The 121,896-nt window shown below is 39.7% G+C and overlaps 1 protein-coding gene across 2 annotated transcripts; it reads right to left on the reverse strand.

The window, feature by feature from the left end:
- Positions 1-11,052: 11,052 nt before the first annotated feature.
- PINX1 (PIN2 (TERF1) interacting telomerase inhibitor 1) lies at positions 11,053-116,131 on the reverse strand. 2 transcript variants are annotated; one of them, XM_087437393.1, is made up of 7 exons: positions 116,001-116,131; positions 110,025-110,134; positions 108,172-108,264; positions 102,131-102,209; positions 87,315-87,407; positions 80,983-81,059; positions 11,053-12,083 (listed from the first exon to the last, which is right to left on the reverse strand). In XM_087437393.1, the coding sequence occupies exons 1-7, from the start codon at positions 116,017-116,019 to the stop codon at positions 11,286-11,288; spliced, it is 1,269 nt and encodes a 422-aa protein (XP_087293519.1). In that variant the 5' UTR covers positions 116,020-116,131; the 3' UTR covers positions 11,053-11,285. The 2 variants fall into 2 exon arrangements, with proteins under 2 accessions (XP_087293519.1, XP_087293518.1); XM_087437392.1 differs by lacking the exon at positions 116,001-116,131 and adding an exon at positions 115,170-115,875.
- Between the last annotated feature and the right edge of the window lie 5,765 nt (positions 116,132-121,896).

Raw genomic sequence — 121,896 nt, forward strand, 5'->3', positions numbered from 1 at the left:
ATTAGTCCATTCAGATTCTCTATTTCTTCTTGATTCAGTTCTGGGAGGTTGTATGAGTCTAAGAATTTATCTGTTTCTTCTAGATTGTCCAATTTGTTGGCATACAGTTTTTCATAGTATTCTCTTAGGATCCTTTGCATTTCTGTGGTATTCCTTGTAATTTCTCCTCTTTCATTTCTAATTTTATTTATTTGATCCTTCTCTCTTTTTTTCTTAGTGAATCTGGCTGAGGGTTTGTCAATTTTGTTTATCCTCTCAAAGAGAACCAGCTCTTAGTTTCATTGATCCTTTCTACTGTTTTTTTGGTTTCTGTTTCATTTATTTATGCTCTAATTTTTATTATTTCTCTCCTTCTGCTGACTTTGGGCTTTGTTTGTTCTTCTTTTTCTAGTTTTATTAGATGTAGTTTAAGATTACTTATTTGAGATTTTACTTGTTTGTTAAGGTGGGCCTGTACTGCTATGAATTGCCCTGTTAGGACTGCTTTTGCTTCATCCCATATGAGTGGGTATGGTGTATTTTCATTTGTCTCCAGATATTTTTTGAATTCTTCATTGATCCAATGGTTGTTCAGTAGTATGTTGTTTAGTCTCTACATATTTGTCATTTTCCCAGTTTTTTTTCTTGTAGTTGATTTTGAGTTTCATAGCATTATGAAAAGATGCTTGATATGATTTTAATCTTCTTAAATTTATGGAGGCTTGTCTTGTTTCCCAACATATGGTCTGTCTTTGAGAATGTCCCATGTACATTTGAGAAGAATGTCTATCCTGCTGATTTTGGATGGTGTGTCCTATATATACCTATTAAGTCTGTCTGGTCTAGCTTTTCATTTAATTTCACTATTTCCTTATTAACTTTCTGTCTGGATGATCTATCCATTGATGTATGTGGGGTGTTAAGATCCCCTACTATTATTGTGTTACTGTTAATTTCTCCTTTTAGGTCTGTTAATAGTTGCTTTATGTACTTTGGTGCTCCTGTGTTAGGTGTATATATATTTTAAAGTGTTATGTCCTCTTGGTGGAGCCTCCCTTTTATCATTATATACTGCCCTTCTTTGTCTCTCATTGCCTTTTTTGTCTTGAAGTCTACTTTGTCTGACATAAGTATGACAACATCTGCTTTGTTTTTTTTGCCATCAGCTTGGAGTATCATCTTCCGTCCCTTCACTGTAAGACTGTGTTTGCCTTTAGAACTGAGATGTGTCATCTGGAGGCAGTATATTGTTGGGTCTTGTTTTTTAATCCATCCAGCCACTCTGTCTTTTGATTGGAGGATTCAATCCATTTATATTTAGAGTGATTATTGATATATGAGGGCTTAATACTGCCATTTTATCTCTTGTCTTCCGATTGTTCTGTATTTCCCTTGTTTCTCAACCCATGTATTTCTGACTGCCAGTTCAGTTTGGTGTTTCTCTATGATGGTTTTCTCAGTTTTATCTTTATTTATCATTTGTGCCTCTGTTCTGATTTTTTGTTTAGTGGTGACCATGAAGTTTGTACAGAAGATCTTGTAGATGAGATAGTCCATTTTCTGACAGCCTCTTATTTCCTTAGACTAAGCAGGTTCCATCTCTTTCCTCTTTCCCATCTAAGTTATTGTTGTCAGAACTTATTCCGTTTTGTGTTGTGAGTTTGTGATTAAAATAAAGTGATCATAGTTATTTTTGATGCTTTCCTTCCCTTTATCTTTAATATTATAATTAAATGTTTGCTAGCCTGTTCTGATAGAGAGCAGCAATTTTCTGATTTTTATCTCCTTGCTCAAGGCTTTGTAAACGCTTTTTTTTTTTATTTTTCAGGTATGATGGCATTCTTGATCATTTCTTGCAGGGGGAGTCTTGTGGTGATGAACTCCCTCAGCTTTTGTTTATCTGGGAAAGTTTTTATTTCTCCATCATATCTGAAGGATAGTTTTGGCGGATATTCTTGGCTGAAAGTTTCTGTCTTTCAGAATTTTGAATATATCATTCCACTCTCTCTTAGCCTGTAAAGTTTCTGCTAAGAAATCTGCTGAAAGCCTGATAGGGGTTCCTTTGTAGGTTATTTTCTTCTGCCTTGCTGCCCTTAATATTTTTCTTTGTCATTGACTTTTGCCAGTTTTACTAATATACACCTTGAAGAAGGTCTTTTTACATTGATGTAATTAGGAGTTCTATTAGCTTATTTATATGTAATTCCAGCTCCTTCCACAGGTTTGGGAAGTTCTCAGCTATTATTTCTTTGAACAAGCTCTCTGCTCCTTTCTCCCTCGCTTTTCCCTCCAGAATACCTATAATCCTTATGTTGCATTTCCTAAGTAAGTCAGGCATTTCTCGGAGAATTTCTTCATTTCTTTTTAGTCTTAGTTCTCTCTCCTCCTCCATCTGCAGCATTTCTATATTTCTGTCCTCTAAATTACCAATTCTGTCCTCCATGATATCAGCTGTTTTTTAAGGATTCCAGACTTTTGTTTATCTCATTCATTGTGTTTTTCATCTGCAACATTTCTGACTGGCTTTTTTTTATAGTTTCAATATCTTTTGTGAAGAATTCCCTCTGTTCATTAATTTTATTCCTGAGCTCACTGAACTGTCTTTCTGAGTTTTCTTGTAACTCACTGAGTTTCTTTATGCTAGCTATTTTGAATTCTCCGTCATTTAGATTGTAAATTTCTGTGACTTCAGGATTGATTTCTGGGTACTTGTCATTTTCCTTCTGGTCTGGAGTGGTGATATACTTCCTCAGGTTATTTGATGGGGTGGACTTTTGCCATTGCATAGTGGTACTCTCTGGTCATGGATTCCACCTGCCACCACAGGGGTGAGGATGGGGCAGGAACTGTGTTTTCTGAGCCCTCTGCAACCCCTGGCAGATGTGCCTGTCTGTTGGAAGCTGGGCTCACAGGGCCCATCTGTGTTTGCCCACTGGCCACTGCTGCTTTACACATGCATGTGCAGTCACTCTGGTGGGGATCCCCTGGTCTGGCTGACTGCCCGAGCTGGTGCGCCAGGTGGGACGGGGGAGGGGTGGTTTCTTTCACATGTGTGATCTTGTGCACCCCTGCTCCGCACTGTCTGCCTGCCTGGGCTACTCAGCTTGGTGTGGACACCCCCACAATTGCTTAGCTGCTTCATCGTAGAGTGTTCCCACAGGATGGGAAGCAACCCTGAGAGGGCAAGAGTTTCCACAGAGGGCTGCCTTTTTCTCCCTTCTCCTTTCAGGGTCGCACACCGGCTGCTGTGCGAGGTCCTGCAGCCTAGATTGCTGCCACTTGAGAGGGAGAGGAAATCCCTTACCTTCTTGCACTGCCTCCCGGGGGGCAGAGGTCCAGTACCCCCACCTTCACATGTATGGCTGTGTGGGTCTCTCAGATGTCTATTGTGTTGTGTGAATGTCCTCTATTGGTTTATGAATGTCCTTTTCGTTTTACCTTAGGGGGGAGAGTCTAAGGGGAGAGCTCACTCCACCATGATGTGACGTCACTCCACAAAATCTTTCAAGTCAACAACTTCCTTCTGAATTTGGATACATAAAATTGTTAATATCCAAAGGAAGCATATGGCTTTAGTTCTGCCAACTTTCATGACACGGTTCACTAAAAGGGGAGCTTCTAAAGGGCTGGGACCATGTCATTGTCATATCTGTATTCTCAGCAGAGAGCCTTAGCCACTTAAGTTTTGTGGAATGACTAAATGAGCACATCTGATGGTGCTTTCTCACATCACTTTGAATACCTCTCCTCTTACTTGTGAATTGCATTGTAGTTGCTATAAATGCACCTTACATCCCCAAATGGACTCAATCACACATTTAGCAGAATAAATTCAATTATTAAAAACAAAAATCAAACAGAGTATCCATAACCTTTCCAGGATCAAAATGGGTTGGAGCTCAGATAGACAGCCATTCCATCTGCCACTTTATGAACTGGTGACTTGGTCAAGGTACTTAGCAACTCTGAGCCTATTTCTTCACTTATAAAATGAGGAATGTAATAATACAGCTCTTACAATGTCGAGGTGAGCAGGGTTGCTTGTCTCAGGGATGAACATTTGGAAGGAAGACCCACTGGCTTATGTGTTCAGAGTATACTCGTTCGCCCTATTCCAGCACAGTTAACATCATTTGTTCACCTCAGATTGGCAGCGTCTTGCACCATCACAGCAGGATTTTGTAACCCCTCCCGGCTAAATTGCAAAAACTTGCTTGACTAGGGGCTGCTTAGGAGTCCCAGGCAAGGGCAGGATCCTGAAGCCTGTCACCTGAGAAGTCTGAGTCAATGTGACCATACCCCACCCTGCCCCAGGGCCTGCTTACAGGTTACCTCCTCCAGTAGGAAGCCCTAAGCCTTCCTGAGACTCTGATGTCTTCAGGATGACCTGACCACACCTTCCTGTGTTTCATCTCGGAGCTTGTCAGTCACGAGGAAGAGTCGCTGCAGCACGTAAAAAGTGGTTCAGCCCTGGTGATAGCTCTGTGGAGCAGTGAGAGGACTGGTGCTGCTAGAACCTCCTCATCTGAGAGGATGCCAGCTGCCTTCCTATGACTGGGGTCCCCAACTTTTCCTAATTTTCTCTTTTCATTTTCTCCCCTTGTGCTCAGAGGAAGAGAGGGAAATGTATAAAGGGCCTTCTGTCAGGTATTTTGCAGGTCTTTTTTTCATTTAATCCTACAGCCACCACTCAAGGAAGAGAGACTTGACAGTGGGGCCCTGGGACGGGGTCATTTGAGAGCCCAGTGGCACGGTGACAATCACAGAGAAGGCCTAGGGGAGAAGTGGAGAGGAATTCAAAAACAAGCCCTCAAGTTGGGTGAGGAGGTCTCATATACCAGTTTGAGAATGTGAAGGAACCACAAGTGGAGGCTGTGGCCAAAGCAGTGCACCCCTAATAAGATATCCTCTTCTTGGGATACACTTCTGGTCGTCAGAGCATGAGTTCTTGCGTAGCTGTGGTCTGTTCATTTGCTTGTTCATTCAGGAGTCCTTTTGTACCTGCTATGTGCAAGGCATTGTCCTGGGTGCTGTAGGGATACAAAGATTAACTTCACCTCCAGAGGCCTAAGACTTAAATGGGAAAAATGATACATCTAAAAGATCTAATACAGGGTAGATTTTTTTTTTTCCTTTTTTTAAAAAATTTTTTGTTTATTGCAGTAACATTGGTTTATAACATTGTAAAAATTTCAGGTGTACATCATTATACTTCTATTTCTGCATAGATTACATCATGTTCACCACCAAAATACTAATTACAACCCATCACCACACACATGTACCGAATTATCTACAGGGTAGACTTTGATGAGTCAGAAAGCACTATGAAAATTCAGAAAAGGGAGAGATTGCTTCTGAGCGATCAGATAAGGAAATGCTGGAGAAATTGCTGATGACATCAGAGGCAGGCCTTGAAGGCCAGTAGGTAGAGAAGGGAAGGCCAGCAGGAGAGAGAGGGGCGGTGATACAGAAAAACCAGTCATAGACGACAGCAAGAGAGACCGCAGGCCAGGGGGGCCCTAGAGGCAGTGGGTGCAATGGTCCAGGGAAGAAATATTATGGAGTGAACTGGATGAAGGGAAAGGAGGGCTGGAACAGCGAGCTGTGGGGATAGGACTGAGCAGGCAGATGGGCAAGAGGGAGGAAGTGCTAAGTTGTGAGCTCGTGAGGGCAAGGGCTTACTTAGGACACTGATGGGAGTCACTTAATTAGGTTGAATTGTTGAAAACGACCCTAGATGTTAAGCCAGAATGATTGAGAGCCTGAGGGTATCCACAGCAATAACAGGATACAGAAGGCAGGCTGGGAAGGATGAACACGAGTTCCCTTCAGACTCACTGAATTTGAGGGGCCCTTGGGATGGTTGACTGGAGATGCTGGATGAAAGCTTGAGACTGACTAGTGGAGGATAGAGATACACACTTGAGAACTGTCCAAAAAGAAGCAGAAACGTCGGCCATAAGTATACATAGAGAGAGAATGGAGAGAGAGAGAACAAAGTGAGTGAGGATGGAACCTATGACTCTAAAACATTCAAAGACTTCCTGTCTCCTTCTCACACTTAGTTGACAGTTGGGGGCAGAGCCTAGGAGTATTCACAAAGGGGCACTCAGGAAAGGAGCTTTACGCCTAGGATGGTTGAAGGAGGAAGACTAAAACAGTCTGGAATGAAGCCACTCACCTGGGGAAGCCATATAACTAGTGAGGATGAGGAAGAAGATGAGGACGCTGTCAGTTAAGGCACTGTGGCACTCACCCCTGGATTTCTCGCAGCCTCATTTTCCCAAGTTTTGAAGGCTGCAGTTGGAGTATGCCTTCAGCAGTTTTCCACTTCTTTAACAAATGTTTAATATCTGTTTTTGTTCCACCCAGGTTCAAAGGGTGCCCCTGGTTGCTAGGTGAAGTAAGGCACCTGAAAGCTACCTCTCCTAGTCCTTCCACACGGGTTCCTTCAGCAGATATGCTAGTTACAGGAGGGACGGGGCAGGGGTGGGTAGGTTAATACAGAAACTGGGGTCTATCTTTCTCATACTCCCCATTTAGGCAAAATACATGTTTAATTCACTCTGTGTGGAAGAATGTGAATACAATTTTGGTTATTTATCACAGAGTTAGAAATGCTGTTAATATGGGGGATTTTAGCAGAAAGCCACTCCTCTGGGTCAAGTCAAATAATGAGTTATGGAGGAATTTCTCTCAGCTTACTACCTAACTTCATTAACATTCGCATGAATGCTAAAGGAGATGAAACATCATCTAGCCAGTGTAGAGGAAGCTAGGTCCTGGATATGTCCTACTGAGAGTGTTCCAGGATGTGGTGGCCCACGTAAATGACACAAGTTGGTAGATCCTGAATGTGGCTGGACTCTGTAATAGATTAGTTTCTCTGTCCTTCAGGCCTGGGCTTAGTCCAATGTTGGGGCTCAGTAAATGTTTTTAGGACAAATAACTGCTTTTTAGCATCCATGCACTTTTCTCTAAGGGAACCCAATATAGGAAATACAAACAGAAAATCTAAGACGTAACTAATTATAAAATTCTTCCTTTGGTTAAAGAATTCACTGCAGTTTTCCTTAAAAGTTCACTGCTTATGCTTATACAAAATTTCAATGCAGGTGGTAGGAAAGAGCTAGGGGAGCATGTCTGTGTGTGCCCACACACTGCAACCATCCACAACAACATCCAAAATCCACTTTGCAACCCAAATGCAACTCTGTTCCCATCTACCATTTTTTACATGCTATCTCACTCTGCCTCCCAGTCCATCTTACTGGTCCCATAAAGGTTCTGTGCATGCCATTTTAGCATATTCAATATTTCCTAACTACATAGTATACTTTTATGCAAGGAGTCTAGTCATCCTCTTTACTAGGACACGATACTAATTTGCTCACTAATAACTGAGTGCTAGAAAAGCACACATGGGAGCACCCGATCTGACCTCCCTAGCCCCACATGCCAGAATAACAGGCTCCAAACTGCAGCAGCTGCACAACCTGTGAGATAAACAGGGCAGCAGTGGGGAAGTTTTTACTCAAATCTAAATATAGCCGCTGCTTGCTGGTCCAGAGGCTGAGATCGCTCGGGCAGATTGTGCTGAAACATTTCTCTGATGCTGTTTCTAAAAAAAAGCAGGTCCCAGCTTGCTCTTGCCAGAGTCAGCCAACAGGTGAAGGAGAGAAGCAGAGGTATGCACTGTGGTATCAAATAAATGCTCGTTTTGGTTTCATCTTTCAGGAGCATCAGTATTTTCTACAAATTAGAAGAAATTCTGTCTTTTTTTCATAGACTGGCAAACAGATTTTAAGAAGTTGAGTTACTTACTCAATACCCACCAACCTCTTGACCAAGTTGGAGGGGAAAATTCATTGAGAATTTCCAATATGCCGTGTACCCAAAGGTATTTTCTATGGCTCATATAAATGATATTGACTCAAGTTAATTGTAAAACTCTTTACAGTGTTTGCCAGCTGCTTTCAAATATATTCTCACTCAAAAGTATCGACATGTAGGGGCCGGCCCGGTGGCGTAGGGGTTAGGTTCACATGCTCTGCTTCAGAGGCCCGGGGTTTGTGGGTTTGGATCCTGGGTGCAGACCTATGCCCCGCTCATCAAGCCATGCTGTGGCAGGTGTCCCCCATATAAAATAGGGGAAGGTGGGCACAGATGTTAGCTCAGGGTCAATCTTCCTCAGCAAAAAGAGGAAGACTGACAATGGATGTTAGCTCAGGGCTAATCTTCCTAACAAACAAACAAACGAAAGTATTGACATGTAAAGGAAGAGCATTAGCAACAGAAAATCTTGCCAAAGACAGGTGAAACTGGATGTGGCAAGAGTAAGGACTAAAAACAGGAGCACAGGTTTGTGACCAAGGTAGAGAGGGGACTGAAGCATCACTGGTTTCCTGGGATAGTATAAATCTAGATATAAAAATCAAAGAGCACTTTTTATAAAACAGAGTTGACCTGTAAAGGGGGATAACAGTAATGGTTATCTTATTGGGTTGTTTGAGGACTACGTGAATTGATTTATTTAAAGTGCTCGGAATGGGGCCAGGCACATAAGACCTCATTTAGTGATAATTATTATGTATTAAAATTAACAGAAAAGGAAAGAAGGGTGCTACAAGACAACACTTAAGAAACTCTTCACTGGATAAATCTTTTCCTGGGAATCTACTTTGCCTCTTAAAACTGAAGAATGCCAAGGAAAGCACTGAAGAATACAAAATTCTTATATTTTTATCGAGTGAAATAATTTACAGCAAAAAAATAAGGTTCATATGGGTAACAATTTTAAAACTATCATGCCTATGAAATGCAAGTCTCAAGAGTATTTATTTCATTGTTCTAATTTCCACTTAGATCCAGAAAACTAAGTGGCCTGAAAGAGAGACACTTGAGAAAAATGAAAGCTGAGGATTTCTAGAGAAAACAAAGATTCCATGTCCTTTAACATAAACGGTCACACTGTCTGCTCTTTGCTGAGCATGTGTCTTTTTCTCGGCTACCCCCTGGATTATTATAATCATTCAGGAGTTCTTTCTGTATCCCATTAAAATAATAACAACTACAGTCTACAGGTTCTTTTTGAAAGTTGCACTTAAACAATCTTGCAGCGTGACTGCCTAGGAATTCCTAACTCCAAGACCTTCCCTTCAGCAGCTCCCTCCTCTGGTCTTCCCAGTAGGTCTCTTTACCCATCTGACCTAGATGCATCTCACCTGCTTCCTAAATACCCATTTGCTTCCTCCTCCTGCAACAATTCACCACACTCTCCTGGCACTCATTTTTATTGGTCAAGGAAGTAAAAGTTAATAAAAGGCAAAAAAAAACAAATCCAGTCTCTCTCTATAAAATATATATATAGATAGTTCCCTTTAGGTTTCACACATTCCCACTCCCTCTGGAACTCTAGTTTCACATACAATCTCCTGGCACTCATTTTTATTGGTCAAGGAAGTAAAAGTTAATAAAAGGCAAAAAAAAACAAATCCAGTCTCTCTCTATAAAATATATATATAGATAGTTCCCTTTAGGTTTCACACATTCCCACTCCCTCTGGAACTCTAGTTTCACATACAAGATACGACAAGCAGAGATAACTTGGGCATGCACACCCTGTGAAGAAAAGTGATCCTTGGTGCTTTATTAGACTAGACCTTAGCCTGGGATTCTAAACTCTGGGGGCCATGACAAAACTCAGAAACTGGACCTCAGGCTCTGAGTTTGTAATAATTTTCTCTGTCGGTTGTGTGTGTGTCCTTTTAAACAATTAGCACCATTCAGAATTCTTAAGAGACTAAAACCAAACATTCTTCATTTTCTCAATTTCAAGAATCTTGGGGCCATGCTTCATATCTAATGTATGACCCCGAGAGTTAAAATCAAGGGCAAAGGGCCATCAGATCACGTGTGAGTTCTGGTTCCTGCTATCCAGGAGTGGCCTCTAAGTCAGGCGGAAAGGAGTGCATCGCCTGCCCTGCTCTGCCGCACCCCCAGCTCCTCCGACAGGTCTGTCAGAAGAAGGGCAACCAGTGGCAAGACTGCAAAGCAGGATGGGGAGCAGGCAACTAGAAGGGGGTAAAAGAAACTGGGAACTGCAAATACGGGGAGAGCAAGGAAGAGGGAATAAAAGCGTCAAAGGATGAAGAAGAAAAGAAGGAAGAGATAAAGAGAACAAGGACAGCAGAGGAGGGGAAAGCAGCTGAGAAAACAAGAGGGCTGGACCTCCAAATCTTAAGCACGCACTTTCCTTTTCATTCTGTCTTCCGAGGAGGGTGTGAAGGTGTCTGCAGTTATCTGGGTAAACCTGTGTTGGGAGAGTTCAACCAGCACAGAGGATATAGGTCAGGGTGCAGCCCAAGGCACTATAAACACAATGGGGTGACACCATTCGGACTGAGCAGTAGATCTCTTTTACTATTTATGTAATATTTATACTTTTAAGAACTTTCATAAGGCAGTCCCAATCTAGAGACTAATTTCCAGATGAAATTAATTTCATGACCTTAGACTCTCAGTTTTTTGACTTTCTGAGTACCCCCGATTCTTATAAATAAGACAGAGCCCACTATAAGGGATTTGTCCTCAAGCACCACCAAACGGAAATATATCTGATTGCCTACTCGCTGAGGAACTGCAAGAGGCCTCCTATGAGAGCTGGAAGGGGAAACTGTCAGTTCATTTCTTAAACCTTGTAGTCTCGGGGAGAAGATCTCAGAACATACAGCTGCCATTGCCTAGTGGAAGAGAGGGCATTAAAACAATTTCCCCATCAAAAGCAAACCAAACCAAACCAAAACAACTCTCTGATTTAGGAATGTAATCATGTAATACCTACTTGGCAAAAATGTATGGTTGGCTATAGAACAAAAAGAACCATCTGAATCCAAACTATTGCCTCTTAATCCTTTAATTAGACTAAGTCCTTCATAAGGAAGCACAATTCATTGTTATTGAAGGAAATCAAGAGCAAATATAGACTGTGATATATCTACACACACACGTGCACACATATATAACTTGATGTATTCAAATGAATACGAATAAACATTCAAGGTGAAAGGCTGAGTCTAAAAACAAATTTATTTGTTTATAAGAGCCATGATTTGGAACATTAAAAAATTCTTCTGGGAATATGATTTGGGAAAAATGTGGTGAGAGGGCGAGACTCAGCAATCCACGGGCATGTTAAAGATGTGCACCAGCTCTCCTGGGTGAACTCTGCTCTGACTGGAGGGCAAAGCTGCCCAGCAGCACCCTGACATCTGAGTGGTCGGAAGGCCCTGGCTCAAGAGAATTTATTTGGAACCTTTCTTCTTTTTCTTCTTCTTTTTCACTGGTGTTTCATCTAGAGTAGCATCCACTCCTGCTTCAACTTGCTTTTGTAGCTTTTTCTTTTCTCTCTTTTTTTTGGGCTTCCGGGGGATGTCCTGGTCATCAGGTGGCCACACACAGTCCTCTCTATCCTCAGCAGAAGTATTGGAATTCTTGCCCCAACAAGGGTCTCCGAGCTGCCTCTCAACTTGGTCTCTCTTCTTCTTGCCCTTAGGTTGGGTATAATTCTCCATATTTTTATCTTTTGCCTCTTTCTCTCTTTTCTTTCCCCTTTTTCCTTCCATTTGGGTCACTGAAAGGTCGGGGCCTGCAGCTGTGACCTGTGGCTTGTTCTTCAGTCCTGCCATCTGCTTGGCAAAGTAGTCCTGGATGGTAAAGGCACTGGTCTTTGTAGTGGAGGTTTCATTCGGGGGGATGTCCTGGTCATCAGGTGGCCACACACAGTCCTCTCTATCCTCAGCAGAAGTATCGGAATTCTCGCCCCAACAAGGGTCTCCGAGCTGCCTCTCAACTTGGTCTTTCTTCTTCTTGGCCTGGGGTTGGGTATAATTCTCCACATTTTTATCTTTTGCCTCTTTCTCTATTTTCTTTCCCCTTTTTCCTTCCATTTGGGTCACTGAAAGGTCAGGGCCTGAAGCTGTGACCTGTGGCTTGTTCTTTAGTTCTGCCATCCGCTTGGCAAAGTAGTCCTGGATGGTAAAGGCACTGGTCTTCGTAGTGGAGGTTTCATTCCCATCTGGAGTGGTGGGGCTGGAATCATCCTAAGGTGTGGAAAAAGAGTTAAAACCAGTTAAGCATCAGCTGTTTATTTCTCACAGCATCCAGGAGGACTCTCCCTGGAGCCACTGGCACTCAGCTGTTAGAAGACCAGGCTGAGTGCCCGGCTGCCCTCTCATCTCTTCCTTCCCCCTCTGGCAGAGCTGAACTGCAAAGCATAGAACAAGGTGGACACTTTGGTTGAATACTATATGGGTCTGTAGGTCAAACAGACAGAAGCTAACTTCAGAAGTTAGCTGGCAAGTCACCTAGATGGAATTCTGAGTAAATAGCTCTTTAGCAACAATGTTATAAATGGTGATTAAATTCCCAGAGCCTCCCATAAAAAACAGAGACACTGAAGTCCTTGAGCTTTGTGATTTTGTTAAGACACCTATTTCAGCTCCATTATGGAATACACAAGTCTTTGCATGTTGACCTAGAAACTAAGATGCCACGTGTATATGTTAATCCTAAAACAGGAACTAAATGCCAACCTGGAACCTAGTGTGTCAAGAAAATCTTCCTCTAAGGACAGAGCGTGGCCCTCCAGAAGAGAATGTGCCAGGGTTGGAAGTGCACGTGTCCCATTCTCCTCCCAGAAAGAATAGCTTAGCATGGGGAGCCCTTCTTCCCTCGGATGGGGATGGGGAGAAGGGAGATGCTCCCATCCCTACTCTGACATGAACCAGATAGTGATAGCTATGTTAGTCTTGTTTCTAAACATGAGGAATTAGTCACTCACAACAGCTGGGATGAAGCGAGGTTTACATTTTAACTTTACATAAATACATTCAGCTGTAAGGCTTGAGAAAGGAGAGAAAATTCCTAACCTAATAGTTTGGGATAAAAAATGAAATGCTGGTATTACCATTGGGTTGTGGCTGGCTGGCAGTAAGGTGATGAAAACGTGTGTGAAAAAGTACCTTCAAGTTGAAGAATATAAGGACTATGCTTTAAGTAAAGTCAATGTCTAGAATAACTTTGCCTATACAGACTTTTAAAATAATCAAGCCATTAAGCAATAATGTTAAAACTTGGGTTTTCATAATTACCTGTCTTCTTTCTCCATATTCACTTATTCACACAGGAAGAGACTTATTGTTCTACTCTTTCATGTTGGGAGGGTGGGAAAACTGTTTTCTGAATAAATCAGTCTCCAAATTAGGATTCTACAAATTATTTTGAACTTGGCGGGCAAAGCTCCATTTGTGCAGCTAACTTCATTACAAACCAACCCACATAAATGGACCACACATTTTCTTGATAAGCAGCACTCAAAAACAAGTGGAATCAAAGTAGCGTCCCATTTGAAATTCTGGCAGAATCAGTATTGTATCAATGGACAACTGGGCTTTGAGTGGCCATTGCCCCAGAGAGCTCTCACCAAAGGGTCCCTTACCACTAACATCAACTTACCCAGTCAACACAAACCTTATTTTACCTGGGGCTAAAAACACAAAATCGTGTGGTCAATTTTTAAAATTTCAAAATGTAAAATGCAGAACATGCAGAATAAACCAAGTGAGCTTTGGGAAGAAGTTTAAATGTTATCTATCAGCATTTAATTTTGGCTCATCAGGTAATTTTGAGAAAAATTTAAAAATAGCTGCCTCAGGAGAAAAAACAAGGTCACTTTTGTCTTTTTGTTCCTCAAATGTTGAAGAAGAGCTAAAATTTTGCACAGCAGAATGAAAAATCTTCCCAAGGCTCTCTTGGTGCTAGCCAATCCCAGTTTGATGGCCAAGAAAAGTCCTGCCTTGCATTGAAGGGCACACGGTCACACAGACAGTCTCTGTGTAAAATAGGTCTCGTTTAGTTTTGTGGCATTAAAAGGAGTTTGTCTTATGTGGGCCAACTCTTCTGGAGTGCAACTATGTCTCAGGAACTCAAATCCAAGCTATATCCTATGGCTCCTTACCTTGCTCATCTATTTATTATCTTTTGAATTCCTGCTTTCAATGGTTAAATCACAGGAACTAATTGCTGGTATTAATCACATTTTTAATTATTAGGAAATATAAGACTTTTTTTTTTTTTTGTGAGGAAGATCAGCTCTGAGCTAACATCTATTGCCAATCCTCCTCTTTTTTTTTTTTTCCCTTTTTCTCCCCAAAGCCCCAGTAGATAGTTGTATGTCATAGCTGCACATCCTTCTAGTTGCTGTATGTGGGACGCTGCCTCAGCGTGGCTGGACAAGCGGTGCGTCGGTGCGCGCCAGGGATCCGAACCAAGGCCCCCAGTAGTGGAGCGTGCGTACCTAACCGCTAAGCCACGGGGCCGGCCCTATAAGACTATTTTTGAGTCACTTGTTGAATTCAGTGGGGCTTTCTAATCCCAGAAAATAACTTCGCTCATAATCAATTCCTATGGTGATCAGGATTTCAATAACCATGGGCCATTGCACACCATGCTTAGCAGGGCATGGAGACAAGCAAGAGAGGTGCCAGCACCCGAATCCTATTCATCCCGAGGAAAGTGCAGGCAAAACAATGACTTGCTGCGGAGAGCCCTTTAACGCCGTGGGCAGCCACTCTGTCATACTGCAGGAATGTATCTGTTTTAAAAACCACGGAAACCAAGGAGGAATAGGTTGCAAATCTGATTCTAGTAGGAGCAATGCCCAGGACTTTTATATTTTCTAAGCTCATATTTTATGATTTTATAAATCATAAACCCAGCTTTACTACAGCAATTATAATCCCTGTTTCTATATTCTTGGCCATGAATATGAAAAAAATGTATACCTTTTCAAGAAAGCTAATACTTTTCATATCTGGTCTCTACTTCAAAGTGAACAAGTGCTGAGAAAAGCACCAGTTATTTTTTAGTATTTTGAAATAGAGACACTTGCATCTTCCCACATTTCCATTAATCACATAATACAACCTTAAAAAAAAAACCTGTAACATCAAATGTGACTTTTACTACTTCGTAACTTTGAGAATGTCCCAATTTGCTAACAGTGTTCTAAAAACTAGTAAAATAAATTTACAAATAACTTGAAAACTTCCAGTTCCATACAAAATGCTACCAAGGGACATATGAGTAACTTACCACATCATCTTACCAAACATTTGATTTAAGCTTAGGGATTCAGGAAACCTCTGTTTAAAAAATTCCAATTCCTGCTGTTAACTAATGGAAGCCCTTAGGTAAATCATGTAACCTCTTTGGGCCTCAGTTACCTAATCAAGTCAAATAAGTAAGTTAAATTAGGTGACTTCTAAGGTCCCTTGAAGATCTAAAATTTACTGATCTCTGAACAGACATTTGGGCTGGCCATTCCTCTATGATACAAGAAAGTAGAGAAGATATACTAAGGCAGTATAAGCAGGCAGCAGAGAGGAGCTCCGTTCATAGAAAACTACACCCCAACTGTCAAGCTAAGATGCAGAAGTGATCCCAATGCACATACAGTCTACCTACATGGAAAAAATATTTTTACACCACCTGTAGGAAAGCATACAGCCAAAGAGCAGATCCAGTAATACCACTTAGGAGAGCTGAAAGAGCCAAACGCTATTTTGTGTTGAATAATTTTTAAGAATTTGTTTGAAAGGACTGACACTACATGAAGCTGAAATCAATAAAAACAAAGACCTGGCTTGAATATTAACTAGAATATGAATCTTTTTAAACCTAAGTCCTGAAAATCATCCCAATACTTCTAAGAAACGTGGTAAGAAGCTGAAACTTCTTAAAACAATAATAAATTCCCATTTAGTACTTATGGTTTTGAAGGTTCTCTTTTTATATACCTTGGCTAGAAAATCTCCAGATCCTTCACATACCCTAAATTTGTGTTCTCAAAAGGCATCTAGCATGGGGAAAATACTAATGATGCTATCCAGCTGGAACTGAAAATGTGGTGGGCTTCTGGAATGAATAACCTGGCAAGCTCTCCCTTAGCTTTTATGCCTCCACAGTCTAAGATTCTTGAAGTCCCGCTGGAATGCCAAGCGTTTTAAAAGCTGTCTAGTAATGACATATGCAAGAAGAAATGTAGGCTTTTACTTGGGTACAGGAAGGATAAAGGTGGGAGGGTCTGTGTGAGTGGGAGCTAGGGCTCTGCCCTGTGGAACCCCCAGCATTTTTGCTGACCATGGTCTCCTGTCAGTTCCCAGGTCACTTTCTCACTCAGCTAGGCAGGGACACGTCATACGTAACTGTGCATGTCCAGGACCAAGTAATATACCTAAGATGAAGAAACTTTTCAAACAAAGAGTTCAGTGAATGAGGAGGGGAAATGGTAAGGGAATTAACAAAACAGTTTTAAAAATCTCTTCTTGAGCTGTGGTATATATACACAATGGAATACTACTCAGCCATAAGAAACAACGAAATCCAGCCATTTGTGACAACATGGATGGACATTGAGGGTATAATGCAAAGTGAAATAAGTCAGAGGGAGAAGGTCAAATACCGTATGATTTCCTTCATTAAGTAGTAGATAATAACAACAATAAACAAACACATAGGGACAGAGATTGGATTGGTGGTTACGAGAGGGGAGGGGGGGAGGGGGGAGGGTGAAAGGGATAGTTCGGTGCATGTGTGTGGTGATGGGTTGTAATTAGTATTTTGGTGGTGAACATGATGTAGTCCATGCAGAGATGGAGGTACAATGATGTACACCTGAAATTTTTGCAATGTTATAAACCAATGTTACTGCAATAAATAAGCTAAAAAAAAAAAAAAAAAAAAAAAATCTCTTCTTGGGCTGGCCCCATGGCTTAGTGGTTAAGTGCGCGCGCTCCGCTACTGGCGGCCCGGGTTCGGATCCCCGGCACGCACCGATGCACTGCTTCTCCAGCCATGCTGAGGCCGCGTCCCACATACAGCAACTAGAAGGATGTGCAGCTATGACATACAACTACCTACTGGGGCTTTGGGGAAAAAAAAAGGAGGAGGATTGGCAATAGATGTTAGCTCAGAGCCGGTCTTCCTCAGCAAAAAGAGGAGGATTAGCATGGATGTTAGCTCAGGGCTGATCTTCCTCTCACACACACACACACACACACACACACACACACACACACACAAATCAATATCTTAAAAAAAAAAAAAAATCTCTCCTTAAATTTGTAACATATCTGTTGTTCTCTCTCCCCTTTCATTAATTAATAAGAAAGATCCAAAGGCACATTTAGAACCTTGAAATATTTTCCATGTATTTTAGAAGCTACTCTTTTTAAAATATAAAATGAAACAGTTTCTGGTGTTGTTCTAAAAAACTGTTTAATGGGTTAATCTTGTCTGTTTTCAGAAAACTTCAGTCTTCTCAATCCTTTCAGAGCTTATCTGTATCGTATAGTTAGAAAATATTTGACTATCGATTTGCCCAAATGGTAGCTAGGGCCTTAATCTCTACCCAATCAATAAATATTCTGTGGGTTAGAACTCAGGAGCACCTGCTCTCCACTTCACAGCACCTCAATGGTTTAAAGCCAGAAGAGCCCCGCAGGACTGCTGTGCTCACTCGCACTAGGAAACATTACCCAAAGTGACTGCCCCTGGGCATATTGAGGAACACAGCTGTCATTTCTTGGATGCCTTCAACATGCCAGTCACTTATCATCATATGTCATCTTATGCGACTCTCACAGCAACCTGAGAAGAGGCTTTCTCTCCATTTTACAGAGGTAGAAACTCAGACTCAAAGCACTTGATGTGCAGAAGGTCTCACGGCAGGAACTGGCAGTAGCCGGACTGGGCCCCAAGGCTGCCAGGCGCAAAGCCCTTTCTCCCTCACTATGGCGTCCTAAATTCTAGCTTGTATCACACAGACTCACTTGTCATTGTCACTCTCTCTTTAGAAATCATCTTAACACTGAAATATATATCAATTGGTCATATAATTCAGGGACTAAGGTCCACGCTTAAGTTTATGAGGGCACACCTTTATGATGCAAAAGCTGCCTGTAGAAAAAATGTCACCAGAAATAGATATTACAGTACTTCCTAAACAGGAAAAAAAACTCTATTATCTATTTTGCAATTCATATAAATAAAAAATAGCCTGAAGCCAGGCTTAAGAGCTTTATCATTTGTCAAATTAGCATGTAAATTTACTTGGCAAAGTGTGAGTGTTTTAAAGCAGGAAGTAAAACCCAAGTCCAACCTGCCACGTAAGGCAAGACCTCTCCTGGACAGATGCTGGACGACTTCCGCCTGGACTCTTCCAACACGGACAGTAATGACTTGGTGTGGCAGACAGTCCGTTCCACCATTAACTCGCTTTACCTCAGTTTTCTCACCAGCAATAGGTAGAGTCAAGTGGTTCATGACTGTATACTGTGTGCCATGATTAGAGCTGGAGAATTTTAAGGCCTAAACCTCTCTCTTGTCAATTCTGAATTACTACTGGGGGGAGGGGTGGATACAAAGGAAACAAAACCTTGCAGAGAAAGATCCTCAAGATATCAATTATAACATATCACAATCATCTCAGGTGCCTGAAAGATGCCCAAAACTGTGCAGGCCAACTTTTCTCAAAAGCCTACAGAATTATGAGTTTGTTCTTTGTTCCTTTTAGGTATTCTCTCTCGAGGCTTTGCAGCTCGATGAGCTCTCTGCTCAAGCTCTTCTTCTATGTCATTCAAACATGTATACTGAGATGGATTAACAGTAAAACGCCCAAATAAAGTGGGTTCTCTTTATTATCCTCAGAAGAATGTTGCTAGTATCTTTTGGGGCAGGGAAATGAAGCAGTTTGGATTGAGAATTTAGTGAATTATTTGGGGCAGGTGCACCATAAATATAAAATCTCACTGCATTCCAGCCCAGGGATGGGGTTTCAAAGGCAAAGCCTTTCAGCTCACTAGACTTTCTCTTATGTCATTGGTGACTTTAAGGGACAAGATGACTGAAACCTTTTGATTTCCATATTAAGACCCAGGGATCACGCTGCAACTGTAGTCCTTCCATGAACTTTTCTCATTAAAAGAAAAAGTTGACACCCAGAGCTCAAGGGCAAAGAATTTAGCAACTGGGGTTCTTAGTTCTGATAGCTATTGCTTGTGATGAACAAACGCTCACTTCCACCCCAGCCTGTCTGTCGTCAGCTTGTGTTGGATTATTCTGTGAAAAGGTAAGAAAGCTTGGCTAGTGAGTAGTATGAAAAAACATTTTGTATCTTTCCAAACTTTTCAGGAGGACAGTTCTGACAAACACAAATTATGTCTTGACGTACTCCTGGGAGGTAGAAATTGCACGCATCTATTCTTGGACAGCGATAAATTCAGGTATGAAGTGACTTCATTACTCATCAAGATGAAGGTAGTGCTGGAATGTGTGTGCACTAAACCCTTCGCCGACAAAGTGGGCAGAATGGGCTGATGCGTCACTCACTACCCTGGCCTACAGTGTTCTTCCAGATCCTTTATACGTAGTCATGTGCATTGTGTCACTTTCTTGAAGATCAAGTGCAAAACTGCCTCCTTCAACAAGCCTGATCACTTGTGTGACCTCTTGTTTACTATCTATGACTAGCAATTAGTTACTTCTATTTCCTGGTTTTGTATAATTTGCTTTGTAACAGCATCTTCCCAAGGAAATTTCAAGTTCCTGGAGGGCAGAGACCATTTCTATTTCATTTGTATTTAGCACATCCTCTCTAATGAGGAACAAATGGATGGTGATGAGTGTACAAGGAAAGCACAAAAGACACCAAGCCCAAGCGGACCAAGGCTGCGAAGTGCTCCCACCACCACCCACTGAGCCATAAGCTTTGTATTTGTCCCACTGATTTATCTGCATGCTAGGCAGGGCTAATGACTAGAAGGGGCTTGGAAGGGTAGGAAGGAAAGAGAGATCTAGAATTTTGCAGTGTATATTCTTTCCATCCAGATGAAACCATTCCCTTCTAATCAAATGCCACCTTGCCTCATGGTGCACATTGCTTCTCTAACTACTGTAAGGTACATTTGAGTGCCTTTTAGTGTGATCAGCCAGTGCCCCCCGCCCTTAGTGATGTAGAGTAGCTCAGTCAAACAAGCCATACATTTCTCCTCTGATCTACTATTCCACACATTACCACAGTCACTTTTAGGGAGACAAGTAAATGGGAAAAAAGTAAAGTGTTGTGTCGTATGGTAACTGTCACATTCATTTTGTGGGACTGGTTGAACACAAGCAATGAAATAGCCAGCGTGGGTTGATCTGTTCTTGCCATCAAAAGAAAAGGTTGGAGAGCAAGAGAGTTCTAGGGCATATCAGAGGCAAAGGTAGGAGCTCATTCTGAGAAGACAAACAGTTGGATCTAAGTTCCACTAGAAGCCCCAGGTAGCAAGTTGTTAATGTGCAAGCTTATGTTGCATCTTGAGCTGAAAATACTACCTGGGAAGGCTTCTGATTCTAGGGAGTCACCAAAATGGGTATGCCTCCAAAAGTTAAGCTAATAAGCAGTGATCCACACTGTTAGTTAGAAAGCAGGAATTGGGCCACTATGCTGGTATTTCTTTTCTTGCTTTCTATGGCACCTTTTTGGTTTCCACATAATTGAAAACGTTCAGTGTTTTACTGACCAAGAGCTATTTTTACACTCACAAAAAGTTTATTCAACTGTCAAATCTAGTGTTTTTCTCAAGATATCCATCACTTACATTAGGCTAAACACACACAGTCTCAGTAATAACCAGTCTTAGGGAATCTGCCTGGGAACCACAATCACCTCTAGCATTAGCAAGCATCACAAGAGTTAAAAACAAATACAATACTCCACTGATTGAAGGGAATTTTTGATTTGAAATGGGGTTAAAAATAAATAACAACTAGAATTATGCAGCAACTCAACTGGAAAACACCTACAGAAATTATATGTGTGTGGGGGCCGGCCCGGTGGTGCAAGTGGTTAAGTGCGCGCGCTCCGCTGCGGTGGCCCGGGGTTCGCTGGTTCGGATCCCGGGTGCGCACCGCTTGTCAAGCCATGCTGTGGCGGCGTCCCATATAAAGTGGTGAACATGATGTAATCTATGCAGAAATAGAAGTATAATGATGTACACCTGAAATTTTTACAATGTTATAAACCAATGTTACTGCAATAAACAAAAAATTTTAATAAAAAAAAAAATAAAGTGGAGGAAGATGGGCATGGATGTTAGCCCAGGGCCAGTCTTCTTCAGCAAAAAAGAGGAGGATTGGCAGATGTTAGCTCAGGGCTGATCTTCCTCACAAAAGAAAAAGAAAGAAATTATATGTATGTGTACGTGTGTGCGGCATGTGTATGCACACACAAACAGGTTCTAGGAACCCATGGCATGTATCAGAAGCCCACTGCACGGGTTCCAGGAGGGTTTCTCTCTACAACAGGGTTGGCAAACTATGGCCCGTGGGCCAAATCTCGCCTGCTGCCGATCCTTGTACACCTCACAAGCCAAGAATAGTTTTTACATTTTAAACAGTAGGGAAAAAAATCAAAAGAAGAATATTTTATAACATGTGAAAATTATGTGAATTTCAAATATCAGTGTCCATAAATAAAGTTTTGAATTTCATCAGTAAAAAGTTTATGAAAATTTGTTTTCTCTCTAGTATATAAGTAAACATAATAGGTGTTAAGTAAATATTTGCTGAACAAATAAATGAATGAATAAGTTTATTATGAAATATGATCTGCTTTTTGGAAATGTTAGATGCTTTTGAAGTATACACACACACATAACATATATATAAGGAATTGGAGGGCTTGGGTTGTGATGAAGTTCTCAGTCTCAGTCCCTTGTTACCTTACTGAATTATGCTAGTGAACGGTAGAGAGGCTGCTAACTGCTGTCTGATTTCAAGCAGCAAAGGATGGTAGATGAGGAAAAAGTGTGGTTATGGAATGACCTGACATCAAAGAGAGCTCTCAGCATGCAGAGATGCCTTTCCAATAATTAGGCATGCAATTTACAGACTTGGACAAATGAACTGGACATCTCAGAGAAGACAAAGAGGAATTGGAAGGGACAGAATATCTTGCTTTTCACTGGACTATAGTAGAGAAATACAAATAATGCCAAATTCCTCATACGAAGGCCAAGGCTAACAAAGCTGTTCATTTCTTTTTTTTTTTTTCCACTTGCCTAGTCAGCTGCCCAAACTACCACTCATCAAGAAAAGTCAACATAAACATGTTTTAAGAGGATAGCTCTCCATGGCAACAACTTCTCAAGTAACTGACATCAGAACTTCTGACAAGAGTCATACAGCCTCTGGGGAAAAAGAGGGGAAAGAAAAAAGGAGCAGGTTTCCTGCCTCCCTGAAAGGTCCTAGGGCTTGGAAAGCTGCAGTGACTCATGTGACAACATTTCACAACACACTGGCCATTATAAGATAAACGAGGCTCCTCCAAAGCTAGAAATGATCAATGTGACATAGGTACCAACTTCTTTGAATGAAGTCTAAAAATAATCCAAATTGACTATATTTTATAATTCTAGGTCAACTGGTTCTCTTTCTTGCTCTCTGGAGGCAGGAAAAATAGCTTTTATAAGTAGTTGAAGGCTAGTACCTGAATCTCAAAGAACAGAAGCAGAGGCTAACAGAGGGGCTGTCTTTTCCATCTTTACTCCACAGGAAGACTTCAAAATTGCTTAGAATCATGACAACTCAAATTTAGGCTCCTTATTACAGAAAGCATAGCATTTTTGGAAGATTTTAGAGAATGTAGTATTTTGAAACTAAGAATAGAGTATGAATAGTTATCTGGAATAGTCAAGATTATTTTTAAGAGAAAGGTAAATTAATTTAGGTGAATGAAGTTATTAATAAAAAATGTCCCCTCCCTCAGTTCTTCTATACTATATAAGATTAATCTTTATATACACTCTTTTTAAATGACTAGAAATCAAGGTAGCAGATAAAAATATTTTAAAAATACTTTTAGGAGTAAATTTCGTAGGGCAAAATAACTCTATGTTTAAGGGATATTTAAGTTAGTAAATTAAATTCTGAACTCATTAAGTTATGTAATAAAAGTAAATTATAAAAAATAATATCTTGAGGAGGCTGAGGTCCAAAGATTTGGCCCTCCAGTCCCTCATAAATATCCACTGAGAAGCTACCTGGCTGGAGCGGGGGCCCAGACAGGAGCTCCTGTCCTGGGGGAGACAGACTGTAAAAAAGAATAATAAAAAATAAGATCTGGGTAGATCTGATGTAAGTGTTCTTACCAAAATTAAAAATTAAAAAAAATAATGCATTGGGGGAATTTATTTTTAGAACAGACAGAAACTAAACAATAAGGAAACCAACTACAAAACAACTCCATTCAACAAAACCCCTAACCAATTAAATTGAGATTACAATTCCAAAGAGCTCATAAAAAATAACTATTATTACTGCTATTAAATATGTAATCCTTCTCTTATGGATTATTATATATATTTAATATATAATCTCTTCTCTTGGTTTTATGCAAGCTATAATAATTTTTTTATTTTATAAGCAAGAAAGGTAAGATAGTAAAAGTTCAAGCAGACAAAGAACAAGTAATACTGCCTCCCTACCTGCTCAGAATCCAAAGTTTCCTCAAAGTAAAACCTGCTTCTTGTTTGTAGTCCCTCCCTGGCTCAACCTCTGTGGATACCCGATGCTCCATATCACAGTGCTTCTCAAACTATCAGGCGTGAAGGGCCAATTTTTTTTTTCTTTTTAAAATCTCCAATCCATTGTGGGCCAAGATTTTTTGTAAGATGCAAAAAAAAAATTAAATTACTAGGAAAATGAAATTTTAAAAAGACATATAAAACACTAGTTCCAGTTTATAAAAATTAATATCAAACTACTATAAAAATTTCTAAATGCTTACTCTCAATATCTCTCCTTGTCGCAGGCTGGTCTGTGGACCATACTTCGAGTGGCACTGGTATAAAATATCAGCTACTAAAGGAAAGAAAAAAAGGAGCTGAGTTCAGTGTAGTAGAAGCGGCAATGACCTGGCTCAAAAAACCCTGACAGAATGTTTGATCTTGGACAAGTCACTGGCTTTTCTGGGAATCATTTGCAAAACAAGGAAGTAGGGCTACTCAGTGACTTTTTTCAAACATAGTTTTAGCACCAAGTGCCTTTCTTCAAATGAAATCTTAAACAGAAGGCCAATTGTAACACATCAGGGGAACTGTGGTTGAAATAGGGCTGGAGGAACCCAAAGCTCACGGCCTAAACCCTCTTCTCCCCTTGTAAAGACCCTGAGGCATCTTTGAGGAACTGTGAGGGCTCTATGGAATACAGTGTGAAAAACAACAGCTAGGGCCGGCCCCGTGGCTTAGCAGTTAAGTGCGCATGCTCCACTACTGGTGGCCCAGGTTTGGATCCTGGGCACGCACCGACGTACCACTTGTCTGGCCATACTGAGGCGGTGTCCCATATACAGCAACTAGAAGAACGTGCAACTATGACATACAACTATCTACTGGGACCTTGGGGAGAAAAAGGGAAAAAAAGGAGTAGGATTGGCAATAGATGTTAGCTCAGTGCCGGTCTTCTCCAGCAAAAAGGATTGGCATGGATGTTAGCTCAGGGCTGATCTTCCTCACAAAAAAAAAAAAAAAAGAAAAGAAAAGAAAAAGAAAAACAACAGCTATGTTTTTAAGGTCCCTTACAATTCTAACATTCATTTTAGCCTAGATATTTTACAGCACTCAGCAACAGGAGACTAAGAAGCTTTCAAGAATAAAAATGGACCTTTACTATTACATAATATATGCAATTCTTAAAGTTGTCATTAACTTTTGGAATTCCAACAATTGGCTGTCAGAATTGTCCAGTGCATTTCTTCCAAAGATGTTAACAAAGTACCAAGCCTGGTCTCCTCAGCACTGTCAAATCTTAAGGTACAAACTGGTTCCTCCCTGAGGATCCAGACGACTGAGGATGATGTCAAGGTTGGCTAACTCTCCGGCTTTACCTGGTGAGGCTCTGAAGAGGACCCAGAGGAGAGATGATAATATCCAGACCCGCATCATCAGTATCCCCACTACAGTCCCTTCAGACGATAGCATGAGAAGCAAAGCATCGCCTTCTCACCAGCCACCGGCAGCGCTCTAACCCAAAGGAAGGTTCCTCTTCATCCCATTTTCATTACATCACAGGATGAAAATCTGGGAGAGAATATTATTTCTGCCTTCCTGGCAGGACAGAGGGATAGACGGAAAAATGAGCCAATATTTCACTCTTCTCCTCTAACACTGGGCCAACTGTGTGTCAATTTCTTATTATCACAAAAGCTCTTAAAACTATTTGCTTGATCTGTCAACAAACCAAAAGCCAAATCTAATCCTTTCAGGCCAAACCTATGTCCTGGCAAAAGTCTAACCAAACAAAAGAGCCCAGTGACTTACAACTCTTGGGTTGTTTTGGTACTCCTTTCCCTCACCCCCCACTTCTTTTTCTTTTCTTCTTCTTCTTTCTTAATGAATGCCTTATTATGAAGTTATGTTTGTTGATCTAGAAGACAACAAATTTTTACTGGTACTAAAACAACTTTCAGAAAAGCCATGACCCACTTTCTCCTTTCTAGCTCTTATAGAAAGTAGAGGCAGACCCCACAAGCCTGTTTGAAGTCCTTGCTGCCAGGAGATGGTCGGTTTATGTCTCTTGTCCTAGGACAGGAAAAGGATGCACTCTCGGCACTGTATGCTAGGGAGAGATAAGACCAGAGATTTCTGTCCTCAGCACCTTATCAGCTTTTCCTGCTACTTTCCAGAGCAGACAGCACCATGACTGGCAATAAACTAAACTAGCCTAAGGGGGGCTGGGTGTGTGAGCAGCTCGGAGATTGGAGGGAGTGAGGTAGGAAGGGGTACAGAATAAGGAAAAGAAACGAGGTTTTTAATATATCTTAAAAACGGTTTGGCCCAAATAAAATTTCTTAAAAAAAAAGCACATATGTTTTACATCTCTTTCTGCAAAAACTGCAGCAGCAAGGATAGAAGTTTTTATAAGAACTTCCTTTCTGTTCGGAATGTACCACTACCTTCCTTGCTTTGAGCCCTGCCCCTAACTGCCTTGTGCTACTGGCTCCTGGGCACGTAGCACAAGACTAATCTGCTGCTGATGCTCCAACGGGGGCCTAGAAACCACAGGCTGCAGGGAGAGTGCTTTCTACGGAGATACGTGCCTCCCTTTAGACATCCAGTGTTTTCCGGGGCCAGGGCACTCACAATTCCATTTCCATATTGCAAAGGAACAAGCAAGACTATCAGACACTCGTCCAAATATAGAAGGATGTCACCTCTTTACTTCTGCAACAAATCACACCTGTGAAGCCAAGAAGGATGACACCCTTTAGAAATCCTGGTCTTTTTTGGGGTGGGGGAGTAGGAGCGGGAACAAAGATAGCTGCTGGAGAAGAATCTAGAATAAGCAGAGGAATTTAAAATTAGTTATGGCTTCAGTTATTTCTAATGAACTCATGTGAAACTAATACAAATTTGGCAGTCTTCTTTTTAAGATTTTTTTTTTGTGAGGTAGATCAGCCCTGAGCTAACACCCATGCCAATCCTCCTCTTTTTGCTGAGGAAGAGTGGCCCTGGGCTAACATCCATGCCCATCTTCCTCCACTTTATATGGGATGCCCCCACAGCATGGCCTGACAAGTGGTGCATCGGTGCGTGCCGAGGATCCGAACTAGGGCCGCCAGCGGCAGAGTGCGTGCACTTAACCGCTACGCCACGGGGCCGGCCCTTTTTAAGATTTTTTTATCATGGCAATTTTCAAACACACAGAAATGCAGAGAAAACAGTATCTTGAACCCCATGTACCACTACCCAGCTTCAACCATTATCAATAAACAACCATTACCAACTAATTCAAAGAAAACTGAAGATATCATACACTTTCATCTATAAATATTTCAGTATGTATCTCTAAAAGATAATAGCTCTAAGAAAAATCCATAACTATAATACTAATATCACATAAAAATATTAAAAAAAATTTCTTATCACTACATATCTAATCTGTGTTCACATTGCCTTTACTGTCTGTTAAATTATTTATTACAATTTATTTGAATCAGTTTCCAAATAAGGTCCATATATCGTGATTAGTTGATATGTCTCTTGTCTCTTTTAGGTTATAGGTTCCCATCACATCTCTCTTTTGTTTCTTCGAATTGTTGTTGATGAAACCAAGCCATTTGTCTTATGGTTTTCTCTCAGAATCTAAATTTTGCTGAATGGAGCCCTGTGGTATGGGTTAACAGGTTCCTCTGTCCCATGTATGTCCTGTAAAGTTAAATCTAGAGGCAGTCTTATGTTCTAATGCAGCACTTTTCCAATTTCACTTTAGGAAAATTGGGATGGATAAATGGTTAAGTTAGTTAAGGAAACAAACCTGTGCTATTCTCCCCTTTGATTCATAATGTACATTATCTTCTGAGAGATGCAGTAGTTGTTAAACTTCAGAATTTCCCAAACTTATTTGACTTTGGAACCCTTTTGGGTATAACATACATTGACATCCCATGGAATCAGCATTCTGTTGAACCTACTTTGAGAAGGTCTGTTCACACAGATATTGCCATGATATGGATAAAATAAGTAGTTCTCCTGATTAAATCTTGTAGCTAAATCTTTGATTTACCTTGGTCTAAGGGAGTGGGCTTTTATGAAGGACCATGCATTTTATGCAAAAATGGCAGACACCTGGTAGAAGAGTGAAAAGAGGACCAGGCAAGCATTCTGTTGTGAAAAACTAGCTTGCTAGGTGACTTTGGGAGAAGAAGTTAGCTCTTTCCTAGATATCCCATTATTTAAACGGGAATATTTGTTCCCAGGCTTAGTCAGAAAAATCACTCTTACATCTTGAACTGGAAGGTGGCAGAGAAAAAACATGTCCTAAATCATGCCATGTACATATGCATCAAGTTTGAAGACTGCCCACAATCTAACCACATGTCCTTTTTAGGATTATGTGCAAATAGTAAGAGCTGCACTGTCTGACCGGTGGGATAGTTAGGGTGAAGAAGAAAGATCTGGGAATTGGCTTCCACTTAAAAATCTGTGCAAAGTTCAAACTACAGAATAATGAATAATTTGTAATATAATCAAGAGAATAAAATGGAGAACACAATCAGGAATCAATGGATATACAATAAAATTAAAATTTAAGACAACAATTCCTAAAAATAAAATGTAACAAATGAACCTGATTCTGCAACCAGTGGGATGAATATCTTCACAGAACAAAATTCCAAATGACTTTAAAACACTAATGTGACTGCACATAACCTATGAGATATACCCTAAAGGACAGAAAGAACTGGCCAAAAAAAACAGCAAAAAAAGAAACCCTGAGGGCCGGCCCCGTGGCTTAGCGGTTAAGTGCACGCGCTCCGCTGCTGGTGGCCCGGGTTCGATCCCAGGCGCGCACCGACGCACCGCTTCTCCGGCCATGCTGAGGCCGCATCCCACATACAGCAACTAGAAGGATGTGTAGCTGTGACATACAACTATCTGGGGCTTTGGGGGAAAAAATAAATACATAAAATTAAAAAAAAAAAAAGAAACCCTGAATCTATTTTCTTTTTGATAATCAAGTTACTGGTGTTATTCTGTGACTATTATGTATATAATGACAAATAAGCAAATGAGTAATGTGATATTTTAATGCTTTTATTTCTGGAATTGACAGATTCCAAGAATGCTTACTGTGCATAAATAAAGATAAAAGATTAATGAGGTTACAAAGAATTAAAAATAGAGATGCCCTATGACCCAGCCATCTCACTACTGGGAATCTATCCAACTAACCTGAAATCAACAATCCAAAGAGGCTTATGTACCCCTATGTTCATTGCAGCATTATTCACCATAGCCAAGAAGTGGAAGCAACCTAAGTGTCCCTCGACTGACGATTGGATTAAGAAAATGTGGTATATATATACAATGGAATACTACTCAGCCGTAAAAAAAGACAAAATCGTCCCATTTGCAACAACATGGATGGGCCTGGAGCGTATTATGTTAAGTGAAATAAGCCAGAAAGAGAAAGACAAACACTGTATGATCTCACTCATATGTGGAATATAAACCAACACATGGACAGAGAAAACTGTACTGTGGTTACCAGGGGCAGTGGGGGTAGGGGGGGTGGGCACAAGGGGTGAAGGGAGTCATATATATGGTGATGGACAAACAAAAATGTACAACCCAAAATTTCACAATGTTAAAAACCATTAAAACAACAACAACAAAAAGATTAATGAGGTTAAATCCTTGTGGTCCTGAATTTGAACTGGCAATAGGGGCATAAATTCATAATATAACTCATAATATATTAAAAAAACATTATAGCTCTATCCATGTAACAAGGCCTGGGAACAAAGACCAACCTAGTGGCAATGAGCAACCCTACTGTCCAGATTATAGGCTCTAAACATCATTTACCACCAAAACGAATCAGGGAGGAATGGATGACTCCAAGTCTCAGCCTAGAAAATCTTATACCAGGTAGGAAGGAGTAATCAAATACCATTTAGGGTCACGTCAAAAGAATTCAGTAACCAACTTGAAGAGGCTCCCACTGAGCAAAAGATGGAAAATTTGATCATCAATAAAGATAATAAATGCCACACATTGGAACATATCAAATATATTTCAATCTATGAGAGAGAAAAAAAGGAAAACTAATTGGTCACTTTCAAAGAATGCTAGAGAATTGCCTCCATTTGAAAACTGGTAAATAAAGGAGACAAATAAAATATTTATTATTTATTACCTCAGGATAATCAAACAGTAGATATGGGAAAATTTCTATTCTAAAAATGAAAGAGAAAAAGAAAGAGATATGGAGAGGTAATCCATAGATTAAAAGAAACTTTGGGGCCAGCCCCGTGGCTTAGCGGTTAAGTGCGCGTGCTCTGCTACTGGTGGCCCGGGGTTCAGATCCTGGGCACGCAACGATGCACCGCTTGTCTGGCCATGCTGAGGCGGCGTCCCACATACAGCAACTAGAAGGATGTGCAACTATGACATACAACTATCTACTGGGGCTTTGGGGAGAAAAAGGGAAAAAAAGGAGGAGGATTGGCAAGATGTTAGCTCAGGGCCGGTATTCCTCAGCAAAAAGAGAAGGATTGGCATGGATGTTAGCTCAGGGCTGATCTTCCTCACAACCACAACAACAACAACAACAACAACAACAACAACAAAAAAGAAACTTAAAAAGATTCATCAACCAACTGCTATGTGTGACCCTTATTTGGATCCTTATTTAAACAAAGAAACTAAAGAAAACCCAAATTCATGATATTTATGAAAATTGAAACTCTGAACACTTACTAATGATAGTATGCAATTATTATCAATTTTTTAGAGTATTATAATGGTCTTGGAGTTATATATTTAAAAAAGTCCTTTAACTTTTAGAGATATATATAGAAGTACTAAAATATTTATAGATGAAATGTTATGATTTCTGGGATTTATTTCAAGGTAACACAGAGGGGAGAAGTGGGTGAGGTACTTGCTCCTCTCTATCCACCTTTACAGTCTAGCCATATCAGTATGCTTGTTGCTCCCCAAAAGGCCCTTTGCTTTTTCAAGGATCTGTGTCTTTGTGGATATGGTCTTCTTCTTGCAAGGCCTTTCAACCTGGCCACTGGCTACTCCTTTAAGACACCATACAAATGTTACCTTCTTTGATCTTTGCAAGCTGAATTCATCACTACATCATACATGACCCCAGACCTTGAGCACAGCACTCAGGGACTTTGCTCCAGTTAATTGTGTACATCTCTGACTTCCCAACTATAGACTGTGTCCTATTCATTTAATCATATGTCATGCAACAATGCTATTGGGTGACAAGGACAAACACTTGAGTTAAGCAGAAAAAGGAATTGGAAAGGTCTGGATCAGGGGAACTAGACAGGAAGAAAATGATTAAAATAATATTACTTAGAAGATGAATGATGAAATAATGAGAAATTACACTGAAGGGAGCCACGACCAAGACTCCAGCCTTGTGCAAAGACACTGAGTCAGCCAGGGCCTGATCCTATAGTTTATAAAGCACAAATGCCTAGAAAGCAGGCTCTGTTACAGCTAGCTCACTTGTAACTTCAACTCACAGACAGCTGATTTTATCCATTAATTTTAAGAAACTGCCCCCAAGGTATTAGCCTAATAGTTCCAGATCCTTATAAGGATACCTAAAAACGAGTTCAAAATAAACGGTGACCAATGATGATAATGTGTCATGCATCATGATTAATCCAATTCTGAGTAACTGAGGTCCATTAAAAAACAAAATAATATGAATGCCATGCTTTTGCCTCCCTAATAATGTATTTACCATCTTAACAGGGAGAAAGGGATGGGATGAGTGTGAGGATGATGATTCAAGTTAAATGATTAGTTTAACTGAATGAATAATGTCACTGTTTGACTTTATAAACTCATAAATTTCAAAAAAGATTTCCTTAGGATCACAAAGTAAGTAGGCACACAATTTCCAATCTGAAACTTTAATAACTTTGGAATAAGTCTAAAGCTGATACTCTATTCACAAGTTTCGATGATACATAGAAATAAAAGGAAACTAACTTTACTGATTTCCCCAGTCTACCCAACAATTTCCTATAAAACCTACCTTCCTTTTAGAAAGGGCACTGACACGAATGTTCAGATTTTACTCAGGTAAAGTAGCTTCCCCAGGTCAGCTTTTCTGCTTATAGAAATAGAAACGCTGCCAAATCTAGTTTACTGAAATCAAGACATAAAATAAGTTTAAGCACTTGTTAAAAGCTATTTGGAGTTCAGGTTCACAAAATACTTCAAAACCAGTCAAGCAAACTTAGAACCTCATATGATTTTAAGAGTCGGAATGAGAATTACAAAGGGAGCGCTGGACACATGTCAGGGGACAGAAGGAACTAGAGGCTGGCTGTCAGTACTGCTGCTACTTTGCTTAAAACAACTTTTTCTGATGCAGAGAAGATAACAGAACAACAGATGACAAATCAAAACCCAACCATTTTAGCCTTGTGCTCTTTGTAGAAACTGAGTGCTGTTCGAAGAAATAAAACTCTGACTGAACTTCCTAGAGGCTCAGATGGCTTCAGATAAGAATTAACAGAACCTTGAAAAACAGAAAGACCTACCAGAGCTCTGATTCCTAATAAACACAGAGAACTTATAATTTAAATCTTATAAAAGGAAAAAAAATTATTTGGAAAATTCATGTAAAGTTTTAGGTTAAAGATTGAGTTTTAAACAGAATTTTTTGGTTGCTACAAAGTGGTTCCAATGGAATTACATAAGATTACAATTTAATGACTGATAAACATCAAGAAATATACTAAACTACACTTATAGCCATTAGTGAAATCCTACTAATTTAGGGCTGAATTTAAGCTTCTTCTTACATCCCTATGGAAGGATTGGCCTAGCAAATCAACAAATCAGAATCCTTATTAATACTTTAGTTTAGAACCAAAGTCTAAAAAAGACAAGATTCTTAAACTCCAAATGACTGCTTCAGTGATAAATTATCCAAGTGACTTAATTACAAAATAGTTCAAATTACAAAGAACTCCTAAAGCTAAGGGAAATATTTATTTAAATTACTTAAAAAGAAATGCTTTCAGGTAGCTTCAAGCAATTTAGTAATGCTCATTTATATACAAACATTTGCTGTACTAATTACAACCAGTTCTTATCAAAGCAATCCCACTGGGACAGTTGAAACAATAAGCTGGGGTTGAAGCTGTTTTTTTCCTGTGGAACAAAGCTTCTTAAACCCCAAACTTAAATAAGAAATGAAAGAAAACACTGAATGCAAATGCTTTTCACAACACTAAACAAACTAGTGTTGAAAGATCAATTTTTAAGTACCCAATTGATGAATGTAAGTTCCTTGTATATGTATACCTATCTCTCTATGGGTACACAGCCCCCATGTAAGGATGGAGTAACACGTACTATTAAGGAATACAAACAATGTCCTGTGAATAGTTCTTTCCTCCTTAGCTAGACCAATGTTTAGATTTCTTGCCAGGCAAATCAAATTAAAGATGATAGGATTAGGTACCTAAAAAGATTCTAGGCTGGGTATAGAACTAGGAAATTAAGGAATTTTATAAGGCTAACATGGCAGAACTAGGACATGGTGAGTAGCAAGATGAGGCTGTCCATTTTATCACTGAAGCTGCACAGATTCTATGCAACATGAAATGTTTGGATTGTACTTAGGTAAAGTAGCTTCCCTGCGTCAGCTATTTTGTCTGTAGAAACAGAAACCCCAACAAATCTAGATTACTGAAGTCAGGACACAAAATAAGTTTAAGTACTTGTTAAAAAGCTATTTGGAGTTTATGATCTTAAGTCATTTTTTCACATTTTCATGAATCCAAAATGCATGCCTCGTAATGTTATAGAATTATTCTTTACCATTTGTTTCCTTGTCAATGTATTTAAAGAGTCATTAAAAGTAATTAGCCAGGTGAATTTTCTGATGGCCAGAGAAATCTATTATTTTCTCAGTTTCTCTGTTGTTTTGTAGTAACTAATCATGTAAGTCTGTTATAGTCTTGTGGGAGAGGATAATAAGTTAGGTACAATTTATCATGTGTCACCTGGGAAGAGTCTTAAATTTTAGGCCAATTTCCCGGGGCAATTAAACCTGATAACTAACTGCCAAGGCCAAGTCTGTGAATGGCATGGCCACTCTCTGAAGTCAATGAAAAAGTGAAGAGGCCCTGATATTATTCCTTACTCTTCTCTCACATAGTTTGTTCTGTGACAACATCTGGTTCTGTAACACCAAGCAGCTCATCGGTCACTGGTAAACAAGGGAATAGTGACAGTAAAATGTGGAAGTTGTGTGATTTTTTCTGGGCCAGGAGAGCCAGGACAGTGTGAGTGGAATGCTACTCCTAGAAGGAAAGGAAAAAAACCCCAAACCTCTCATCTTGGCTGCTGCTCAGGCAGGACCCCTTCAGCAATATTTTCAGAAAATTAAAATGCTAGTGAATGCTATGCTGTGCCCCCACATCTGCCCTTCAGGACTGAAGGGTTTGCTTCCTCTGGGGCTGACAACTCTCAGCTGTCAGTCCTCTCTGGGAATAGCCAACTGGCCTAAGGTCACACTCCCATTCCTGGGAGACGGGGGCTGGACCAAGTGACTGGTCAATGCAGGGCCATAAAGGCCCAGCCTCCTCCAAAGATCTGGGGCAGTTTTGAAGAGGTACCTGTGGAGTCAGCTGAAGACACGTGACTACATCATGGAAGCCCACCCTCTCCCTGCCCCTACGAGCCTCCCTACCCTGCTAGGAATCCTGAAAGCACCTCCCAATACATTTGCTACATGTTAGTTAATTCATTTTTAGAGTCTGCTTCCCAGGGAACCAACCTACAACAGCACTTGCATTGGGGCTCCCTCCCAAAGAACCCTCAGCTGGCAGCAGATTGCTGTCCCTGTGTTCACCTTAATGGCAGCCCCACAGCTCAGAGCTCCACTTCCGTCCTTAGTAACTCAGCACCTAACAGCCAACATGTTCATTCTATTGTTTTTGAGCATTTTTAAGATCCCCTAAGTAGTCTTCTTGGTTTGAGTGCATTATCTCATGAGGCGACAATTATCGTGTGTGTGTGTGGAAGAGAAAGAAAGAGGTGGTGGCGGGGAACATGTGTGTTCCTGGTTACAAAACTGGATTGGTGTGTGGTGATGGGTTGTAATTAGTATTTTGGTGGTGAACATGGTGTAATCTATGCAGAAATAGAAGTATAATGATGTACACCTGAAATTTTTATAATGTTATAAACCAATGTTACTGCAATAAACAAAACAAAAACAAAAACAAAACTGTATAGATTTTAGCAGTTTACCTTACTCGATTTTCCCCATAAGCTCTATTATTGTTAATGTGAAATTTTGTAAAATGTAACATTTTTTTATGAACACATATATTGTGTTATAGCAGAAATATCTATATTCAACATTATATTTTATTATACTTATATTTTATATTTGACATTAGTACTTTGGAAAAGCTTACAATATTAACTCTTGTCTTTCAGATGACATTGTAAGTTACATAAAGGCAGGAACCATTCACCTAGCAAAGAGCCATGCAAGAGATTAATGATAAAAGGGGCTCCAGCAGGGATGGTAATTTATGTTATAAAAGGATTCAGTGTAGGGTTTCCTTAAAAAGTTATTATATTAAAGGACACCATGAAGATGAAATCAACAAAATCCAGAATATGGAAAATTCCATAAGACAAGAACCCAAGGTTTCTTCAACAATAAATTGTAAGGGAAAAAGAAAGAAGGAATATGAACCTATAGGTTAAATGAGTCTAAAAGACATTATCAATTAATTGCAATATATAGATCTTGTTAGGATCCTAATTCAAACACACACAAACTAAAAAACTATGAGACAACTGGGGAAATTTGAACACTGACTGGATTTGATAATATTAAGGAACTGTGGTTAGTTTTTTAAGGTGTGATAATGATACTGCGGTTGTGTCTTTAAGAGTTCTTATCTTTTAGAGATGTATAATAAAATGCTAAATAAGGTAAGATAAAATGATATGATGTCTAGGAATTGGTTCAATAATTGGGCAGAGAGTGGGTGGTGTATAGCTGACACAAGGCTGGCCATGAACTGATCATTATTAAGCTGGGAATGGGTAGGGAGGGACTCTGATTATTCTCTCTCAAGTTCTTACATTTTAAGTTTTCCATAATAAAATGTTTTAAAAAGTGAATGTACATCTGCTAAGATATTAGGAGAAATTTTCCTGGAGTGCAGTAAGTAACCCAACACATCTGTGCATGAGGGAAAGTGATCAGTAACTAACTGGCCTAACTGAAGCTGGCAGTTCCATTACCATAAGAAAGACCATCCCGGACTCCCACAGAAGAAACAAGCAAGGCGGAGGGGAACCCAACAAGGCAGAAAGGTAATTCCATCTGTGCACTGACTCAGACGGGAACAGAGAAGCCAGCAAAGTGGTGTGTTTCCCATATGAGATCATGGATTGGCCACCATCAGCCGCTACTAATGTTAGAACAGGGTTTTTCCCTGAAAGAGTCACAATTCCTCTTGCTAGCAAAACAGGAACTGATCCTAACAGGAATATTATGTAATACCAGGGAACTGAGGAGATTGGGAAAAGCAGGATGGGGGTAGAGAAGTGTGACAGGATGATAGGCTAAAGGTGGAGGCAGGGAATGGAAAAGCCACTTCTGAGCCATTAAAGGGACCAAGCCCAGAACAGCTTCCTGCTAGCCTTGCCGCTTCCAGCCAGTTCCTTCTTCTTCCCTCAATTACGGGCACCTTATAGGTGGTAAGAACATGACAAGGGGATGAAAAAGCTTATCCTTTCCATAGCTAACAAGTAGAACTGAGGGGATCCTAGGTAAAGAGAAGAGCAATGGGCCGAGAGGGAGAGGGATGCTGGACGAGCTCCCTCTCACTGTAGAGAGAGCAGGGGTCAGGCGAGGAGAGTTTTAGGAATGCAGCCCATCAGCATAGGGCCCATAAGCAACATACCTCACAGGCTTTGTGGCAGAGCTAAAAATAAAAATGCAAGTTCCTAAAGAGATAAAATGTGTGAATTTTGTTACAACACAGTGTGTACATTATGATCCTGCTTTTAAGAGAGCCAGGAAACGGTAGACACCATTTCTACCACATCTCCACACACCAAGGTTGCATTATGGTTATCTCTGGGTGTTTGGATCATGGGTTTTTTTCCTCTTCTTAACGCAGATCTACAGACGATAATTTTTCTACAGTGAATATTTACTGCTTTTATAATAAAAAAATCATCCGAAATTAAAACACAGAGAAAAACCTACAAGCTCAGGGCAGAGTGCTCTTTCCTCCAGGACAGTCACATTTAGGTCATACTGCTCTCGTGCCCAAGGCGCATGGTGCTGGCCCTTGTCTCTGAACTAATCGCAGGAGGCGGTGTTTTCTGAGTTCCCTCTGCTGCTCGCTCCGTTTCTCTCATCTCTTTCACTCCCAGATAGTCCCAACGCCTCTCTCCAGGTTCTTTCCCCATTAAACCTCACCAGCTTGGGTCTATAGGATTCTACTGAGGCTGAGTGAAAAAGCCTTGTATCACATGGAGTGATAGGAGAAAGTAGCCAAATGAGAACGAAGGAGGCTTATCAGGAAGATACGGCTCAAGGGGAGAAAGGGCTTTGGCTGATGAGAATGGTCCACGAAAAAAGTTAAGTAAGGACCCCACAGCAACAGGTGAAATGTGAAAAAAATAGTTAATAGTAATGGCAACGAAATGAAAGGCAAGTGAATGTACAGTGAATGGGAACAAAGCAAAGGTGTGAATGCATGGAAGGCCCAGGAGGACACACACATTTTGCTGGCTGGGTTTCATCACTGACCTGATGGGCATTCACAGGTTTGCTCCTCCCTTGGCTTCCTCATCCCAGGGAGCCACACCACCATCTATTCACGCAGCTGCCTCAGCCAGGTCAGAGCCTCAATTCTTTCACATTCAGTCGGATCCCAAGTCCTGGGGCATCAACCACCTCAATATCACCCGAATCTGCTCCTTTCTCTCCAGCTTTCTGCAACAACCTTGGCTCAGGCTTTCCATGCCTCTCTGGAATAACAACCTCTTAACTGGATTGCCTATTCAGTCTTGCCCCCTCCCAACCTCATTCTCATTTTCTTATCTCCTGCGGCAAAAGGATCTTTCTAACTTGCAAAAATATGGGGCCAGTCCGGTGGCGTAGTGGTTAAGTCTGCATGCTCCGCTTGGGCAGCCTAGGGTTTGCAGGTTTGGATTCCAGGCGCGGACCAATGTACCGCCTGTCAAGCCATGCTGTGGTGATGTCCCATATAAAGTAGAGGAAGATGGGCACAGATGTCAGCCCAGGGCCAATCTTCCTCAGCAGAAAGAGGAGGATTGGCAATAGATGTTAGTCCAGCATCTTCCTCAAAATAAACAAATAAATGAAAAATAAATAAATAAATTGCAAAAATAATCATGTCCCTTCTACGCTTCAAATTCTCTAGTTGCTCCCCAATAAACACAGACTACAGTCTAAGCTCCTGGCATATGTCTTAGTAGGGTTCTCTGGGAAAATGCCCTCTTTTCTGGGAACCTAGGCCCATCTTCTAACACCCACCCCAAAAGTCAAAATTAATTTATAAGAAGACATTCTTTTTTTTTTGGTTGAGGAAGATTGGCCCTGACCTAACATCTGTTGCCAATCTTCCTCTTTTTGCTTGAGGAAGATTGTCCCTGAGCTAACATCCATGCCAGTCTTCCTCTATTTTGTACATGGGACACCACCACAGCATGGCTTAATGAGCAGTGTGTTGGTCTGTGCCCGGGATCTGAAACCGCTAACCCCGGGCCGCCAAAGCAGAGTGCACAAACTTAACTACTACGCCACTGGGCCAGCCCCTAGACATTCATTTCTTTTGATACCAAACTGTCCCTAAAGTATGTGAAGCCTATAGTGGTTTCCAACCCTATTCAGTGGAGCACACATAGCAAATAATATGTATACAGCATGCATATACAGGTAAATGTATGGGGTTGCTTGCTGGTGGCAGCTGCAGGTGACCAGCCCAGGGATGTCAGCTGCTCCAAGCCCCACCTGGCCAATCCAAGGGCTGAGGGGATCAATATCTCAGCACACCTGCAATCCATTCACGGCACACTGGCTGCTAAACTCAGCCTTAGAAATAAAGCTGGCTGATGAAACTTGCTCATCAAACTATAACTAAAATGTAGGCATCAGTGCCAAGTTGGAAACATACTATATTCTTTTAAAAGGACTGTAGGGAGTTTTTCTTTGGGGAGCCCCACACCCTGTCTTTGTGGCTGCCCCTGCTGCACTTAGGAATCTGCTGGCCCATAAGACTTCCTAGTAAGAGTTTGACTTCGAAGCTAGAAGAATGGCAAGAGTGGTGACGCCTCTCTCCAGTACTGTCCAAGGCAAAAGGACTTGCCTCGGCCTGTGGTGCGCTGTAGCATCTGCGTGGGACCCTGGTGGAAGGCTCTTCTAGCCTGACCAGAAAGAACCTAGCTTTTGGAAGACCTATGGCTCTCAGGACAACCTCCTCCAGTCTCAAACTGCACAGAGGTGCCCTTTTAGCCACTGCCTGGTGTGGTGAGAACTCTTAACTCCCCGTGCTAATGAGAGCTTCCCCTTTCTTCCCTTCTGGCACTCAAGACGGACAAGAGGTAGCACTGAAGCTTGTTGATATTTGTATCACACTCTGAGTCTGAGTCTCTGGATAAAGGCACAGTTATTTAGAGACCTAGACAATCAGTCTCTAATCAGAACTTGGCTTGCAGCTCGCCTCCTAACGCCCTCTACTGGCACTCTGTACCTCTCCATGCTCTCTTTCAACTTCCTGTTTGCACATGTTGCTACTTCTGCTTGAAAAACCCTCCCTGCCTTTTCTTTTACTAACCCGTTTGTCCTTTACAGATAGCTAGAACATCACCTTCTCCAGGAAGGTGGGAACCCATATGAGGGGCAGGTGTCCTATCTGGGTTCCCATGGGGCCATGTGTGTACCTCTAGCACAATAGTTACCAAAGTGCATTGAAATGACCAACGGTTTCTCTTTTCCACGGCACTGTGAGCTCCCTGGGGGGAAGGACCATGCCTTGTCTTCATAGCCCACTGCTCTGAAGAGTGCCTGGCACCAGCAGATGCTCAAGAAGTGTTTATGGGATTAGTCAATGAAGTAAAGCAGAGTTACAATAAAAGGAAATAATCTTAGTCACTGAATTCACGAGAGATGTGCAAATGGCATGCCATATGCAGACCACAGGGACTTGTAAGGTTTACTATTTTTAGGATCTTTAGACTAATGGTTGCATTGACAAGTGAATGTAATAGAAAAAAAGAACTAATTAAAGGACAGGATTGCTTTAACGCTGATATATGGCCCATAGTATACATGACTCTGAATTAGTAACAAATGGCATTCTATGTTGTGTGTGCGTGTGTATATATATACACAGATGTACATATGTATATGAATAATTATACATATATAAACAATTAACACAAGTTGCAGCTAATTAACAACCTATGTTAATTATTTATATCATAAAGTCTATTATATATGGTTGTAATATAATATATGTGTGATTAAACAAAGTAAACCATTTTATTATTTGAGACTCCTACCTTATAGCCTATTCTAGGTTACTGCTCAACCTTTTTGCCCAATTAGGCATCTCTCATTCCCACGTGGAAGCTGACTCGCCATGCTGCACTCCCAGTCCAGTTCCACATTGTCTTCTTCCCACTTCCACGTATTTGCCAAATCACAGTCCTCTGGGTGTGTTTCTCAGTGCACTATTCCAAGTGCCTACTCTGTGCTAGTAGTTTGCCAGAGGTAGCCATCTCTCCCTTAAGGAGCTTCTAGAAGCAGAAGCTTGAGTAGTTCTTGCCCTCAAACCTGTATCTACTAGTGTTTGCATTCCGTAAACTATTTTAATACTTATTATCTATATGATCCTCTATTAGTTGGTCTACAAAAAAAATTTCAAACCAAATTATTATTTATGACACAAGAGTTCTCTGAGTGAAGAGTTGTGTTCCTGAGCTCAGTTCGTCCAAATGTTTTGACCTAGACAATTATTTTCCCACTAAAAAGCTTCAAATGGGCTAAGGCAAAAGGAAGAATATCCATGTCCAGTGGAATGCAGGCACTTGCTTTAATTTTTATTATGAAAGGTCATTAATTTCAATAGCGAAAGAAAAAAGATTCTATTTTCAAAAGTAAAAGTAAAGTGAGTTTACAAGTCATTTAGCTTCAGGGATCTCTGTCAAAGCAGCAACATGAATACAGTTAATGAATGTTATTGTAACAAATCATGACAACATGAGTCACTTATGAGCATTTTAGTGTATTCCTTATTACCTGTAGAGATTTAACTTAAGATAAACTTAAAACAAATATTATTGCAATGTGTATCTATTAACAGATTCAAACAAGAGGCAAAATAATTCAATTGGGGTGTGTGAAAGCTATGCTGCCCAGCATAGCTTTCTTATAAGAGGACAACTATATTCAAAGATTTAGGAATAGTTTAAAATTTGAACAAATGGAGGGAGTGATGTCAGCGTCATGGTGGAGTGAGTTCTTCCCTTTGTCTCTTCCCTTGAGGTTACAACCAACAGGACATCCATAGACCAACAAAGGACTCTCTGCACAGCACATCAGAACACCTGAGAGATCCATACATCTATACATCTGAAAGTGGGTGGACTGGATCTCCTGGAGGCAGTGGAACCAGGGGAGAAGCAATGGCAATGACCGAGACCAGAGGTTCCAGGAACTGGCTGCACCTGTGACCAGAGGCCCCAGGAACTGTGGTAACACCTGCAAACAGAGGCCTCAGGAATCACTGTGGGCCTTAGACCAGAGTCTCCAGGCAAATTGCGAGGATACCTGTGACCTGGCCCCTCCCACTCCCCTCGTGGTGGTGCCTTCAACCCTGGCTCTCCTAGCAGCAAGGGCAGCATCCAAGACCCTGATAACCCCAGCAGCAGTGGTGGTGCCTGTGATGCGAGGTTCCAGGAATCGTGCTGGTGCCTGAGACCAGAGACTGCAGGAACCGCAGCCGTACTTGTGATTCAGCTCCTCTCAGCTTCTCCCACTCCCCTAGTAGTGGAGGGTGGCACCTGCAACCTGAAACTTCAGGAACAGCAGTGGTGCCCATGAACCAGCCCCCAGCAGCAGTGTCCCCAACAATGCCCCTGCTATCAGCAGGGGCTGCATACAAGACCCCAGACCCCTGGCAGCGGCAGTGGTACCGGTGATCTGAGGTTCTAGGAACTGCACAGGCACTGGAGACCAGACGCTTCAGGAACCCTGGCAGTACTTATGACCCAGGTACCCCTCCCACCATGGTGGTGGCAGTGTCATCCACGAACCTGGCCCAGTTGCCAGCAGAAGTGACACTTGCAAACCCATTGTCCCTGGCAGCAGCGTTGCCAGCACCCCTAGATTACCTGGGAGCACCCCCAGATATGCTGGAACCCCAGATAACCAGCATAGGTAACACATAGCAGAATTGCCTGAGCCCATGGAGAGCCTGCAGAGGGCCAGGAAACAGCAACAGTGGAGCCCACGACCCTGGTGCCCCCCAGCTGTAGGGGCGCCTGCAATTTCAGACCCCTACTGGTAGCAGCAGCCCCTGCAGACCCAACAAATCTGGATGTGACACAGGTGTCCATGACCCCAGCTCCCACCCCACTCTCTTGCTCCCCCTTGCTGCAGTGGGGGAACCCACGACCCAGGGGACCACAGAAGTAGCAGTAGTGCTTGCCAGTCCAGTGACCCCAGTGGTAACATCCATGACTGCGGTGACATCGTAAGCAGCAAGGCACCAGCAACCTCGGAGGCACAAGCAGCACAAGAAGGGCACTGATGATGCCTCTGGCAGAGGCAGTGGAGGGTGGAAAGCACAGGCTCTCAAATACAACCAGAAACAGCTCAGAATTAAAGTAATCAAAGCCATACCCAAATAAGAAAAGTGTTTACTACCACAAATGCACCAGCAAAGGAACAACTCATCAAGCACCATGAAAAACTACAGTAACGTGGTATCACAAAAAGAAAATGGCAATTATCTAGAAACCAAACTTGAAGTCACAGAAGACTGTGATCTAACTGACAGAGAATTCAAAACAGCTATCAGGAAGAAACTTAATGAGGTACAAGAAAACTCAGAAAGATAGTTCAATGAGCTCAGGAATAAAATTAATGAGCAAAAGGAGTACTTCACCAAAGAGACTGACACTCTAAAAAAGAACCAAAAAGAAATTCTAGAGCTGAAGAACACAATAAATGAGACAAAGAATAGAGTAGAAAGCATTGGAAATAGAGCAGACTATGTGGAAGAGAGAATTAGCGAGCTCAAAGATAAAAATCTAGAAATGACTCAGGTGGAAGAGAAGAATGAACTAACATTTTAAATAAATGGGGAAATTCTACAAGAACTATCTGACTCAATTAGGAAAAACAACATAAGGATAATAGGTATCCCAGAAGGAGAAGAGAGGGAGAAAGGAAACAAGAGCTTATTTAAAGAAATAATAGCTGAGAACTTCCCAAACCTGGGGAAGGAACTGGATATACAAGTACATGAAGCTAATAGAACTCCTAATTATCTCAATGCAAAAACACCTTCTCCAGGGCACATGATATTAAAACTGTCAAAAGTCAATGACAAAGAAAGAACATTAAGGCCAGACAGAGAGAACAAAATAATAATTTACAAAGGAATTTATTGGCTATCAGCATATTTCTCAGCAGAAACTCTATAGGCCAGGAGAGAGTGGAATAATATATTCAAAATATTGAAAGATAAAAACTGCCAGCCAAGAATACTCTATCTAGCAAAGTTATCCTTTGGATATGAAGGAGAAATAAAGGCTTTCCCAGACAAATAAAAGCAGAGGAAGTTCATTGTCATTAGACCTGCCTTACAAGAAATGTTGGAAGGAGCCCTCCTACTTGAAACAAAAAGGCAAAGGTATACAAAGCCTGAACAAGGTGATAAATAGACAGAATCAGAAAAGTGCAACTCTATATTAGACTAGGTTAGTAAACAATTATAACTAAAGGCTAAAGGGAAAGAAAGCATTAAAAATAACCATAACCACTTCAATTTGGTAACAAACTCACAGCACAAAAAGTGATAATCTGTGACAACAAAATCAAAGAGGGGGAAGAGGAAAAGAATAGAACCTGCATAGGCTAATGGAAATAAGACGCTATGAGCAGAAAAAAGACTTTCTCATCTAAGAGATCTTTTATACAAACCTTACGGTAACCAAAAATAAAAATTTAGAGTAGAGTCACAAAACATAAAAAAAGAAGAAACTGAGAAACACATCACAGAAAGCCACCAAACTGAAATGGCTAATAGAAACACAAGCAAAAAGAAACAATGGCAATATAGAACAACCAGAGAACAAAAGATAAAATGGCAGTATTAAGCCCTCATATATCAATAATCACCCCAAATGTAAATGGACTGAATTCACCAATCAAAGACAGAGAGTGGCTGGATGGATTAAAAACAAGGCTGAACTATAGGCTGCCTCCAGGAGACCCATCTCAGCTCTAAAGACAAACATAGGCCCAGAATGAAGGGACAGAAGATGATACTCCAAGCAAATGGCAAGCAAAAGAAAGCAAGTGTAGCCATACTCATATCAAACAAAATAGACTTCAAGCCAAAAAAGATAACAAGAAACAAAAATGGACATTATATAATGATCAGGGGGACAATCCACCAAGAAGACATAAGATTTATTAATATATATGCACCTAACATAGGAGTACCAAAGTATATAAAGCAACTATTAACAGACCTAAAGGGAGAAACTGACAGCAATTTAATAACAGTAGGAAACTTTAATACCCCATGAACATCAATGGATATATCATCCAGACAGAGTCAACAAGAAAACATTAACCTTAAATGAAACACTAGACCAGATGGACTTAATAGATACATATAGAACATTCCATTCAAAAGCAGCAGAATATACATTCTTCTCAAGTGCACATGGAACATTCTCAAAGATAGACCATATGTTGGGAAACAAACAAGCCTCAATAAACTTAAGAAAATTGAAATCATATCAAGCATCTTTTCCAACCACAATGATGTGAAACTAGAAATCAACTATAAGAAGAAAGCTGGAAAAGTCACAAATACGCAGAGACTAAACAACATGCTACTGAACAACTAATGGATCAATGAAGAAATCCAGAAAAATACCTGGAGACAAATGAAAATGAAAATACAACATACCCAAACCTCTGGGATACAGCAAAAACAGTACTAAGAGGGAAGTTTATAGCAATATAGGCCTACCTCAAGAAACAAAAAAATCTCAAACATACAATCTAACACTACACCTAAAGGAACTAGAAAAAGATAAAACAAATGAAGCCCAATGTCAGTAGAAGGAGGAAATAATTAAAATCAGAGTGGAAATAAATGCAATAGAGACTAAAAAGACAATACAAAAGATCAATAAAACTAAGAGCTGGCTCTTTGAAAAGATAAACAAAATTGACAAACCCTTAAGCAGACTCACTAAGAAAAAAAAGAGAGAAGGCTCAAATAAATAAATTCAGAAATGAAAGAGGAGATATTACAATGGATACCACAGAAATACAAAGGATTATAAGCGAATACTATGAAAAGCTATACGCCAACAAATTGGATAACCTAGAAGAAATGGATAAATTCTTAGAATCATAGAACCTCCCAAAACTGAATCAAGAAGAAATAGAGAAACTGAAGACAGCAATCACAAGGAAAGAGATTGAAACAGTAATCAAAAACCTCCTAGGGCCGGCCCTGTGGCTTGGTGGTTAAGTGCGCGTGCTGCGATGCTGGTGGCCCGGGTTCGGATCCCGGGTGCGCATCGAGGCACCACTTCTCCATTCATCCTGAGGCCGAGTCCCACATACAGCAACTAGAAGGATGTGCAGCTACAACACACAACTATCCACTGGGGCTTTGGGGGGAAAAATAAAATAAATAAAATCTTCAAAAACCTCCCAAACCCAGAAAACAAAATTCCAGTACCAGGTGGCTTCTCCAGTGAATTCTACCAAACATTCAAAGAAGATTTGATACCTATCCTTCTCAAACTCTTCTAAAAAACTGAAGAGGATGGGACTTTTCCTAATTTATTTCACAAGGCCAATGACACCCTGATACCAAAACCAGATAAGGACACTACAAAAAAGGAAAATTATAGGCCAATATTGTTGATGAACATAGCTGCAAAAATCCTCAATAAAATGTGAGCAAATTGAATACAACAATACACTGAAAGGATCATATGCCACAATCAACATTCACAAATCAATCAATGTGATACACCACATTCACAAAATGAAGAATAAAAATCATATGATCACCTCAACAGATGCAGAGAAAGCTCTCAACAAAATTCAATATTCATTTATGATAAAAACTTTCAATAAAGTGGGTATAGAAGGAAAATACCTCAACATAGTAAAGGCCATATATGACCAACCCACAGCCAACATCATACTCACCAGTGAAAAACTGAAAGGTATTCCTCCTTTAAGAACAGGAACAAGACAAGGATGCCCACTCTCACCACTCTTATTCAACATAGTACTGAAGTCCTAGCCAGAACCATTAGGCAAGAAAAAGAAATAAAAGGGATCCAAATTGGAAAAGAAGAATTAAAACTGTCAGTATTTGCAGATGACATGATTCTATATATATAAAAAACCCTAAAGAATCCACCAGAAAACTATTAGAAATAATTAATGAATTCAGTAAAGTTGCAGGGTACAAAATCAACATACAAACATCGTTGCATTTCTGTACAATAACAATGAACTAGTATAAAGAGAAATCAAGAATACATCCCATTTACAACTGCAAGAAAAAATAAAATACCAAGGAATAAATTTAACCAAGAAGATGAAAGACCTGTACACTGAGAACTATGAGACATTGTTGAAAGAAATTGAAGAAGACAGAAAGAAATGGAAAGATATTCCATGCTCATGGATTGGAAGAATTAACATAGTTAAAACGTCCATATTACCTAAAGCAATCTACAGATTCAGTGCAATCTCTATCAGAATCCCAATGACATTTTTCATGGAAATAGAACAAAGAATCCTAAAACTTATATGGAACAAAAGACCCCAAATTGCCAAAGCAATCCTGAGAAAAAAGAACAAAGTTGGAGGTATCACACTCCCTGATTTCAAAATATACCACAAAGTTATAGTAACCAAAACAGCATGGTACTGGCACAAAACAGACACACAGAACAGTGGAACAGAACTGAGATCCCAGAAATAACACCACACATCTACGGACAGCTAATTTTTGACAAAGGAGCCAAGAACATACAATGGAGAAAGGAAAGCCTCTTCAATAAAAAGTGTTGGAAAACTGGACAGCCACATGCAAAAGAAAGAAAGCCGACCATTATCTTACACCTGTATACAAAACTTAACTCAAAATGGATTAAAGGCTTGAATGTAAGACCTGAAACCATAACACTCTTAGAACAAAACAGTGGCAGTATGCTCTTTGATACCGATCTTAGCAGTATTGCTTCTGCACAGCAAAAGAAACTATCAATAGAATGAAAAGATAACCTACCAATTGGGAGAAGATATTTGCAAATCATATATCTGATAAAGGATTAATATCCAAAATATATAAAAAACTCATATATATATATACACACACACACACACACACACACACACATATATATATATATACATAAAACTCAACAACAATAAAAAAACCTGCTCAAAAAATGGGCAGAGGATATGAACAGACATTTTTCCAAAGATACACAGATGGACAACAGGCACATGAAAAGATTTTCAACACCACTGGGAAATGCAAATAAAAACTGCAATAAGATATCAACTCACACCCATCAAAATGGCTATTATTAAAAAGACAAGAAATAACAAGTGTTGGAGAGGACATGGAGAAAAAGGAACCCTCGTATACTGCTGGTGGGAATGTAAACTGGTGCAACCACTATGGAAAACAATTTAAAATTTAATTAAAATTTTAATTAAAAAATTAAAAATAGAAATACCAAATGATCCAGCCATTCCACTTCTAGGTATTTAGCCAAAGAACACAAAAACCCTAATTTGAAAAGACATATGCATCCCTATGCATATTATTCACATTGCAGCATTATTCACAATAGCCAAGACTTGGAAGCAACCTAAGTGCCTATTAACAGATGAACAGATAAAGAAGATGTGGTATACATATACAATGGAATACTACTCAGCCATAAAGAAAGACAAAATCATGCCATTTGTGACAACATGGTTGGACGCTGAAGGTATTATGCTAATAAGCGAGATAAGTCAGATGGAGAAAGACAACTACCGTGTGACTTCATTCATATGTGGAAGATAAACACATAGATACAGAGAAGATTCTGGTTACTAGAGGAGAAAGGGGGTAGAGGAGGGCAAAAGTGGACACATGAGTATGGTGACAGATGGAAACTAGACTTTGGGGGTGAACACAATGGAGTCTATACAGAAGTCAAAATATAATGATGTACACCTAAAATTTATATAATGTTATAAACCAATGTGACTCCGATAAATAAATAAATTTGAACAAACGTAAACTGTTAAAAAATGGATTTGCTAATTGCTTCATTGATTTTTCTTTTCAAAAATGAGAATGTTATGGAAAGGCAATGAAGAGATATTTCTGGGAATAGGCTCATAAGAACTAAGTATTAACGCCCACTCATTGGTAATTTATTACCAATTAAAATTTGTAATTACAAGTATATTTTTAAATATATAGATTCAATAAACATTCACAAAAACACCTCCTTTAACCTATGAAGAAAAGCAACTTTTGTTTTCTCACAAAAAGTAGCTTTATTATATATTTGCTTAAACCTGAAACAATATTACAAAGTAAAAAGAAGCAAACCCTTTGTCTGTTATTACTTTTAAATGAGTGGGAAGATAATCTGTGCCTTCAAATTACACTTCTGGGATTTAAAACTAAAATTTGTGAGCATAAATATTTTTAAGATGGAATTTTGATTTTAGTGACATCAAATACAAAAAGTGCTCTGAATTCTTCCCAGGAACAGAAAGACCATTTATCTACCGTATTTATTCAGGGCAAGCTTCCTTGCCCATGTCAGAACAGGAAATTTAACATTACTGAAGAAGAGAAACAGTGATAAAGGAGGTGGAAGTTAGAAAGAAACACATCACACATTTCCAAATATTTAAAGAGGGTAAATGTTATGCCCATCTAAAAAGTGGGTATTCATTTAAAGAATCAGAAAATAAAATTCAAAAGCTTCTTGACTTTATAGGTGCAAAATTCCCAGATTAATTCACCCAACAACAACAGCAAAAATCACTTGGGCTGGGTGAAAGTGCTAATATCAAAGTAAGACCTATGTGGCTAAGAGTTATCGAACCTCCACCCCGACCAAGAGAGTTCACAGAATTTCTCTGACCTGGCCGCAGACCAAGGACTTGGCTCACTCTCATGCTATCTTTCTTTGCTGCTATAATCAATGAGGCAGAAAGGGTCCTTTCTAAAGGTGCCAACAAAAATTTCCAGCAATCCAATGTCACCTTAAGTTAGAAAAAAAGTCTTTACCTTGTAACTTCATGACTTACTTTATAACCACTGCTTATAAGAAAAAATCCAAGACTCTCAAAGCATACTATATTACCTAAATAGGGAAAGTTAAAATTAAAGTGATCTCACATTTTTTTTTAATTAAAATCTACTCTATGGTAGGGAATTCCAAATATCAGTATAGTCACCAAAAAACAACAAAAAAAGCTCTTATTCACAAAAATCATTTGAATTTTTTTCACGCTGCCTAAGCGTCCTACTCTTTCAACTGAACTCAGAATTTGTAAGGGTGAATATAATGGAGAGACTGCTTTAACTGCCCGAGGTGTTTAAGAAAAACTATTATCTTCACAGGGGAAAGGTAAAGGTATTTCATAAAGGGAACTGGCTGATGACTGTCGATGCCAAGAGGTGAAAGAGCTCGGAGATCCGGAGAGCTAGTGGGCTCAAATGAGAATGAGACGAAAGATTTCTAGGGCTGCAGATAATGATGGTGAGAAACGCACAGTCAGTCATCGCTGAATGCATGGAGGTAGCGTGTTTGTTCAGGTAAGAAAGGCTTCTAAGGAACTGTGAGCAAAACCCAGGTAGCAGGGCAGCCTGGGGAGGAGAGCTCCTATGTGAAGTCCAAGACCCCAGGCAGGTGAAAGGCACAGATATTCCCTGGGCCAAATGGAACTTAGAATTTTGATTCGGTTAATTTCAACCAGAGTGGAGATAATCTGTAAGAGTCTGATGAGTTCTATCTTTTCTACCTTGTACTCCAGCCTAGCCTCCTAGAAAACTAACTTCTTAACTTCAAATAGGTTATACAAATCTATTACTCTGCCTACCTTTTTTTATCAGTAATTTCTTCTCTTAGTGACCTAGAGCAGCTTTCCTCAACTTGTTCTAAGAGATGTAAATAGGTGGTTTTTCAAAAAGACGCGTCTACAGAAGCTTTGGAGACATACATGTTCATTGTTACATAAAAGGCTCTAAGAAGGATGCACTGAAAAAAAAAAAACAAAAAAAATCTTATTATATAATTACGTGTTTAATCTGGTGTTTCCCAAACGTATCTGAACACGTGACGTAACCATCAGCCCTCTCCCCTCTGTTTCCCCCCAACATCTATTAACCCTGTATGTTGTTCCAGGAACACCTTCTGGAAAACGCTGCCCTACAGCAATGTTGACTGACAGTAAGAACCAACTAGAAGAAATAATACCACAGCTTGAACTGAAACTGACCCTGTCCCCCTGACCCCACCACAGCTCCCCGTATCAATCTATGTAGCATAGGAAGGCCGAAAACAGCAAGAATGTTGCTGAGCTTAAGTCAAAAGACCTGGTTTTCAAGCACAGGTCATGACACTTACTAGTCTAAATCTTCAACCAAGTTATTTTAACCTCTCTGAATCTTCCTCATATTTAATATCCGCCTTGCCTACCTCTCAGGGTTAGCATGTCTAACGATCTAGAATGAAACAACGTTGAGACTGTACTCTTTAAACCAAAAACTCCATAAAAAAATAAGGCATTATTATTATTGTTGAACCACTCCCTGTCTAATAAAAAGGCTCCAGTTTAACAGTATGGACCTTCTGCATTTAGCTCAAACCTGCCACGTGGAGCTTGAACCAGTCAATAGGGGTGCTCACTGATCTCAATTAAAGTTTTGAACACATGGTTACAGGAGGCAATATAGTTGTTACTAATAAAAACAAACAACCCTTTCTAAAGACAAACAGCGTCTAAGTCATGTGCATTACTGCGGTTTAGGGAGTATTAGTAGACCATTATTTTATTCAAAATAAAAAGAGAAACTCTGAACAGAGATTTAGAAAAAAATCTAAGCATAGATGCCTGGGACCAGGGACATCTGAAATTCACTTTTATTTCTAGTGCTTCATCATCATGACAAAAAGTTCCCAAACCAGCTTTTGGTATTTTCTAATAATATGAAGAAAAAGACAACTGCAAGCATACTTTTAGTCACAGAAAGAAATGCATGATAATTTCTTTAAACATTTGGTAATTAGGAAATGGTACAACAGCAACTAATGTCCTTTCAGTTTCTGATGGAGAGAAGAAATCTGCAATTATATATCAATGTCAGAAAAATCTTAGTCATCCCACTAACGCACTAAAGTATAAAGTTCTAAATAATGAACTAAGTCAAAACAACAACTGCTACTTTACTTAATCAGAAATAAAAGTAAGTATTTTTAAGTAGAGAATGTAAAGTATTTACCTTGATTTTTCAGGAATAAGAGCTACACTAGAAATGAAGACTAGATGGTGAGATAAGAGTCCATTCTGGATTTGTCCTATCAACAGATTTGCTTCTGAGATGACTGTAAGACACAGGTAGACTTTCTCTGAATAAACTGGTCAGCCAAACTTTCGGAAAACTTAATTGAACTTCTCCAAGAGTATATCTGACCTGGGAAAAGCTTGTTAAATGCCCATTCAAGTGTGTGTGCATGCGTTGCTGAAATACCGAAAGAAGCATAATTCTCATCCTTAAGGAACTACTTATTTATTTATTTTTTGGAGAGGAAGATTGGCCCTGAGCTAACATCTGTTGCCAATCTTCCTCTTTTTGCTTGAGGAATACTGTTGCTGAGCTAACATCTGTGTCCATCTTCCTCTATTTTGTATGTGGGACGCCGCCACAGCATGGCTTGATGAGTGGTGTGTAGGTCTGCTCCTGGGATCCGAAGCTGCGAACCCTGGGCCACTGAAGGGGAGCATGCAAACGTAACCATTATGCCACTGGGCTGGCCCCTAAGGAGTTATTTAAAGTTGACTTCCATGCCTCCTCAAATCCCTTTGCCTTAAACATAACTGGAAACAAGCCAGAAGGAGGTATTGTGGCTACATATTACTTTTTATCAGTTTTTAACTAGCACATAGTTAAAAAAGAAAAAGTCAATATGAAGGCATACTTTCACTTGATATATACAAAAGAAAACATAAAACGGAAATTATTAAAGAAGAGAAAAATATAATTTCTGGTTATCAATCAAGCTTATAGCTAGGACTCCTGATTAATAAAAGTCAACCAGGCAATTCAACAACTGTATTGGTGGGTATTTAGGAAAAGTCCTTTGGCAGTAAGCTGGTTAAAATAAAATCCTTCCATATCCTCATCAATTGCTTTTGCAACCCTCACAAAAGGGGAAAGCCACCCTTTCTAACTTCAGAAGAGGTGGATTCTTTCAAGTCTAATGGCCTAGTCAGTGTTTCTGAAATTACATACCACAGTTATCTGCTGGCTTGTTAAAAACATCTATCCCCAGAGTCCAGCCAAAGCCTACAATATGCATTTTTAACAAGCTCACCAGGTGACTCTTGTGCCTGCTAAGAACTGGAGTTGAGAATTGGAGGCAGGGACTAAATTACTGCTCAGTAGCTCCTTCTAGTGTCAGCTTTTCAGAACATACTCAGTTTTCCCAAATTGCACACAAGAAGCAATTATTTGATACTGGAACAACAATCATCACCCAAATCTTTAGTACCAGTAGTCAGAGAAAAGGCTATCTGCTTGCCCTAGTGGGGAAAATCCCTCCCCCACTTAGCTATGTGGTTAGGGATTATTTAGGATGCTTTAGTTACATATTTGCCTGCACATCATTTTCTGTTCTCTCTCCATAAGAAAAGTTGTCCCTTCCATCACATGAATAGTAAGAAAGTGAGAGTCAGTACCCAAACAAACTTCAACAGAAAAGAAATTAGAGATGAGGACCCTTCCTACTTTCTTAGAAAACTGATAAGTGCAGCATGATATTTAAAATTTATTTCAATAAAATACAATATTTAGAGAAAGGTCTTCTATTTTTGTCTTTTTATATCAGTGCATTTGAAATCTATTCTACTATATCTGGAGAGAAGAAAAAAACTACAGAAAGTAGTAGACTCAGTTAAATGTATGATAAACCTGCACTTATGTTTTATACTATTAACTATGTTTGAATACGAAATCAATGTAAGACAGTCTTAGTAAAACTGACAAGACTTAAAAGGTATGTTCATGCCTGAAGTGTCTCGGTGTTGTTGCTTTTGCATTACAAGACGAACAGTCCCCTCCAGGCCCCAGAGGCCTGACAGTTGCTGGAGAGATGATGAATAGACATGTCTGCTCCTGTTTCATTTTTTTCCAGCCTGGCTCTGCTGTTCACCTTACTCTGCATTCTACAGCTGCCATAAAAGATGTCAGTTCATTCCCCACATCTGCCTAGCTTATGAAAGTCCATCTTTGCTAAGGTCTTAAACGTACAGGTGAGGGGCCTAATCCAGAGAAACCATGCAGGGTACAGTACAACCACTCAGGCCAAAGCCAAGTGGACAACAAATCCACAATCGTCTAACACCACCCTCTCTCTGTTGGGGTGCAGTGGACATAACAGACGTCTGCACACATCTGCATGAGAGGGCATAGTATCTGAGCAAGCAGCCATGGGCCATGAGATAAGAAGAGTCAACTGGCAGGGGATCAGAGAGCAATGTTTAAGGACTGTGGATTTGAACATGGATCTTAGAAATTTTAATGGGCAAAGTAGGTTTTTTCCAAGTTAGGGTGACTTCTGACGAAGCTGAACAGGTAGGATCTAGGTTAGTCCTTGCTAGGCTATTTGTCACTAGCTGATTCCAGAGGCTCAGAAAAGTTAAATTCCTGTCCAAGGTTGCATGACTCATAAGGCCAAGTCAAGACTGAGACCCAGGTCTCAACAAAGCCTGTACTCTCCCCACTATCCTACACTGTTTTTGCATTTGTTACTCCTGTTCTTTAAGATTTTTGTCCTTCTTTGGTTTAAATTACATTTTTCTATCTACATTGTCACTTACACAAAGTAAGACCCTGGACGCAGGAACATTACCTAATAAGAGTCTGATATATAGAATTTGGCACAGATCTTAGGGTTTAGTGACCGCATGTGTATAAACGCACCTGTCCAATTTAAGCGTGACCCTGTTGCTAAACTGCACTGATGCAATCAGATGTTACTGCAAGGTTTTATACAATGTCAACGATAATTATTTTGTGGTTCTTTTACTGAAAGTGCTGTTACTAGTAAATTGGGTTTCTCTTGGTCATGGTTAACTAAAACAACAGAATGGAGTTTATCTACATGATCTGGTTGAGAATAAAGTAGAAATTCTTAATGTTACACTAGTCTCAAAAGAAAAGGATACCACTCTCTTCCCTTTGCTTTCCCACAGCCTCCCATCATATCACTTGATCAAGATGCATACTTAGCAGGACCCACGTCACAAAGTATGTGGATGGCATATCTGGCCCAACTCTCCTATCTATATGCACAGGCTGATTCTAAGTTCATATAAGACAGTCACCACCTTGCTGGATCCTTGACATAGGTCTCTTCAGTTCTACATTTTATCATCACAAGGTTAGCAAGATAGAAACAAATACATATTATGTACATACTGCTACTAAAAAATGGAATCTCAGAACCTATAAAAACTTGAGTAAATTCTTCCTAGTATCACAGATTAATCACGCCTCATCTCACAGAGAGGGAAGTAAGGTGAGAGTATATAAAGGAATGGGCTGGACTTCCATTGATGGCTTACAAAATTGCACCTCAAATTCTATTTCTCATATACTAAAGTAGGAGAAAATGAATACGATTCAGGTACTTGCTTGTACTTACTTTCTATCTTTTCAAAGATAATGATGCTTTTTACATTTGCTTTATGCCTTAATGAGTCTCAAAGTGCTTTCGTACACATTATTTCATCCACATTTTCCAGATGAGGGGGCAGAAGCACAGAGCAAGTAAGTGGCCAGATAAGTGGTGTGGTGTCCTCATCCAGAAGTTAAGACTGGAATTCTCTCAGCCCAGCCCTGTGGTGGTCAAGCTCAACCTCTATGGACCTCAGTTTCCTTTTCTGAAAGCTAAGGGAAGGACCAGATGGCCTCTTTCAGCTCTAAAATTCTACAACTTGCCCAAAGTCACACTGAGGGTTAAGGGACACAGCTGGAACTTGCACCTAAGTTTTCTGGCTTTTAAAACAATCAATACTCACTAAATTATGCCAACCCGCATCTAATAAAATAGAACTTCTATCATCATTCTAACCCGACTCCTGGATACTTTCAAGCTTGGGATCAATATCTCAGAAATCCTAACTGCTAGACGAACAAGTCTGCCTAAAAGATAAAGGCACTTCTATCATTGACTATGGATATCATCATAGCCCCATAAGAGACTCTGCTGGTCACAGACTGAAAGTGGTAAAGAAAACACCACAGTATTCACAAGAGCCATTGAAATACGGCCAACTTATAGTACTGTTCCTCCAGTGTGAAAGGGAAGTAAAAGACACACTGTATGCCCTATGAGTCATGACTGTGTCCTATCGATAAACTGAAAAATGTACCATGAAGATAAGCAAAGAACCCAAAGACTTCAAAGAAATGAACAAATAAAAAGGCAGCTTGGGAGATGGAGGAGCAAGGGAACAAGAAACTCCTTGGAACAAGCGATAAATTCGATAACATACATCTCTGAGGAACTCCCTCCTCCAGAACATACAGAACCACCTCAGGAATAAGCTCATAGAGTTGACAACATCTGGTCTCACTTTGGCTGGTGAGACAAACCTCTGTGACTTACACACAGTAAGTTACTCAAACACTAAAGACAATTCCCTCAGAACTCCTCACTCCACATACAAGGGTAAACGTCACTCTATGAAAACAACTTCCACTCCTGGAACACCAGTTAAATTTGGATATTCCAGACCTGGAATAGCCTGGCATTCCACTCCTTCATCCCGTGATAAAACAACCACTTTGTGAACTTGCTCCCATTCTGGGACCGCTGTCTCTTTGCCATAACCCAAACAATGACAAAAACCTATTAGTTACCCAACATTCCTAAATCTTCCTTCCTGCTTGCTACCCCAGATCTAAATTTCCCAAGCAGTCAGAGGAGACAGATGAGAGTGGCCCAGGAGGAACCAGGTACTCTATTGTGTCTGCACCTCATGTCTGTCTCATGTTCAGGATGATGAACCGTAAGTAAGGAATGTGGTAGACTTCTGGGTGTTGGGGGATGAGGTGCTCAGAGAACAGGGAGTTATGTTCTATGGAATGATCAAAATATCTATTCTCTTGTGGCAATTATCTTTCATCTACTTTTATTCTCTCTCTCTGCTGGCTTCCATCCCTGATTTCTATTAATATTAATATGGATGACAAGAAGACTTATTGAAAGGATTTAAGGAAAGAGTAAACTAGGACATATTAGGACAAAAATAAATTGGGCACTAACAACTTTGCACTTGAAGGATGACCATGACATTTTGAACCTACCATACAAAATAATTAAACCATTCTTTACATAGAGCTAAATAAATGTTAAAGAATAATATAATTAGTAGATTCTTTAACAAATTTTGCATTATGAAAACTTGTAAATATATACAAACTTAGTGAACCTCACATATTCCTATCTAAACAATTAGCAAGGTTTTGCCACATTGTTACATTATTCCTTTATTCTTTGCTAATGTATTTTAAAGGAAATCCCAAGGATCGAGTCATTTCACTCCTACTTCCCTCTCTAAAAAATAAAAATCTCTAAAAAATAGATCTCTAAAAAATAAAGAAATTTCCTTACACAACCACAATGCCATTGGCACACCTAACAAAACTGACAATAATTCCTTGGTATCATCTAATACACAGTCCATAATCATACTCCTCAACTGTCTCATGTGTATCTTCTCATGGTTCAAATCAGGTCCCAAACTAGGCCCACATATTAGTTACTTATATCTCTAACCTCTAGTTACTTACATCTCTTAGGGTCTATCTATCTATAGTCTCCCCCCATCCCCAGCAACCCCACATATTTTTTTTCATGCCACTGACTTATTGCAGAAATTAGATCAGTTGTCTTAAATATTATTTCCCACATTTTCAATTTTTTGTTTGTTTCCCTATGAGGTCATTAAGCTTGCATCTCCAAATCCTCTATTTTCTGTGAATGAAAGTTACTTCTAGAGACTTGACCAGACTTAGGTTCAACATTTTTGGGGGGGTTGGGGGGGGTGGTAAGATTGGCCCTGAGCTAACATCTGTTGCCAATCTTCCTCTTCCTGCTTGAGGAAGACTGACCCTGTGCTAACATCTGTGCCAATCTTCCTGTATTTTGTATGTGGGACGCCGCCACAGCATGGCTTGATGAGCGGTATGTAGGTCTGCACCCGGGATCTGAACCCGTGAACCCCAGGTCACTGAAGCAGAGCACACGAACTTAACCACCATGCCACCGGGCTGGCCCTAGGTTCAACTTTCTATAGCAAGAATACTTCATAAGTTCACATTGCATATGCCAGGTGCACACCAAGGTCTGACCGTTCTACTTTTAGCATTACTAAGATTGATCTGTCAGATAGTAGGTTCTTTTATTAACAATGAAAAATACTTTTTCCTGTTGAAATCGATTTCCATAGATTACTATTGAAATAAATTTTAAGTAACTGTTAATAAAGTGGATAATATATATGGTTGTTAGTAGTAACCAGAAACTTAACAATTCTTATACACAGTTATCAATTAAGAAGAAGGAAAATTACCTGCAATTAAAACAATACACTTGGTTGCCATGAGTATTAAAGAAGTTCAATCTATCTATCCATTTAATTATACCAACTAACTCATAGTTACCCAGTTTCCTAGAGAGCAACTATTGAAGACACTGAGCCTATGAAGGGACACAAAGTCATGGCCTCGGTCCTAGGGCAGAACAGTACGACATCCACTATTAATAGGATAACAAAAGCAACAACAAGCTAAGGCAGCACACAGTGATAGCACATTCAGACAGATGCAGAGTTCGGTGAAGGGGAAGACAGCAGCGAGGAAGCCTTTCACGAAGACGCTACTACGATGTAGCCTCCCCAAGGGCAGTGCTTCTTGTCTGCTTTGTTCACTGCTGCATCACGAGTGCCTAGAACAGTGCGGGCACAGAGGCATTTAATAAAAATCTGCTGAATACACGAATGAGCCAAGACTTTAATTACCAATGCTTGTTCAATTGAAAGACTGTGCATTCCTTCTCTTCCTTCCTCGATGGCGGGAAGCAGGACTCGAGCCGCACTGGAAGGACTCAGACAGGCAGTGGACAAGGTGAGGGAAGTGAGAGTGGAGGCAATGGTGTGGGGAAACAAAGAGGTGAGAGGACAAAGGCTGTCTGGAGCTGGCTGAGATAGTCCTGGTGGAGACTTGTATTACGGATATGTGGACATGAGCATCTGGAACAGAGATCAGGGCAAGTTGGTGGAGAGTCAAGGACACTGGGCTCAGGGACCGTGCATTTGTTGGATGTAGGGGACCACTGAAGCAGGATGGTAACATTACAAAAGAGAGATTATGAGAAAACAGATGATAATAGGACACCCTGAAAAAAGGAAAAACTGGGGTCAGGGAGACCAGTTAGGAGGGTAATTCATGGGTAATAACAACTGGGGGTACCAAGGATCAGGATATTGGTAAAAGTAGAAAAGCAGGATGAATGCGGTAGGTATTACAAATACAAAATCAACAGGAGTTGGTAATGGTCTGACTGGATATGAAAGTCAAAGGAAAGAAAGCAATCAAAGATCATGCTCAAGTTAATTATCCAACTACGCTGGTAAACAAGATACACAAGGATGAAAACGGCGCTTAGTGCTTTTACTTTTTTCCCCTTACAACTCTGGGTATGTGTTTAATCCACTCACCATCATTCTCACGTGAAGTGACCCCACTGGACGCTTCAATCTTTCTCAGGACCAGAGAAATTAAGGCTTGGCTCAAGGTCACAAAGGTAGTTACCAACAGATCTAAGACTGAAATGGAGATACTCCTGTCACTCAGTTCACTGCTCTTTACACTTCAACGTCATAACTAGTTTCCATTAATCTTTCCCAGTAATGCAATGATAATTTCTAAGAAAGGCAAACCTGCAGTAGGTGAGGTCTGTCTCTCCTGGCAGAACACCTTGCATTCTTTCTGTGGGAGAGGAAAATGGGAGCCAGGGGCAAGATGTACAACCTATGGCTTCCTGCAATACATGCTCGGAGAAAATTTAACAAGAGATGCAGGTTGTTGGCTGCAGGAATCACACCCAAAAGGCTTCCATGTCAGGGTAACAATGTATATTTCTGGAGGTTCAGAGCACTTTCTGTAATCCACTCACACATTTCCATATGATAAATTAGGAACTGTTTATTTCCATGATATGCTTTAGACAACTGAAGCGCTCAGCAAATTGCTTGTGGGGCCAGCCCAGTGGCACAGCGGTTAAGTGCATGTGCTCCGCTTTGGAGGCCCAAGGGTTCGAAGGTTCGGATCCCAGGCGCGCACCGACGCACCGCTTGTCGAGCCATGCTGTGGTGGCATCCCATATAAAGTAGAGGAAGATGGGCAGGGATGTTAGCCCAGGGCCAATCTTCCTCAGCAAAAAGAGGAGGGTTGGCATCGGATGTTAGCTCAGGGCTGATCGTCCTCAAAAAAAAAGAGAAAGAAGCAAACTGCTTGTGCTTAATTCACAGAAGAACGAACACTAGAGCTGAGGGAAAGAAGGGTAAAGACAAATAAACCACCTCCTTCACTTCAAAGCGGGGCTTTTTCACTCTTACTTAGGATCTTATTCCAAAGGTTTGAGTAGGAGACAGTCACGAGGAGGAGAAGGAGGAAATATGCATATGCAGAGGAGGAGGTCCACACAGAGACCAGGGATAATTTAAAATTTAGATTATTTCTAGGCCAATCCTGTTTATTTATTTATTTATTTTTTTTGTGAAGAAGATCAGCTCTGAGCTAACATCCATGCCAATCTTCCTCTTTTTGCTGAGGAAGACCAGCTCTGAGCTAACATCTATTGCCAATCGTCCTCCTTTTTTTTTTTCCCCCCAAAGCCCCAGTAGATAATTGTATGTCACAGTTGCACATCCTTCTAGTTGCTGTATGTGGGACGCGGCCTCAGCATGGCGGGAGAAGCGGTGCGTTGGTGCACGCCCGGTATCCGAACCCGGGCCACCAGTAGCGGAGCGCGCGCACTTAACCGCTAAGCCACAGGGCTGTAGGCCAATCCTGTTTAAATACACCCTTTAAGGAAGTAAATCTGAGTGACAAATAGGTTAAGTTTTTGTTTGTTTTTTGTTTTAAAATGGGAATAATGGTAGGGCCAGCATCTGAAAACAATACCCTCCCCATCCAAGTCTTTTGAGATAAAATAGTTTATATTTTGGAATTGATAGATGAGAAAAAGCATTGTTAAATTTTTAAACAAATTTTGCTTTTGATGTGAAATGGTTTTATGTTAGTGTTTCTAACCTTCTTTCCTTTAGTAACTATTTGCTGAATATCCCTGTGCATTAGGCCCTATCCACTTACAGAATCAGGAAGAAAGCCATTTTTCCCCCTAAAATAAAAATGTGTCAGGAGACAGAGGTTTACTCTCTGGGAAGCCTGAACTTGAGAGGCTCTGCTGGGTAGGACCTAAGTTGAGCTGGAGGGCAGGGTGAGATGCCCGTATGACAGGAGGGAGGCCAGAGTCTGCATGTAATGACCTCCTCACCCCATCCCTTACCAGAACCCAGGCCATGTTCCCAAGCAAGAGTGCCTTTCTAGAGAAACTGAACCCCACTGAAGAAAAGACCTGCAAATTCTGACATCAGGGAGGTTCTGCAAGGAAAACACCAACTCTCCATGATCACTCTACAGCAAAACTCACCAGTTGAGCAGTGCTGCCTATGCAAACAAAGCTTGCACTCAGCTGTTCATTGACTGACTCGTAAATAAGAGCAGACAGCAAAAGAATATCAGACTATGGGGAAATCCTCCAACATGAAAGAAACAAACCAAAACCAAAAGAAAAAAGGAGCTCAGAGGAAGAAGAAAACCAATCTGTAAATCTCGTAACATAATGCATTCAGAGACGAGGGAATATACTATATCCATGAAAGAAGACCATGATGCTATTTAAAGATAAGTAAATATAAAGGAATAGTCAGATGAAGAGAAATAGCTCTTGGGAATTAAAAATATGAAAGCAAAACTTAAAATTTTAATAGAAAGGTTGGAAGATAAACTGAAGGAAATCTCCTCAAAAGTAGAACAAAGATGTAGAAAAATAGGAGACAAAAGATAAAAAAAGTCTGAGGAATAATCCAAGATGTCCACCATGTAATCAACAGAGATTACATGCAGAGAAAAAGGAAAGGAAAAAATAATTAAAGAATTAATAAAAGCTATTTTTTCAGAACTGATGGAAGGGCATGAATCTTCACTTTGGAAGGCCCATCAAGTGCCTGGTGAATAAAAACACCCAATCAACTCACACTTCCACAAGATTTTAGAAATGCAAAGATAAGAAGATCCTAAAAACTCCCGAAGATAAGACAAAGAAAACAGATATGTGTAACGAATTGAAATATGAACAGCAACAACAAATATCAGAAGATACTAGAGTATCTTCTTCAAAATTTCTGAAAATTCTGAAAGAATTCAAAATTCTGAAAGAAAATGATTTTCAACCCAGAATTCTATGCCCACACAATCTGCCATGACATCAGCATAGAGATTTTCAGAGCCGCACTCCTTCTCAGAAAGCTGCTAAAAGATGATTGAGGAGGACTGGGCCGGTGATGTAGTGGTTAAGTTTGCACGCTCCGCTTTGGCAGCCCAGGGTTCGTGGGTTCAGATCTTGGGCATGGACCTACACACTGCTCATCAAGCCATGCTGTGGCGGCGTCCCACACACAAAATAGAGGAAGGCTGGCAAAGATGTTAGCTCAGTGACAATCTTCCTCAAGCAAAAAGAGGAAGATGGGCAACCGATTCAGGACAGAGGAGGTAACGAGAGCAAGGTGGAGGGAAAAGTCTAGGATGACAGGGGTGAAGCAAACCCAATAGCCAGTAGAGAGTGAGCAGGAAGAAGGGGGTGCGAGGAGGGCAGTCTCCTGGGGAAAAGACTGAGCTGACAGATTACCCAATCTGTTTAACACTGTAGAAAGTTTTATATTAAGAGGCTAGCAGAGGGTATGGGAAAAATTACGGATATACTATTTGCTCCCCACCAGAAAACAATGCAAAATTGTAAAAGGAAACGTAATTATAGTACACTACTTGGCTTAGCAGGGAACTCGATATTTACATAGTCATAAAAATAGAAACACCAAATTAACTAATAATTATAATACATCAGTATTTTGAGTGCTCAGTAAAAGGCCTTAAATCCTAACTTACGAAAATAGAAATTCAGACAATGTTAAAAATTAACACGGCAAGAAAGTCAATGTAAGATGTTATTTAAAAATATGAAGATAAATACCATATAATTTATTTATTTATTTATTTGAGGAAGACTGGCCTTGCACTAACATCTGTTGTCAATCTTCCTCTTTTTTCTTTTTTTCTCCCCAAAGCCCCAGTACATAGTTGCGTATCACAGTTGTAGAGCTGTAGCTCTTCTATATGGGATGCCACCTCTGCAAGGCTTGATGAGTGGTAAGCAGGTCCGTGCCCAGGATCCAAACCCGCAGACCCCGGTCCACCAAAGCAGAAGGCATGAACTTAACCACTGGGCTGGCCCCTAAATACCATGTAAGTTAAAAAGAACAGAATGCACTGTAGAGAGCAGGCTTGGGAGGTAAAGAGGTGAGAGGTATGAAGAATGTTTTCTTCCCCTGCTATTTAGTGCAGCTTAATTTTAAAAATCTATGTGCATATATTACTTTGATTAAAAAATAACAATGAATATTTAATAAATAATCACCATGTGCCAGGCACTGTTCCAAATGTTTTACAGATTATATCATTTAATTTTCATGACAATCCTATTAGGTGATGCTATTATTATTCCCATTTTAAAGATGAGGAAATTAAAGCACAGAGAGATTAAGTAATTTGCCCAGTATCTCACTGTTAGCAACTGATGGAGCCAGGATTCAAACTCAGGCATGTGGACCAGAATCTGGAGACCTTAACTTTGAAGGAAGCCAGGAAAATTTAATTTCATAAATTATTTTGGAAAAATCTATCTGATTTTCACCTACTCATAAATCTAGACAGTCAAAACCAATGATGCTAACAGACACGAATAAGTAAAAAGCATTTATTTTTTCATATCTAAAATCCTATATTTCTCTATCAACAAACAAGAAAAAAAGGAGCCTAAACAGCAAGAGCAGCAGAAAAGAAAAAGTTAGAAAAAACTGCAGTCACACAAACTATAGTTAAAAATGACTAAGTTTCCTTGATATATGAATTTGTTGGAAAACCATTTATCAACAGCCTGTTTCTCTCTAGCAGAGTCCCTCAAGCTGAGAGCCATGTCATTCCCCTTTGACTGATTAATTAGCCAATCAGGGGACATTTTTCATTGTGAGGCATGATGGTTTATTCCAGCTAATGTTTGGTCTCTAATGGCGACATATTAAAGCCAACTCGGCTATTTTAGCCCTGTGGAGTGACCAAAAGGAAAGGATAGAAGATAAATCAAAAGAGCTCTCTTCAGTTTCCCTTCACTCCTTAACAAAACCCCCAAGGAGCAAATGGCTAGAGGAAAGATCCTCTACCAATAAAGAGAAAAAACAAAGAAAAGTGGAAATGACTTCAAGGCAAGCGGGATCCTTGCCTGTTTCTGAAGAGCAATAATTTATCCTCTGTTGATTAACAGACCACTGATAGAACAGGCACCAAAAAGTCAATATCTAGCTCTCCTTTCTTTTATCAAAAGCTGTGCTCAATAGAAAATCTAGCTCTGTAATGCTTCTTACTCACTTGGAATGATTTCACCTGCTCTCTGAATTAGAGGAGGCCAGTGAGAAACCTGATCTCAGGCACGAGACACCCATCTCACTCCAGCCAGGCAGTTGCCCACTGTGCTACAAGTTGTCTAAACTTCTTATCCATCCCGATGCCTTTGACAGGCACAAAAGCACAAAGAAGTAGAAGTTCAAATATCAGAGTGAATATTCACATATCCAGGAGACAGGAAGCACATCTTTTTTTTTTTTGCCCCCCAAAGCCCCAGTAGATAGTTGTATGTCATAGCTGCACATCCTTCTAGTTGCTGTATGTGGGACGTGGCCTCAGCATGGCCAGACAAGCGGTGCGTCGGTGCGCACTCGGGATCCAAACCCGGGTCGCCAGCAGCGGAGCGGGTGCACTTAACCACTAAGCCACGGGGCCGGCCCGAGGAAGCACATATTAAATATGTTTAGTAGTGTGCCTAGCACACTCAACAAGATGGCTCTAAGCAGCTAGCCTTTGGTATGCAATTCCACACTTAAGCACCCAGCTTTCTCACCCACAAATAAGCCAAAGATTACAAACTAGCAGTCTGTCAGGTGAGAGCACAAACATGTTTCACTTGTCCTGAAGAGGATTTACCACCACCACTACCATCATCATCAACATCATCATTATTATGAATCTTGGATACTTTCAGACAGGATATCAGTTTCCCTGCTTCTCTGTTGTCTTAAGTCAGACTACTTATACATCTACAGTCATATACCCGGACCCCATCCGCATTTGAGTTTGAGACCCGGGATAATCTGTTGTTCACGTTATGTCTTTGTGTTATCGTTGTCCACCCATTGACCCCTGCCCATCGGGCCTAGATCAATTACCATTTCTTCTCTGTAGCTTTTCATGACATCCCCAGTGAGAATTAATGGCTCCCTGGTCTGTGTTCCCACAATGTTTAAAGTATACTTCAACAAATGAATTCAACAAAAACTTCATTGAGAACCTACTCAGGGGCCGGCCCTGTGGCGTAGTGGTTAAGTGCGCGCACTCCGCTGGCTGGCGGCCTGGGTTTGGATCCCGGGCGCGCACTGACGGACCACTTGTCAGGCCATGCTGTGGCGGTGTCCCACCTAAAGTGGAGGAAGATGGGCACAGATGTTAGCTCAGGGCCAGTCTTCCTCAGTAAAAAGGGGAGGATTGGCATGGATGTTAGCTCAGAGCGGATCTTTCTCACAAAAAAAGAAAAAAATAAATTAATTAATTAAAAAGAAAAAGAACCTACTCAATGCCAGGCATGGTTCTAGATGCTAGAGAGTACAACAATTCCTGTCCTCACAGGGGTTCCAATCTACTGAGGGAAGACTCTAGACAAGTAAACTATTTAGTACATCAGATGGCGATAACTGCTATGGAGAAAAATAAAACAAAGGAGAGGGTATAAGAATGTCAAGGTTTTTGTTGTTATTGTTTGTGTTTTCAGTTATAAATAGGGTAATCAAGGAAGGCCGACTGACATGACAATTGAACAAAAATGTGAAGGAGGTAGGGAGCAAGCCATTCCATGCAGAGGAACCACCAAGTACCTAAACTTGAGGCAGGAGCATTCCTGAAATACTGGAGGAACAGCAAAAAAGCCAGTGTGACAAGAGCAGAGTGGGCAAGGAAAAATCCAAATATAAGTTAGGGCAGTAACTGTGAGTGTGTCTGTGTGTGTGTGCGTGTGTGAGAGAGAGAGAGGTGGGGGGCGTGGGGGGAATGAGGGGGACAGGTCATGTAGGACTTTAGGCCATTGTAAGGATTTTCCTTTTACTCTGAGTGTGACAAGGAAACTTGGGAAGGTTCTGAACAAAGTAGTGACATGATCTCAATTACATTTTCAAAAGATCACTCAAGCTCCAATGGGAAAATACATTATAGAAAAGATTCTATTAGACTCTCAGAGAATTTATTGCTTTATGTTCAAGATGTTTATAAATCTATCTCCTCTAGCAGAGGACCATGAATTCTGTGAAGGAGACCAAGTCCTATCGTCTTTGTAGCTTCAGCAATTAGAGTAATAATTGAGACATATTAGGTGCTCAATAAATAATCATAGACTGGTTAAATAAACCTTTGAAGTTTTTCCTGCTTTTCCATTATTAAATAAGTACTAACACACTATTGTGGAAGAGAAGAAAACAGAACTGTACATAACCTATAAAAGAATATCTTTTGGGGCTGGCCCCCTGGCTTAGTGGTTAAGTGCGCGCACTCCACTACTGGCAGCCCAGGCTCGGATCCCGGGTGCGCACTGACGCACTGCTTCTCCAGCCATGCTGAGGCAGCGTCCCACATACAGCAACTAGAAGGATGTGCAACTATGACATACAACTATCTACTGGGGCTTTGGGGAAAAAAAAAAGGAGGAGGATTGGCAATAGATGTTAACTCAGACCCGGTCTTCCTCAGCAAAAAGAGGAGGATTGGCATGGATGTTAGCTCAGGGCTGATCTTCCTCACAAAAAAAAAAAAAAAAAAGAATATCTTTTGTGTCTGGCTTCAAGAGTATTAATAGAAGTCAAGATTGTGCTAGGTACAAAGAATCATCTTGGTTCATCATCTTTATATCCTTGGTAAACTATTTACTATTTTATCTTAGTTTGCATATCTTCAAGGATGTTATGTTGCTCATATGGATTTCAGTGAAAGGATATTGTAGAATAATGGTCTCCTGGTGCCTCCTAAAAGAAGTGTCCCTGAATTCTCTTAGAATTTGATTCCACTGGTAAATGTCTCCAAAAGTTAAGTTTTCTAAAGACCTCTTGAATAATTTGTACTGTCCACTCCCTCTTTAAATGAGACCATTCTTTACATCTAACTTAATCTCTGAAACTCACATTAAAAATCTGTTTTCTTTTTCTACTGTTAATGGAATCAGACTAATTTCCAGAATGATGACAAAAATAGTCCTACTTGGTGTAGGGGCATAAACAAGATGATCCTAAGGGTCTTTCTGTCCTTGAGATCCTATTATCTTTACATAAATAAACAGATTCTAAAGGTACTAAAACACTGTAAATCTCTGGGAATAGGGGCAGCATCGAATCTATTTTGAAAATTTTATTAAATTCAGTACCATCATCTCCATGGATACTCAATAAATGTTGACGATGATCAAGAGCTTCTTTAAAGCAATGAGTACTTTACACTCTAAACAAATGCCTATACCTCTACCCCAAACTATACAGGACATCATAATAGAAGGAAAATTACTGCCTTAGTTATTACTTATCTTAAATATTAATTAAAACAAAATTGATATGCTAATAAGTCCTCTATAATTGCTGTAGTGGCAAAATGACAACGAAATTTTCACATTTATCTCCTGGATAAAGAACATAAGTAAATAAAGCCAAAATCATCCAAGTACATAAGAATTAAGAATAGGAATCCAAGTAATGTTCTTTCCTTTGTAGTCTATAAAAATGCAAAACTTCAAGTCAAATACCATTTCAAATCTGAGTATTTCCTGTGTTCTCTTTACTCCAGAATCAGGAACCACAGACTTGGAAGGGCTAATATGCATTTAGTTCAGACTCTTACCTATTACCAGAATTCCTCCAAGAAACTAACCACAAGGTACATCCTATAGCTGGCCAGCTTTGCCAGCCCATGCTGCTTCCTTTCTCTGAGTAGAAATCTTTCTATGAATTTCATCCATCAGTACTAGTTCTTCCTAATTAAATGAATCTATTCCTTTCCTAAAGGACCACTGAAACCAATCGAACATTCAAAGTCAAGATCTCTCTGTAGTCCAGGCAGAATTTCTTAATTGCTCGTCTGCTAGTTCCTGTGCATAACATGCTTGCCAGATACCTTTGTCCCTAATGCCATTCTCTGAATGCACTCTTTCAAAATACGGCAGCCAGGCCTGAATAGAACAGTCCAAATATAGTCAGTCACCAGTGCAGAAAACAAGCAAAAAGCCTGTTGTTTTCAGCATGTAGGCACAACCTTTCTAACGCAGCCCAAGCCTGAATTCAGGATAGTTGCCATACTTCATATTTTAGCTTAGGTTAAACTTGTGGTCAGGTTACATGCCCTAGACTCTAATTTAATTCTCATCTAACTGCTACCAAATTAAATCTTTCCAGAATTAAATGAGATTTTACTTATCTTCATAAAATTTCATCTATTTAACTTTGGGCAAATGTCCTAGCTTAGAGGTTATTTTGAATCTTCTATAAATGGTCAAAATGATGATAAGAATTAATGAAGTCATCACTGCTGGCAAAAAATAAACTTTAGACCTTAAATATATTATTTGGCTTGTTTGTGGGCTTAGTTTAAATTTATCTCTAACTAAAAGGTTCTTCATTAAAAGATGACTTTAGCAAATACTAGGCTGGGAAAGCAGCCCAAGTTTTGAATGCTGATGCCCAGATCTGGGGTGAGAAGGGGGAGGCAGAGTGATAGAGGCTGCAGGAAGCGGGGAGATTCAAATTTAAGAGTCCACATCCTGTAAACCATTTATAAAACTCAACCTACTTCATGAATAGAAGTTATTAACATGAAAATTCAGAACTAAGGAGAAATAGCCTTCGATTCAAAGGCATTTCAAGTAAAATTAAAAAAAAAAAAAGGACTCTTTTTTTCCCAGTGATCCTCTGTATGAGGTACTTAGGGCAGTTTAGAGAAGTGGAAGAAAGAATGGTCCAAAATACCCCACGAATTTAACCAACCAAAAGATAAGGGTATGCTTGGAAATTAGTTTTCAGATTTGACAACCAGCAAGAAATAGGAAAGAAAGGGGATTCATGTTAATTGATAAGAAAGGGACACAAACCACAAAGAAGTCATGCTTCGGTTCAAACACAAAACCTATCAGAAGAATTCAAGGAAAGTGATCATTAATTGGGTATCCTGGGAGAATATAAGAAATACAAGATTTCTAATTCAATCAGCTTATAGAGGTGAAGAAATTGACTATTTTGCCAAGAGCCTATGCCAGAAACATGTTGTTTAGAGAAACAAAGTGGGAATGCTGGAAACACATTCTCAATCCTTGATATGGCTTAGGAGTATTTTCTCTAGTGATAAGGCTGAATCAGGAAACAAGTTGGATAGAGGAAGGAAACTGGGAAGGTGGGGGAGGGAAAAAATGAGAGAAGAGGAAAAAAAGGAGTATCAGGAAGTTCAACCAGATAGAACTAATGGAATTTGTTTTTCAGTGTCTCCAACTCCCTTGCAAACCAAGTGAGGAAAGACACACACACACACACACACACACACACACACACACACACACACACACACACACACTTGCTCGTATCTACAACTCCTGGCAGGCAGTGGCCAGCACAAGTGCCTGCTGCAGGTCTCAAGGGGCTCCAGCAATTTCAGTTCAATATATTCGATCATTTCTTTGTCTCCATAGAAAGTGCATACATTTTCAACTTAGGTGCACTCCAATCCACAGTTATTGTCTTCCAATTAATACAGTACAAAGATGATGGAGAAAGGAAGGACCCGGAAATTCGAAATGTATAACCAACCATTCCCACACAAAACAGTTTATTTAAAGGTTTCTGAGTAATTGGTAGTTTGTGATGATCCTTCCTTTTTTAAGCAAGTAGTTCTGAACAGCTAGATTCAGCTAAGGAAACAGTGTCTCTAGAAGCCTCTGTGGCCTGAGGGAACACTAAGCACCAATAAAGTCAGAGCACAGTTCCTGAACAGATAGGAAGGCTTTAACTTCTACAGCAATGAAAAACAATCAAGCCCACGAGAAACTATTCCAGAGTGAAATGCAATGTCTGAAAGCCAATTTCTGGCAAATGGGATTGATTTTTAAAAACATGTAATGGCATAAGCAAACATTCATCCAATAATATCTTCTCAAGAATCTACTATGTACACCAATGGATTATCCTTGGCATGGGATTAAAAATTAATTGATGAACATTTCCTCTTCTCAGAGATGAGATATTTATTGATCAAAACATTTCAAAAGGAAAAAATATTTCAAATATCAACCATGAAGTTATACAAACCATAATTTTTAAGATGAGTAACAATAAAGTACATTTTTTAAAAAGAGAAGTACCCTGTGATTCCAATTTACTGAATCCCTACCATGTGCCAAGCACTGAATCAACCACATGCTGGGGACCCAGAAATGAGTCAACACAAGTCCTCTCTCTTTAAGTAGTTCACTGTTCAGTGTACATGATGGATGAAAAAGTCCACATGTAAAATATGGCAGATCGATTTCTTCATCAGACGTATAAAGGTTAGAGAGAGGAGAGAGGCATAATTTAAATTTCATAAATGTGTCCTAGACATCTTGGGTTTACCTTGGACTGTTGTTCTGTTTTGATGTTATTTTCTTTTATTTCTATATGTTATACTCAAAATAATTAAGGAATCAGATTCTTGGCTTGGCAGTTTGTTGCACTACACAATACAAGGCCCACTTCTACTACCCTCACAGAGAAAAATTTCATTTTAAATGACTTTTTTTTGACTGGGAAGAGATTTTTTATGCACAGTCCTGGATTTTAAAACTTCTTTTTAGATCAAGGACTCCTTTGAAAATCTGATAAAAGCACGTGACTTTATATATCTATACATACATGCACGCATGCCCACACACAAATTTTGCATGCAATTTAAAGGAGTTCACCAACCTCACTATAATGAGTATACCCCGAGATACCGCCCAAGCTCTCCTCTACTGACAGGTTACAGATGACAAACCTGTCACAGAATAATGATACCACTTTGTATTTATCTATCACTTCACAGTTTAATATACTTCCAAAATTACCAAAGTAAAAGACTTAATCGATAGGTTTGGAGTTTAAAGACATCAAATGATCTGATTTCTATAAGGCGTTCTCTAAAGATCCATAAGATAGAAGACAAAATCTAGCATGGATAAGTGCAGGAGGTAGGTCACAGAAACTACAATCAGCCCTTAAAACCTGGGTATTGATCATCACTGATACGAGCAGACTCAGCATCAAACTGTGAGAGATCAAATGGCCCATGTATATGATATTCTATTTCAAATTAGACAATTGTGTTGGCAGCAGTGGTTCCCAGGGTTAGGGATGGTGGTGAAGGGGGTATGCCTATAAACGGGGGTAGTGTGAGGGAGATCTTTGTGGTGAGGGAATAGTTCTGTATCTTAATTGAGACAGTGGTTCAGGATTCACAAATGTGATAAAGTGGCACAGAACTACACACACAGATTGTACCAATGTCAATTTCCTGGTTTTCATCTTGTACTATAATTATATAAGATGTAACCACTGGGAAAACTGGGTGAAGTGTACACAGAACCCCTCTGAGCTATCTTTGCAACTTCCTGTGCATCTATAATTATTTCAAAATAAAAAATTTTAACAAAACAAAAAGTAAAAAAACCTCATGACTAATTAATCAAGGGCTGCTGATGTTTTTTGGATATAAATATATTCAATCATTCAACTTGTTTGAGAGACCAGAAAATGCACAAGTAACACAGCATCTATGCTCCAGAAACTCAAGCCAGCTCTTTCTTAATTCAGCCTATAGATCCGATGACAAAGTAAAATCGTTCCCAAAGCTGGCCCAAACCTGTGTTATATGCTTCTGAAACCATAACAGGTTAACTTTGACTGAAGGCAAGGGAGTGAAGTTTTGAAAGTTAAACCATTATTTTCAGCAAAATGAGAATAACAGACAATCATTTTCCCACAAAGTTATGATAAAGTATTAACCACTTATATCTTTGACAAAATCTCAAAGAAAATTTTTAAAGCATAACTAAAATCATTTAAATGTAGATTTTTCAAAAATACAAAAAATTAATTAACATTGGCAGTACTGTGGTAGAGGGAAAAGGATACTGACTTGGGCGTCAGAGGGGCCTGGATTTAAATCCCATTTGTGCCACTCTGCAGCTTTATAACAAACTTTCTGAGCCTCGGCTTCCTCATTGCTAAAAAGGTAACAAATACTTCACAGGATTGTTAGGAGGAATAAATGAGATACCATCATGAGTGTGTAGCGTGGGGTCTGGCATACAGACAATTAATAAAGTTGTAATTTCTATTATTATAACAGTCAGGGGGTGTAGAAATTAGTAAGCTTGGCTTAATGTAAGAGACATGATGTTACCTAAGACAGATGAGGTCAACGCCCAAGGTTCTTTAAATCTAGATGCAAAGACAAAATCAATATCACCCCCTTATCCAGAGCACCCAGAAAGCTACTACTGCTTTAACATTCACTACCGCCATGGTTTCTGAGACTCTTCAGGCAGTTGACCTCCAGCAGCACTTTTGCCTTGGCAATGCCAAATACGAATTCAGGCCAATGTTGCTATGGGGGTCAAGGGAGTAAAAACAAAGCAATATTCCTTCGAACTGCAAACAGGAGCCAAAAGAGATTGTATTTTCAAACAAATCTGATCAAAGGCCTCCTGCCCTTGGCTATAAGGGCTGTTGTATCTAACACAGTAAGGTTTCTTAGCAACAATTTATTCAGAGAAGGTACAGGTGTGCCTCATTAAAAGCAAACTATATATGAAAATCCGCATGTATGTAAAATTTGAAAGTGATTCTGCTTCACAGAATGGCTTTTTATTTGGTGTTTTAAAATGTGATTACATTTAAATGCATTCTCTCTCATACATACATGCAGCAGGTATATGTCAAATGTAAAATACTGCAAAGGCTCTATCTACTGAGCGTGGTACATGCAGCACAGCCTGACCAACAGCATCAGCATCACCTGCGAGCTCCTCAGAAATGCAGAGTCTCAGGCCCCACCCCATCCTCACGAACCTGAATCTGCAGTTTAATGAAATTCCCAGATGATCTGTGTACATATTAAGAATTGAGAAGCCCTGTCCTAGACAATATTCATGACCCTAAAGCCAGAAGCTCTACCAATATAGTTACACATCAGGGCTTCTGCTAGTGGTTCTCAATCCTTACTCCTTATTATCCATTAGAATAATCACCTGGGTGGATCACCTGGGTAGGCTTTCTTTCTTAATTAAAAATTTTTTTTTTCTTTTTTTAATACCTATGCTTGGCCCCTAACCCCAAGTTTGGATTTAATTGGTCTGGGGTGGAACCCTGGCATTCGCAAAAGCTCCTTAGGTGATTTGAGTGCAAGTGTTGTTGAGAACCACTGCTACAGATGAAGAGCTTCACGCTGTTACAAAACCGCCTCACCAAACAATTAGGATTTTAAATGCATCATCAGAAGAAAACATTAAACTAGAATGAGAGATTAAGATATATCTGGATATAAATCTTGCACAAAACACAGTATTATATCGAGGTTGGTCTTCTCTACACCAACTGTATCAAAACAGATTTTCCCCGGGCTAGTACGAGGGAATTGTTTCTGAAGCTCCTCAAATATGGGTGAACTGCTCACTTGAACGTGATAATCAATGACTACACCGAATAGCACTGAAATACTTTGTGGCACCTGACACTAGTAAGTCCTCAAATCGATATCTGCCAGAGGATTAGAAACCTCTAGTCTCCTACGATGAAAAGCTTTCCTGTGCTTACCACATAAATTCTTCTCAAGTTCTACCAAAAGCCCATAAATAATCTTTCCTTCCCTGATCTGTTCAGCTGTAAAATTTCTAAAAAGGTGCTGGACACCCCAGAGAGTGGATAACAAGGGGCGAACGAGAAGCCCCCCACGCCAGGGACCCAGAGGGCAAAAGAGAGAGCCCCCCCCCATCCCGGAAACGGGACCTTGCAGCTCAGCCGACCAGACCAGACCAAGCGATCCGACCCGCACGGATGGCAGGGAAAAACCGGGGCAGAGCGCAGGGGGCTCAGATTACACAGCTCTTTACCACCACACAGTGGCGGCAGGTGGAAATTGCAACCAGAGATTTCCAGGATGAGGAAAAACAAAGCCAACACAGGAACCACAATGCAAAGATACATGAAATCACCAGACCAGAAGGAAAATGACAAGCACCCAGAAATCAACCCTGAAGACACAGAAATCCATAACCTAAACGACAGAGATTACAAAATACCTATCATAAAAACACTCAATGAAATATGATACAACATAGACAAATAATTCAATGAGATTAGGAGTTTCTTCACAAAAGAGATTGAAATCATAAAGAAAAAACAATCAGTGCTGATGGAGAGGAAGAACACAATGGAGGTGATAAAGGAGAATCTGGAATCTTTAAAGAACAGAGCTGACAATATGGAGGAAAGAATTAGCATTTTAGAGGATAGGAATACAGATATGCTCCAGATGAAAGAGGAGAGAGAACTAAGACTAAAAAGAAATGAAGAAAGTCTCTGAGAAATATCTGACTCTATTAGGAAATGTAACATAAGAATTATAGGTATTCCTGAGGGAGAAGAGAGGGAAAGAGGAACAGAGAGCCTATTAAAGGAAATAATAGCTGAGAATTTCCCAAATCTGGGGAAGGAGCAGGAAATACCAGTAAGCGAAGCCAACAGGTCACCTAAATATGTCAACAGGCAAAGGCCCTCTCCACGACACCTAGTGGTAAGGCTAGCCAGAGTCAATGACAAAGAAACAATATTAAGGGCAGCTAGACAAAAACAAAAAATAACGTACAAAGGAAGTCCCGTCAGGCTCTCAGCGGATTTCTCAACAGAAACTTTACAGGCTAGGAGAGACTGGAATGATATATTCAAAATACTGAAAGACAAAAACTTTCAGCTAAGAATACTCTATCCAGCAAAAATATCCTTCAAATATGACGGAGAAATAGTAACTCTCCCAGATAAACAAAAGCTAAGAATGTTCATGGCCACGAGACCCCCACTACAAGAAATTCTCAAGAAGGCCCTCAGGCCTGAAAAAAAGAAGAGAAAGGGAATAAAAAGCTTGGAGCAAGGAGAAAAACAGGTAGATAAACTAAGAAAAATAGTAGATCTTTACCAGAATAGGTTAGCAACCACTTAAATACTAAATTCAAAGATCAAAGGAAGGAATTCACCAAAAATAAATTTAACCTCATCACTGTAAACACACAGCCACAACACAAGACAGAATAAGGTATAACAAGAACAACTTAGAAGAGGAAGAGGAAAGTGATTGAATTGACTTAGTATAAGGAAATAGGAGGCCATCAGATAATGGACTATCTCATACACAAGATTTTTTACACAAACTTCAAGGTAACCATTAAACAAATAATCAAAACAAAATCACATATGATAAACAAAGAGAAAACTAGAAGAGTCACAAGACAGAACAACCAAACTGAATTGGCAGTCCAAAACAAATGGGACAAGAAACAAAGGAAACGCAAAAGAACCAGAAAATAAGTGACAAAACAGCAACATTAAGCCCTCATATATCAATAATTAATAATTACCCTAAATGTAAATGGATTGAACTCTCCAATCAAAAGATACAGAGTGGCAGGATGGATTAAAAAGCAAGACCCAACAATATGCTGCCACCAGGAAACACATCTCAGCACTAAAGACAAGCACAGGCTCAGAGTGAAAGGATGGAAGACAATACTCCAAGCTAATGGCAAACAAAAGAAAGCAGGTGTTGCCATATTCATATCAGACAAAGTAGAATTCAAGATAAAACAGCTTAAGAAAGACAAAGAAGGGAAATATATAATGATAAAAGGGACACTCCACCAAGAAGACATATCACTTATAAATATATATGCACCCAACATGGGAGCACCAATGTACATAAAGCAACTATTAACAAACCTAAAAGGAGACATTAACAACAACACAATAATAGTAGGGGATCTTAATAACCCACTTACATCAATGGATAGATCATCCAGACAAAAAGTCAATAAAGAAATAGTAGACTTAAATGAAAAACTGGACAAGATGGACCTAGTAGACATATACAGAGCACTCCATCCAAAAACAGCTGACTACACGTTATTCCCAAGCGCGCATGGAACATTCTCAAGTATAGACCATAAGTTGGGAAACAAAGCAAGCCTCAATAAATTTAAGAAGATTGAAATCATAACAAGCATCTTTTCAGACCATAATGCTCTGAAACTGGAAATGAACCATGGAAAAAAAAACTGAGAAAGTGACAAAAATGTGGAGATTAAACAACATGCTACTGAACAACCAATGGATCATTGATGAAATTAAAGGAGAAATCAAAAACTATCTGGAAACAAACGAAAATGAAAATATGCCATACCAAACCATATGGGATGCAGCAAAAGCAGTCCTGAGAGGGAAACTCATAGCGATACAAACCCACCTTAACAAACAAGAAAAAGCCCAAATAAGCAACCTTAAATTACACCTAACAGAACTAGAAAAAGAAGAACAAAGCCCAAAGTCAGCAGAAGGAGAGAAATCATAAAAATCAGAGCAGAAATAAATGAAATTGAGACCAAAAAAACAGCAGAAAGGATTAATGAAACAAAGAGTTGGTTCTTTGAGAAGATAATCAAAATCAACAAACCCTTAGCCAGGCTTACTAGGAACAAAAGAGAAATGCTCAAGTAAATAAAATTAGAAATCAAAGCGGAGAAATTACAATGGATACCACGGAAATACAGAGGATTATAAGAGAATACTATGAGAAATTATATGCCAACAAATTGGACAATCTAGAAGAAATGGATAAATTCTTAGACTCATACAACCTCCCAAAACTGAACCAAGAAGAAATGGAGAATCTGAATAGACCAATCACAAGTAAAGAGATTGAAATAGTCATCAAAAACCTCCCAAAAAATAAAAGTCCAGGACCAGATGGCTTCTCCGGTGAATTTTACCAAACATTCAAAGAAGATTTAATACCCATCCTTCTCAAACTATTCCAAAAAATAGAGGAAGATGGAACACTTCCTAACTCATTCTATGAGGCCAACATCACCCTGATACCAAAGCCAGACAAAGACAATAAAAAGAAAGAAAATTACAGGCCAACATCGCTGATGAACATAGATGCAAAAATCCTCGACAAAATATTGGCAAACCGAATACAGCAATACATTAAAAAGATCATACACCATGATCAAGTGGGATTTATACCAGGAACACAGGGATGGTTCAACATCCGCAAATCAATCAACATGATACACCACATCAACAAAACAAAGAATAAAAACCACATGGTCATCTCAATAGAGGCAGAGAAGGCATTTGACAAGATACAACATCCATTTATGATCAAAACCCTCAACAAAATGGGAACAGAAGGAAAGTACCTCAACATAATAAAGGCTATTTATGACAAACCCACAGCCAACATCATACTCAACAGGAAAAGACTGAAAGCCATTCCTCTGAGAACAGGAACGAGGCAGGGCTGCCCACTCTCACCACTCTTATTCAACACAGTACTGGAGGTTTTGGCCAGAGCAATTAGGCAAGAAAAAGGAATAAAAGGAATCCAAAGAGGTAACAAAGAGTGAAACTCTCACTATTTGCAGATGACATGATTTTATATATAGAAATCCCTAAAGAATCTGTTGGAAAACTATTTAATCAACAACTACAGCAAAGTTGCAGGGTACAAAATCAATCTACAAAAATCAGTTGCATTTCTGTATGCTAATAATGAACTAACAGAAAGAGAGCTCAAAAAGATAATACCATTTACAATTGCATCAAAAAGAATAAAATACATAGGAATAAATCTTACCAAGGAGGTGAATGACCCATACAATGAGAACTACAAGACATTATTGAAAGAAATCAATGATGACATAAAGAAATAGAAAGATATCCCATGCACGTGGATTGGAAGAATAAACATAGTTAAAATATCTATATTACCTAAAGCAATCTACAGATTCAATGCAATCCCAATCAGAATCCCAATGATATTCTTCATGGAAATAGAAAAAATACTAAAATTTATATGGGGCAACAAAAGACCCCAAATAGCTAAAGAAATCCTAAGAAAAAAGAACAAAGCAGGAGGCATCACAATCCCTGACTTCAAAACATACTACAAAGCAATAGTAATCAAAACAGCATGGTACTGGTACAAAAATAGACACACAGATCAATGGAACAGAATTGAAAGCCCAGAGATAAAACCACACACATATGGACAGCTAATTTTCGACAAAGGAGCCAAGAACATACAATGGAGAAAGGAAAGTCTCTTCAATAAATGGTGTTGGGAAAACTAGACAGCCACGTGCAAAAGAATGAGAGTGGACCATCTGCTATCGCCATTCACAAAAATTAACTCAAAATGGATCAAAGACTTGAAGGTGAGACCTGAAACTATAAAACTCATAGAAGAAAATATAGGCAACACACTATTTGACACTGGTCATAAAGGAATCTTTTCAGATGACATGTCTACCCAGACTAGGGAAACTAAAGAAAAAATAAACAAGTGGGACTTTATCAGATTAAAGAGCTTCTATAGGACAAACGAAACCAGAATCAAGATGATTAGACAACCCACCAGCTGGGAGAGAATATTTGCAAAACATACATCTGACAAGGGGTTGACCTCCATAATATATAAAGAACTCACACAACTGAACAACAAAAAAACAAACAACCCGATCAAAAAATGGGCAGAGGAAATAAACAGATACTTCTCCAAAGAAGATATACAGATGGCCAATAGGCACATGAAAAGATGTTCAACATCATTAATCATCAGGGAAATGCAAATCAAAACAACACTAAGATATCACCTCATGCCTGTTAGAATGGCTATAATCACCAAGACAAAAAACAACAAATGTTGGAGAGGATGTGGAGAAACAGGAACCCTCACACACAGCTGGTGGGAATGCAAACTGGTGCAGCCTCTATGGAAAACGGTATGGAGATTCCTCAAAGAATTAAAAATAGAGATGCCCTATGATCCAGCCATCCCACTATTGGGAATCTATCCAACGAACCTGAAATCAACAATCCAAAGAGGCTTATGTACCCCTATGTTCATTGCAGCATTATTCACCATAGCCAAGAAGTGGAAGCAACCTAAGTGTCCCTCAACTGACAACTGGATCAAGAAAATGTGGTATATGTATACAATGGAATACTACTCAGCCGTAAAAAAAGACAAAATCGTCCCATTTGCAACAACATGGATGGGCCTGGAGGGTATTATGTTAAGTGAAGTAAGCCAGAAGGAGAAAGACAAACACCGTTATGATCTCACTCATATGTGGAATATAGACCAACACATGGACAGAGAAAACTGTATTGTGGTTACCAGGGGCAATGGGGGTCGGGGGTGGGCACAAGGGGTGAAGGGAGTCATATATACATATGGTGATGGACAAACAAAAACGTACAACCCAAAATTTCACAATGTTAAAAACTATTAAAACATCAATAAAAAAAATAATAAAAAATAAAGTCTCATGTGGGCAAGGGAAAAAAAATAAAAATTAAAAAAAAAAAACGGTGCTGGAGAAGATGAGGGTTAGAGGCAGTAGCGGTTGGCAGCAGAGAGAAAAGGGAAGATCAAGTAACCCAAGAATGCAAGGATCTGGAAAAGCCAGTGCACTGAGAATACAAGAGATTAGAGGGTTTATCGTCAGGGGTCCAGGGTGGGATATGGGGCCAATGCAAAAGTGCAGGGTGTGACCCTGGAAGGGAGTTAGGGCAGAGCAGAGGTGACAGAGTACACCTGAGGATACTGAATGTACCAAGGATGGTCAAAGGAGGGGTTGGAGAGGAAGACTGAGATAAACCAGATGCAAAGTCCTTAGTGAACAAAGCGGGGGCCTAATTCAGGTCACACAGTAATCACTGAGGGACAGAAGAGGGGCCAGCAGGGCTGTCGGATGACCCTTGGCTCTTTCCAATAGCCCCTTGTGAATGAAGCACCCAGTATGGCCTGATGTCAGAACACCTTCCCCTTCATGACACACCTGTCTTGGACATGACTCAGCAGGGACCTAGAGGTGCCGCCCCTCAGCCAGCCAGGGAGCCCAGGGCCTGCTTCCTCTGTCCTCACTGCTAAAGGTGCAGGGGCAGAAAAGTGCTAAAAGGCTCAGAATTTAGTCTCAACCTGCAAAGGAAATTGCAAAACAAAATTTCTCATAACTGGTAATTCTAGTCTTTAAAAATAATGTTAAGTAACAAATAGCTACCATCCTGGAAAAATTTCTGTCAGTTTGGAGAAACGTCAGAAATAAATGAAACAAGTCTTCTTTGTTCTATAATCACCAAGTACCTTGGCTAGGAACCAATAAAGGAACATAAGTATGACATACCAGATTAGTTGAGTAATACTTGCAGCAACCACATATTCCAGATTTTTGTAGACAACATCAATTTTAAATATTTTTTATCCCATTATCTCCAGAAATCCATATTTCAAAAATTCTAATATTTTGACATCCAAACTACAACCAGGGCTGTCTCTTACAGTTGGAACTGACATCAAAAATTTTGTGCTATATTATACAACCCAATTTAATAATTAGGATTATGAATTATAGATTTATCCCATTTAGGATGTCATTTGGTCACCCTCTTCTTATCTTCTAGTTTTGAAATGAACAATATTGTACAATGGAAGAAGTACTACATTTAAATCCCTTCCAGATTCTCGATGCTGATCCAACTCTTGTCTCAAAATGCTTTTAAAATGGAATAGACCACAACTGGAGTATGCATATGATTGTCTTCCTCCCCAAGCTATATTCCAAACAGAGCTATGCATTCTGAGCAAAGCAAACAAAATTGCTGCATGCAACCTCGCTCTCTCATGGAGACAGGAGAGAGATCTCCCCTTTGAACATATCAGCAACAGGCATTCTTTCCGAGATTAGTCTAGTCCTTACACCAGAAAAAAATCCAGATAACGTAACCTTTTTAAGATTCCTTACAAAACATGTTATCTACCAACTATTATTATTAAGGGGATCACATTTAGCCTTTGCATGAAGCCTCTAAAAGTTTTTTTGGGGTAACTTTGTCTGAAAAGTACTATATAGATATAAATTGTTTTATACACAACTGAAAATCAAACAGTCCTGAAACAGAATGTATCAGCTATATATGGCTTATTACCTCAGGAGTCTTCTTACTCTGTCTTTTCCCAAAAACGCAGTCAAGATCTGTTTTGCTCCGAGACGACAGATCCTTCCCTAGAAGAACATGATGCCTGTCAGTATTACCATTCTTTATAAAATAAAGAGCACAAATATAAACTATTAAACTCTTGAAAGCAAATGGGTTTTGGAAAAGAAACAATTTTGTAAACTACTTTCTGCCTTCCCTTCACAGATTACAACTCTTTCATTAATAAATAAAATTAATTAAATTTAAAAATCAAACAAGCGTTTTAGAACCAGAACCCATGATATTCTCTTAGTGGTAGAAACAACCAAGAGCATGTAAACCAGGAGGAAAACTAAATGCTAAACCTAGCTCTCCTACCGGTATGCTTTCAAGGTCTGATTTCTGGGTCTCTGGGTTCCTCATTTATAAAATAGATCTTATTTACTTCAAGAAGACATGAGCTACTTATTTAGGATTATGAAATGCAGAATAAAAAATGCTGCTAGATACATAGTTTCAAAACCTTGCATACGCACATGAATGAGAACATACTGTATTTGACACATATGAGCTCAATAATTGATTGAATAAAAATTTAAAAAGAATAAATGCAAGTAAAAATTATTGTATTTGGGTGAAAGAGTTTTAGATTTTTCTTTCTAAAATGTTTTTTAATGTTATAGTTATATCATCTTTAAATAAAAGGATATATAACAAGAGCAGGAAATTAAATGGCTTCTGGCAAGAGAAGTGTCCAAAGGATTCATGATTCTTATTAAAAATACTAAACTCTTTAATGTAATTTCAAACCCACAAACCAACTAATTTAAAAATCACTTCTTTGGAATTTCCACTTCTACGAATAATACTCTGTGAGCAGTCGACCAAATCTATTCCCATTTGTCAACTTCCTGGTAAATGCATTTTTAAATGTAACTACTACATGTAAAGTTGTGAGGCCCTGGGGGAGTGAGGCTCTGGGTTAGACACAGGAATTTTTGTTTTGAGTTGGAAGCCTGAGTTCCACTGTCACAGACTCACTTGTCTTCTTGGTTTCCTGTAGCAAACTAACTTGGCAAAGTAATGTCATGACCCAGAAGGTTCTAGTTCACTGACTATGACTGGGGCATTCAAATATGATATTGCTCAGTGACTCCATGAAATTAAAAGAACAAAACACCTTCGATTTAATGCAAAGCCAGGTGCCAAAACCAGTTTCATAGCCAGCAGTACCAGATTCAACGGTTCAGTCAGCACGACCTGTTCCTCTCAGGAAGGACATGCTCCTTTGTGGCTCTATGCTGCTCTCTCCTTTCTTTCTGAGCTAGAAATGAAGCCTTCATGGTTCTAATTGATTATTAAGTAGAATCCAGACAAAAGACCCCAAAGGAAACCTACTTAGGTACAAAATGAAGCATATCCCAGACAGGAACTCAGAAAATGAACCAGAAAAATGGGGAATAAAACTGGTCATGGTGGGAGAAGTAGACAAACTCGCAGGAGGTCTAGAGACCTATTCTTAGCTTTGCCATCAGCATAACCCATTTTGCACTGCAGAGCATGTTCGGGGTGGCAGTTTCTATTTCAGAAAAAGGAGTTGTACTTAGTTCAAAATATGTATTGGCCATCTATCCCTCACCTATCTTCTGGAAGGGAACAGACATCCTTTAAAAGAAATGCAAATTAAGATCTCTTCTATAGCAATTCAACTACAAGAAATGTGGGAGGGCTTAAGGAAGGGAGAGTACATGCAAGATCACAATTCTAAAATGGGATGTCAAAATATGAACATGCAGAGATTAAAAACAAATCTAAAAATCAAAGGGAAAACTGCCAAGCTGGTAGAGATAGTAAGCTGTACCACTGCAAGTGCAAGTGTTTCTAAAGTTTTGGTGATGGGTTCTTGTATCAGAAATTTTTATCCTTTAGCAAAGTTCACTTAAGTAAATGGAGAAACCAGGATTGTTACAGGCCTTGCTCTGGATTTGATCTGGAAAACAAAACACAGAGAAGAATTAAGGGTCAGAGACCAATGGCAAGGAACTTAAAAGTAGATAAAAATGTGAAGATGGAAGTGACATTGAAATAGTTATTATTTAATGGTCCTGGTTGAATGGCTTATAAATGTTATAAAATTATGACCACTTTTGAATAAAATACAAAAAAATGAGTTTGAAAGCTTATTGGTCTCAGTTCTGAATTATGGTCAAATCACAGCAAACACTGTGATAAACTTACATCTTAGAGAAAATGATAATCAAAAAATTAAACAGAATAGGAAATATATGTTCTGTCTGGACTTGCTTCATCTATTAGTCTTCAATTGGCCATAACATTTTGAGAACCAGGAAAAAAGGCTTCCAGTAGCCAAGCTGATATAACCAAGTCCACAAAAGGATGAGCAGATACTTTCAGAGAAGAGTACTTTACGATCGTTTTAGCTGTTTCCCTAATAATCATGATTACCAAGTTTTCCAGTCGATCAGAGTAGCAAATTGGAAGGGAGGAATGTTACTGCTATAGACAGACACACTTACAACACCAAGAAGTCCAGATGGGAAGCAAATTAAACTATAAAAAATAAACATAAAAACTTAGGAATCATGGTGATTTGGAGCCTTTTAGTTTAAGGGCAGAAGTCATATGGAACCTAGCAACTTCTAAGGAGAAAACTATATTATAACTGAGGCTCAAAAGAACTGAGTTTTTCTATTTGGAGTAAAGGGGCAAGGGCAAGGAAATGCAGGTTTGAGAAATATATTTGTTAAAATAAAACACTTAAGGTTTATGTAGGTAACTTCATTGGCTTAGAAAATTCATTTGCATTCTCCAATCAAGAAGGATAAATCAAATAATATCATATTTTGATTTCTTTTTTTTTAAAGAAAACACATGGAATGGATAATAAGCCTAGGACAGAAGATAATGGCAACTTCACTGAAAGGGTAAGTCAGGAAACCTGAAAGAATCAGAGTAGAGTGTGAAGTAAGTGAGACCCTCACAACCAATCATAAGATAGCTGGAATTTTTTAAAAGCCTACAGTGGTGCTATTTTGTATTTAAATGTCAAAAGAATCAGAAGAGGAAACTTAACACCCTCATGAGCAGAGGCCAACTGTGGGAGAAGTTGACTGTGCTAGGAACACTACAGTCTGCGCTTCCAGATAGCAAGCCAACTACCAGGACACATGCTGTGCAGGTTGCTTCCTTGTTTTTTTTTTTTTTTTGTGAGGAAGATCAGCCCTGAGCTAACATCCATGCTAATCCTCCTCTTTTTGCTGAGGAAGACCAGCTCTGAGCTAACATCTATTGCCAATCCTCTTTTTTTTCCCCCCAAAGCCCCAGTAGATAGTTGTATGTCATAGCTGCACATCCTTCTAGTTGCTGTATGTGGGACGCAGCCTTAGCATGGTCGGACAAGCGGTGCGTCGGTGTGCGCCCGGGATCCGAACCCGGGCCGCCAGTAGCGGAGTGCGAGCACTTAACTGCTAAGCCATGGGGCCGGCCCCCACTTCCTTGTTTAAGAAGCAAAACTTGACAAACTGTCAGAGGACTAAGAAGTCTGAGTAAATGACCATGAAGAAGTTGCACAACTACAGTTCATGCAACTTTTCATACACCCACTACACAACTGGGAGAAAAAAAAGCAATACTCTCGACAACTTCTCACTGTATATGTTAAAAACTTCAAAAATGGTTTTGCAGAAATTGATATTTTCCCTATTTTTCCCCTGCAGATATGGACTGGCCAGACATTTTTCAAATTAAAAGAAACCATGTTGTAAAGTAAGGCTTTTAAACAAATATGGATGAAATTTAGTTTTAAAATTATATAAATTATTTCAAATTACAATTATACATTTGGGACTAGAGAAAGGAATAAATGTATCAGAACTAAAATGATATAGCCCATATTTAGGCAGTAGCACATTTTACAATGCTATTTGCTACAGTAATCTCACTAAAGTAAAATTATCTTCACCCTACACACCAAGCTATATAAAATGCCAGCTTCCCAGACCACAGATGGAGTTACAATATGCATCATCCTCATCAAATAAGTGAATTAGTTACTTTCATTATGAGCACACCCATGGGCAAAATCCTTATTATCCATAATGCTGAAAAATCAAAAGTTCCATAAAGTGGGTGATTTCTGATAAGTCATAAAACACAACCTATTTTAGAATTCAGTAATGACTTAAAAACCTTTCCTCATTTTACAAAAGAGGAAACTGAGTCTGACAAGGAAGTGGTTACGAGATCTGTCTGAGAAAGCGATGGCCAGCACCCAAGTTTCCTGTGACCTAAGGTTTAAGGTTTTCATTAATAATGGTTTCCTAGAGGAAACGCAGAGTTTACCATTCATACCCAGAGCAACAGTTGCCCTACAAAAAAAAATTTCTTTTAGTAAATTAAGGAACTTATAATAAACGTTCACTGTGGATTGTTAAGATGGACGGTAAATAATTATTTTCTTCACTACCTGGATTTCTGTCTCCTCCTTCCATCTTTTCTACTTACTCCCAACCTGTATTTCCTCTATTTTCTCACTCAATCTCCTCCACTACCTCTCTGACAACATCTCTTGAACTTTCTTCCCTGCATACCAATGCTCCCATTCTCCCCAACCAAGGCTAATAAATAAGCAAACAGCAAAGCTCACTTACAAGAGAGAAAATGAAGGCACAGCACACCAAGCAGGTTGACAGAGTCACCTGGCAAGGGGGTGGCTCAACCAGAAATAGAAAGTAGATACTCCCAGAATCCATTAGATTAAAGTAGATTAAAGAGGTTTATCCTGGCTTTAGCAAATGCTTCAGATGAAATGATGCACGCAGTCAGGTACTAAAGGAAAATCAGAAGATTCAATTTGCAAAAGTGAAAGCTTCAAAGGCTGCCATACTACCCAAAAGTTACAGGGCACCTTTAATTTTATTAATTTGCTCAGCACCCTTCTGCTGTATCTCTTTTATTTCTATACAGTCGAATGAAAAAAGAAGGGATATTCAAAGGATTAGGTATGAAGTGAACATTTAGCCACTCCTCAAAAAGACTGAGGGGCCAGTAAGGACTGCCTTCTGTTCTGCAGCAGGTCAGGAATGAGAAAAACCCTGATCAGAAGCATATAGGAAAACAACAAAGAAGGTTCTAGCCTGAGAGAAAGATGAGGGGAAAACATGAAGAGCCATACAAACCACACCTGCTGAGAGGACGAAGGGGGAAGTACCAGTCTCTTGCACACATTCCCAAAGCTATTCAGGTCCCGACTCCATTCAGCTCTGCCATGGGCTCTCACTTAAACCAAATCTAGTCCTACCTCATGGGGTCCTGGCCCCAAATGAGAACCACCATTAATAGTTTGTAGTAGTGGAAATTCTAGCTCCCACTGCTATTTGGACAGGTTCTAGGAGTGAGGGAATCCCCAATCACACCAACAAGACTAAAGCAAAGAGTTGTGCTTTTCCTGGTATATCAAGGTAGAAATGTACATCCAGTCTCGCACAGAAGAACCACCAAATGGTGAGTAGATATCACAACATAATTATAATCAAATTTATAACAAGTATGTAATAAATAGTCTTATGTGCCTGGAAAGTGCACTTAATGCATAATACTCTTCTATGGGAAACATCTGGGAGTTGATGAGGGCAAGTTAAATTGTTTCTTACCAGTACAAGACTGCCTCCTAGTGGTTGACGAGGACAACTGCATGCACACTGACTGCATGTATTGGGAAGGGAGTGGGGAGGTGTTGATGGAGGAAGATAGTTCACAAACATGTTTTCTAACACTGTCTTCACAATGATCATGGAACGCTTCGGTTAACACTCCATGAAACGGAGAAATGGTGTGGAGTAATATACGAGTTAAATCAGCAGTGAGATTTCTCATACTGGAGATCTCAATATAGAGCAAAATTCTCTCAATAGGCACATTTTACAAGGTACTCAACACCAACATTAAGCTCTCAAAAACAGGAAAACGTAACCAAAAAGGTTGAGCAATGAATTAAAATTATTTTCTGACCTAACCACATAAAATCTCTTTTCTCTTCTAAATAGCAAGATGACTTCCGCTTTCAGCCGTGCCAAAGGACTCACATATGGTCCAAAAGCGAATCTGGGCCCCACCTCGGATCTGATGGATCTGAGATCCCAGAAGATTCACAACAAATGCTGAAGCATTAGCGCTGCTCCAGATCCACCCCGTCAGGCCATCCATACTTCCCCACTTCATACGTAGTAAGAAGAGACACTGGTGGAGAGCTAAAAATGCTTTAAGAAACCCAAGGTGAACATAGAGATTTCAACAACAAATAAAGAAATGCTTAATTTTACCTTTTGTGAATTTCATATAATGAACCCGGTTTTTGGAGATTTTGGATTTTTCCTCAAGGCTGAAAGATTTCTTTTCCTTGTTGTCTGAGGAGTCTTAAAAAAAAAGGATGAAAAGTATTACATTAACTCTGTTATCCTTCTCATTTATTCTCTTCAGTGACATGGTCTTATTTAAATAAACTCTTTAGGAGGCCTGTCATTTATTATTGAACTCTAATCAAATGATTAGAAATCTTCTTCTTAAACTGTGTACTATGAATCAGGCAAGGCTAGTCTCCAGAAACTTATAAAATCCTCAAGGAAAAGAAATCAAAACTTGTATTCACATAAAAACCTACACACAAATGTTCATAATAGCCTTATTCATAATAGCAAAATACTGAAAATAACCCCAAATTCCTTCAATGAGTGAATGGCCGACCAAATTCTGGTACGTCCTTATACTGGAACACTACTCTGCAATAAAGAAGAATGAAGTATTGACACACACAACAACCTGGATGGTCCTCAAGGGTATTATGCTTACTGAAAAAGGTCAATTACATACTATACGATCCATTTATATAACATTTTGAAAATGACAAAACTACAGAGATGAAGAACAGACTAGTGGTTTCCAGCGGGCAGGGATGAAAGTGGAGTTTAGAGGCAGGAGGGTTGGAAGGTGGGTGTGAATAAAAAAGGCAGCAAGAGGCAGCTTTTTTGTGGTGATGAAACAATCCAGTATCTTGACAGTGTGGTGGCTACATGAATCTACACATGTGATAAAATTACACAGAACTACACACACACACACACACACACACACACACACACACACACGAAGGAAGGAAGGCTAAAAAAATGGTGAAAACTGAACAAGGTCTGTGGTCTAGTACCAGTCAACACCAGTGCCAATGTCCTGGTTTTGATATCATGCTACAGCTGTATTAGATGTCACCACGGGGGAAACTGGTGAATGGTACTCAGGACTCTTTGTCGTACTATTTTTGCAAGTTCCTATAAGCCTATAATTGTTTCAAAATAAAAAGTTCTTTTAAATAGTGAATAAAGGTTAGACAAGCTAAATGATAAAAGACAGATCAGAGATGATAACTAGGTACTGAGTGTGAAGGAGCAGAGCTGGCACTGAGCCACTGCGGCAAACACCAGATTTCACTGGAGGCTCACTTCTAAGGGCAAGAACAACAACAAAAACAAATCGTTGAGAAATGAAGTCATGTGGTTATCCCTTTGACAAAAGATGAAAATGTGAGCCAGAAAGTAGTCCCCTGTCTGAAATATCAAAGCAAGTAGGTCTGAGGTTAGAGTCAATTATGGGATAGTAACTGGCTGCCTGTATCCCTCACCTTTATCGATTTCTTAAATTTAGGTAGCAGAACACCACAGACACAGAATAGCACAGGTAGAAAAGAGACTAAATTTCCCTATTGTTATGTCATAAAGAAATATAGATATGAGGTTAGAGAAAGGGGAGAAAAGGAAATTTTCACCCTAATACTGGTGCAAAACAAGCACGTGCCCATTGAACATATGAGTTAACTGTAATCCCTTCCAGGAATTAGTAATTTCAAAAGCAAAGTGTGAATTATCTGTGTGAAGTATTTAAAGTGTGAAGTAATATCAAAAGCAAAGTAAGGGTCTAAACAATGTAAAGACAGATGTTTCAAGCCTTCAGACAATGTCTAGCATGGGTTAATCATATCAACCACTTGAAACGTTCTCTTCTGCAGTCACTTCCCAAGAATAGCTTGGGATTTTTTTCAAAGACATCCCATTAGTCAATTTTCCTTCTCTTTTCATGGCCAAACACTTCAAATGGCACATAATGTTCTCAATTTTGATGTTCCAAACACAAATCACCAAGCAAGTTATCAGCTTAAAGTAACTCTTATCAATTGAAGGCTTATTGAGTACCAGGTGCTGGACTAAGAGCTTTCTATGCAATCTTGTATTTCACTTTACAACCACCCTATACGGCAGCTGCTATGATTATTAAACTCACTTCACAGAAAGACACCGAAGCACAGAGGGGTTAAATAAGGCACATCTAGGAGGGAGCTCTGACGGGACTCAAACCCAGGCAGATCGGAGTGAGTCCACATTCTTTACTACTACATTGTGTCCCTAAAGGAGCTGCTCTCACACTTTAGAGGATGTAAGAATCACCTGGGGAGCTTCTCCGTCTTCTGAGCACACAGACTTCTGAAAGCATACAGGAGCAAGGACAGACCTCAGGGAAATCAGTTTCTATCTCCCGGTCCATGTGCACTCTTTCCTAAAACTGCTCTGCCTCTGAGTGGATGCATCAATCTGGTTCTCCTTCTCCACCTCTCCTATGTGTCCTCCTGCCACTTGACAAAAGAAAGGCACAACTCTCCTCTTACCAGGGATAAATAAGGGACAAGCCAAAGTACTGGTGTCGGAGGAGCATCCTGTAACCAAAGCAGTGAAACCAGCGCCCTCCAGCCCCCACCAATCTATCTCATCAAGAGATGTACTTCCAAAAAGATTTACTGTTCTAGTAATTATTTATCAAAATTTATATTTCCTGGTTTTATTAATGGTAATCTACTAGTTATAATGACAACTTAATCCAAAGGAAAAATATTCACACTTAAAGGCTTGGGGTTACTAGAAATAAACCAAAACTTTATAGGTATTTGTTCTGTGGCAGAGAAATATGATAGGGTGATGAATCAAAAAAAGTTTCAGCAAAAAAATATATTGACATAAAATACTATGGGTATATGCAATGGAAATATTTCAGAGGCAAAGGAACTATGAAATACAGTATTCTCACTGATTACTCAGAATATATATAGTATTAGTCAGAATATATATAATATATTCTATAATATATATAACTATATAATATATTAGTCAGCATATATATAGAAATACAGTATTCTGACTGATTCTTCTGACTGTTAAGAAGGACTTCTTTGTGTATTTCTACACAGATGACAATGGGTATCAAATTGCTCTGGTATTTATCATCCACTGAATACATCTGAGACTGATGTAATGGTTTTATTTTAAAATGCCAATATTTCTCAATAGACCAGAAATTATACTCTTTGCAACTATTCAAACCTATGATTATAAACATTATAGATGTCAATCTAAAAATGTGAGACAGAACACACAGTTTTTCAAAATTCCCTTAGCAGATACATGAGCAAAAATATTTGAAGATCCCTGTCCTAAACCACACCATTATGGATGTCAGGTTATCAGCATTCCAGTTTATTTCCAAAAATATTTAAAATCATAAGGGACAAACTATCTGATGGAAGTAACAAACATTTCCTAAAACCACGAGATAAGTTCCTAAAACTTAAAGCTAAGTTGAGTCTGGTATGGAGTAACTAATCGAGATAGGATAATTTTTAAAAAGGAAATTTTAAAGAATATACTGATTTTTGTGTCCCACAAGGGAATAACTGTTATTTCCAGAATCTTTGCGAGATTCCATGAAAAGGACAGTATGGAATCTCTGCTTAGTTAAAAGGCAAACTGTGTGAATTTAGTAAGCAATCGTAAGCAACTAAAAGTATTATTGCAGCAGAAAAATATGTTAGTACGCTATGGTGTCATCTACTTTTCAGCTTTAATACAAGTAGTACGACCAAAAATTCACTTGGATGAAGATACTGTATTTACCAGAGATGACACAGCAGAAAAATAATATATTAGCTCTCCAGGTCCATTCCGTGGAGAGGTTTTCCCTTAAAGGAATATTCTAAAGGCCTTTCAGTATCCTGGGATTGGCAGTTAGCAAGGCCTGGTTTGGACTGCACTGAGCTAGACAGGCTACTGGCACCCTCTAGTGGTCTTGAGGTGGAACTTAATCTAGAGATTAGTAACTCTCCAGCTGTCAATGATTTAAGATACTTCCATGTTTCATACAGAAAAGAAAGAAGCAGCCTACACAGATGAACCTGTGCACAGGGCTGTGTGAGGACAAGGCACCACCACTTGGAATCTGTTATGACAAATAATCTGGGGTTTCCTGGGTCACTTGAAACATTTCAATATCACCAACAGCACTTCCGGAAATACATGAGGGGGGAAAGCCCAACTACAATGACTGTGCTCAGCCTCGGCAATCACAGGACAGAGTGGACCTGTCCCGAATCAGAGTTTTCATAACTACTACAATGGCATTTCTCCATCAGAAAACAGTAATCATGACACCATCAAATTGGAAAAAAGTAACTTTCCATCTATCACTGTCAAATCTCAAAAGCAAACTAATCAAAAATCTGCTTTCCCTTCTCTGTATCTGGAAAAATGAATCTCATAGCTCCTTTCTTTACGGAATCTTTGGAGCTGATAAATTCTCGGTAACCCTATCATCACTTGAAAAGCATAAAGTATTCTCTAACTCAGTACATCAAGGAGAAAGCTATGATACCAAAGTGCAAAGTCGACTCCTTTTCCCTGTTCGAGAATGAATGTGTGATGCCTCTGAGAAAAAGAGCCCGGGACTCAAAAGCTTCTGCCTCCATGACTACGGTCATGGCGAAGGCCACATCAAGTCTGTCTGACACCCTAATCATGTTACTAAACCTGTTCAGGAAAAAGAAAAAGTCTGCCATTTATACACCACCAGATATTCATTAAGGTAGAAGTTGATCCCTGGTACTCAAATTGCGGCATCTGTTCCTCTTTAGTTAACCTTCCTCACAGGTTCACATGACATAAATTACACTTGCCATGTTTTACCTGAAGTCTACCAGAAAGGGACCCATGCAATTGTTAGATTTCTTTTATTGTGACAAATACCATCACACATAGGAGTATCAGAAGTCTGTACAGTTAGTTATAAAACAAACCCCCCTCCAACAACCTCCTGGATTAGAAAACAGAACACTGCCCATATCTAGAAACATCCACACCCCTGTGCCCCTTCCTCCTAGAACACAGTTTCTCAACCTCTGAACTCTCGACATTTTAGACTGAACAATAATTTGTTTGGGGAGGGAGGGACAGAGCTGTGCTGTGCATTATAGGATGTTTAGCCGCATCTCTGGCTTCTACCCACTAGATGCCATTGGCAACTGAAAATGTCTCCAGACATGGCCAACTGTCCAATGGGGGCAACGCCGCCCTTGGCTGAGAACAACTGTCCTAATGGTAACCATTATCCTGATTTCTGTGATAACCACCCTTCCTTTTGCTTTTTGTTTTGGTTTTAACCATTTATTGGTGGGGGAGTGTTAACAGCCATAGAAAGTGCATAAACATTATGTTCACAAATACCTTTGTACTGCCAACTAGGTCAGGAAACAACATTAGTATCATCCCAGAAGTTCCCCATGAGCCGCTTCTCAATCCTAAACCCTTCCTCTCCCCAAAGGTAATCACTATTGTGACTTTCATAGTAGCGTAATCACTTCCTTGTGTTTTAAAATAATTTTCCCACCCAAGTATGATACCTAAATATCAAATTTTTGCCCACCATTTGAAGTTTTATATAAGTGGAATCATACTGGATGTTATCTTTGTGTTCCACTTCTTTCAGTCAACATTAAGTTGAGATTAAGTGAGATTCTTCTATACCAGGGGACAAACTATGGCCTGTGGGCCAACTCCTGCCCACCACCTGTTTTTGTAAATAAAGTTTTACGGGAATACAGCTACATCCATTTATTTATATATCGTCTGTTGTTGCTTTCATACTCCAACAGCCAAACTGAGTAGTTCTGACAGAGACCCTATGATCTGCAAATATTTCTATCTGGCCCTTTACAGAACAAGTTTGCCAACCCCTGCTCTATACTGTTGCATGCAACTATATTTCATTTCTTTGCATTTACAAACATGACAGTTTACTTATCCATTCTATTGTTGGTGGACATTTGGGTTATTGCCAGTTTGGGAATACTGCAAATAACGTTATAAGTATTCTTTCCTTCTGACTAAAGTACATCCTAAAGTACATCCTAAACCTCCTTTATTGAGGGTCTATTGATGGTAAACATTTTTTCTCTGAAAATCTATTCCATCTACTTTCTTGAAAGATATATTTGCTGAATGTAAAATTCTAGGTTGCCGGTTATATTTCCCTCAAAATACTACTCCAATGTCTTTTGGCTCCCATTGTTAATAACTGTGCTTTCATTTATAACTGTTGCTTCTTTGAAGATGATCAGTATATTTTTTCTGGCTGCATTAAGAATCTTCTCTCTCTTTTATGTGCATATGTGTCGGGGGGTGTGTGTATATAGGTGTGTATGATGTTCTGCTATGATGCTATGTTGTTACATCTGTTATTACGTTTGCAAGGGAAGATTTTTTATAATGGAATCTGCTTAGATTCATTACATTTTTTGAATCTATGGATTTGTTTTATCACCAGTTCTAGACAGTCTTTAACCCATACCTCCTTAAACATTGCCTCTGTTCTATTCTCTCTTCTTTGTGCTGCTAATATTTAATATTAATATTAAATTAAATATTAGATCTTCTCACTTTATCCTCCATCCAAACTTCTATTTCATATTTTCCATATTGTCCTCTTTCACAGCTGCATTCTGGATAACATCTTCTAGTCTACTTCCTAGACTTCTTTCAGTTATGTCTACTTTGTTATTAAACCCAAAACCACACTCAGTATCCAAGCCTGTGTGTGCTAGAAGCCAGCTACAGTCATTAATAATACAAACTTATGAATACCTGATGGGAAAGAAAAAGCTCAGGAAACAGAGATTTGGATAAATTTTCAAATAAATCCCTCACCATTCAAAGCCTTGCTTCTCTCTCTCTCTCAATTACTCAGGAACTAAAAAAACTGGGGGATCAAGTTACTTCGGTATTTGTCTCATTTCTTTCTCTCATTAGATTTTAAGTTTCTGCACTATATTTTAAGTTTCTTCAGAGAAGAAAAAGAGTCTTTTTATCTATTTCTGTATCCTTAGTCTTCAAAAGATACCATCGAGAAAGTGAAAAGACAACCCACGGAATTGGACAAAATATTTTCAAATCATACATCTGATAAGGGACTTGTACCTGGATTATATTAAAAATTCTTACAAGTCAACAATAAAGACATATAACCCAATTAAAAAATGGGTAAAGTATTTGAATAGATATTTCTCCAACAAGGATATACAAATGGCCAATAATCACAAGAAAAAATTGTCAACACCATTAGCCATCATGGAATCACAAATCAAAACCACAAGTAGATACCACTTCACACCCACGAGCATGGCTATAATCAAAAAGACAGATGATAAGTGTTGGCGAAGATGTAGAGAAATTAAAACCCTCATACATTGCTGGTGGCAATGTAAAATGATGTAGCCACTTAAAACAGTCTGGCAGTTCCTCAAAAGGTTAAATACAGAGTTAGCATATGACCCAGCAATTCCACTCTAAGTACATACCCAAGAGAAATTAAAATATATGTCCACACCAAAACTTACATGTTAGTGTTCATAGCTGCATTATTCATAATAGACAAAAAGTGGAAACAACCCAAATGTCTATCAACTAATGAATGGATAAACCATGGCATAGCCAAACAATGGACTATTCCTTGGCAATAAAAAGGAATAAAGTACTGATACATGCTACAACAAGAATGACCTTGAAAACTACGCTAAATGAAAGAAACCAGTCACAAAAGACCATATGTTGCATGATTCCATTTATGTGAGATGTCCAGAATAGGCAAAACTTTAGAGACAGAAAGTAAATCAGTGGTTGCCTAGGGTGGTTGTGGGGATAAGGAGGATGACTGCTACCGGGTACAGAGTTTCTCTTGGGGGTGATGAAATATTTTAAAATCAGTTCTGGTGACAACTCTGTGAATATACTAAAAGCCACTGAACTGTATACTATAAATGGGTGAACTGTATGGCATGTGAGTTATATCTCAACAAAACTGTTAAAAAAAAATACAGCAAGTCCCGGGACCAGGCCGGTGGTGCAGTGGTTAAGTTCACGTGTTCTGCTTCAGTGGCCTGGGGTTCGAAGGTTCAGATCCTGGGTGTGGACCTACTCACTGCTCATCAAGCCATACTGAAGCAGTGTCCCACAAAGAAAACCAGAAGGACTTACAACTAGGATATACAACTAGGTACTAGAGCTTTGGGGAGAAAAAAGAAAAAGAGGAAGATTGGCAATAGATGTTAGCTCAGGGCCAATCTTCCTCAGAAAAAAAAAAAAAATCTATGGCATTAAAAAAGAAAAAAAAGGGGGCCAGCCTGGTGGCATAGTGGTTAAGTTTGCACGCTCTGCTTCAGCAGCCCAGGGTTCACAGGTTTGGAACCCAGGTGCGGACCTACACACTGCTTATCAAGCCATGCGCTGGCAGGCGTCCCACAAATAAAGTAGAGGAAGATGGGCACGGATGTTAGCCTAGGGCCAATCTTCCTCAGCAAAAAGAGGAGGATTGGCAACAATCTTGGAGGATTGGCCTAATCTTACTCACACACAAAAAAAATATAGCAAGTCCCTGCCCCATCCCTCCCCAGACCCTTAGCTGGTTCTTCTGGGTTTTACTTCCTCCATATTTCTAAATAATATCCTTAGGCTGCTATTTCTTACCAATTTTCCACTGACTTCCAAAAATGGAACAGGATGCAATTTTAAATTGGCAGGTAAATGTAGACCTTATTGAGAAGGTGCATAGAAGCTATCTGGGGGAAGAGTGTTCTAGAGAGAGAAAGAAGCTAGTGCAAAACTCTAACGCAGGAACATGCTTGATGTATTCACAAACCAGCACAGGGGTCAGTGTGGTTAGGATGGAACAACTAAGAGGAGTGGCAGGAGATCAAGTCAGAAAGGGAAAGTGTCCATATTACATAAGGCCACAGTCCACTGAAGCGACTTTGGCTTTTATTCTGAATGAAAAGGAGGAACCAGTGGGTGGGTTCTGACCAGGAGCAGCACAAATGGGCTTACACTGTGCAAGAATCACTCTGGCTGTTATGCTGTTATGGATGGATGGAGAAAGATCAATCTAGAGCAGTAGCTCACAACCAGGGGCATTTTGTCCAGGGGACATTTGGCAATATCTGGAGACATTTTTGGTTGCCACAACTTGGGGGGGGGGGGGGGGGGTGAGGGGGGGGGTGCTAGTGGGATCTAGTGGATAAAGATCAGGGATGCTGCTAATCATTCTAAAATGCACAGGACATGCCTCTCAGCAAAGAATGATCTAGTCCAAAACATCAGTAGTGCCATGGCTGAGAAAACTGGCTTTACAGGCTCTTACAATAATCCAGACAAGAAATAACAGCTGTTCAGACTGTGTTGGTTACAGTGCAGGTGACATGAAGCAGTCACAGTCTCAAAATATTTTGCAGGTAGAACTAACAAAATTTCCTAGTGGATGCAGGTCTTTGGCTTGAACAACTAGAAGGATGGAGTTGACATGAACTGAAATGGAGAAGATGATGGAAAAAACAGGTTGTGGGGTCAAACAGTTTGCAGGGTCAGGTGGGGGAGGTGTCCAGAATTGGAGTTTGGACACATTAACTTTGAGACGTCAATGATACCCCAAATGTAGATACTAAGTAGGGGGTTCAATACAAGTCTGGAGTTCAGGAGAAAGGGTGAGCAGTAGAGAAAAATTTGGCAGTTGTCACCAATCCAGCCACGAGACTGGATGATACAATAAGAGAGCTAGTGTAGATAAAAGACGAGAGAGGGCCGAGGAGTGAACTGCAGGGTCCTGGACATTGTAAGATGGAGATAAGAGAATCAAAACAGAGACTGAGGAGGAGTGGCCAATGAAGCAGGAAGAAAACCAGGAGATCGTGGGGTCCGGGAAGCCAAGGGAAATGAGTGATTTAAGGAGGAGGGAACATCTGTGTCACAGGCGAAGGAAGAGGAGGACTGAAAAATGACCACTGGATTTAGCAAGGTGGACGTCTCTGGTGACTTTGGCAAGGGCAATTTCTGTGGAGCGGTAAGGCAAAGTCCAACTGAAGTGGGTTTAAAAGAGATGGGGGTCGGGGAGGCTGGCCTGGTGGTGCAGTGGTTAAGTTCACGCGCTCCACTTCGGCGGCCTGGGGTTTGCAGGTTGAGATCCCAGGTGCAGACCTACACGCTGTTCATCAAGCCATGCTGTGGCAGTGTCCCACATACAAAATAGAGGAGGATTGGCACAGATCTTAGCTTAGGGCCAATCTTCCACAAGCAAAAAGAGGAAGATGGGCAACAGATGTTAGTTCAGGGCCAATCTTCCTCACCCAAAAAAAAAAAAGAAAAAGAGAGAGAGAGACAAGGGAAGGACTGCCTGTCTTCTGCCTATGAAAGAGTAACTGTTATGGGCATGCCCTTCTACCATAAACAATGAGAAAACCAAAGAAAAGATACCAAATAGGTCTTATCAGACAGTTGACAACAGGCAGCGCAGGACTGTGATCCTTGAGAGATGGGAAACAAGTGACATGAGCTCTGAGATCACCCTGGCTTTCTTTCAGGAAGCAATTTCTGGACAACAGCACAAGGAGGTAAGCCCAAACAGAGCCTGGGGGGTCTTGCTGAAATGAAAACACGTCCACACAAAAATGTACACACAAGTGTTCAGGGCAGCTTTAGGTATAGTCGGCAAAAACTGGAAACAACCCAAATGTCCATCCCCAAGAGAATGGAAAAACAAATTGCGGCATACTCACACAATGGCATACTACTCAGGAATGAAATGAACTACTGATAAAGGCAACAACATGGACAAATCTCAGAAGCATGCTGAGAAAAAGCAGCCAGACAGGAAAGAAAATACAAACCACATCCACAGGGATAGATCAGTTGTTGTATGGGGTGAGAATGGAGTAGGGGTTGCAGTGGCATGCGGGGTAAGGGGCTGACTGGGAAGTGACCCAAGATAAATTTTTAGCATGATGAAAATTTCTTTATCACGGTTATTATGGTTGCAAGGGTATATACATTTATCAAAACTCATGGAACTGTACCCTCAAAAATGGGTACACTGTACTGTATATAAATTATACCTCAATAAAGTTTATTTTAAAAAAAGATTCCAGGGCCGGCCCCGTGGCTTAGTGGTTAAGCGCGCGCGCTCTGCTGCTGGCGGCCCGGGGTTCGGATCCCGGGCGCCCACCGATGCACCGCTTCTCTGGCCATGCTGAGGCCGCATCCCACATACAGCAACTAGAAGGATGTGCAGCTATGACATACAACTATCTACTAGGGCTTTGGGGGAAGAAAAATAAATAAAATTATAAAAAAAAAAAAGATTCCAGGCAGAGTTCTGCTTCCAGTAACGGTGGACTGGCTAATTTTGACCACCTCTCTTGCTAAGAAAACCAGAACAAAATATTGGGGGGTTGGGGGTTGGGTTGCTCAAAGATATTCCTGTGGAGCTAACAAAGCAGTAAAGAACTAGAAAGTAACGATTAGGGATAAGGAAATCCAGAGAGGGAAGTCTGACATTTGGGGCTTTTTTCCCCATTGAGTGTGTCAATGGCAATAGAAGAGGCAGCTGAGAGGCTGAGAAACTTGAGATTCAAGGAATGTTAAATGTTTTTAAAAAGAGAGAATAGGAGAATTGAAATCAATATGCAAAGAAAATTTTGAGTTTTGCAGTAAAGGAGAGCAGAAGCATCAGGAAGTAGCAGTAGATGAGGTAAATGGGGTCAAGAGAAAGTTTTAAAATTAGTTTTTAAATGATTTTTTGAGTAGGATACAATGCGCATAGTACAAAATTTTAAAGGTAGAAAGGGACTATAGTAAAAGCTAAGTTTTCCTCTGATCCTATTCCCCAGTCACTCAGCTCCCCTCCCTAGAGCCAATCACTGTTATCAGTTTCCTAAATACTTTTCTGGAGATAGTCTATGTATATAAAATATATACAGAATAGATATTTTAGAGATATTCTGTGTGTATCAACCTCAGCACCACTGACAATTTGGGCCAGATAATTCTTTGTGGTTGCAGGCTGTCTTATGCACTGCAGGATATTTAGCAGCATCCCTGGCTTCTACCCACAAGATGCCAGAAGCACCCCCAACCCCCAGATGTGACAACCAAAAATGGCTCCAGACATTGCCAAAATCACCTGCAGCTGAGAACCACCAGCGCAGACCCAAGCACACACACACATACTATTTCCTATATTTTTTCCTACAAACGCATGCCACACACACTGTTTTTCATCTTCCTTTTTTTACTTTATAATATTGGAGATCATCCATCAGTAGTATAGAGATTTCAAATTTAATTATATCTTGCTATCATTAAGTATAGTTATTCATAATGTTCATTATCTTAAGTGCATTCTATTTTTTTATTTGGGGAGAAAGCACTTTAATTTCCTTAATGACACCTAAGAATAGCCTAAGTATCAGGCGAAAATCCATCCATCTGAAAGTATCACTCTTACTTGGTGGCAGTATATCCTAATTACTAAAGTAATAGGAGTTCTAGCTCTGTAAACAACAATGATGATAAAGACTACAGCAGTTAATACTTATTAAGTACTTACTATGTTTTAGGCAGTGTTCAAAGTACTTTAGTTGTATTAATATATTTAATTCTCACAACAACCTTCTAAGGATAGTACTATTAGCCCCATTTCACAGAAGAGGAAACAAAGGAACAGAGATAGTAATTTATTCAAGGTCACACAAGTAGTAAGCATCAGAATCAGGATTCAAATTCAGGCAGGCTGGCTTGGTGTTCACCTCTAAACCACTACGCTCTATTACTTCTTCAGTCAAAACCTATCAATCTTAAACCAGCATGTTTACTTCATCTCTATGTTTCTATTGAGTTCAATTGTGATCCTGAATACAAAGATGTTTTTGTTTATAATTAGTAAGGACTAATGTCCTTGAATTTTCCTACTGTATATATCCTGCATTTCCTAATACCATTCCAGTCAGAGTTTTCACAAAGCACTTTCCTTATGTTGGCCTTTGGCTAACAAATTACCATCCTTTATATTAGGACTACATATAGAACTATTAAGATAGTTCTAATACTTATAGCATGGGTAAAGAAAACTGTCCAAGTCATAGATTCCAACAAGAAGTCCAATCTGACTAGAGAATATACAGAGTACCCTTCCCTGCATGCTTTTGGGCTCACTCCCATACATAGCCCTGCAATAAATCTTCCTACAGTTAGGTGTGCACAGTAATTTTACCAGACAATCACCAACATATCCTGCTCATTACCTCCAAAGCAGAGATTATGTCTCACAACTACATATCCTCAAGTCTAACTTGGTATCCAGAACACAGATCAATAAATGTTTGCTGAACTCAAGTCAATGAAATTAATTTTTAATTTCATCCCACCAAGTTCTTTCTCTTTAATCTAACAAACATCTTTTGACTATTCACTACATGCCAAACATTGCAACACAAGGATAGAAAGAAATTCCTTATAAAAATGTTTGCAGAATACAACTCAACAACAAAAATACAACCTGATTTAAAAATGGGCAAAGGACTTGAATAGACATTTCTCCGAAGAAGACACAAATGGCCAACAAACACACGAAAAGCTGCTCAACATGACCAATCATTAGGGAAATGCAAATCAAAACCACAAGGAGATATCACCTCACACCCATTAGGATGGCTACTATCAAAAAAACAGAAAATAACAAGTGTTGGCAGGGTGTGGATAAACTGGAACCCTTGTGCACTGTTGGTGAGAACGTAAAATAGTGCAGCCACTATGGAAAACAATATGCTGTTTCCTAAAAATCTTAAAAACAGAACTACCATATGATCCAGCAATCTCACTTCTAGGTATATACCCAAAAGAATTGAAAACAGGGACTTGAAGAGATACTTGCATACCCATGTTCATAGCAACACTATTCATAATGGCCCAGAGGTGCAACCCAAGTGTCCAGCGGTGAACGAATGGATAAACAAAATGTGGTATATACATACAATGGAATATTATTCAGCCTTAAAAGGAAGTGAAGCTACAACATTGGATGCTACAGCATGGACGAACCTTGAGGACACGGGAGCACAACAATGTGAATGTACTTATGTCACTGAACTACACACTTAAAAATGGTTAAGATGGTAAATTTTATTTTATGTGTATTTTACAGTTTTTAAAAAAATGTTTGCAGAAGAGATAATAGTCTAGACTTCTTCATGAACATCAAGCAGAATTAACTGAAGTTATGTCCTTACCTTTCAAATAACCATGTGACAAAAAACTTTCTTTAAACTAAAAAATAATACCAAAGGCCCTCAAGTTTGAGGAGTATACCATCCGTGCCCTTCCCCCCAGCAGTATTATCTTTTTGTTTATTTAATATGGAAAGCCCAACGTTCAGTTGTTTCATTTCTAATTCCTACAGCTTGAGAATACAATTTCTAGTACTGAGCCCCCTGCAACAAATTTTACTATATCTGAGCAATCTGAACCTCTTACATGAATTAAAAGGTAAAACCAATTTCACTTGGCAGAATCAGTACAGAAAGGGCCTTCTATTAAGCCTTCACTGGATGCTCGTTTATGTCCCATTTGATATTGCTGGTTTTGTATTTTAAAAACATCTTTTGAGTCACACTAAGGATCTGTGGAAAGATCACTTTACTATTTGAGGTGTAAACTGAATAGATTCATCTTGTCACTCTCAAACTCTTAATGGGAAAAAAGTGTTTGCTTATGACTAAAGGTTCATTCAAAGAAAGCACCATTAAAATATAAACAGAAATGAGTATTTGTAATAGATTCAATCAATTAACTTTCAAATATATGATACTTACAGTAAAAAGATATAAATCTAAATAATAAATCTATTTATTATATACATAAATATAAATCTAATGGATAAAAAGCAAAAGTTTCCCTACCTGCTGTTTCCTGCCCATGGCAAGTGTTCAGTTCAGCCAGAAGCTGGTTAAAATCATCTTGATGAGCAATCCAGTTGTCCTGAAAATATCAAAAAATCAATTAGAGGCAAGCCTGTCGTTTACCTACACTGATTGAGATAAGATACATTTTGGAATCAAGGAAATCTGGTAGTTAATGTGAAATTTTAAACATTTCATCAACATATTATTTTATAAATTTGATTGAAAAAGAAATAATATAACTTTGAAATGTAATTTATCTATATCAGTAATAAAAATGGGTTTCTTGGAAGCCTAAGTCCTGATTTCAAATGTGGATAACTTATCAATAGTCAACTTATAGTCAAATAATCAACAGGCAACCGGTGTGCTAAATATTAGAATAAGGCAAAATAAAAAGATTATTGCTTTCTCACTTAGGGAAAATTATGTAGGTCAAAGGGAAAAAACAGTGATGGATTTGGGGTGTCTCTTCTTTGCTCACAGGAGTTGAAAATAGTTTGCCTAATTCTATTCGCTTGCATCCATCCCAATTTTACAAAACAACATTGGGGAAGGGAAGAGGAAGGACTCCAAGTTTCCTGAATCAATCAGCAGCCGTTTGTAAGGTGGTCAGCTAATAAGTTCATTACAACAAAGAGAATCTGGCTTTAAAAGAGAATGAACATCTCTAAAACAATATAAAGCAGTGGGAAGCAGGGTTTCAATTTAGGAATTTGCCTCACACATACACTTTTTTTTTTTTTTTTTTTAATTTTTTGTTTATTGCAGTAACATTGGTTTATAACATTGTAAAAATTTCAGGTGTACATCATTGTACTTCTATTTCTGCATAGATTACATCATGTTCACCACCAAAATACTAATTACAACCCATCACCACACACATGTACCCAATTATCCCTTTCACCCTCCTCCCTCCCCCCTTCCCCTCTGGTAACCACCAATCCAATCTCTGTCCCTATGTGTTTGTTTATTGTTGTTATTATCTACTACTTAATGAAGGAAATCATACGGTATTTGACCTTCTCCCTCTGACTTATTTCACTTTGCATCATGCCCTCAATGTCCATCCATGTTGTCACAAATGGCTGGATTTCGTCGTTTCTTATGGCTGAGTAGTATTCCATTGTGTATATATACCACAGCTTTTTTATCCATTCGTCCCTTGATGGGCACTTAGGTTGCTTCCAAGTCTTGGCTATTGTGAATAAGGCTGCAATGAATACAGGGGTGCATGTACCTTTGCAAATTGGTGTTTTCAAGTTCTTTGGATAAATACCCAACAGTGGAATAGCTGGATCATATGGTAGTTCTATCGTTGATTTTTTGAGGAATCTCCATACTGTTTTCCATAGTGGCTGCACCAGTTTGCACTCCCACCAGCAGTGTATGAGAGTTCCCTTCTCTCCACAACCTCTCCAACACATGTTGTTTCCTGTCTTGTTAATTATAGCCATTCTGACGGGCGTGAGGTGATATCTCATTGTAGTTTTGATTTTCATTTCCCTGATAGTTAGTGATTTTGAACATCTTTTCATGTGTCTGTTGGCCATCTGTACATCTTCTTTGGAGAAATGTCTGTTCAGGTCTTTTGCCCATTTTTTAATTGGGTTGGTAGTTTTTTTGTTGTTGAGATGCATGAGTCCTTTATATATTTTGGAGATTAAGCCCTTATCAGATGTATGGTTTGCAAATATCTTCTCCCAATTGTTAGGTTGTCTTTTCGTTTTGTTGATGGTTTCCTTTGCTGTGCAGAAGCTTTTTAGTTTGATGTAGTCCCATTTGTTTATTTTTTCTATTGTTTCTCTTGCCCGGTCAGATGCTCACACATACACTTTTTAAAGAATGCTTAAGGTTAAGGCATACTGACTAGGTTTACTGGGCAATGCTACTCCTAAAAAATTAAATATATCTGTATATCTATCTCTCAACAACTACCTTCAAAGTCAACCTTACATAATTTTTTGTTTAATTGTCCAAGGTGTGCTTATTAATTGATGAAAATACAGAGGATAATGCTAAACATTCCATCTAGTAAGTGTGTGGAATTTCAAATGTTTTGAAGTATTGGTTTTAGATTTTGTCATCAGAGAATAGTCACAGCACTTTTTTTCCAGCTTTACTGACAAGTAATTGACATATTAGTTACAGCATTTTTTCCCCTTGTTCCCCAGTTTTATTAAGATATAACTGACATACAACATTGTATTACTTTTAGATGTACAACATGATGATTTGAAATATGAACTCTTTCTTTAGTGGTTTAAAATTTTAGCTGTTGGCCCAAAAAATTTGAACTAATCAAAGTAATTCAGTTTATCTAAAGTTATTCTCCAGATTTTCTACCAGAATTCTGTTGTCTGCAAAAATTTAAGAACAAAGCTTTCAGCTTAGATATTTTTTAAAGTGAACAATACTGAAAATGAAAAGCATGGTAGGCCATTAATTTTTTTTATTGATGTTTTAATCGTTGTGAAATTTTGGGTTGTACATTTTTGTTTGTCCATCAACATGTATATGTCTCCCTTCACCCCTGGTGCCCACCCTCTACCCCCATTGCCCCTGGTAACCACAATACAGTTTTCTCTGTCCATGTGTTGGTTTATATTCCATATACGAGTGAGATCACAGTGTTTGTCTTTCTCTTTCTGGCTTATTTCACTTAACATAATACCCTCCAGGCCCAACTATGTTGTTGCAAATGGGACGATTTTGTCTTTTTTTACAGCTGAGTAGTATTCCATTGTATATATATATACCACATCTTCTTCATCCAATCATCAGTCAATGGACACTTAGGTTGCTTCCACTTCTTGGCTATAGTGAATAATGCTGCAATGAACATAGCGGTGCATAAGCCCCTTTATTGTTGATTTCAGATTCGTTGGATAGACTCCCAGTAGTAGGATAGCTGGATCATTGGGTATTTCTATTTTTAATTCCTTGAGGAATCTCCATACTGTTTTCCATAGAGGCTGCACCAGTTTGCATTCCCACCAGCTGTGTGTGAGGGTTCCTGTTTCTCCACATCCTCTCCAACATTTGTTGTTTTGCGTCTTGGTGATTATAGCCATTCTAACAGGTGTGAGGTGATATCTTAGGGCTGTTTCGATTTGTATTTCCCTGATGATTAGTGATGTTGAACGTCTTTTCATGTGCCTATTGGCCATCTGTATATTTTCTTTGGAGAAGTATCTGTTCATTTCCTCTACCCATTTTTTGATCGGGTTGTTCGTTGTTTTGTTGTTCAGTTGTGTGAGTTCCTTATATATTATGGAGATTAACCCCTTGTCAGATATATGTTTTGCCAATATTCTCTCCCAGCTGGTGGGTTGTCTGTTCATCTTGATTCTGGTTTCGTTTGTCTTGTAGAAGCTCTTTAATCTGATAAAGTCCCACTTGCTTATTTTTTCTTTAGTTTCCCTAGTCTGGGTAGGCATGTCATCCGAAAAGATTTCTTTATGACCAATGTCAAATACTGTGCTGCCTATATTTTCTTCTATGAGTTTTATAGTTTCAGGTCTCACCTTCAGGTCTTTGATCCATTTTGAGTTAATTTTTGTGAATGGCGATAGCAGATGGTCCACTTTCATTCTTTTGCACGTGGCTGTCTAGTTTTCCCAACATTTATTGAAGAGACTTTCCTTTCTCCATTGTATGTTCTTAGCTCCTTTGTTGAATACTAGCCATCCATATATGTGTGGTTTTATTTCTGGGCTTTCAATTCTGTTCCATTGATCTGTGTGTCTATTTTTGTACCAGTACCATGCTGTTTTGATTACTATTGCTTTGTAGTATGTTTTGAAGTTAGGGATTGTGATGCCTCCAGCTTTGTTCTTTTTTCTTAGGATTGCTTTAGCTATTCGGGGTCTTTTGTTGCCTCATATGAATTTTAATATTCTTTTTTCTATTTCCGTGAAGAATATCATTGGGATTCTGATTGGGATTGCATTGAATCTGTAGATTGCTTTAGGTAATATAGACATTTTAACTATGTTTATTCTTCCAATCCACGTGCATGGGATGTCTTTCCATTTCTTTACGTCATCATTGATTTCTTTCAATAATGTCTTGTAGTTTTCATTGTATAGGTCTTTCACCTCCTTGGTAAGATTTATTCCTAGATATTTTATTCTTTTTGATGCAATTGTAAATGGTATTATCTTTTTGAGCTCTCTTTCTGTTAGTTCATTATCAGCATACAGAAATGCAACAGATTTTTGTAGGTTGATTTTGTACCCTGTGACTTTGCTGTTATTGATTACTTCTAATAGTTTTCCAATGGATTCTTTAGGGTTTTCTATCTATAAAATCATGTCATCTGCAAATAGTGAGAGTTTCACTTCTTCGTTGCCTATTTGGATTCCTTTTATTCCTTTTTCTTGCCTAATTGCTCTGGCCAAAACCTCCAGTACTGTGTTGAATAAGAGTGGTGAGAGTGAGCAGCCCTGCCTCGTTCCTGTTCTCAGAGGAATGGCTTTCAGTCTTTCCCCGTTGAGTATGATGTTGGCTGTGGGTTTGTCATAAATAGCCTTTATTATGTTGAGGTACTTTCCTTCTATACCCATTTTGTTGAGAGTTTTTATCATAAATGGATGGTGTATCTCGTCAAATGCTTTCTCTGCGTCTATTGAGATGACCATGTGGTTTTTATTCTTTGTTTTGTTGATGTGGTGTATCATGTTGATTGATTTGCAGATGTTGAACCATCCCTGCGTCCCTGGTATAAATCCTACTTGATCATGGTGTATGATCTTTTTAATGTATTGCTGTATTTGGTTTGCCAATATTTTGTCGAGGATTTTTGCATCTATGTTCATCAGCGATATTGGCCTGTAATTTTCCTTCTCTGTATTGTCTTTGTCTGGCTTTGGTATCAGGGTGATGTTGGCCTCATAGAATGAGTTAGGAAGTGTTCCATCTTCCTCTATTTTTTGGAATAGTTTGAGAAGGATGGGTATTAAATCTTCTTTGAATGTTTGGTAAAATTCACCGGAGAAGCCATCTGGTCCTGGACTTTTATTTTTGGGGAGGTTTTTGATTACTATTTCAATCTCTTTACTTGTGATTGGTCTACTCAGATTCTCCATTTCTTCTTGGTTCAGTTTTGGGAGGTTGTAGGAGTCTAAGAATTTATCCATTTCTTCTAGATTGTCCAATTTGTTGGCATATAATTTCTCATAGTATTCTCTTATAATCCTTTGTATTTCCGTGGTATCGTTGTAATTTCTCCTCTTTCATTTCTACTTTTATTTACTTGAGCCTTTTCTCTTTTTTTCTTAGTCTGGTAGGCCATTAATTTTTAACTACAGTGTCATATTTTCAAAATGTCAGCATTTAAGAGGAAATGTGAATAAATTCAACTGTTGTACACCAACAGTCAGAAATAGACAATGGGACAGGAAAAGACCACCACTTTCTTGTGGTATTTCTGAGACTAAATGCCACCAAGTTTTTTTCTTTTGTGAGGGAGATTAGCCCTGAGCTAACACCTATGGCCAATCCTCCTCTTTCTGCTGAGGAATATTGGCCCTGGGCTAACGTCCATGCTCATCTTTCTCTACTTTATATGTGGGACGCCTGCCACAGCATGGCTTGATAAGCGATGCGTAGGTCCGCACCCAGGATCCGAACCTGCAAACCCCATGCAAACTTAACCACTATGCCACCAAGCCGGCCCTGCCACCAAGTTTTAATAATATAAGCTAATATTAGAACACTGGTAAAGATGAAAATTCCTCTGTACTGAAATAAATATTTCTATAAGAACAATACTTTTTGCAAAGTTTAGCAATAAAATTAGTTTGGATCTCTTAGGCGCAAGCAAGTAAAGAATCCCATAAGGACAATAAGGCACGGTGATGGCATGTTACATGATGAACAGCCAGCTTAGTTAGTGGCTCTTAAATTATCCAAAACAAGGATGATACACACTTGAATAGTGAAAAATTGACCAATCAATTTGATTGGATTAAAATTTTTGTATTTACAAAAAGGCAATTATGCAAGGAAAACCCCCCGCAGACACTGTGGCTCACTTCATTATTGATGGTAGCTCCAAGTCCCAGGTGGTTATTTTTAACTTGAACTTTAATATGTTCTGTGGCTCCTTGCTCTTGAGCCCCTAAACCCTGTAGAGATTAAACACAAAGACAGTTAACATTTTTATCGGGTATAAAGAGAGATTACCTCTTTCTTCTTTCATCAACTATTTGATTAATTACTAAACATCTAGGATTGAGGCACTATCCTTGCCTTCAAAGAGGACACAGTCTAATGCATTCTTACAAGATGTCTATAATACCAAGGATGCACTTACAATAATGAAAGCCAATTCTTCAACCTGAGACCCAATTCAAGGCCCATGTAAACATTAGGGAGAACAGGCCTTTTTCTGATGCACAAAAGCAGAGTACTACTACAAAGTAAGAGAAGCCCATCAGAGATATTAAAAGTCTGGCTCTCTCCTTCTATAAAACAACACTGAGGGACAGGGTAGAGAGATCCAAGCCCCCTGCATCAATTAACACTCATTTGTAAGGTGTCCCAGAGAGCTTGGTGTACTGAAGAACCTGAACGGCACTGAGGGTGGCTCCAGCAAAGTGAATGAAGAGAAAATAAGACAATATGAAGGGGCCAGACCTCATGGGACCTTGGAAATTATGGTAGGATTTTGGATTTTATTTTTTAAAAACAACAGGAAACCACTGAACTTTTAAGCAAGGGAATGACACAATCTAATTTCTGTATTTTAAAAGATCAGTCTGGCTGCTGTATGGCAAATGGCCCACAGAAGGAAAAGAAGGGAGGCAGTGAAGCAAGTGAGAGGCTGTTGTGGTGATCAGGGCAAGCCATGGCAGTGGTTGGACCATGATGGTGCCCTGGATAGAGAGGAATAATGACCAGGCATGTGGGAAGTGAGACAGGTGGAGGAACCAAGCCTCACTCCCAGGCTTCTGGCTTGAGTAAGCTGGTAGACAGGGTACCATTTGTAAAAATGGGGAAAACTTGAGAGGAAAAAGATTTTGGGGGATCATGAATTTTATAATAAAAATGATAAACTTAAGATGCTTAGTCAAGTGGAAATGTCAATAAGGTCAATAAGGCTGATGAATTTATAAATTTGGAGCTCAGAGGACAGATATGGACTAGATATAGAAAAGTGACAGTTCTCAGAATTTAGATAATTTAAAGCATGGGACGGAATGAATGAGCTCACCTGAGCAGAGTATGGAAGAGGACCTGGGGCTGACCCCAAGGAGCTCTGAAGCTCAAAAGTCTGGAGGTGGAAGAGCTAGCAACAAATTTAGGAGTGGCTGGTGAGGCAGAAGATAAAAACAGGAGAGAGGGCAGTATTTCAAGGAAGCCAAGACAGAAGTATTTCAAGGAAGGAGTAGTCAATTATGTCCAATACTGCACATTACATTAAGTTAGGTGAAAACAAAAAAGAGTCCATTGGATTTGGCAACAAGATCATTAAAGACCTTGACAAGAACCACTTAAGTGTAGAGATATTAGTAGAAGTCCCATTTGAATTAGGAACAAATGAACTGTGAGGAAAAAGAGAAAATGTGTAGTCTAGCTATAAGAGAATAAAATATTACTCTTCGCAATATAAAACTCTGATGGTTAAGAATGATTCCAAGTGCAACTAATTAAAAGGGACTGTTTATGAAAAACGTTAATCACAGTAGGTTAAATGATAAAGCGAGTTGACATTTATGTTGAATTCTAACTTTATCATCACAAGGTCACTACAATTTAGTTATTTCTCCAAAATCACCTATTGATCCAAGACATAAATTTCTCCCAGTTTCCTAAGAAAGATGTATTCTCCTGATTTGTAATCTCTTTGTATGGCTCCAATTTCTTTTGCTCTTCTCCAAAATACCTTTCCTTTAGACCATCCCATCTTCTCTAGCATCCTCTGGCCAAACTTGGAATCATCATTACTCCATGCAGTGTTTCTTGGGTCCACAGCCCACTTCTGCTTCCGCCGACCTGTAAATGACAAAGTATCTCATCAGCAATTTGTCTTTCAAATCTGGAAAACACCATGCAAATACATACATACCTAATACATACACACATACCTGCATAAAATATGACATACATTATGTTTTAATAGAGACAGATATCAGATTCAGCATCCAATGGAATGTTATCAAACTGGATCATTTATCCTGGTTTCCCCAATAATTGTATATTCTCAACATATAAATTGACCTTATAAGATAAAAATAAAAATATTCCCTCCAAAGGTGACAAATTGAAAGACATGATCTACTGTCAGTCAGGTCTTCCACATCCAGCTAAAGGCAGCAACTTAAAGCCCCTGTCAACACCAGCGTCATCCTCACCATCAGTAGTAGCAGCAGCAGTTATAGCTTTTGCTGCCATACCTTATGTGTCAAATGCTATCCATACATTATTAGACTCACTTTTCATAGTAACCCAAAGAGAGTAGATATTCTTATCTCCACTTTTCAGATGAGAAAATCTGAGCCTTAAGAGAAAGAAATGTGCCTAATGCCTCCAAGCAAAAGCCAGAGCCTCTATACAAACCAAGGTCCCACTGACATCAAAGCATATAGTCTTAATCCACAATATACAACAGTCATTATGATCTTGGGGATAATCAACTGTACCTTCCACACATGTGATCTACAGATACTAGCAATCACTCCTTTTCACTGAAATGCCCTAAGGCCATATGACCCCTTCTCTGGACTTCCAGAATAAATTATCTGCTTCTTTTCTGGCATGTAATACTTTTGTGTATTATGGCTATTTATGTCCATATATTATGTTTCCTATTAGATCATAATCTCCTATGGCTCACAATTGTGTCTTATTCTTTCTTATACTTCACTGCAAGAAGTAAAAAACACTGTGCCCATAGCAGGCACTCAGTAAATATGTGAATGAATGTATGAATGAATGAGAAAGGAAGGAGGGAAGGAAGAAAGAAAGGAAAGAAGAAAAGGGGATAGGATACAAGGAAGGAAGGAACATAACTGAATTAAAGCAACTGCTTTGAATCTCTTCAAACTAAGTATTTTTTTAAATGCATATAAATAACTGACTATTATGAACTCAAATTTACTGTAGTTTTAAGGAAAATTATGGCAGATATAGAATCTCAAAAGTTCACAGAACAAGAAAATAAAACTCAAAGTAAATTGTGGCGGAATGAGAAATTTGGAGGTCCTGTTATTATCATTCACATTCTGCACCAATGGAAGCACAGCATCTCACTATCAACAGCAACCTCATGCCTTGGCAGTCTCATGACATAATTTTAAAAAATAACACAATTTTCCAGTCCAAGAGGCTCATTATACTGCAGGTAAAATCAATAAAGAGACCCATAACTATACACTGCCTAGCAAAAATAAGTAAACTTTTTACAAACATGCAGGCAGAAAAAGGTTACTTATAAAGCAAAACAACTTGGGCTCAAATTTATAGTGTTTTGCAGGAAAAAGGTGACCCAAATATGCTACACGTGGCTAAGTTACCATGTTACTTATCTTAGTAAATACTCAGCATAATGCTGCCTCTGCTAATGAACAACATTAGAGATGGGACTTGTTAACCAGTGTTCTCTCTGTAAGGCTGCTTACTGGTAAGTGTCCGAGTTCATGACTCTATATAGTAGTGCTTGTCAGGGATCTGTGACTGGGGCTTGTATGAAGGAGACATTTTTGAGAATGATTAAGCCCACCGTTTGCAATAAGAACTGCATACAGTTTATGTCACATAGGTATATACAGCAGACTATAGTGCTTAATGCTTACAACACAAAAGACTGGATGGATAGCTGTCAGTTCCTCTTCCCCAGGGAAATGGCAGGTATCCTCAACCAATGGGGTAGGGCAGTCTTTCCCAAATGAGGATGTTAAATGGGGGGAGAGGCTTTCCATTAAAATTAAAAACAGTAACACTCAGTTAAACAAAATTTAATACAGTCATGCAGTGCATAATGACATTTCGGTCAACAATGGACCACATGTAAAATGGTGGTCCCATAAGATCAGTACCATGTAGCCTAGGTGTGTAGTAGGCTATGCCATCTAGGTCTGTGTAAGTACTACAGGGGAGGAAGAAATTTTCCTCTACCCTTCTAGGTTCTTCTGGCTGGTCTAAGAATTAAATTGACATGATACAGAATAACAGGAGAAAATTAAACAAAGTTTAATAACATGTATACATGAGAGAAACCCAGGAAAACTGAGTGACTCAGCCAGAACTGCCGAAGCCGCCACCTTAAATACCATCTTTACCTAAAGACAAAGGAGGATGTTGGGGGTGGGGGCAGTCAGTGACGGGAGATTACCAGAAAAACCCCAGTAAACAAGAATAACATTATTATGCAGATTTAAGTCCTTGTTTTCCGAATTGATAAGAGTTTCTAGAGATAAGGTCATCCCCCTCTTCCTGGTACAGAGAGGGAGACACCTTTACAAATGGAGAGTTCCCTTACAAATGTAAATGTCTCTGACAAAGGGTAACTTCCACTTGGTCTTCAGAGGTTCTCCCATGTCTGCAGTTTCTTAAAGGTATCCAATCCTAAATAATCCTCATGCCAAAGAGACACATTTTGAGGTGGCAAATTCTGCTCCCCTACATATACTGGGAAAAACTCAGGAAACCGAGTCACTCACCAAAAAGGCTAGAAGCCCTCACCTTCAATGCCATCCTCAGCTAAAGACAAAAGAAGATGTGGGGGTAGGGAGTGTCAGGAACTTCAAAGAGAAGAAAGGCAATTCACAGGTAGGTGAAAAGGAGCAAACGTTTGCAAAACAAGCATGTGTTTGGCCACACAGAAACAGAGAACACAAAGGGGAGCCCAACAAATAGGCCTTTCTGGGTTCCTGCCTGTCTACTACCTAGTTCATGTTATGCTAAGGTGATAATTCATTTCCTGAGACAGGTTTTTTTAATCTTAATTCTTTTAGGCAGTTAAGGGGAAGGTAACAAGAAAAAACTGTCTGAGTCTTTGTTTCTTAAAAATAATCAGCCTAAAATAATCCTCATGTTAAAGAGACACATTTTGGGGTGGCATATTTTGTTCCCCTTCAGTACACTCTATGATGTTCACACAATGACAAAATCACCTAACTACACATATCTCAGAACATATCCCCTTTGTTAAGCAAAACATGACTGTAGTGTCTCCACACAGTGAAGACTTCCCCAGAACTCTGAATATGCAAATGTGTAGATTCTCTTAGAGGAGGGCACGGCAGGCATGCCATGTTTCGCAAACTTATTTGATCATAACCCTACTTCCCTGGAACATTTCCTGGCTCTAGTGTTGTAGAAGTTCCAAGTTTGGGAAATCGTGGCAAAGAAAAGACTGTCTTTGGTCTGTTCAGAATGGATCAACTTTTACACATGCTTTGTTATTCTTATTCCACATCTGTTCTGTGCTCAGATGTCAGCTTTGCTAATACTGTGTGCAGAAAAGAGCTCACAGAGCAGGCCTGACTGCTAGCTATCCTTCAAAAGGCTTGCTCACAAGGCTGGCCCTTGGTAGGGAATTTGGATTTCAGGAGGGTTCCTACCATTCTCAGAACTGATAAGAGTGGCTCACTATGCCTGTTTCTACAAACAATGCTGAATATCTGCTTTCCTTCTGGGAGTCTGGAATTTTGGTACATGCCAGGCAGAGGCTGCCTACGTGACCAGCCCCCAGTAAAAACCTGGGGCAGAGTCTCTAACAAGCTCCCCTGGTCAGCAACATTTCACATGTGATGTCACAACTCATACTGGGGGAATTAAGTGTGTCATGTGTGACTCCACTGGGAGAGGACTCTGGAAGCTTGTGCCTGGTTTGCCCTATGTGTCTTTACCTTTTGCTGATTTTGCTCTGTATCCTTTAGCTGCAATAAATCTTAGCCATGAGTACAACTATATGCTGAGTCCTGCATCCTGAGTCCTAGCAAATCACTGAATCTGGGGACACTCTGGGGGACGCCCAACACCATGTGGAACAGCAGTGTAAGGGAGAGCGCTGGGCCCCAGGGAAGAGTGCCCTGAATCTGCAGAATCACTATCTGGGACAATATGTGTAACCATCTTCCAGCAGAGGCTCCTCCTATTTGGAGATCTAACTATAAGTGGTTCCATCAGGATACTTTTGGGGTAACCCCAATAAACAACCTTCATGTGACAGCTGCAAAGGACTTCACTTTTCAATCACTCCATGCCTAACGCTGCATGGCTTGTGCCAGGATTGAGCTTCTTCTGAAAGGTGTGCTGAGTTCCAAGAGCCAAAGACAGAAGTTTTGTCCTTTTTTTTTTCAAAGACACTTTCAGATATTCAAGAGCACAAAATATCCCACCCATGCAGTCTTATTAAAAAATTATTCAAGACTGAGGAAACTACAGCATAAAACTTTAATGTAATGAGTATTAAAATCCATTAACTAGGACTGGCCCCGTGGCATAGTGGTTAAGTTCGAGCACTCCACTTCAGCAGCCCGGGATTCACAGGTTTGGAACCCCAGGAGCAGACCTACACACCACTCATCAAGCCATGCTGCGGCAGCATCCCACATACAAAATAGAGGAGGACTGGCATAGATGTTAGCTCAGGGCCAATCTTCTTCAAACAAAAAGAGGAAGATTGGCAACAGACCTTAGCTGAGGGCCAATCTTCTTGACCAAAAAATAAAAATAAAATCAATTAACTAAAGTGTTATGATTTGCTTATAAAATGTAATCTTCCGAGTGCCAAAAATTGATCTTAAAAAGAAAAGTCTATAAAAAAGTAATATCTTGACAAAAATATGGGTCTAAAACTCCAAATTATATAAAAACTGGGAAGTGTGAGTGATAAATGAAATTCTTGTCTTACATAGGGGGAGGTTTGTGTAAGCTGGATTTCCTGTCTTACACAGAGGACAGCCAATAAAATAACATTTCATAATTAAAGAAATTTTGTCACTTTCTAGCTCAATGACTTGGGGTGAATTATTTTCCTCCGAACCTCAATTTTTGCCCCTGTAAAACTGGAATGGAGCCTTACTCGAATCTTTTTGTGCTCCCATTCTTCCGTCTCCTCACATAAGAGATGCTGACAGCATTTGCTGCACAAAATCCCTGTGTAGTTGCTGTTGGTCTGGTAAATGAGCTGTTTCTGTCCGTTGCTCTTCACAACTTGCAGTAAGTTATGGGCCGTCTCTTCAGGACCAAAGCACGACTGCCATCTGGCGGCAGGCAGTCTTAGCTACACGTACCATTCCGAATTAGTCTCTCCAGAGATGGCATGAATGAACTTCCCCCCACAAAGTGGGGGTAAATGTCAAAGGCCAACTGAGGCAGGACCGGGCATTGTGGCCAACATTCCTTTCATGGAAGGTTGTTAATAATGCCGACTAACGAAGTCAAAACCGCCACAGTCTTAGAATGACTCATTAGCGCTGCACCCCCTAAAAAAGGCTGACTTCCTGTGTTGGATGCTCCTAATCCCTCTGTTTTTCTCTTTCTGGGTTCAATACATCTTCGAGGATGGGATTTCAGCGCCTAAGGAGATCCTGCCGGCCAGACTTCCTCTTTCAACCTGAGGAAGCCAAGGCCCCAGGAAGTCCGGGTTCCCACGACCGCCGTCCTGACTCCCACTCGAACCCACCGCACGTGCCAGGTCTGAGTGTGAGACAAGAGTCCCCAGCGCAGCTCGCAGTCTCTTTCACTAGCAGACCGGCAGCTCCTTTCGGACACGGCTGGGCTTCCCCGTCCGCCGGCTCCCCCCGCCCACGGCGCGCCGGCCACCCGCGCCCCGCCAATCGGTCCGGCAGGGAGCGTCAGCCCGGCACCTTCACTCTCGCGCCCTGGTCGCGCCTCCGCGCCCACCACTCACGCTCAGCCAGCATCGACATGTCGCCGAGCCTGTGTCGCCGCGGGCCTCCGGAACTGAGGAACTGCGGCTCCCGGCTGAGAGCCGGCGGAGAAGCTAGAACCACCGGGCTCACACGCGGGGAGGACCGCAGTGGCGAGGGCGCGTGCTGGTGACGTCAGGGAGGCGCGACCCGCTCCTCGACCTCGTGGCGGGAGTGGGCGGGGCGCGGGCCGTCTTGGGGCGGGGCGGGGGAGATCAGTGACGTGAGTGAGCGCGAACCCCAAGCCCGGAGAGGTCGGAGGTTTAAAGGAGGTGGAGAGAGGACGGATTCGTGCGCTTGAACGAGTTCGTGCACTAAATGCTTGGACATACGTCAAGCCCTTAAGAGTGTCCGCCGCAGAGCCCACGCTCAATAAGGTTACCTGTATCACCGGCATCGTTAATTACTAAATGCCAAGCATAGTGCTTTCTGGAAATAAGACATGATCTGTGCCCTCAGGTGGCTCATAGTCTAACGAGGAAAAGAAATATGTAGCTTCGCTCCTGGCAGCCCAGGTTCGGCCGGGTGCGCACCGACGCACCGCTTGTCTGGCCATGCTGAGGCCGCGTCCCACATGGGACAACTAGAAGGACGTGCAACTATGATGTACAACTATCTACTGGGGCTTTGGGGAAGAAAAGGAGGATTGGCAATAGATGTTAGCTCAGAGCCGGTCTTCCTCAGCAAAAAAAGAGGAGGATTAGCAGGATGTTAGCTCAGGGCTGATCTCCCTCACAATAAAGAAAGAAAGAAAGAAATATGTAAACAACAGTCCTTACGGCCGTCAGCATACAAAAATGTTGCATAGAAGGAGTTTGAGCAACTTGGCTGGAGGGGAAGACTGCACTGTGGTGTCCTATTTTTCTTCACATCCTACCTCTGCTCTCTGAGACTGATAGACATGATAGATAGAAGAGAGAGAGAGAGAGAGATAGGATCCCAAGTTAAGCAGATAACTAAATCTGGGGAAAATGTTATCTCTCTTTAAATAACATGATGCCTTCAACAAGGCAAAGGTTTTGTTTGTTTTGTTTTGTTTTCCTCCATTACAACGTGCACTGTGGAACTTTACCTTTATCATATCCATCTCTGTTTCTATACCAACACCTAGCAAAATAATTTGAGTATGGTAGGGGCTGCAGAGGTGTTTGTGAAATTTAAGTAAAGTTCCTGTGTCTCTAAGGGAGTTCTGATAAGATTCTGGCAATGAGAATCTTAGGTAGACAATAAGGACGTTTTTGACAGGTGACTCTCTAGTGAACTTCAGGTGACGGCACAGACAGAAGCCTTCCTCTCCTAAGTGGAACAGAAAGACAGCCCCACTCAGGTGCCAAGAGAAGATATGTGAAGGACCAGATTCCTGTTCTAGATGAACTTGTCCTTTAACTAGGAGTCTAGACAAACAAGATAAACTTCTCTAGTTTCATAAAAATCAGAAAAAAGAAACACAAAAGAATAGTTGCTGCTATGAGTAAATACCCAGGAGCTGAGGCAGATGAGGAGATGCAAAGTGCAAAGTCAATGGAATTTTTACAGCCAAGGCAGGGAGCAGGTAAATTGTGACATGGGGAACAGGATTAAAATAGGGAGTTGGATTTGCACAAAATTAGGAAGGCAGGATCACCCAAGTCTTAGGATAATTAGCAGATGTGTTTGATTAGACCAGAGTAAATGGAAGGTAGTTATATAGAGTGAGAATAATGACTTGATCAGAAAGGAATTGTTTTTTAAGCACCGCATATGTTGGTATCTGATTTCAGGAAGATAATTTTGTCTCTAGGATGGTCAGAAAGATTGAGGCAGAAGTTTGCAGCACTGTTGCTGTGGTCCAGGTGATAGATGGTCAAAACTGAATTAAGCCTGTGAGTGTGGCAGTGAATGGCAAGGAATACTTGTGCCTTGTGATTTGGTGAGCTGCCTCTCTTGGAAATGTTGTCAGAGGCCACAAAAGAAGGTTGTAGAAGGGACTCTTCATTTGGGTGAATGCAGGATAGACTAATTGTTTCTAAGATTTGTTCCAACTCCAACATTCCATGTGTCTATGAAATATCTATGAGGATAATCTACTGAAAAAAAATATTGCTAAGTTTGGGACTTTTAAAAAATTGCAGAGTCGTATTTATGTTTTTAAATGGTCCGCTGGAAGTGGCTATTGTGCTTTTAAAAAGAAGATGTTTCAATATAAGACATTGTCTTATTCTTCAGTGTCTTGGCAGACCCTCTTAGAGCAGAGCTTCTCAAACTTTAATGTGTGTGTGAATCACCTGGGGATCTTGTTAAAATAAAGTTTCTGGTTCAGCAGCTCTGGGATGGAGCCAGAGATTCTGCATTTCTAACAAGCTTCCAAGGATGTGGATGCTGATGATCCATGGACCTTACTTTGTGTATCAGGCCATTAAACAACCACAGGTACGAATGAACTCAGGGTTAAAATATACTCTTTTTTCTTTCCTGCTCAAGAAAAGTGCTTTATGAAGAATGTCTTTAGGTGATATGACAGACTCTTTCGAAATACTTCAATGAACTAAATCTAGAAGGTACTTGGATAAGTCATCTGCGCTATTTCCCTGCCTTCAGGCAAGTGAAGACTAATCTCAGGGACAGATGGTTGCTACTTCTTTTCTATAGCTCTGGTGAATGTCAATCTCAATCTCTCTCTCTCCACACACACACACACACGCGCGCGCGCACGCACACGCACATAACACATGATTGTAAAAGCTAGTTACACATTCTGTGCAATCACAAAAAGGAATCCTCGTATGTTGTGTTAAATCTGTATATTATTTTTCAGATATATCACTAAAATTTTATCTATAAAAGAAATATAGCTGAATCTTAAATTTACCTCATTGCTAAGAGACAGCAGTCTGTTACAATGCAGGAGGATTGGGGGCGGGGGACTAGCACTAGAATTAGAATGGCATTCAGAAAACATGACAGAGCCTAAATTCTGATACTGACTTCGAGTGTGACCTTGGGCAAGTCATTTCACCTCTTTTGATATCAGTGTGCCACTCTATGAAAAAATGATGATTTCTGAGATTATTTCCAGGTCTGAAAGACTTTCAGAGGATTACTTTAATCAGAAAAGCATAGGGCCGGCCCTGTGGCTTAGCGGTTAAGTGCGCACGCTCCGCTGCTGGCAGCCTGGGTTCGGATCCCTGGCGTGCACCGACGTACCGCTTCTCCGGCCACGCTGAGGCCGTGTCCCACATACCTCAACTAGAAGGATGTGCAGCTATGACATACAACTATCTACTGGGGCTTTGGGGGGAAAAAAATAAATAAATAAAATCTTTAAAAAAAAAAAAAGAAAAGCATAACTCAGTGACATGAGAATTAAAGAGAGTATAATAGCATAATAGTTAAGGGCTTGGATTCTGAAGCCAGACTTCCTGGGTTCAAGTCTTAGCTCTGTCACTTACTAGCTTTGGTAACCTGCTGTGTACTTGAGCAGATTAGTTCACCTCTTTATGCTGCTGTTCTTAATTTGTAAAATACAAAAAATAGTGCCTACTCTGTAGAGTTGTTAAGGGGAATGATTAGATGATACATGTTAAGTGCTTTGAAAGCACTCAATGGCTATTATAATTTTAAAGGAAATGGAGGTTAGGATGAGTATTTCAACAAATATTTATTGTTTCAGGCCATGTCCTAGGTGCTACAGTTACAAAGTGAGCAGAAGGATTCATGACCCCTACCCACACTGAGTTTGCAGAGAAGACTGACATTAATCAAATAAATACATACATAAATGTAAAATTATAGCTGTGATAAGTGCTATGAAGGAGAGATACATGAGGCTAGGACAGAATATAAGGAGAGATCTGATTTAGTTAGGAAAATCAGAGAAAGCTTCCATGAAGAAGTGATAAGTAAACTAAAACATGGCCTACTCAAGGAATTGACGTGGCTAGAGTGCAGAGCCAGGGGGAAGCATGGAGCTCTACAAGGCCACAAAGTTCAGTAGGCGGCCAGTTCTTATAAGGCCTTGTGGATCATGATAAGGATTTGGGTCTTTGTTTCAAGAGCTACGGGAAGCCATTGAAGAATTTTAAGTTGGGGAGTAACACACATTATAGTTTCTAGAAGCTCCCTATGGCTGCTCTGTGGAAAACAGATGGAAGGGGGAAAGGTGTATATGGGAGATCAATTAGCAGGCAATTTTAGTTAAGGTGAAAGATGAAGGTGGTTGTGAAAGTGAAGATTAGTCATTGGATTCAAAGTTAATTTAAAGGTAAAATCAATAGGAATTGATGATAACCTGTATATCAGGAATTGAAAGAGAAGAAGTTGTCAGGAATAATTTCAAGACTTCTATAACTGAAGTAGTGGCAATTTGAGGTAAGGAGTAAAACAAATTCAGTTTTGGACATGTTGAGATTGAGGTACCCTTGAGTTTAGGCATCATCGGTTGGACATAGGCATCTAGAGCTCAGAGGATAGGTTGGGGCTAGAGATAAAAATTAGGAATCATGTAAATGTATATGTTAATTGAGGCCATGGCAGTGATGTGTGCACCCAGAAAGAGAGTAGAGTGAGAACAGAAAAAGGCCAAGCCTTGAGGAAGTCTAGCATTTAATAGCTGGTAGAGAAGAATAAGGCTCCTAAGGAGAGATAGAAGGACCTGCCTCAGAGATAAGAGGAAAAGAAGGAGGAAAAAGTTTAAAGACTGAGGAAGTGGTCAACAATGTGGAAAACAGCTAGAGATCAAGTAGTGTGAGCACTGATGTATTCCCTGTAGCACTAAACCGATTTCATTGCTTCTGAGAGTCTCCTTTGGAGACCAGAAGGTTTAAAAAAAGTGGGGGGGAAGGAAGGGAGAATTTAGGATCCTGCAAGACAAAAGAGAACCAAAAAAATCAAGGGACACACATCTGTTCTCTCAGCTTCCCCCTCCACACATACCTGAAAAAGAACTACCTTTGAAAGGGCACTTTGCTACACTGAAAGCAGGGAGCACTCTTGGACTAGGAGTCTTGAAAACTACCCCAGCCAACAGCCTGTCTGCAAAATTAATAAACAAAAGCAGTCTTCAGCTATACAAGGCTACTGTAAGAAGAAAATAGAACATGAGAATCAAAACACTTCAGCTGATGAAAATCCACCCCTGCAAAAACAACCACAAAACAGAGGAAAACTGTACATAATTCTCCATATTAAATTAAATTGTTTGCAATCACTTAGTGATGTGAAGGTGAAAAAAAACAACCTTGAATCAGAAACTTAAAAGCTAACAGATATGGATGAAAAAAGCAGGAAGAAATGAAACGAGAGTTGATTGAACACAGGAAAGAAATGGAAGTAAAAAGGCAAAACTACATTAGAAATGAGGTCTAAATTAAAAGAAGCCCAAAGGAATAGATTCAAAGATTTAAATTTAAAGAGAGACATTGAAGAAAGGCAAGAAAACAATGAAGAAAATGAAAATGAGATAAAGAGAAAAGTAAAAATATGTCAGAAAGTGGTTGAAATGGAAGAGAGACAGAGAAGATCTAAGAAATATATAAAATTGGAGTCCCTGAAGAGGAAAAACAAAACAATGGAACAGAACTAACTTTTTTTTTTTTTTTGAGGAAGATTGGCCCTGAGCTAACATCTGCCAATCCTCCTCTTTTTGCCGAGGGAGACTGGCCCTGGGCTAACATCCATGCCCATCTTCCTCCACTTTATATGAGGTGCTGCCACAGCATGGCTTGACAAGCGGTGCGTCAGTGTGCGCCCAGGATCCAAACTGGTGAACCCCTGGCCACCGCAGCAAGGCGTGCGCACTTAACCACTTGCGCCACCGGGCCGGCCCCCAGAACTAACTTTTATAATCCAAGAAAACTTTCCAGAAATAAGAGAAGATCTGATTCTACTTATTAAAAGGGT

Source organism: Ceratotherium simum, chromosome 12, assembly GCF_057802395.1.
Source record: "Ceratotherium simum simum isolate JZ-2026a chromosome 12, ASM5780239v1, whole genome shotgun sequence".
In the NCBI taxonomy this organism is placed as follows: Eukaryota; Metazoa; Chordata; class Mammalia; order Perissodactyla; family Rhinocerotidae; genus Ceratotherium; species Ceratotherium simum.

Coding starts and splice junctions, on each gene's coding strand:
- PINX1 (XM_087437392.1), bottom strand. CDS start 115,191: ATGGGAGCACAAAAAGATTCGA. Junction 108,265..110,024: donor TGGGATGGTCTAAAGGAAAG/GTATTTTGGAGA, acceptor TAATCTCTACAG/GGTTTAGGGGCTCAAGAGCA. Junction 87,408..102,130: donor CCATGGGCAGGAAACAGCAG/GTAGGGAAACTT, acceptor TTTTTTTTTAAG/ACTCCTCAGACAACAAGGAA.